This window comes from Rhinopithecus roxellana, chromosome 14 (genome assembly GCF_007565055.1).
Source record: "Rhinopithecus roxellana isolate Shanxi Qingling chromosome 14, ASM756505v1, whole genome shotgun sequence".
NCBI classification, from domain to species: domain Eukaryota; kingdom Metazoa; phylum Chordata; class Mammalia; order Primates; family Cercopithecidae; genus Rhinopithecus; species Rhinopithecus roxellana.
In genome coordinates this window covers 25,455,927-25,588,322 of record NC_044562.1, presented here as the reverse complement: position 1 = coordinate 25,588,322, position 132,396 = coordinate 25,455,927, and the positions used below count along the sequence as shown (strand labels likewise).

Genomic DNA, 132,396 nt, shown 5'->3' with positions numbered 1-132,396 from the left:
CGAGCGCGCCTCTACCCCGACAGCCCGTAGCTAGGAGCAGGTGGGCAGGCTAGAGCTCGTGGCCCGCTAGGAACTCCCTGCGCGGAGAACTCTGGGGACCTTTCCCGATTCTGCCGCACGATTGTGTCCCGTATTCCTTCCACAAACGTTTATCAGACCTGACAAAGATACTTCCGATACACTCGCAGAAAAGTGTGGAAGGCTGTCGTATCCTGAGCCTCCTAGGGAGGGAGCAGTTGGCAGAGAAGGAACTAGAAGCGATTTCTTATCCCCTTCTGCCCCCATTTCACTTTTTAAAAAGTAAGCTCTGCAGTCTAAGGGCAAAGATCATTTTAAGCAGGACTTTGTTTATTTATTTGTTTATTTAGAGACGGAGTCTCGCTCTGTCGCCCACTCTAGAGTGCAGTGGGGCGATCTCGGCTCCCTGCAACCTCCGCCTCCTGCATTCAGGGTGATCCACCCGCCTCGGCCTCCCAAACTGCTGGGATGACAGGCGTGAGCCACTGCTCCCGGCAGCACGCCCTCCTTTTAAGAAGTCGCTCCTGGCTGGGCGCGGTGGCTCACGCCTGTCATCCCAGCACTTTGGGAGGCCGAGGCGGGCGGATCACAACGTCAGGAGATCGAGACCATCCTGGCTAACACGGTGAAACCCTGTCTCCACTAAAAATACAAAAAAAAAAAAAATTAGCCGGGCGAGGTGGCGGGTGCCTGTAGTCCCAGCTACTCGGGAGGCTGAGGCAGGAGAATGGCGGGAACCCGGGAAGCGGAGCTTGCAGTGAGCCGAGATCACCTCACTGCACTCCAGCCTGGGCGACAGAGCGAGACTCCGTCTCTAAAAAAAAAAAAGAAGAAGTCGCTCCTAAGAAGTTGTGGTGTAGAGAGTAGGTTCTCCAATTTCTCTCCTCCCCTTGACTTTTCTTAAGTCTAGAGATTTTACCTGGGGCATTGGGAGTCTCTAAACCCCCAACCTGTAAGCAGAGTTTTTTCTTTTTTCTTTTAATTATATTTACCAGATAGACTAGATGTAAACAAAGTTTTGAATGCGTATTTCTGTTTTTTTGAGAAAGGGGGTCCACTGGTTTTATCAAATAGCTAAAGAGATCCTACACCCTACAAAAGTTAAGAATCATTTCCTGGGCCAGGCCTGGTGGCTCACGCCTGTAATCCCAACACTTTGGGAGGCTGAGGTGGGCGGATCGCTTGAGACCAGAAGTTCGAGACAAGCCTAGCCAACATGGTGAAATCGCATCACTACTAAAAATACAAAAATTAGCTAGGCATGGTGGCACACGTCTGTAGTCCCAGCTACTAGGGAGGCTGAGGCAGGAGAGAATCGCTTGAACAGGGAGGCAGAGGTTGCAGTGAACTGAGGTCATCCAACCTAGGTAACAAAGTGAGACTCAGTCTGGGGGAAAAAAAAAAATCATTTCCAGGGTGATCCCTGGAACCCCAAAAGTGAAAGTCCTTCCCAGGATCTGTTGTGTACTTTCCTATGGATGTAGGCCCACCCAGGTGACTGAAAGTAAGGGAAACTCCATCCACCCCTGCATTCACACTGCAAATATTCATCACTCTAGGCCAGGCCCTGCAACAGGAGCCTGGGGGACCCAGCTGGGAACAAACAGGTGGTCTGTCTCCTGGAGCTTACAGTCTCTTGTGGGACAACACATAATAAACAAGTAAATAAAATATAAGAAATTAAAATGAGTGCTAAGAAGGAGATATTTGAGTTCCTGGGATGGGCACAGGGAAGCTACACTGATTTAGCTGAGTGGTCAGGTAAGTGCCCTCTGGGGAGGTGACAGGAGACGTGGATGTGAGAAGCCAGTGCTCTGAAGAAGAAGAAGAAAAAAAAGTCCTTCTGGAAGGACTTCAAAAAAAGGCCTCTATGTGAGTTAAGTGCCAGGAGGCCCAGAGGTGGGCAGGGGCCAGAGGCAATGAGTGTTCTCCACATTAGGGCATCACTGCAAGCCCCCAGGAGAGCCAGAGCCTCCAGCCTCAAAGCTCTGAAACCTGGACTTGTGACATTCTGCCAGGGGCATTGGAAGAGGACTGTTTCACAACAGTTAAACCCCAGGCAGTGGGGTGATTTCACCTCCTGAAAGAAAAGTGAATCTAGGAGAGCTACTTTTTAACTCCTGTGTTCTCCCTGCAGGGTCTGTTCCTTCCCTATCTCAGGACATCATGCTTTATCTAACTAGATAGAATCTAATGTTTGTGCTTCTCCTCCTTTCTAGGTAACTTCAGGGCAGGGCCCAGCTCTGTGCCACCATCCAGAGCCTTCTGTTGTAAGGGTTTCTTTGCTAATGGGAAAGAAATGGAATTACTAAAGGTGAATTTCAAAGCTAAAGAAATCTCAGGCCGGGCGCCATGGCTCACGCCTGTAATCTCAGAACTTAGGGAGACAAGAGGTGGGTGAATCACCTGACATCAGGAGTTCAAGACCAGCCTGGCCAACATGATGAAACCCCTAATACAGAAATTAGCCGAGTGTGGTGGCGGGTGCCTGTAATCCCAGCCACTCAGGAGACTGAGGCAGGAGAATCGCTTGAACCCTGAAGGCGGAGTTTGCAGTGAGCCGAGATCCCCACTGCACTCAAGCCTGGGCAACACTATGAGATTATCTCAAAAAAAAAAGAAAAAAAAAAAGCTGAAGAAATCATCTCAGTGCTCTTGCCATGACAGTTAAGTCAAATATTAAAACAGGAGAGGCCAGGAGTGATGGCTCATGCCTGTAATCTCAGCACTTTGGGAGGCCGAGGTGGGTGGATCGCCTGAGGTCAGGAGTTTGAGACCAGCCTGACTACCATGGTGAAACCCTGTCCCTACTAAATACAAAAAATTAGCCAGGCGTGGTGGCACGTGCCTGTAGTCCCAGCTACTTGGGAGGCTGAGACAAGAGAATGGCTTGAACCTGGGAGATGGAGGTTGCAGGGAGCCTAGATTGTGCCACTGCATTCCAGCCTGGGCAACAAGAGCTAAACTCCATCTCAAAAACTAAAAATTAAAAAAATAAAGCAGGAGAAGTTTCCCTTCCCGTGTGGCTCATGGTTGGAGAGGGTGTAATTAAAAATGTGGAGGTGAAGGGGGGCAGGTAACTGAAAAACTATTAGTGTCCTTTGCCTTTCCTCCTGGCCTGTCTGAGATGGGCAGTGGATGCTCTCTGGGGCCACTGCCACCCAGTGCGTTTCCCTCCAGATTCTCACACCATACTCCAAATCACCAAAGAGGGAGGCCCGCAGTGAGCTGGGTTATCTTAGCTGCCCCTAAAATAATGCGTAAGAAAGGGAGCACTGTGGACATGGTACAGGTGAGAGCCTGAGGCTCAGAGGCTCAACAGGAATAATAAGAGGCATGCTGGGCACAGTGGCTCAGGCTTGTAATCCCAGCGCTTTAGGAGGCCGAGGCAGGAGAATTGCTTAAGGTCAGGAGTTTGAGATCAGTCTGGGCAACATGGGAAGACCCCATCTCTGTTTTAAAGATAATAATAATAATAAGTATAAAAAGAAGCTAATAAGAGGCAGGGATAAGCCTAGAATCAAGGCGCTAAGATTCAAGTTGGTTCCCCCTAAAGCCCTACCCCTGACAGACAGACCTACTCAGAACACAAGAGTGAGAGTTAAGCAGTGTTTATTTCATCACTCATTTGTCTCAGAAGAATAACATGCATTTTCAAGCTTTGACTTCTCCTTTAAAAAAAAAAAAAAAGTCTGTAGAGATAGGATCTTACTATGTTGCCCAGGTTGATCTCTAGAATCCCTGGCCTCACGGATCCTCCTGTCTTGGCCTCCCAAAGTGCTGGGATTACAAGCATGGGCCACCACACCCAGCCTTAGTCTCGACTTCTGTATCCATCTTTGCTCCTGTTCAAACTCCTGACTCCACATCAGGCCCACCAATAGCAAAACCCCAGGGAGGACCAGAGGCCCTATCACTCAAGATGTACCACTCTAAAGAGGAGTTCCCTGGTCAGATCCTAAAGAGGCTTTTAGATTCACAATCTAATGTCATAGAAGACCAGTACAGTGTATTACGTGGTTCTGGTTAGGTTGTTTATGAGCTGGTGCATGTGACTCTGTGTGTACATTTATTCATAAAACAATGCCCTGGCATTTGGTCAACTTGATTTAGGAGTTTCACTTCTCAGATCATTCTGTATTTAAATATTAGCAGAAGATGCAGAGAGAATGCAGTAAAAGCCACCATCAAGTCCACAGCAAGGGAGAAGAGCAAGTTAGGGACATGATAATAAAGTAAAATAATGGTAATCTATAAACCAAAATACTAACTTCAGAGAAATTGAGAAACATCAAGCTGTGAGTTTAAGAAACTGAAAGAAGCAAAAGAGAGGCCAACTTCAAAGTCAGCTTATGCAGTGCCTTCACAGGCATTAATTGAAGCCTGGTCCTGCTGTTCTTTACTGCCCTCTTATTAATGTCTTAAGTAATCAACATCCCCAGTAATCCCTTCTGCAGCATTCAGGAATTCATCTTGTCAGGGTGAAACTTTTAGTATGAGGCCTTATGCTCTTTAGAAACACCCTTTACTTTTCAAAAGAGGGCCTATTATTCCAAATGGAAAAACTCTACTTAATATATTTCTAAAGAATATTTTCAGAAACTTTTTAATTATAAAATAATATACGTTCATTGCAGATTTGGAAAACATCGGAAAGTGTTATTTCAAAACCTCACTCTAGGCTGGGTGCAATGGCTCACCTCTCTAATCCCAGCACTTTGGGAGGCTGAGGCTGGTGGATCACCTGAGGTTAGGAGTTTGAGATTAGCCTGGCCAACATAGTGAAACTCCGTCTCTACTAAAAATACAAAAATTAGCTGGGCATGATGGCAGATGCCTGTAATCACAGATACTTGGGAGGCTGAGGCAAGAGAATCTCTTGAACCCAGGAAGCGGGGGTTGCAGTGAGCCGAGACCACACCATTGCACTCCAGCCTGGGCAACAAGAACGAAGCTCCATCTCAAAAAATAAAAAATAAAAATAAAATAAAAACCTCCCTCTAATTCTACCAACAAGAGGCCAGGTGAGGTGGCTCCCACCTGTAATCCCAGTACTTTGGGAGGCTGAGGCGGGTGGATTGCCTGAGGTCGGGAGTTCGAGACCAGCCTGGTCAATATGGTGAAACCCTGTCTCTACTAAAAATACAAAAATTAGCTGGGCATGGTGGCACATGCACGTAATCCTAGCTACTCAGGAGGCTGAAGCAAGAGAATTGCTTGAACCCAGGAAGTGGAGGTTGCAGTGAGCCGAGACTGCACCACTGCACTCCAGCCTGGGTGACACAGCAAGACTCTGTCTCAAAAATAATAATAATAATTCTACCAACAAGAAATAACTATTGTTATATTTGGTGTATTTCCTTGCATATTTGTATTCTACAGAGATAGAAAAGGATAGAAAGTTTTTTTATTTTATTTTATTTTTTGGACAGGGTCTCACTTTGTTGCCCAGGCTGGCGTGCAATAGCATGATCTCACCTCACTGCAGCCTCGACTTCCCTGGTTCAAGTGATCCTCCTGCCTCAGCTCCCCATGTAGCTGGGACTACAGGCATGCACCACCACACCCGGCTAATTTTTGTATTTTTCTTAGAGACAGGGTTTTGCCATGTTGCCCAGGTTGGTGCCGAACTCCTAAGCTCAAGTAATCCACCTGCCTCGGCCTCCCAAAGTGCTGGGATTATAGGCGTGAGCCACTGTGCCCAGCTGAAATGTTTTTAAAACCAAAATTGAAATTCTACTGCTGTGGTTTGAATGAGAGCCCCCTCTGAACTTCATGTTGAAACTTAATCCCCACTGTGGTAGTTTTAAGAGGTGGGGCCTTTGGAGAAGTAATGATTAGTGAATTAATGGATTAGTACCTTACCAAAGGGCTGGAGGAAACTAGCTTTGTCCCTTTTTAGCCTTCCATCCCTTCCACCACATGAAGACTCAACTTTCGCCCCCCTGGAGGATGCAGCAACAAGGCACCATCTTAGAATAGAGACTGAGCCCTCACCAGACGCTGAACCTGCTGCCTTGATCTTGGCCTTCCAGCCTCCTCCACTGTGAGAAATCAATTTTTTTTTGAGCAAGAGTCTCACTGTGTCACCAGGCTGGTGAGCAGTGGTGCAATCTTGGCTCACTGCAACCTCTACCTCCCGGGTTCAAGCAATTCCCCTGCCTCAGCCTCCCAAGTAGCTGGGATTACAAATGAGTGCCACCATGGCCAGCTAATTTTTGTGTTTTTTTTAGTATAGACAGGGTTTCACCACGTTGGCCAGGATGGTCTCGATCTCCTGACCTCGTGATCTGCCAGCCTCAGCCTCCCAAAGTGCTAAGATTACAGGCATGAGCCACCATGCCCGGCGATAAATCAATTTCTATTCCTTATAAATTATCCAGCCTTGGGCATTTTGTTATAGCAACACGAACGAACTGAGACACCTACTGTATGTACTCTTTTGCATCCTACTGGGTTTCTTGTAGTAGCACAGTTATGGTACAAATATTGTTTGAACATCTACTCTTGTGATAAGAACTGTGCTTGGCACTGGGCATAGAACAGTGAAGAGAGGAGTCGTGGTCCCTCTCAGGGTGAATGTACAGTGTTATGGGGGAAGACAAATATGAAATAAATAATAGCATACATAAATGTTTAATTATCATGAATGCTCTGAAAGGAAAGGATAAGATGCTAGCAAACATGCAACAAAGAAATTGCTGGTGGACATTTCCTGTTTGCCTCCCCAGCATCCATTCCCCTGCTTCCTGTAATTTTCAGTTTGGGCTTGGGGACCCAATCCACACATAAACTCTTAACTTTAGGGGTTGCACATGATGCTCTCCTGGCCAATCAGAAGATAGCAATCTTCCCACAGCAATAATGATTGGTTCTAAAATAAGCATATTCCCAGAGTCAAGTAATTCAAGCCAATAAGACTAAATTCTGGGCTGGGCGCGGTGGCTCATGTCTATCATCCCAGCACTTTGGGAGGCCGAGGTGGATGGATTACCTGAGGTCAGGAGTTTGAGACCAGCTTGACCAACATGGCAAAACCCCATCTCTACTAAAAATACAAAAATTAGCCGGGCATGGTGGCGTGCACCTGTAATCCCAACTACTCACGAGGCTGAGGCAGGAGAATCACTTGAACCTTGGAAGCAGAGGTTGCAGTGAGCCGAGATTGCGCCATTGCACTTCAACCTAAGTGACAGAGTGAGACTCTGTCTCAGAAAAAAAAAAAAAAAAACAGAGTACATTCTGGGACATTTTGTGGAACCCTCTTGGAGTGCATCCACTCTTCCTGTTAGGCTTGAATGCAAAGGAGGAAGCTGGAGCTGCTGCAGCCAGTTTAGCACCATGAAGGCTGAGCTTCTCTATGGAGCCAACATCAAGGATTGGACTAAGAGGAGGAGAGATACACAGATCCTAGTGACACTTTTTGAGGCCTGCATCAAACCTGATGCTAACCCTGGACTTTGCAGTTACCTGAACCAATTTGGGTTGTCACTTGTGGCCAAGTTGATTCAGGACATAAAAGAGTCAGGGAACAAAAGTATAAACTTAGGCCTGAAGAATGAGCGAGAGTTAAGCTGGTCTGGAGCAGAAATGAAACACAAAGAGCAATTGAAGCAGAGGAGACAGCCTGGTCATGAGCAAGAGACCTGGAGCGGGAGTGGCCACAGAATATTGCAAGAAAGCAAGAGTTGAGGAAGGGGTTGGATCATGCAGGTCCTTGGAGGTCTCATTAATGATTCAGAATGGGAGACTAAGAAATGGAGACCATTTAAGGATTACACAAGCAGTGAAGTGGCAAGATCACGCTTTAGAGATGTTTATTAATAATTCCATAATCTGGCCGGATGCAGTGGCTCACGCCTGTAATCCCAGCATTTTGGGAGGCCAAGGCAGGTGGATCACTTGAGGTCAGGAGTTCAAGACCAGCCTGGCCAACATGGTGAAACCCCATCTCTACTAAAAATACAAAAATTAGCCAGGCATGGTGGTGCATGCCTGTAATCCCAGCTACTCAGGAGGCTGAGGCAGGATAATCGCTTGAACCCGGGAGGCAGAGGTTGCAGTGAGCCAAGATCATGCCATTGCACTCCAGCCTGAGCAACAGAGTGAGATTTTGTCTAAATAATAATAATAATAATAAATAATTCCATAATCCTATTTGCTACAGTGTCAAGAATAGAACCACGGCAGAAGAGAGAGGATGCAAGACTTGTAGGCATAACATTTCAAGAGATGATATGGTGGCTTCAACCAGGATAGTCATAGTGGACTTTTCACTTATTATACATGAGAATCTCCCAATATCAATTTCTAGCTTTTTTTTTTTTTTTTTTCCAGACAGAGTTGCACTCTATCACCCAGGCTGGAGTGCAGTGGCATGATCTTGGCTCTCTGAACCTCCATCTCCCCGGGTTCAAGCGATTCTCCTGCCTCAGCCTCTCGAGTCGCTGGGATTACAGGCACGTGCCACCACACCCAGCTAATTTTTTGTATTTTTAGTAGAGATGGGGGGTTTTGCTATGTTGGCCAAGCTGGTCTCGAACTCCTGACCTGAAGTGATCCGCCCACCTCAGTTTCCTAAAGTGCTGGGATTACGGGTGTGAGCCACCGCAACAGCCAATTTCTAACTTAAAAAAGAAAAAAAAAAAATCCATGATACTTAAAGGACATTTAATAGGCCATTTTGGGTTGTTCATTTTCTATTTCCTTATAATTGTATAAGTAATATAATTCCTGGAGTCTATGTTCTTAAAATGAAATACAGAGATTGTTTCCAGTTGTTATTTTACAAATACTACAACAGAAGTCCTGTGCATAAAATTTATGTCTAAGCTTCCGGTTATATCAGGATAAATTCATAAAGGGTTTTGTGTGTGTGTTTGTTGTTGTTGTTTAGGGTTTTTGTTTTGTTTTGTTTTAACAGGGTCTTGCTTTGTTGCCCAGGATGAAGTGCAGTCACACAATCAGGGCTTATTGCATCAGTATCTATCTATTCATCAAGAAAGATTGTACTGGGTTTCCACTGGTATATGAGAGTCTCCGTTTCACCAATCCCTATCAGTAATGACAACTCATGTGATTCTTGAGTTAGGAATAAATTCCTGCTGGGTGTGGTATGATCTCATCCCACATTCTTTCAATCCACTCTCATAAGGCTTCTGCCCTCATACTCCACCAAGATACTTTTATAAGATTACCGATGAGATCACCATGAGCTTGCACTGTCTGATCCGATGAGCAACACTCAGACTTCATCTCATTTCACACATCAGCAGCCTTTGACCACACTGCTCCTGACCCTCTCCAGGAAGAAACACTGCTCTCTTGGCCTCTACAGTACCCCTCTCTGGGCTCTCCTTCTACTTCATTGGCCATGTCCCTTTGTTATTGAATCTCTCTTATCTTCCAAACTTCTACATGTTGTCATACCCAAGTTCAGTCTTTAGACAGCTCTCATCTTCACACTCACCCCCTAGTTTAGCTGGAACATGGAGGAAGTTAGGAAAGTAGGTGTTTTCAACCTGCTAGTATAGGTTGATACCCATACTTTGAAGACAACTTATGCCAGTCAAATAATTTAGGCAAGGAAGATTTATCACAGGGTTTTGAGTCATGTCGATGAAAAGAGTCAAACTCTGTAAAATATTTTAAAAGATTTATTCTGAGCCAAATATGAGTGACCATGGCCCGTGGACCCAGTCCTCAGGAGGTCCTGGGAACATGTGCCCAAGGTGGTTCGGGTGGGTTGCTTTATACATTTAGAGAGGCATGAGACATCAATCAAATACATTTAAGAAACACATTGGTTTGGTCCCAAAAGGCAGGATAACTCAAAGGCGGGCGGGGTAGGAGGGAACGTCCAACATTTTCTGGTTGACAATTGGTTGAGTTTGTCTAAAGACCTGGGATTGATAGAAAGGAAATGTTCAGGTTAAGATAAAAGATTGTGGAGGACAAGGTTCTTTTTGCAGTGGCTGCCTTTAGAGACAACCGATGACAAATGTTTCCTATTCAGATCTTTAAAAGGTGCTAGACTTTTAGTTAATATCTTTACTATTGTGGGGCAGGGGGGCAGGGGGCACCTGGAAGAAAAAGATCTAGCTATGTTAATGGAAATTCTTTGCAGATGCAAATCTTCTCCCACAAAGGACAACTTTGCAGGGCCTTTCAAGATATGGCAAAGAAATATGTTTTGGGGTAAAATATTTTTATTTTCTTCCTTGTCTTGTAATGTTATGCCACAGTCAGGTTGGAAAGTAACTCATGATATATAGGGCTAAATAAAACCCATCTGATGAGAATTTATGGTTGTAGGGCATGACTCTCCAGACCCCTTAGATAGGAATTTGGGCAAGATAAAAAAAATCAGAGCTTAGTTCTCAGTCAGGATGAGGATGATGGGGGCAGAGTACAGGACAAGGGTTTACTGTGTGGCTGGAACAAGGCTGTGCCTGGGGGGAGATGAACTTAAGAAGGTATTAGGCTGCAGGGCATAGGGATATAATGCTGGAAGAAACTGTTCAAACAGCTGCGAGCCCAATTGGGTGAGACTTTAAATGCATTTTTTTTTTTCAGATTTGAGAAGAAGCTGGTCATCTGGCCATGAAATTCAAAGTCTGTGTATAACTTAATTCATAGACATGTGCACATGTACACACACACATGCCCCCATAGAAGCGACTCTTTGAATTCCTCAGACATTCAATTCCTTTAGGTTGTGGCTCGTATTGCCAACTGAAATTAATCACCAGGGAAGGCCCATATACAAATTCTCCAGTTGTTTCCATTTCTACATGAGCATGTTTACAACATGCTTTCCATGCAGTCAGGATTTATGAAAAGAGGGGTTTGAATCCAGAGCCAGAGCCATGGTGGGTGCCAGACAGATCCCTAAGGAAAGTGCAAAAGCCAGCAAGCCAGATGCCACAGGTTTACAGTCACCAGGGATGTGCTCTGCAGTGGATGCCTTGAGTAGGTCCCTCCCTCTTCAGGAAAAGGCTTGGACTGCCAGGCTCCAGGTCCATCCACAAATTACTTTTGCCCATTATCTCTAAAGACCACAACTTCATTAAAATTAAAAAACACACATAGCTACACACATATCACCAAGGGTTGGTCTGCCTTATTGTTTGTTCGTGACATCCTTAGGGTTTGTGTAGACGTAGCACAATGTGAGACTGTGAGAATGTAAAATTATTAAAGAATGAGACAAATGTACCTAGAGTCACTTTCATGTTCTGCACTAGGGGTTTGATGGCATCTTAATCCAGATGACCTATCATATTAGTCCATTTTCACATTGCCGATAAAGACATACCCAAGACTGGGCAATTTACAAAAGAAAGAGGTTTAATGGACTTACAGTTCCATGTAGCTGGGAAGGCCTCACAATCATGGTGGAAGGTGGAAGCCATGTTTCACATGGTGGCAGACAAGAGAAGAGAGCTTATCCAGGGAAACGCCCCTTTTAAAGCCATCAGATCTTGTGAGACTCATTCACTATCACGAGAATACCGCAGGAAAGACCAGCCCCCATAATTCAGTCACCTCCATTGGGTTCCTCCCACAACATGTGGGAATTGTGGGAATTACAATTCAAGATGAGATTTGGGTGGGGACACAGCCAAACCATATCACCTATATCTACTAATTAATACTATTCAAATGTTATCACACTATAAATATCATATGGTTTGCCTGTGTCCTCACCCAAATCTCATCCTGAATTGTAACTCCCATAATTCCCATGTGTCATAGAAAGGAGGACCCAGTGGGAGATAATTCAATCGTGGGGGTGGTTTCCCCATACTGTTCTCCTTGTAGTGAGTAAGTCCATGAGATCTGATGTTTTCATAAGGGGTTTCCTCTTTCACTTGGCTCTCATTCTCCCTTGCCTGCTGCCATGCAAAACTTGACTTTGCTCCTCCTTTGCCTTCCACCATGATTGTGAGGCCTCACCAGCCACGTGGAATTGTGAGTCAATTAAACCTCTTTCCTTATAAATTATGCAGTCTCAGATATGTGTTTATTAGCAATGTGAGAACAGACTAATACAATAAATTGGTACTGATAGAATGGGGCGCTGCTATAAAGATACCCAAAAATGTGGAAGCGACTTTGGAACTGGGTAACAGGCAGAGGTTGGAAGAGTTTGGAGGGCTCAGAAGAAGACAGGAAAATGTGGGAAAGTTTAGAACTCTCCAGAAAACTGTTGAATGGCTTTGACAAAAATGCTGAGAGTGATATGGACAATGAAGTCCAGGCTGAGGTGGTCTCAAATGGAAATGAGGAACTTGTTGGAAACTTGAGTAAAGGTGACTCTTGCTATGTTTTAGCAAAGAGACTGGTGGCATTTTGCCCCTGCCCTAGAGGTCTGTGGAACTTTGAACTTAAGGAAGATGATTTAGGGTACTGGTGGAAAAAAATTTCTAAGCAGCAAAGCATTCAACAGGTGACTTAGGTGCTATTAACAGCATTCAGTTTTAAAAGGGAAACAGCATAAAATTTTGGAAAAATTGTAGCCTGATGATGCCATGTGATAGAAAAGAAAATCCAATTTTCCAAGGAGAAATTCAAGCCAGCTGCAGAAATTTGCATAAGTAATGAGGAGCTTAATGTTAATTGTTAAGATAATAGGGAAAATACCTCCAGGGCATGTCATAGACTTTTGAGACAGCCCCTCCCATCATAGGCCCTCAGGCCTAGAAGGAAAAAATGGTTTCCTGGCCATGCCCAGGGCCCCCATGCTAAGTGCAGCCTAGGGTCTTGGTGCCCTGTGTCCCAGCCACTTCAGCCATGGCTAAAAGGGGCCAAGATACAGCTCAGGCCATGGCTTCAGAGGGTGCAAGCGCCAAGCCTTGGCAGCTTCCACGTGGTGTTGAGCCTGTGGGTGCACAGAAATCAAAACCTGAGGTTTGGGAACCTCCACCTAGATTTCAGAGGATGTATGGAAATGTCTGGATGTCCAGGCAAAAGTTTGCTGCAGGGGTGGGGCCCTCATGGAGAACCTCTGATAGGGCAGTGAAGAAGGAAAATGTGGGGTAGAAGCCCTGACAAAAAGTCCCCACTGGGGCACTGCCTAGTGGAGCTGTGAAAAGAGGGCCACCAGCCTCCAGACCCCAGAATGAAAGATCCACTGACAACTTTCACCATGTGCCTGGAAAAGCCACAGACACTCAATGCCAGCCCATGAAAGCAGCTGTAAGGGAGGATGTACCCTGCAAAGCCACAGGAGTGGAGCTGCCCAAGACCATGGGAACCCACCTCTTGCATCATTGTGACCTGGATATGAGACATGGAGTCAAAGGAGATCATTTTGGAACTTTAAGATTTGCTGCCCTGCTGCATTTTGGATTTGCATGGGACCTTTAGCCTCTTCATTTTGGCCAATTTCTCCCATTTGGAATGGGTGTATTTACCCAATACCTGTACACCCATTATATCTAGGAAGTAACTAACTTGCTTTTGATTTTACAGGCTCATAGGTGGAAGGAACTTCCCTTATCTCAGATGAGACTTTGGACTGTGGACTTTTGAGTTAATGCTGAAATGAGTTAAGACTTTGGGGGACTATTGGGAAGGCATGACTGGTTTTAAAATGTAAAGACAAGAGATTTGGCAGGGGCTGGGGTGGAATGATATGGTTTGGCTATGTCCCCACCCAAATCTCATTTGAATTGTGGCTCGCATAATTCCCATGTGTTGTGGGAGGGACCCAGTGGGAGATAATTGAATCATGGGGGAGGTTCCCCCATACTGTTCACGTAGTAGTGAATAAATCTCTCAAGATCTGTTGTTTTTATAAGGGGTTCCCCCTTTCACTTGGCTCTCATTCTCTCTTGCTTGCTGCCATGCAAGATGTGACTTTGCTCCTCCTTTGCCTTCTGCTATGAATGTGAGGCCTCCCCAGCCATGTGGAGCTCTGAGTCAATTAAACCTCTTTCCTTTATAAAATACCCAGTCTTGGGTATGTGTTTATTAGCAGCATGAGAACAGACTAATATAAAATGGTAGATTGTCTTTACAAAAAGAAAGAGTATATATTCAAAGGAAAAGAGGACTTTTTTGGGGGGTAGGGGGGTGGAATGGAGTCTGGCTCCGTTGCCCAGGCTGGAGTACAATGGTGCAGTCTCAGCTGACTGCAGCCTCTGCCTCTCAGGTTCAAGTGATTCTCATGCCTCAGCCTCCTAAGTAGCAGGGAACACACCACATGATTCACCACATCCTGCTAGTTTGTTTTGTATTTTTAGTAGAGATGGCGTTTTACCACGTTGCTCAGGCTGGTCTCAAACTCCTGACATCAGGTGATTCACCCACCTCGGCCTCCCAAAGTATTGAGATTACAGGTGTGAGTCCCCATGCCCAGCAAAAGAGGACATTTTTGTCTATGTGATTATGCAAAGCCTGCCCTAATGGCTATTGAATTATTTTCTTTTCTTTTTTGAGACAGTGTCTTACTCTGTCATCCGGGCTTGGGTGCAGTGATGCAATTTTGGTTCACTGCAGCCTTGACCTCCTGGGCTCAGGTAATCCTCTGACCTCAGCCTCCTGAGTAGCTGGTACTGCAGGCACCCACCACCACGCCTGTCATTTTTTTTTTTTTTTTTTTTTGTAGAGATGGTGTTTTACCATGTTGCTCAGGCACCTGTAGTTCCAGCTATTCAGGAGGCTGGGGCATGAGAATTGCTTGAACTCAGGAGATGGAAGTTGCAGTGAGCCGAGATCGTGCCACTGCACTCTAGCCTTGGCGACAGAGTGAGACTCCATCTCAGAAAAAAAAAAAAAAAAAAAAGAAAAAAAGAAAAGAAAGAAAAGAAAAAGAAAAAAGGTGTTTATGGCTATTTGACATATCCACTGGCCTAGAACTCCAGGAGAAGGTGGAGGTAATTGCTCAGTACAACAAAGTGGTGTTTGGGGCCATGTTTAGAGCTGTGTAGGACAGAGCTTCATACATGAAAGGTCTTTGGTTTGGTCTGAAGCTTGATAGTATCACACATTGCCAACCCCCTATCCAACACACTGAACTCCATAGCTGGTGTTAAATTTCTTTTTTTTTTTTTTTTTTTTTTTTTTTTTTGAGACGGAGTCTCACTCTGTCGCCCAGGCTGGAGTGCAGTGGCCGGATCTCAGCTCACTGCAAGCTCCGCCTCCCGGGTTTACGCCATTCTCTCGCCTCAGCCTCCTGAGTAGCTGGGACTACAGGCGCCCGCCATCTCGCCCGGCTAATTTTTTGTATTCTTTTTTTTAGTAGAGACGGGGTTTCACCGTGTTAGCCAGGATGGTCTCGATCTCCTGACCTTGTGATCCGCCCGTCTCGGCCTCCCAAAGTGCTGGGATTACAGGCTTGAGCCACCGTGCCCGGCCGGTGTTAAATTTCAACATCAGCCAGAGAATCGTTAGCCCTGGTGCTCCTGATGAGTAATCTTTGGTTTTGTAGCTTTTAGGTGAACTCCCTGTGTAATCCTATGACCATGTGTAGGTTCATCATGAGCGCAGTCACTAGATAAATGTCTATATTGGGCAAGGGACCAAACAAACCTCAAGGATGGTGATTCAAAATCCGTAGCATGGTTGGGGGCTTGGAGGGTTGGGGAGGATGGAGAACAATCAGTCACCTAGCCCTCAAGTGAATTGGAAAGAGAAATGTTTGAGAGCTAAGCCTTACCCAGGGTATTGTGGATTTATAGTCCTGTGCTGAGCCCTGGATTGTCTTACAGCAGAAGAGAAGCATCTGCAGCTAGAAACCTTGAGCACTGGTCCAGCTTCTTCTCCTACCAGCCAAATGACTTTGGGCAAGATACTTCACTTCATTGTGCCTCAGTTTCCTAATCTGTAAAATGAAGATAATAATTCCTATGCCTCCTAAAGATGCTGGTAGGATTAGTCAGTAGTCAATAAGTATAGCTATTATTACTACTAGTATCAGAGGTGTTTTTTGTTGTTGTCTGTTTTTTAAGACAGAGTCTCACTCTGTTGCCCAGGCTGGAGTGCAGTGGCACAATCTCAGCTCACTGCAACTTCCACCTCCTGAGTTCAAGTGTTTCTCCTGCCTCAGCATCCTGAGTAGCTGGGATTACAGGCACGTGCCACCATGCTCTGCTAATTTTTGTACTTTTAGTAGAGACGGGATTTTGCCATGTTGGCCAGTCTGGTCTTGAACTCCTGACCTCAGGTGATCCACCCCCCTCAGCCTCCCAAAATACTGGGATTACAGGTGTGAGCCACCATACCCATCCATCAGAGGTGTTTGAACCCAAGTGACTCCATCTTGAATAGGGGCTTGGAAAATAAGGATGAGACCTCCTGGGCCACATTCCCAGAAGGTTAGTCTCAGGATAAGATAGGAGGTCAGCATGCAACACAGGTCACAAAGACCCTGCCGATTAAACAGGATGCGGTAAGGAAGCTGGTCAAAACCAGCCCAAACCAAGATGGTGATGAAAGTGACTTCTTGTCGTCCTTACTGATCATTATATCACAATTACACTAACGTGGTAAAAGACACTCCCACCAGTGCCATGACAGTTTACAAGTGCCATGGCATTTGTAAAGTTACCCTATATAGAAGTTATCCTAGATAGTCTAAAAGACTATAGTCTATATACTCTAAAAGACCCTATATAGAAGTTACCCCATATAGTCTGTTCCCTCAGTTCTGGGAAATCTCTGTCCTTTTCCCAGAAAACTCATGAATAAGCTACCCCTTGTTCAGCACATAACCAAGAAATAACTATAAGTACACTAACTTGAGCAGCCCATACTGCTGCTCTACGAAGTAGCCATTCTTTTGTTTCTCTACTTCTCTAATTAACTTGCTTTCACTTTTACTCTACGGACTTGCCCTGAATTCTTTCCTACATAAGGTTCAAGAATCCTCCCTTGGGGTCTGGATAGGGACCCCTTTCTGGTAACACTAGTGGAAAATGTTAACTATTGTTAATTAAAATTATAAAATTCAGCATGGAAAACCTGCCTTGCACACTCACTGCTCAAAATACCTTTTTCTAAAGCATGTGAGGATGGTGAAGTCTTACAAGCATGTTTAAAAGCCATGGTGGGCTGAGGACGGTGGCTCATGCCTGTAATCCCAACACTTTGGGAGGCCGAGGTGGGCAGATCAGCTGAGGCCAGGAGTTTGACACCAGCCTAGCCAACATGGTGAAACCTTGTCTCTACTAAAAATACAAAAAAAATTAGCTGGGTGTGGTGGTGGGCACCTGTAATCCCAGTACTCAGGAGGCTGAGGCTTGAGTATCATTTGAATCCAGGAGGTAGAGGTTGCAATGAGCCAAGACTGCACCATTGCAGTCCAGCCTGAGTGAGAGAACAAGACTCTGTCTCAAAAAAAAAAAAAAAAAAAAAAAAAAAAAAAAAAAAAAAAATTAAATAAATAAAAGCAATGATGAGAGCTGAATGAGATGCCTTGGGATATCACCAGCAGTGTGAGCCCCACTCGAATTTCACATGAAACTGAACAAACAAGCAGAACAATCATCACACACAGAAGCAGGGTTTGCTTGGTCACATGCATAGGATTCTGCAGGGTAAGGAATATAAAAGCATACTGGTATTTGGTGGATCTGTAAAGTGGAGATTTTACATAAAAAAATGTCAGTAGGATGCCTCCCACATTCAGAAATTTTTGTGAGAAAATACTTTACCTTCTTCTATTTAAAACAATCAGGGCTACTGCAGTGGCTCATGCCTGTAATTCCAACACTTTGGGAAGCCAAGTCGGGAGGGTTGCTTGAGGCCAGGAGTTCAAGACCAGCCTGGTCCGATATAGCAAGACCTCATCTGTTTAAAAAATAATAGTAAAAAAATAAGGCAATCAAGTACTTTACTTTCTAATTTCTGTCCTTATGATATTATGCCACCTCACGAATGTAGTTTCGTGTTGGCTTTTTCTGATGTGGGTCTAAAAACAATGTTAAATTGGTAATAGGTCCTGGCTGTTCATCTTATCTTTAAGTCAAACATTCTGCCCCTTTGACCTAGAGATGTTAGGCATGGGTGAAGCAATCAATTTCCAGGAATTCATTCAGCATGGAGGTTTTCTCTGCAAACTCATCCTCCTTTTATCTATTGTCTTAAACCACATTCTTTTCCTTGACACTTGTTTCCTCTTTCCTAACATATTTTAGAAAGCACTGAGATAATTCCAGGTCTTCTGTGTAGGTTATTATCTCTCTTTTATCAGCAAGAAAACAGACTCAGAATGATTAAGTAACTTGTTAAGATCATCTCACTAGCAAAGCACTGGCATTCTAATTTGGGTTATCTTGGCTCTCAAGCCCGTGGTCTTTCCATCTGCCCTTATCCTTGCAGCCTCCAGTTTGTATCTGGACTTAGAGCTTTCCTTTATGCCTGTCTTTCATTCTCCACCCATTTAGCTGTACTTATTCTACCCAAACCGTGGATGTTTGTGGGCAAAATTCTGAAGAGGGCCCCTGTCCTGCACACCACATTCACATCTGTTCGTCCAGCCTGAGGTGTGGAGTTGCCACCCCGGATGTGGGCCAAGGTTCCAAGGATTCAAAGAGAGAACTCACACACCGGGGGGCCAAGTCCTGCTGAGGCCTCAGGGAAGCCATGGAAACCCTTCCTCCAGAGAAGTGGCCCCAGGCTTGGTGTGCAGTCACTGAGGCAACACACTAAAACCACAGCAAGCTTGGACTAATTACAGCACCTCTCCGTGCTTCAGTTTCCTCATCGGTAAATGGAAATAATATTAGTCCCAACTCACAGTTTTCTTGTGAGAATTAACCACAATAATTACCTGAAAAGTGTTTAGCGTGATGCCTGGTACCTAGGAAGTGCTTGATAAAAGTTAACTGTTCTAGCCAGGCGCGGTGGCTCATGCCTGTAATCCTAGCCCTTTGGACAGCTGAGGTGGGTGGATAGCTTGAGCTCAAGAGTTCAAGATCAGCCTGCGCAACCTGGCGAAATCCCAACTCTACTAAAAATAAAAATTAAAAAAAAAATTAGCACGGCACGGTGGCACATGCCTGCAGTCCCAGCTACTCAGGAGGCTGAGGTGAGAGGATCACTTGAGCCCGGGAGGTTGAGGCTGCAGTGAGCCAAGATAAGGCCAGTGTGTTCCAGCCTGGGCAACAGAGTGAGTGAGACCCTGTCTCTCTCTCTCTTTTTTTTTTTTTTTTTTTGAGATGGAGTCTCACTCTGTCACCAGGCTGGAGTGCAGTGGCGTGGTCTCGGCTCACTGCAATCTCTACCTCCTGGGTTCAAGCAATTCCCCTGCCTCAGCCTCCTGAGTAGCTGGGAGTACCGGTGCCTGCCACAACACCTGGCTAATTTTTTGTATTTTAGTAGAGATGGGATTTCACCATGTTAGCCAGGATGGTCTCAATCTCCTGATCTTGTGATCCACCTGCATCGGCCTCCCAAAGTGCTGGGATTACAGGTGTGAGCCACCACACCCAGCTGTGAGACCCTGTCTCAAAACAAAAATGTTGTTTTCATCTTGTTGTGTTCCTGAACTTTCAATCTCCTCTTTCCTCCTTCAGGGTGCATAGCCCATCTATTATAAATAAATAAATAGAAGTTAACTGTTCTCGTTGATACCAAAATTTGTGAACCACTGTCCTAGGCAAATGCAAAGAACTTACTTGGACCGCATCTACCCCATGACCAGTAGAGGCTTTAGAGTTCCGACTCTCTCTCTCTGCCTATGACAAACACATTCCACAGGCTTCAGAGTAAATTCTTTTTCTGTTCGCTTCAGCCCACTTGCTTCATACCCAGTTCTCTCATCACAAGTGAAGCCTTGAAGGCTGATCTAGGTAAAGAATACCAGATTTAAGGCAGATAATATACCTCACTTTTGGACATAAATGACTGGGGAACTTGCATTAATTTTCTATTAATGTATTAATAATCGTTAAATGATTAGAAGCTCCTAGTGCCACTTTCCTTATTCACAAGCACCCCATTCACCCACCATTAGTTATTTCCTTATTAAGCTCGATTCAGCCATTCTGCATTAAGTACCTACTATGTGCTAGGTACACATTGTTAAAGCAAACTAAATATGGCCTGAGAAGGACTCCATACTTCTATATTTGAATCCTTGTAGATAAACTGCAACCTGGCTTAATAGGCGGGCAAGATTGAAAACCTCACTTGGGAGCATGCACCTGTAACAACACCTGAGTCAATCCCAGTGGCCATACTTCAACCCACTCACAGACTGCTGAGTATTCAAACTGTGTTCAAATAAGGCAAATGTCAACCTGTAACCAATCCAGCTGTTTCTGCACCTCACTGCCGATTTCTGCTCATCGCTTCCTTTTTTTGTCAATAAATTCGTTCTGACCGTAAGGCAACTCTGGAGTCTCCGTGAATCGGCTGTGATTCTGGGGGTCTGCCCGATTCACGAATCATTCCTTGCTCAATTAAACTCCTTTAAATTTAATTCAGCTGAAGTTTTCCTTTCAACAGTATGCACCAGTGAATGAAATAGATGGTACTCCTGCCCTAGGTGAGTTTATACAAAACTTAACCAGGCGTGGTGGCATGCACCTGTAATCCCAACTATTCAGGAGGCTGAGGCAGGAGAATTGCTTGAACCCAGGAGGCAGAGGTTGCAGTGAGCCAAGATTGCACCATTACATTCCAGGCTGGGCGACAACAGCAAGACTCTGTCTCAAAAAATAAAATAAAATAAAAATAATGAAAGTTCTTTGATGGATAAAACCAGGGGCCAGTGATAGAGAATAATGGGGAGATCTACTGAGATAGGGGAATTCTGGGAGAGACTCTTTGAGGAAGAAACATTTACCCTGAAGCCTGAAAGGAGACCAACCAGGTGAAGGGCATGGGAGAGACAGAGAGTGCCTGAGACTGAATCGAGGCAGCAGCAGGTGAGAGGAGATCCAGGTGAGGCAGGCCTGCTGGGCTCTGATACAAAGATGGAATTTTATTAGAAAACATCCTGTTTCTTTTAGCTTATTGAGCAGAATGGCACCCAAACCTCATCAGTCCTCATCGGTAAAGAACTCGTGAACACAGCCCTGTTCCTCCCTCTCCCTCTCTCTCTCTCTGTCTCTCTCTCTCTTTTGAGACAGGTTCTCTGTCAACCAGGCTGGAGTGAATGGTGCAATTATATATCTCACCGCAGCCTCAACTTCCTGCACTGAAAGGGTCCTCCCAACTCAGCCCCCCCAAGTAGTTCTGAAACCACAGGCGTTCACCACAACGCCAAGCTAAGTTTTCTATTTATTGTGAAGACAGAGCCTCACCATGTTGCCCAGGCTGGTCTCAAATTCCTGGGCTCAAGTGATCTTCCTGCCTCGGCCTCTCTAAGTGCCGGGATTACAGGCATGAGCCACCACACCCAGTCTCATTTTTTTCTCTTTGAATCCTTTCTCAAATGGTGCCCCCCTCCCAGGCCATAGCAGTGGGGTGCTTGCTTACCCGATCCTCCATGTGCAACACAGGAAATCGTTTTCCTTGGGAGGTGACTGGGAATGTCTTACATTTTCCATCTCTGCCATTTAGTCATCACTGAACATTTGCCTAGATGGTTCTCTGGCATAAAACTTAACACTTTCAGGCAAAATCAGAGCCTGAATGCTCAGAGTTGGATATCTGGTCAAAATGAATCTCCCAGAGCAGCACATAAATGTTTTCTTTTTCCACCCCCCTGCACCCCCGAGACGGAGTTTCACTCTTGTTGCCCAGGCTGGAGTGCAATGGCGCGATCTTGGCTCACTGCAGCCTCTGCCTCCCGGGTTCAAGCAATTCTCCTGCCTCAGCCTCCCGAGTAGCTGGGATTACAGGCAAGCACCACTACGCCCAGCTGATTTTGTATTTTTAGTAGAGACAGGATTTTACCATGTTGGTCAGGCTGGTCTCAAACTCCTGACCTCATGTGATTTGCCCGCCTCAGCCTCCCAAAGTGCTGGGATTATAAGTGTGAGCCACTGCGCCCGGCCCACATAAACATTTTCTATTTTTGTTCTGAACCTTAAGGACTAAGTTAACAGTCTTATGAGAGGCAGATGCAGATGACTTCCAAGGAAAATGAAGATCCTTTTAGGCCAAGGCATGGCAGTGGAGACCCCCTGTGTTCTTTTTGAGTAATAGCTACCAGTAAGAGCTTTTCCCCACCTTCTGACCTAGAGAAAATTGAAAGCATTATGTGGGAAAATGTTCTTTATGCACCAGGGTTATGAATGTTCTTCATTCATTAATTCTGTAAGTATATTTTGTTGATGCCTTTCCAAACATTTCTTTTTTTTTTTTTTTTTTTTTTTTGAGACAGAGTCTCACTCTGCCCCGCCTCTACTGAAAATACAAAATACCTGTAGTCCCAGCTACTCGGGAGGCTGAGGCAGGAAAATCGCTCAAACCTGGGAGGCGGAGGGTGAAGCGAGCCAAGATCACACCACTGCATTCCAGCCTGGGCGACAGAGTGAGACTCCATCTCAAAAAAAGAAAAAAAAAAAAGATCCCCCTGAGGAATGTTTCTGGGTTCCAGATACTCTTCCTTTCTGGACCTTGATTCTCAGCCCCGCAGCTCCAATGGAGGGTGTCTCCCATGCTGAGGCATCCTGGCCACCCCAGAGAGTGGGGCCTCACCCACACCTCCCACCCTGCTCATTCAGTCTTTATAGTTCCCTCTTCCAGGAAACTAGGGGGTAACAAGTATTCTAAGGGCTGGGTCAGAGAACTGACTGGCACTGCCCAGTACTAGCCTTTTGGAAAAACACCTTACAGTCTTTTTTTCTTTTCTTTTTTGGGACAGGGTCTCACTTCATCACCCAGGCTGGAGTGCAGTGGCGTGATCTTGCTCACTGTAGCCTTAGTCTCCCAGGCTCAAGTGATCCTCCAGCCTCAGCTTCATGAGAAGGTGGAGCTATAGGCATGCACCATCACACCAGGCTAATTTTTGTATTTTTTGTAGAGATGACATCTCGTTATGTTGCTCATGCTGGTCTCAAACTCCTGTACTCAAGCAATCCTCCCACCTCAGCCTCCCAAAGTTTGGGAGTACTGGTGTGAGCCACTGTGCCCAGCCTCACCCTACATTCTTTTTAGGCCGTGAACCAGGAACTCAGGATGCAACAACCAGTCTACACATGGCAACTCGCCACTGCAGGGTGAGCTTTGCCTTCCCAGTCACTTCCCACAAAGCCTCCTTCTCCTCCATCTCCTTCCACAAGGCAGCTTCAAGCTCCAGTTCATCTCCATCATCTCCAATTGAAAGAAGGAAGCAGAAAGAAACCAATATTTATTATCTACCGAGGATACCGGGCGAGCTACTTTACATGTCTTAATCTTTACAAACATTATATCATTGCACACTGGTTTTGATTTTACAGAAAATAAAACCTGTGAATGTCCACAATGTTTGCATAACTTGCAAGAGTTAACATAGCCAGTGAGTAGCAGCACTGGAATTCAAACCAAGATAAGTCTGAGGCCAAAGTCCAAGCTCTTTCTACCCTAGGCTGTCATGAACGTGTTCCTTAGCCCCTCCTTTTGGCCACCTCTGGGAGCCCAGAATCCCTGGGCAGGCAATAAAAGGATGTGTTTGGGAAAGAGAAAAAGCAGAATTTGAGGACCATTTTTTCACCTATAAAATGGGAATAAAAATAAATTCCTACCTCAAGGAGTTATTTAAAGGATTAAATAAAATAATCCAGGTAAAGAATTTAGTACTTTGATTGGAAAAGAATAACAATGCATATTGGGAATTCTTCTCCCCCTCCTTCACCTTTACCTTCTCTGCCCTCTCTGGACTCAGGTGCTCACACAATAAAAGCAGTAACGCCAGGCCATTTGGAAAAGGAGAGAGCAGCCTACTTGTAAAGAAAGGTGACCAACTTTGCATCCAGACAGGCTTGGCCTCAAAGGAACACAACCTAAAATCATAGGCTGACAGCAAATATATACATACACACACACTCACTATATATATACACACACACATATGTATATATAGAATATATATGTATATAGTATATGTATATGTATACATATATATACATATATACATATATATACGGAGTTTCACTCTTGTTGCCCAGGCTGGAGTGCAATGGTGCAATCTTGGCTCACTGCAACCTCTGCCTCCCAGGTTCAAGAGATTCTCCTGCCTCAGTCTCCTGAGTAGCTGGGATTACAGGCACACGTCACCATGCCTGGCTAATATAATATTTTTAGTAGAGACAGGGTTTCTCCATGTTGGCCAGGCTGGTCTCGAACTCCTGACCTCAGGTGATCCGCCCTCCTTGGCCTACCAAAGTGCTGGAATTACAGGCGTGAGCCACGGTGCCCGGCCACTATTAGTCCATTTTCATACTGTTATAAAGAACTGCCTGTAGCTGGTTCTCTCCACAAGGTGGCAGGAAGGAGAAATGTCAAGCAAAGGAGAAAGGGCCCCTTATAAAGCCATCAGATCTCCTGAGAACTCACTCACTATCAGAAAAACAGCATGGGGGATACCACCTTCATGATCCAATTACCTCCCTCCACTTGGTCTCTTCCTCGATATGTGGGAATTACGGGGATTATAATTCAAGATGAGATTTGGGTGAGGACAAAATGCTTAACCATATCACAGACTAAAAACATAATCATCTCCCAGGCATTCTTCCTTAAGAAGTTTATGGAGGCCGGGCGCTGTGGTTCACGCCTGTAATCCCAGCACTTTGGGAGGCCGAGGCAGGCAGATCGCGAGGTTAAGAGATCAAGACCATTCTGGGCAACATGGTGAAACCCCATCTCTACTAAAAATACAAAAATAGCCGGGCGTGGTGGCGGGCGCCTGTAGTCCCAGCTACTCGGGAGACTGAAGCAGGAGAATCTCTTGAACCCGGGAGGCAGAGGTTGCAGTGAGCAGAGATCACGCCATTGCACTCCAGCCTGGCAACAGAGCGAGACTCCATCTCAAAAAAAGAAGAAGTTTATCGGAGGTGTTCTACCAAAATGAGGACGTGAACAGAAAGGAAAGGAAAGGGGAGGGGAGGGGAGGAGGAGAAGAAGGGAAGAAAAGAAGAGGGAAGGAAAGGGAAGGGAGAGAGAAAAGGAAAGAAAGAGAAAGGAAAGAGAAAAGTAAGGAGAAAGAAAAGGAAAGAGAAAAGGAAAGGACCCAGGACACAAACAATGCAACCCACGTGAGACCACAGCCAGCTGCTCTCACTGTCCTCTCCACCTAGGGCATCAGCCACTTCCTTTTCAATCACGTCTCTTTAGCCAAAAGGTCAATAGGATGAAGCAGGGAAAGGCTTCTCTTTTTCCCTCCAAACGTTTTATCCTCCTGTACTAACCATGTGGACCCAACCTCAGCAGTTGACTTGTTCCACCATTTTGCTTGGTTCCTGTTGAATACATCTTGGAATGACTGACACAACCCCCAGAGCCTCTTCACCCATCGATCTAACTGGTCTTTAACTAACTGGCAATCCCCACTCAACCTCAGCAAGGAGTCATCTCTAATTAACTGAAGTTTCCCAGGAAGATGGACTTTTCCTTCTTATGAAATCTTGTATATTCCTCAAAGACTTTGGAATTTTTATTAAGATTTAAATAGATGATCGGCGGGCGGGCGGGCGGGCAGCGCTGCGTGCCAGGTTCTTTTGTTCGGCCGAGGGGAGGGCCGTTGCCCGGGCCTGCGGTGCGCCGCTTCAGTGAGGGGTTGCACTGCGGCCGCCCGGCTTGCTGCCTTCCTGGGCGCCACTCCCCCAGCCGACCCGACGCGACGCGCCAGTAGGGCAGCACCGATTCTTCTTGGGCTCCTGGGCGCTGCTCTGAGCAGCGTCACCCTTTACACCAGAAAGCTGGCGGGCACTATGGGGAAAAAACAAAGCAAGAAGAAAGTGGAGGGGGTGCTAGAAGAGGAGGAAGAGGAATATGTGGTGGAAGAAATTCTCGACCGTCGAGTGGTAGAGGGCAAAGTGGAATACCTCCTAAAGTGGTAGGGCTTCTCAGATGAGGACAACACATGGGAGCCAGAAGAGAACCTGGATTGCCCCGACCTCCTTGCTGAGTTTCTGCAGTCACAGGAAACAGCACGAGACAGAGAAATCAGAGGGAGGCAAGCGCAAAGCTGATTCTGATTCTGAAGATAAGGGAGAGGAGAGCAAACCAAAGAAGAAGAAAGACGAGTCAGAAAAGCCACCAGGCTTTGCTTGAGGAGCCGAGGGGATTATTGGAGCTACAGACTCCAGTGGAGAGCTCATGTTCCGGACGAAATGGAAAAACTCTGATGAGGCTTCCTGGTCCCTGCCAAGGCAGCCAATGTCAAGTGCCCACAGGTTGTCATATCCTTCTATGAGGAAAGGCTGACGTGGCATTCTTACCCCTCGGAGGATGATGACAAAAAAGATGACAAGAATTAACGCTCCTGAGTACCACCCCTGTCACATCTGACTGTGGGTTTCAAGTGGGAAGGGAAGGGTGTTCTACTTGTCTTGACACCATAGAGGTGGCTTGAGAAGATGTCCTTTGAAGAGCCAGTATAGTTTCTGTGCCCTGCAGCAGCCCAAGTGCTTTAAAGCCGTTTCAAGCTGTATAGTTGACACACCCATCCCAGTGGAGGGGAAAGGGGATAAGTGCTTCAAGGCAACCTTTTCTGCACTTTGCTGAGAAAAGCAAAGGGCCTCCTATGAAGGACAAAACTTGCAGAATTGGGGGTATGGGAGAGCAAAAAAACACTGTAGATCTTCAAAGAGCATCTCCACAACCCACAGCCTTCTTCCCAATAGTGGTAACTCTGCATTTTTAGAGCATAGCATGTGTGCAGTCTTTGGCTATTACTGGTGTATTATTTGGGGGAGGGAGGGATGGAGAGCGGGGAGAGGGGATGGGTAGCATCATTTTGATTAACATTTGGGGCCTGATAGGGAAATGGTGAAGCAATGGAAAAGAACAGACAACTAATGATTTGCTTCTATGTCCAGAATATTTTACCTTAAAAAAAAATGTCACTGGCACCATAAATAAGGACTGTGAGAGACTGTTTAAAAGCTGTGAATGTCTGAAACCTGTAAGTCAAGGTGTTCCCTGCCTAAACTTATTGCTGTTCCTGCAAAGGACTAAGTCAGTTCATAAGTTACCAAAGTTGCCATTTTGGAGATGGAAATCGATGAGGAGGGAAGGTCTTTTATTGGAGAGTATACAAGCAGAATTATTCTGTCTCAGAGGTGCTAATTCCTGAAATTAGAAGACCCTTTCTTTTCCAGTAATGAAGTTATAAATATCAGCTTGTTCATCCAAGCCACTGGTTGAGGTGTTAGGGAAGAGGAAGAGGGTGGTAGAGGAGATAAGACAGTAGGGAAAGACAAGGGCCCATGTTCTTAGTGGGGAGAACTCTTGGAGCCATTTTTAGTGGGGAGAACTCTTGGAGCTGTTCTCTTTTTTGAGCGTTGAACTCTGAAACCATTGTTGGCAGAGTTCAGTCACTGACAGCACAAGTTTCACTGAATTGATCGAAGAGTTTAGTGATTTCAAAAGCCTTGGTCTCAGGAGAAGATTAAACTTTCATATTGGGCAGTGGTTCACTTTAAAACACACACACACACACGCACACACACACACACAAAATTTTTTTAAGAAATCCTAAGAAGTAACTGATACCCAAAATGCTCTGTCTTGAGTCATGAGATCCGTCAGTTCCTGATATTGTCTAGACTTGCATCTAGAGCTACATTGTAAAATCCTTTTAGGCGTGTGTTAGATTTCTGTATAAACTTTGTTTAAATGTAAACTTCATACTACACTGTCAGTTTTTGTCTTAATAAAACTATAGATTTATATAAAAAATATTTAAATAGATTATTAATTGTCACTTGACACCAGATTTCAGCTACATTTCCCTGTTTCATTTCTTTAGATTTCAATGTAATGTCCAGGAGGCAGGGATCCATCTGTATCTTCAATGCCCTGTCTTTTAACTTGACTCTGTTAAAATCACCAGTTGGCTTTGGGTAATAACCAATTTCCTTCACTTCATCAGAGATGCCTTGAAGAATATATTGAATCATGTTTTTTTGTTGTTTTGTTTTGTTTGAGACAGAGTCTCGCTCTGTCACCCAGCCTGGAGTGCAGTGGCGCGATCTTGGCTCACTGCAACCTCCACCTCCTGGGTTTAAGTGATTCTCCTGCTTCAGCCTCCCGAGTAACTGGGACTACAGGTGCATGCCACCACGCCTAATTTTTTAATTTTTTGTAGAGATGGGGTTTCATCATATTAGCCAGGATGGTCTTGATCTCCTGACCTCATGATCCGCCCACCTCAGCCTCCCAAAGTGCTGGGATTACAGGTGTGAGCCACCACGCCCAGCGGAATCATTTTTTGTTGTTGTTGTTCATTAAATTAACTCTAATAAGGCCCTTGATGGGGGGGGGGGGGGGAAGTTAAGTACGCTTCAGGACTTACTCAAAGCACACCCACTTCCTTTTACGTTCTTTTCAGTATTTCACTTCTAGTGTAAACACTGGAATAAATTCTGTAACTGTGTTTTATTCTCTGAGATGTAACTGCTTTCCTGGATCCTGCTGTGACTTGGTTTTGAGACTTAGGCAATTGGTGTAAATAAATCCAGCACTATGCACTTAATTAGAAGCTTCCACTGGATTCATTAAGATGTAGACACATAGTTTAAATAGAGAGATTAAAGAGCAATTGAAATGATTATAAGAGCACAGAAACAACTTCATTAACTAGGGAGAATTTTTCTAAATGTGCAATTGCATTTTCAACACAATTAGGTGCTTAATTGTATGCTATCCTTAGTTAATACATTTTAACATATAAAACGCTAGATTAAAAAAATTTTAGTTTTTTTTAAAAAAGATAGATTTTTTTAAAAAACTACCTTTGAAGATTTGAAATCTAAAAAAAATATAAAAGTTCCTTCTTACTCTTTATTCATTACGTCACCAAAGTTTTAAATGGTTCAAATTCACACAAGTATAATCTCAGTCTTTGTAAAACAATGTTTAAATTTTTTCTAAAAAATTTGTAAGGAGTCATGTGAATGATATTTACCTTACAGGCACACATTTTACATCATTGCATAATTAGGACTTAGGTTTTTTTTTTTTTTTTGTCATAATTAAATAAGAAGGACCAAGCACAGTGGCACACTTTGGGAGGCCGAAACAGGTGGATTGCTTGAGCTCAGAAGTTCAAGACTAGCCTGGGCAACATGGCAAAACCCTGTCTCTACAAAAAATACAAAGAATTAGTTGGGTGTGGTGGCACATGCCTATAATCCTAGCTACTCGGGAGGCTGAGGCGGGAGGATCACTTGAGCCTGGGAGGTGGAGGTTGCAGTGAGCCAAGATCATGCCACTGCACTCCAGCTTGGGCTACAGAGCAAGACCCTGCCTCAAAAAAAAAAAAAAAAAAAAGATTTGAAATAACCCTGTTAAAATGCACATTTCTTTTTTTTTCTTTTTTCTTTTTTTGAGACAGAGTCTTACTCTGTCTCCCAGGCTGGAGTGCAGTGGCATGATCTCTGCTCACTGGAACCTCCACCTTTTTTTTCACCATGTTGGCCAGGCTGGTCTCAAACTCCTGACCTCAGGTGATCCACCTGCCTCAGCCTCCCAAAGTGCTGGGATTAGAGGTGTGAGCCAATGCACCTGGCCAAGATGAATAACTCTTAAATATTGAACTTGAATTAGGAAACAACTTCTTGTCTTTACCCCTCCTCCTCTTCCACCTCTTCCTTCTTCTTCCTCCTCCTCTTCTTCTTGGAGGTATGCATTAGGAGATCTGAAACTATTTTCTGTATGTTCTAGGATTCAACAAACAGATTTATTATGAATAATGGGAGATAGGTTTCTCACAGTCGTGGAAGGGAGTTATAAATCTAGAAAGGGAGGATGATGTATGAGCCCTGTAGTGTTGGATTAGAATTGAAGCTATCATGAAGACTGCAGAATAGAGGTACAGAAATATACATCTGTGTGTGCAGGTATGTAGGTACACGTGTGTATAAGTCTATCTGTGTGTGTAGATATATACACCTATTAATATTTCCTAAGCTCTCTCCATTGAGAAGGCCTAGAAGTAGGCACACCACAGAAGCAGTGAACACACCCAGCACCTGGATCTGGTTTCTAACTACCATGAAAGGAACCACAGCTTTTTGAAGAAATGGCACATACCACAGCTGACACGAGGAGAGTACCAAAAAAATCTGAAATGTCTCCTTGTGCTAGAAAGCAAGGAAGTACACAAAGAATGAAAGTGACAGGTCAAGAGGACAAGGGAACCAGCCTGAAAGGGCTCCCACTGGCAAATTTTAGAACAAAATTTAGAACAATTTGAGCAACAAAATAAATGGTAATAATTAAGCATCATAATCTTTTGAGCAAAATAAAAACTCATAGGTCAGTATGGATTTATTTATTTATAAATAAACAAGCAAACAGATGAGGTAAAGAAAAAGCTCTTCTTACAGCAGAAAGTAGCTAATGTATGTAGAAGGATGCCAGAATTAGAAAAATCACCAAGCATGGTGGCACATGCCTATAGTCCCAGCTCCTTGGGAGGCTGAGGTCAGGAGATGTCTTGAGCCCTGGAGGTCGAGGCTACGGTAAGCCATGATTGTGCAATGCACTGTAGCCTGGGTGACAGAGCAAGACTCTATCCCAAAATGAAATAAAATAAAAGACTATGGGCTGATGATGGTGGCTCACATCTGTTATCTCAGCACTTTGGGAGACCAAGGCGGGAGGATCCCTTGAGGCCAGGAGTTGGAGACCAGCGTAGGCAACATAGGGAGACTCCATCTCAAATAATTTACTGATATTAGTAAATAAATGAACAGGGTAGTTTCAGACTGTGATAAATACTAAGCAAATCAGGGTAATGTGACTCAGGGTTGGGATTAAGGTGAGGAAAGCCTGGCCATTAGGGTGGAGAATTTAAGGAGTCAAGACTGAGGGGTATCAATCCTGCTCTTGCAAGATTCTAAGAGGCAGAACCTCCTTAAATTTTGCACCAATTGATGACACCAGAGAGTGATTGAAGGTGAATAGGATTCCACTGAATTTAAGTTGTAATTAAAACTAAAAAGTCAAGGTTGAAAAGCCTTGAGGTGTTCTGAAGCCGTTGTAATTTGCACATAGCCTACATGCCAAAGGAAGTACTATAGTTACCAGGTGTCTTCATCACAGAGCTCTCAGTGGACAATGTCACTCTTCTATTTATTTTTTCCTTCTTTCTTTCTTTCTTTTCCTTCTTTCTTTCTTTCTTTTCTCTCTCGCTCTCGCTCGCTCTCGCTCGCTCTCGCTCTCTCTCTCTCTCTCTCTCTCTCTCTCTCTCTCTGAGGCAGGGTCTCTGTCATCCATGCTGGACTGCAGTGGTGTGATCTAGGCTCAACGCAGCCTCAACCTCCAGGAGTCATGCCATCCTCCCTCCCCAGCCTCTTATAAGCACAAGCCACGTCACTCAGCCCACATTCATCCTTCTAAAATGAAATATTTGGTATGGCTTTCTGCAATGGGATAATGAAATGTCTGTAGCCTCCTCTTCTCAATAGACAATAAAGGCATCTAACCAAGTATTTCAGACTAGTTCCCCCACCCCACACCCCACATGCTAAAGGCTGAAGATGTTAGCAGGCAAAGGCATTTATTCATGTGGCCTAAGCTGCTTGCATTTCTACATTTCATTAATATCTTTGTTCTATTAAATATGTCCATGTAATATTAACAGAAGTCTAGCAAGATGTAAAAACGTATTTTATCTGGCATTCCTGATTAACAGAACATCTGGTGCTATTAGTGTAAATATAAATGTAAAAATGTAAACAATATAAAAACTAAATATAATGGTTCAGAAGTCGACACAGCAAAAATACAATAAACTACAGGTTGGTCATTTACATACCAATACTTGGAAACCATAGATACTTAAATACTTACAGTTAGAAATTATTTATCTACAATTTAAAAATTATTGTTAGCACAAAAAGCAACCTGGCTTTAACAGTTTTAAGTAGCAATGTGTTCAAGCTATACCACACAGTAAACAACAAGAACAGAGACCATTCAAATTGAATAAATGGGTAAATGAATTAAGTAGACTGTAGATATAAATATATTGAAGTATCTATTGATATGGGAGAGGGGAAATTCAGAAAGCAGTGACATCCATTAAGCAACAATTAATTCTGACTTATATAGAGACAGCAGTAAATGTGAGAAAGAAGCAGGCTGGGCACCATGCCTCACACCTGTAATCCCAGCACTTTGGGAGGCCAGGTGTGAAAATTACTTGAAGTTAGAAGCTCAAGACCAGCCTGGGCAACATAGGGAGGCCACGTCTCTACAAAAAATACAAAAATTAGCTGGGCATGTGGTGCACGCCTGACCAGCTACTTGGGAGGCTGAGGCAGGAGGATCACTTGAGACCAGGAGTTGGAGGCTGCAGTGAACCATTATTGCACCATTGCACTCCAGCCTGGGTGACAGAGTGGAAGCACCAACTCAAAAAACAAACAAACAAACACAAAAACAGCAAATACTAAGAATGCCAGCATATAAGCTTCCAGTTGAGAAAGAATGTTTCTAGAGTGCTCTAGCAGAAAGAATAAGCACACATTGGAGCCAACAAGGGCTGGAATTGAATCCTGGCTCTACACTGACTAGGTTGGGCAGGTTCCTTAACCACATCACTTTTTCTGCTTGGAAAACTGCTCTGCCTTCTGCCCCCGAGATGAGGAATTAAGAGACCAGGGGCCTATTGTTCAGGTTAGTATCGCTGTGTAACAAATCACTCCAAAACTTAGTGATTTAAAACAGCCATTTTATTTTGATCACTATTTTGTGGGTCAGGAATTCAAGAGCTCAGCTGGACTATCCTCACCTGGGGCCTTTCATGCTGTTGTATGAAATCTGCAACCATTGCCGGCTGGATCTGCAACCACACTGCAAGCTCAGTGGGGCTGGATGTCCAGATGGCACACTCACGTGGCTGGTGGTGGTCGGCTGGGAACTCAGCTCAGTTGTCAACCAGAACACCTGGCGGTCTCAGGAGCTGGCTTCCCATAGAGAGCCAAATATAAACTGCATGACATACTCTAATCTAGCCTCAGACATTGCACAGTGTCAGTTTTGTCATATTCTGTTAGTGATTCTATTAGTGATTAGCCCCAATTCAAGGGGAGGGACACACAGACCCCACCACTCAATAGGTGGAAGGAAGGTCTGAAAATGTGCAGAGCTAGGCCAGGCACAGTGGCTCACGCCTATAATCCCAGCACCTTGGGAGGCTGAGGCGGGCAGATCACAAGGTCAGGAGATCGAGACCATCCTAGCTAACACGGTGAAACCCCATCTCTACCAAAAATACAAAAAATAAAAATTAGCCAGGCGTGGTGGCAGGCGCCTGGAATCCCAGCTACCTGGGAGGCTGAGGCAGGAGAATGGCGTGAACCCAGAGGCGGAGCTTGCAGTGAGCCAAGATCATGCCACTGCACTCCAGCCCGGGCGACAGAGCAAGACTCCGTCTCAAAATAAATGAATAAATAAGAAAATGTGCAGAGCTGGGTGTGGTGGCTCATGCCTGTAATCCCAACACTTTCAGAGGCTGAGGCAGTAGAATAACTGAGGCCAGGCATTTGACACCAGCCTGATCAACACAGTGAGACCCTGTCTCCACAATTTTTTTTTTTTTAAAGCTGAATGTGGTGGTGCATTCTTCTAGCCCCAACTATACAGGAGGCTGATGCAGGAGGATCACTTGAGTCCAGGAATTTGAGGCTGCAGTGAGCTATAATCATGCCACTGCATTCCAGCCTGTGTGACAGAGCAAAACCCGTCTTAAAAAATAAAAAATAGACATTTGCAGAAATATTTTAAAACCAGCACACCACACACACAAACATAAGCTGCAAAGTGAAGTTGTCTTAAAGAAGGCGTAATGATGATCAGACCCTGCAGAACTGGAGTTTGATATTTTAGAAAGACAAGAAAAATCTCATCACATCCCTCAGGTATTTATCCTTTATAATCTCTCCTAAACCTTCCTTTAAATGCTCCTTTCAGCCTTTGGAGATTGTGACGATAGCTTGGCAGGTGTAACGGGATGGGTAGGAATGATCATGGTAGGGGAACAGCCATTCAAAACTTTCACTACAGGCTCACTCCCTAAGCAAATCCACATGATTTCCTTTTCATTTATGCATAGAGCACCTAAATTATACATATACAAGCATCATCATGTATTAAGTGCCTACTACGTACCTGACACTGTGCTCATGTTGTTGTATGCACAAATTCCCTGTTCTTATAGAAGTTAGAGGGAGGATAACACAGAGAACTGTGTGGCTTGATAGGAGTCAGCAGGGAGACTAGTGGGAGATGCCAGGGAGAGAATGATGGACATTTTAGAACTGGAACTTCTACTATGAATGGGAGGGGAGCTGTGAAGTTGTTTTTTTGGTACAGGAATGGCATGATTTGAATCATGTTTTGATAGCGGCATTGAGAACAAGCCGGCAGTGGCAGGGGCAGGAACAATGAGAGTGGTTGGGGGTGTGATGGTTAATTTTTTTTTTTTTTTTGAGACAGAGTCTTGCTCTGTCGCTCAGGCTGGAGTGCAATGGCACGGTCTCAGCTCACTGCAACCTCCACCTCCCAGGTTCAAGCGATTCTCCTGCCTCAGCCTCCCAAGTAGGTGGGATTACAGGTGTGTACCACCACACCCAGCTAATTTTTGTATTTTTAGTAGAGACGAGGTTTCACCATGTTGGCCTGGCCGATCTCAAACTCCTGACCTCGTGATCCACCCACCTCAGCCTCCCAAAGTGCTGGGATTACAGGCATAAGCCACCGCGCCCGGCTGATGGTTAATACTGAGTGTCAACTTGATTGAGAGATGCAAAGTACTGTTCCTGGGTGTGTCTATGAGGGTGCTACCAAAGGAGAGTACCTTTGAGTTGGTGGACTGGGAGAGGCAGACCCACCCTCAGTCTGGGTGGGCACCATCTAATCAGCTGCCAGCATGGCTAGAATAAAAGCAAGCAGAGGAACACGAAAGGCCTAGACTGCCTGAATCATCTGGCCTCTTTCTCGAACATCAGACTCCAAATTCTTCAGCTTTTGAACTCTTGGACTTACACCAGTGATTTGCCAGGGGCTCTCGGGCCTACAGCAACAGACTGAAGGCTACTCTGTAGGCTTCCCTACTTTTGAGGTTTTGGGACTTGGACTGGCTTCCTGGCTCCTCAGCTTGCAGACCTATTATGGCCCATGATGGGACTTCACCTTGTGATCATGTGAATCAACTCTCCTTCATAGATTTATCGATCCAATTAGTCCTGTCCCTCTAGAGAACCCTAACTAATCCAGTGGGCTACTGGAATAGATGAGTGTGGGCTGCCCCATGAGTAGCAGCAGAATGGTGAGAAGTGGCTGTTGCAGGGGTCTATTGGAAGGTAGTGCCATTAGGCCTGTGCCAAGGTTTATGTCTGCAAGCTCACCTATGTTGTCGGCACACAGTTCAACTTGAGATTTGTTTGACAGATAACAGCTGATACGACTCCCTCAGATAATAGATAATATATGCCTGACAATACAAGAAATATGAAAGTACATGAATAGGCCAGGCGTGGTGGCTCGTGCCTGTAATCCTAGCACTTTGGGAGGCTGAGGCGGGTGGATCACTTGAGGTCAGGATTTCAAGACCAGCTTGGTCTGTATGGTGAAACCCCATCTCTACTAAAAATATAAAAACTAGCCAGGCATGGTGGCACATGCCTGTAATCCCAGCTACTTGGGAGGCCGAGGCTGGAGAATCGTTTGACCCCAGGAGGCGGAGTTGGCCGTGAGCGGAGATTGCGCCACCGCATTCCAGCCTGAGCAAAAGAGTGAGACTCTGTCTCGAGAAAAAAAAAAAGTACATGAATAACTTAGAAATAAGTCCTCAAATCACCTGAGCAAAGAATTGTTTTTATATAGGTAAGTCCAGAAATGAACAAATTTCTGCCTGACTATATGTTTTCCTTTTTCTCTCCCTTTCTTCCTAACACCAGTGTATTCATTCAACCAGATGTTCCTAATTATAAAAGTTGCTATTTAATGAGTTCCTCTAACCCCAACAGCTTGAGGAAAATTGCACAATAGAACTTTCCACACATTCAGCCTAATGTGGCATTTTCAAAGCATGGGAAGAAACATACCCAGTTTTGCTCTCCAAACTGTGGAATAAATGAAAACAAGATCTAAATCAAAGGTCTAAAGATCGGGGACTGAGCAGGTCTTCTGTGATGGACACTGAGGATAAAAAGACCAGCCCCTGTCTTCCAGAGGCTTCCAAGCTAGAGTAGAAAGGCAGGTTATAGGCCATTATCATGCATGGGTCGAGTCTCACAACAAGAGTTTAAGCATGTGGTGGATCTAGAAGAATCATTTAAATAAATGTGAAATTGTTCAAAAACAATTTTCCTTTCTCTGAATTAAGGTTTTTTTGTTGTTTTGAGACAAAGTCTCGCACTGTTGCCCGGGCTGGAGTGCAGTGGCACAATCTCAGCTCACTGCAACCTCCACCTCCTGGGTTCAAGTGATTCTCCCGCCTCAGCATTCTGAGTAGCTGGGATTACAGGCACCCGTCATCATGCCCAGCTAATTTTTGTATTTTTGTAGAGACGAGGTTTCAACATGTTGGCCAGGCTGGGCTTGAACTCCTGACCTCAGGTAATCTGCCCGCCTCGGCCTGAAAACGTGCTGGGATTACTGGCGTGAAGCACTACGCCCGGTCGAGTTAAGGTATTTTGAATTCAACAAATTATGCAAGCCTACAATCTTGATATCACAGAATTAACCAAAGAAATCTACATGTATTAAAAAATCTGGTTGTTTACTATTATCTTGCCAAAACTCAATATCATATTTATTTAATAAAGGAATACTTGGAAATTTGAAATACTAAAATCATGCGATTGTTTTCTAACTTTTATTAGTTGTGTTTGATTTTCACGGTAGAGTCTGCAAAGCTATTGGCTATTCTCAAGATTATAGGAAGAGACAGTAATCCCTGTTACAAAGGAGGATTTAAGTAAAAGTCCTTTAAGAGCATCATAGGTTTAACAGCTGTACTCTAGAAGACTGAGTCCCAGGTTCTTTCAAATTTATTAGCTCGATTTTGGGGCACCCCTCCATTCTTTGCTGTGCATTAATGTTAATCCATTTTGGATAAAAATTAGGCCAGGGTGGTGGCTCATGCCTGTAATCCCAGCACTTTGGGGGGCCAAGACGGGCAGATCACTTGAGGTTAGGAGTTCAAGACCAGCCTGGCCAATATGGTGAAACTTTGTCTCTACTAAAAATATAAAAATTAGCCAGGCATGGTGGCATGTGCCTGTAGTCCCAGCTACTCAGGAGGCTGAGGCAAGAGAATCACTTAAATCCAGGAGGGGGAAGTTGAAGTGAGCCGAGATCATGCCACTGCTCTCTAGCCTGGGTGACAGAGCCAGACTTCATCTCAAAAATTAAAAAATAAAATGTACTTTCTAGAAAGAATTAAGCCACATGCACACATATGTTTATCGCAGCACTGTGCACAATAGCAAAGACTTGGAACCAATCCAAATGCTCATCAATGGTAGACTGAATAAAGAAAATGTGGGACATATACACAATGGAATACTATGCAACCATAAAAAAGGATGAGTTCATATCCTTTACAGGGACATGGATGAAGCCGGAAACCATCATTCTCAGCAGACTAACACAGGAACAGAAAACTAAACACCGCATGTTCTTACTCATAAGTGGGAGTTGAACAATGAGAACGCATGGACACAGGGAGGGGAACATCAGACACTGGGGCCTGTCAGGGAGTGGGGGGCTAGGGGAGGGATAGCATTAGGAGAAATACCTCATGTAGATGATGGGTTGATGGGTGCAGCAAACCACCATGGCACATGTATACCTATGTAACAGGCCTGCATGTTCTGCATGTGCATCCCAGAACTTAAAGTATAATTTTTTAAAAAAATTTCAAAATAAAGAAAATATGGTATTATAAACCACCAATTAAGAATCACTGCTCTTTAGAGAATATAAGAAGTAAATAATTGCTTTGCAATACAGGGTTACTAGAAAAGGAGGCTGGACTTTGGCCTCAGAATTTCCAGTTTTCCACTTGGGAAAGTGATATTATTTTCACTGTAAACTAACTGCCATTCCATAAATTAAGACACTAAGAGATATCTTTTTATTGCCTATCCAAAAACACAAATTCAAATCTTGGCAACAGTGTGAGGATAATATCAACAACAATAAAAAACTTAATAACATGCATATTCTGACCTAGCAATTCCCACTTTTTAAGACTTTATCCTCAGAAAATAATTGGAAAAGTGGGCAAAATAAACATATAAGCATGCTGAGCTTGTATATTTTTAAATTAAAAATTTTTTTAAATATTTAGTGTTTTAATTAAAATGATAATCTAAACATATATAATCTAATTTTATGAGATTAGTAAAATACATGACAGTTTAGCCACATAGTAGGACAATGGAATACTGCTATACATGCTAATATTATGCTGTAGTTGACACACACAAATCCCTAGCCACTCTCCCATCCCTGACACACACACCACACACCCCTGCCTCAGTGGGCTAAAAGAATGACTTATTTCTCCATCATGCAAAGTCCACTGCAGTCCTAGAGCAGTTGTGATCTGTAGAATGGCTTAGCGTCACACTTCACCAACACATGCTTCATGAGGGACATAGAATAAAGTGTCATGGTACCACAGCCTCTCACCTGTAGTAAGGAGCTTCTGCCCATGTTTCATTTACCAAAGCAAGTTACAAGGGCCTTTCTTGACCTCAGCTGGAGACGTGGGATCCCAACATGTGTCCAGATGATGGCAAGAGCGAATGTCTACCGCAACGGTGCAGTCATAAAAAATACTAACATGGAGCTCTACTTTTTGACATGGGCAAACTATCCATAATGTATCAAGTGGAAAAACAAGTATGGTCCCATTAAAACAATGTATCTCTAAGTATGTGTTACATATCTATGGAGACATTTAAAAAACATTGGAAAGATATACAGGATAAGCTTAATGGTGTATTCTCCAGGTGGTAGGATGAGATGATTTTAAAAACAACTTGTTTTATACTTTTTGGTTCTTTTCCTTTTCTTCTTCTTTCTTTCTTCCTTCTTCCTTCTTCCTTCTTCCTTCCTCCTTCTTCCTTCTTCTTCTTCTTCTTCTTCTTCTTCTTCTCTTTTCCTTGCGTCTTCTTCTTTCTTCTTCTTCTTCTTCTCTTCTTCTCCTTCTTCTTTTCTTATTCTTTCTTCTTTTCTTCTTCTTCTTCTTTCTTTTCTTCTTATTCTTTTCTTCTTCTTCTTATTCTTCTTCTTATTTTCTTTCTCTTCTCTTTCTTCTTCTTCTTCTTCTTTCTTCTTCCTCTTCTCTCCTGCTCTCTCCTCCTTCTTCTTCTTCTTCTTCTTCTTCTTATTATTCTTTTATTGAGATGGAGTCTCCCTCTTATTGCCCAGGCTAGAGTGCAGTGGCACGACCTCAGTTCACTGCAACCGCTGCCTCCCGGGTTCAAGTGATTCTCCTGCCTTAGCCTCCTGAGTAGCTGGGATTACAGGTGCCTGCTACCACGCCTGGCTAATTTTTTGTATTTTTAGTAGAGATGGGGTTTCACCGTCTTGGCCAGGCTGGTCTTGCACTCCTGACCTCGTGATCCACCCGCCTTGGCCTCCCAAACTGCTGGGATTACAAGCATGAGTCACTGTGCCCAGCCTCCTTTTCTTATTATAGTAAGATAATATTTCGGTGATGAGAGAAAAGAAAGCCATATCTATTTTGAAAAACATACTATTCACTGCCTTTCTGGTTTCTAAATCAATCTCTTATTGGTTTAGTTGAGGTATCAGTTCTTCTGGGTCTGAACCACACGTGTTCACTCACAAAACTGAGCTGCTGAGGAGAAGTAGAGCTTGATGTTGGTATCAGCAGATGGCTCTGTGTAGTCAGACAGCCTAAATATCCTGCACTATGCTGACTGCTACCTCAGGCAGCAGAGACAGTAATACCCACCTCCCTTACAGAAAACACAAATGATGCTAGCACATTCAGGCCAGAGGCAGGAAGAAGGCATGTGCTTTCAAGTCAGACAGACAGACTTAACAACACAAATTCTCTTGGTTTTCTCATCTGCAAAATGGGAGGAATAATGCCTTACCCAAGTGTTGCCAGGATTGAGTAAGATAATGGAGTGAAAGCACCCAGCACAGAGGGTGCTGAATAAATGGTTGCTACTGTCATTGCCCTACGTCCAGGCCGACTACAACAAAAGTGGTATTAGGCAAACATAGGAACAAGCAAGGAATGTTTTATTGTGTGCATTTTCTGAAAAAAAACAAAAAAACAAAAACAAAAACAAAAAAAGAACCCACAAATAGGAGCAAAGAACAAAGTTTTCTAGCATCTCTGGGATACACAGGGCACCATATTTTATACAAACATAGCTAGTACAAGAACAAAGTGTACTAATTAACATTACCCTTTGCTTCCCCTGTCAAAAAAGGCTATAGAGAAAAACACTTTAAATTGTACTCTAATACAAATGTGTTACACAATTAAACTTCAGCTTACTCCAAGAGTTATTGTATTGTAAACTGCAGAAAATAGAATAGGCATTCAATAAATCTGCTCACAATTAACAATTAAGCAATAGACACTTGAATAAATATAGCATGTATTACTTATTTGTTAAGCCTCACACTTATGATGAGCAGATGGTTTATCATTAGAGTAACAGTTTTTTTTGGTTTGTTTGTTTGTTTGTTTGTTTACAGTTTAGGAGATACCATATCCAGTAACGGAAGTAGAAAGTACTTTAATGAAAACTGATTTTAGAAAAATATCTCCTCGGGTCTGAGCTACTATGGTATTTATTACATATTTGGGTCAGTTTCACCAGTTTAAAAATATAGGTACTAACAAACTGAATTCTTTCATGGGAGAACAAAGTGATACATTCTAGAGCAATATTATTTCTTTATATCGTTTAGATAGCAGGACAGAGCTAGGACATGGTAAAGAGATTTACAATGTAATGAATAATTTGTTTCTACCTAATGCTATAGGGGTATTGCTATCATTTGGACTAAGAAAGAGTAGTTTTAAACCTTGTTTATAATGAAGAATCGGCATTTCCTTATCACATATGTACTAGATCTAAATAAAAGGATCTTCTCTAATAGTCTGTATTCCTTAATCCCTATCTGTACAAATTAGCCTGCATATTCAGGAATGGAACCAGTAAACTGTTACTTGAAGAACTAATTTAAATGACCCATTTAAGAGAAATGCTGTCAAAATAAGGCAATAACGATCAGACTATTTTCTTCTGTGCCTACTCAGTAAAATTGAGAAAATAATTTTTGCCCACTTCTATAAAAATATCACCCCATTTGCTACCTAGCATGTGAGAGAGACAAGACAAGCCTGTCATGTTTGTCTCTAAAAAGAAAAATGATGATAGGCCTGGTGGAGGACAAGCTGTACAGAAACATCTGCCTTTCCTTTTCTAAGATACGTCATTCCAATTCTTCCTTAAATATAAATTTCCTCCTTGATTTATATTAACCCCTTCGGAGGCACTATAATAACTTTATGTTCCCATGGAACATAGGGTTTTTCAAGAATTTCTTAAAATAAAAAAGGTTTGAAAGCTATGGAGTAAACTCAGCAGCTGTGAGATATTCTGTTCAAACTACCACAGATGTCAACCGGTCACATTTTACAGAAGTCAAAGAAAAACAAAACCACAGTTCTGCACTCTTCCACAGGGCAAGGAATTGATCATATTCTATTTTCCTTTCAGGACTTCATAAAATCCCTAGGATAGCACCTTTGTATGGGCTGAACCATTAACTGAACTAAAATTAATACAGGAAGCTTAACATTCAACATTGTGTTTGAACAAAACTTACCACTACTCAATTTTTCTTCCAAACTATGTTAGTAATACACATTTTGCAAAGAGTCTAGAAAGTTTTTAAAAGAAATCTCTTTAGGTGATGTAACACGTAAACTCTAAGGAACAACAAAACTCTTCAGTCTTATTTCTGAAGATAAGTCAACGTTGAATGCAGGTCATTCCAGTACATGATGTGCCTGAGCCCCTTTCCTTTCCTTACCAGTGTCACACAGCCATTAAGACATCTTAGTTTAATTGCCTCCTTAAACTTTTCAGTCCCTCTAAGACGTCATTATAAAACAGATTTAGTCCTTTAGTTTTATCATATGGAATGACCCTATTGTCTTGGTATGATCCCAACACAGTGATGCAGTACTGAGGTTTTTTTTCTTTTTTAAATCAATATCCATTAGTAAGATTAGCAAAGATGCTGTCGCTATCTATTTTTATATTTGTCCTTTAAAAAGGTAGGCACTTCTCCACTTACTTCCATATACCTAGAGAAATAGATATACGATGTACTGTTGTCAAAAAAAATCACACACACAAATACTGGAATATTAAAAGACAGGCTCCTCATTTCTTCTCTTCCTCATCCTGGTACACAGCACCCAAAAGCTTTAGAAATGCCTTTATGAACACCTTTTGCTAGTTGTTAGGAAAGCAATTTGCGAGGTGGGAATTGTTGTGACAGCTCTGGGTCACTAACTTCTTTTTATGAAAACATGAATAATACTAGTTATAACTCAAAGTCAAAATAGTGTAAAAGCTGTAGAGTGCTTTTGTGGGGGTATATTAAATTGCCAGAATATTGCAGAGGCTCATCTTGGAACAACAAGTAGAATGCTGTTTCAGTTAAGAGGACTGGGCTGTTGTTCCAGGCAACAGACAGATCATTTCGCATCACAATGGTGGCTGGGTTTTCCATCACTTATTACTAATGAAAATGAGAAAAAATCAGGCGGCTGTGTGACTCCCGTGTTAACAGCACCATAAAAAAAGTTTTGTCCTCAGAATTTGGGGGAAAGGGAAGAATGTGGACTGCCTTGGTTATTAGAGAAATTTCACAACGTACTTAATGACAACCTCAAAAGTTCACCTGTGGCATACTGGCTGGAAAGAGAAACTATTGAAGAAAGCCAATGCTAAGCGCAGATTATGGCACTACCTGAAAATAACAGATCTCTTTAAGAAGTTTATCAATAACTAAGTGTAGAGGATATTCACATACTGCCAGCTCATAGGGAAAGGTCTCTGGTTTCGTAAGTTCCTAATGCCACCCCTCAAGAAAGAGAGAACAAGTCTTCCTTCCCCCAGCTCCTGCTTTGACAACAGTCACAAGAACCCTAGAAGGCCCCCTAGGCTAAGTGAAGTGTCTGTACTTGTGACTGCTTTGAGAAAGTTCTAAGTGTTCACTTTTTTCACTTTTTGTCCCTGCTAAAACTCATTTGCTAGCTCATTTTTTCACCACACATTAGCTCACTGTTCATGGGGAAGTTTCACTGAAGTAATTCCAGTCTTCAGGGAACCACAACAGATAGACCTTTCACATATTAGTCCCCACAGGTAAGTTCCGCAAATGCCCCAAAACACACCTTTACATTTCCTTTCTAAAAATGCTGATTTGTTTGTAAGTGGCTACTGTCCATTCACGAGACAGCACTGTGGAGCTGCGCGGGAAGGACTTCATTTGGTGGAGCTGCTGTTCTTAGCTGTGGATGTCGCCCAGCTCTCAGATCAGTGTGGAGAAAACCCAGTTGCCAGACTGCAGCCCACTACAGGCGTCATGTCCCAGATCTACAAGGAAGGAACATGGAAAAGGCAGCAGTGATAACCAGGTCTAATGGCAAGAGTCAACATAGAGAAACAAACGACTGTTAAACCCGAAAAGGTGTCAAAATAACGAATTTTCTCATTCTCTTCTTTCATAATACCTCCTTAAGATTTATAGAAAGAGGATGTGGAGAAATAGGAACACTTTTACACTGTTGGTGGGACTGTAAACTAGTTCAACCATTGTGGAAAACAGTATGGCGATTCCTCAAGGATCTAGAACTAGAAATACCATATGACCCAGCCATCGCATTACTGGGTATATACCCATCGCATTACTGGGTATATACCCAAAGGATTATAAATCATGCTGCTATAAAGACACATGCACACGTATGTTTATTGCAGCACTATTCACAATAGCAAAGACTTGGAACCAACCCAAATGTCCATCAGTGACAGACTGGATTAAGAAAATGTGGCACATATACACCATGGAATACTATGCAGCCATAAATAAAGATGAGTTCGTGTCCTTTGTAGGGACATGGGTGCAGCTGGAAACCATCATTCTCAGCAAACTTTCGCAAGAACAGAAAACCAAACACCGCATGTTCTCACTCATAGGTGGGAATTGAACAATAAGATCACTTGGACATGGGAAGGGGAACATCACACACCACGGCCTATTATGGGGATGGGGGAGGGGGGAGGGATGGCACTGGGATTATAACTGATGTAAATGACGAGTTGATGGGTGCTGACGAGTTGATGGGTGCAGCACACCAACATGGCACATGTATACCTATGTAACAAACCTGCACGTTGTGCACATGTACCCTAGAATTTAAAGTATTAAAAAAAAAAGATTTACAGAAAGAGGCCAGGTGGCTGGGCACGGTGGCTCATGCCTGTAATCCTAGCATTTTGGGAGACCGAGGCGGGTGTAGCGCTTGAGCCCAGGAGTTCGAGACCAGCCTGGCCAACATGGCAAAACCCCTCTAGCAAAAAAAAAAAAAAAAATACAGAAATTAGCCTGGTGTGGTGGCACATGCCTGTGGTCCCAGCCACTCAGAAGGCTGAGGTGGGAGGATCACCTGAGCCTAGAAGGCAGAGGTTGCACTGAACTGAGATCACACCCCTACACTACAGCCTGGGTGACAGAGCGAGCCCGTGTCTCAAACAAAAAGATTTTTAGAAAGATAAAACAATGTAGTCCACTAAAATGTGAATAAAGCCTATAGGTAGTGTCTTTACACATAAAAATTACATCATAATAATGTTTTAGTATAAATTCAAATTTTTTTTTAGAAAAGCCCATCAGGAATATAAAATATCTCACAGTTTCACCACTGAAGAATGGTACTTAGGCCAGGCATGGTGGATCATGCCTGCAATCCCAGTACTTTGGGAGTCTGAGGTGGGAGGATCGCTCAAGCCTAGGAGTTTGAGACCAGCCTGGGCAACATGGTAGGACCCAATCTCCACAAAAAATCCCCCCAACATTAGCTAAGCCTGTGGCAGGCACCTGTAATTGTAGCTACTTTGGGAGGCTGAGGTGGGAAGACTGCGTGAGCCTGGAAGGTGAAGGCCGCAGTGAGTGGTGATTGTGCCACTGCACTCCAGCCTGGACAACAGAGCAAGACCCATCTCAAAAAAAAAGAGTGGTATTAAGTATAAAACACTTCATTTCAATTTATATGTTAGTGACCCAGGGATTTAATTTTTAAAATGTGTGGTTATTCCTTATAATGAGGACGCATTCTACCCAGGATGAAAAGGAACATTGGCAAGGGTAGGAATGTCTTGAGATGGGTCAGGGGTGAGGGCCCAGGCCAGCAAGGGAGAACCCTGAGGTGAGCTCCACCCATGGGGATATACAGGGTGCCAGACTCACTCTGCCAGACAGACACTGCAGAGGGAGGTGCCACTGGGATTGACCACCACTGAGTGCATGGAAACTCGCAGGCAAGCAATTTATTACTCAAGGGTTTAAACTGGCAATCAGTTGCCTTATAAAGCTTGCCAATCAGAAAGAGTGACTGTCTCCTGCACATTCACAGCATGATAACGGGCAATCTCAACTGAGATGTTGACAGACAATTAGCCAGCTTACCTTTACAATGCGGTCGGTCCCACAGGTCACCATCAGTCCCCTGGCAACGTCCATGGACATGTGGGAAATGTTATGTTTTCCTTCATGAAAGGTCGCTAGAGAAGTCCGACTAACAAGAGAAAAGAGATCACTGAAAATGTACTTGACTGTACCTAGAGCTAATGGGGTAAGCCTTTTTAGCAACATAAAATAAGCAAATATGGCCAGGTGCAGTGGCTCACGCCTGTACCCCCAGCGCTTTGGGAGGCCGAGGCGGGTGGATCACTTGAGGTCAGGGGTTCAAGACCAGCCTGGTCAACATGGTGAAACCCTTTCTCTACTAAAAATATAAAAATTAGCTCCGTGTGGTGGCACACACTTGTGATCCCAGCTATTCAGGAGGCTGAGGCAAGGAGAATCGCTTGAACCTGGAGGTGGAGGCTGCAGTGAGCCAAGATTATGGCACTGCACTCCAGCCCAGTTAAGCAAGACTCAGTCTCCAAAATAAAAAAGTAAATGCTTATTATAGTGTTAAAATTTGCTCCTAAAATTGTGGCTATGGTTTTGAAAACTAACCTTATAATTTAATGATGACAGAAAGCATGATAAATTACAAGACTGTTTTATAAAACTCCCAAAATAATGTTTTTTGGTTTTTTTTAAACTGGAAAGGCTGATACATTCCTAGATATAAAAACAAGAATCTTCATTATAAAAGAAGAACTGCATTGGATAAAATCATAGACCATGGGCAAAACATTCATCAGAGAGCTGCAGTTTTCCCTGAAACCTCTGCCATGCACAGAAGCAGTGCCTCTTACAGCACCGGCTTCAACTCTGCCCCAAAGCCCAGCTGCCCCAATCCCATCACTAGTTCATTTACCAACACCAGTCGCGATGCACTAGCTTTCCAATGTGGACTTCTGCCAACACTTGCCTCTGCTGCTTTAAAAGATGATTCAAAGGGAAGGAAAGAAAATGGTGGTTCTGTCCTAATAGATTTGCCTAAAAATCAGTGCAGAGTGGAGTAAACAAACAGATGTGTCTTACACACAAAGAGCAATTTAAAAATAGACTGCTAGGCCAGATTTTTGTGAAAGAAAGAACATTGGTCTCTAGAGTTTTCCCAGTAAATTTACATGCATGTGTGAACAAAGGTCTAGGGACTAGATACTTCTATAGAGAACCAGCTCAACCACTGCCATCCACAGGTGCATGGACTTATCCCTGCATGGCAGTCAGTGGGATATGGAGGCTCAGGGTGTGCACTCAGTTACTGGACCATGTAACTCAGCATTCCTCACCATGTTCAGGAGAAAGCCGCCCAGTCAGAGGGGCAGCTTCAGATACACAGTGGTGGTCTTAAGTCATAAAGCTAGGGCAGGTCCTTTCTTCAAAAATGGCTTACGGGCCAGGTGCAGTGGCTCATGCCTGTAATCCTAGCACTTTGGGAGGCCAAGGTGGGCAGATCACTTGAGGTCAGGAGTTCGAGACCAGCCTCACCAACATGGTGAAACCCCATCTCTACTAAAAATACAAAAATGAGCCAGGTGGTGGGGGGTGCCTGTAATCTCAGCTACTTGGGTGGCTGAGGCAGGAGATTCGATTGAACCTAGGAGGTGGAGGTTGCAGTGGGCCATGATCATGGCACTGCACGCCAGCATGGGTGATAGAGCAAGATTCTGTCTCAAAAAACAAACAAACAACAAATAAAATGGCTTAGGAAATTCAGGAGAAACAAACACATGGCTAAGCATATCCGTATCACTTCTGAAGCTCTTCACATTTCAGAGAACCATTAGACAGATGTAATAAGAGGCAATGAGACAAAAATATGCAAACACTCACTCTTCGTCTTTGATGGAGTCGTAACAAGAATCACAAACCCGGACTTGGAACTCGAAGCCCATGACTGGGTAAGTTGAGCGCTTGCTGCTGCACTTCCCACAGACAGCCTGCCCGCATTTCCTGCAGTGATGCTTCACGGGTGACCGGGAGGAGGAAAACAGGGTGTTAGCTTTTGCCTTTTTGTTTTTTGTTTTGTTTTGAGATGGAGTCTCACTCTGTTGCACTAGGAGTCTCACTAGGTTGGAGGGCAGTGGCATGATCTCGGCTCACTGCAACCTTTGGCGCCCGGGTTCAAGCGATTCTCCTGCCTCAGCCTCCCGGGCAGCTGGGATTACAGGTACCTGCCACCACGCCCGGCTCGTTTTTGTATTTTTAGTAGAGATGGGGTTTCACCATCTTGGTCAGGCTGGTCTCAAGCTCCTGACCTCATGATCCACCCACCTCAGCCTCCCAAAGTGCTGGGATTATAGGCGTGAGCCACAGCGCCCGGCCTAGCTTTTGCTTTAAAGCACATGGTTTCCCTCTAGAGTAAGCGAACAGGGGAGGATACGCCTTGAATTGTAATCACCCCAATTCAACGTATCAATTAACGCTCACAAAATAGACATTTTGACACTAGTCAAGGATTTCCAAAAAACCTTGCTGTACTGGTCAAATGTTGCTTTTCATTCATTCATATTATCTGTCTACATGTTAACAAACAATACTATTAACACCAAATTTAGTTCATTTAGGAGCCTAATCACTGTAGATTTGGGGAAAGAAAAATTTATTCCTCCATCATAAAAAAGGCATTATTATTTTAAATAAGTTTTATTTATTTATTTTTACAGAGACAGGGTCTCACCATGTTGCTCAGGCTGGTCTCAAACTCCTGGGCTTAAGCCACCCTTCCACTTTGGCCTCCCAAAGTGCTGGGATTACAGGCGTAAGCCTCACACCGGGCCTAAAATAAGTTTTAAATGCACTACACTCTCATTAAGAAACTAATGCCCACAATCATATGTTTTGCTATATTTTAAAATCTCTCAAACTGTGATTCTGGAAATAAGCCTCAAGAACATTACAAAATAGTCCAATTATTATTACTGATTTTGACATATTCTTTTACCACCAACAGTTTAGTGACCAGCACCTCTTCTCTCTTAACTGCTAATAAATGGGAGTAAAATCCATTTCTCTGTGCTTCCTTTATAAGTATGGAATACTTCTCCTATTAATTAGACTTCACTAATTACCATCAGCCTTGCACTGTGAGAACTCAGCTAACGACAGACAGAACTCAGGTGCTGTTTCAGAGCTTTATAATGGTCTGAGCACTAAAATAATCCCCTTCTTGCCCACCAGTCTCACATGAGACCTTATTGTGGAGTAGCTCTGTAAAACTTTTGAGAGTTTATTTATTAATTTATTTTTTTGAGATAGAGTCTCGCTCTGTCACTTAGGCTGGAGTACAGTGGCGCGATCTTGGCTCACCACAACCTCTGCCTCCCAGGTTCAAGTGATTCTCCTGCCTCAGCCCCCCGAGTAGCTGGGATTCCAGGCGTCCGCCACCACACCCAGCTAATTTTTGTATTTTTAGTACAGACAAGGTTTCGCCATGTTGGCCAGGCTGGTCTCAAACTCCTGACCTTTGGTGATCCACCCGCCTCGGCCTCCCAAAGTGCTGGGATTACAGGCATGAGCCACTAAGCAGGGCCAAAAAAGTTTATTAACACATACAAACTTTAGGCTAATCTCTCATAGAGGTGAAACCAATAATAAAAGGAATAAAATCAGCATCTTTTTTACTTACCTGCACAAATTCATATTTACCCTGAGTGGTTACCTTCAAGGCTGCTGTGGAAATGGGTTTGTTTTTTGTTTTGTTTGTTTGTTTGTTGTAGAACTTTAGTATTACAATAATCCCTGAAGTTAATAACACCTTTGAAATCTACAGGCTATTTGGAACATATTTCTTTAATTAAAAAAATTTAAAAACCAGTACTCAAAACATGCTTAATAAAAATGTTCCAGGTATGCTCATAAGGGAACAATTTAAAATAATCTAAAACTCATAGGGTCAGGCATTCAAGTGAGGACTAAATTATTACTTTTTATCTGTTTGTGACAACATAAGGTATATATAACTGTGTGACCTAATTTATTCCAACTTTGTTCTTGGCTAGCACAAAACACTGACTTTAATAGGTAATAGTATTAAACTGAAAGATCTTTTATCTATTTAAAAATAGGTTCTCAGGATTTTCTACGCACCCCTGCCTTTCCAATACAGGACGAGCAACAGAACAGTGAGGTAACGGTCTCACTGGCCCCGGGAAAGGTCTTCCTCATTATTAGTCACACAATGATGAAGACACAGAAAATGCAGGAAGTAATAGCATTTGCAAAAACAAAGTGTGATTCAAAAAAGCCCCCAATTAAGTATGCAAATAGTGAAATACACAATCAAGCCAGCGATGACTCAACAGTGGCTACTCACTTGTCTCAGCCCCAGCGTCTTCGTGTCCCACATCTGCTTTATGTTCCAGAAAAAGGGCTGCTCACATTTCTGACAAGAATCACTTTCCAACCACTGAGGAGCCTGGGGGAGCAGAAAGTCAAAGCCAACATCAGTGTGTCTATGTTTACTTCCGCGTTTCAAAATTAATACAACAGCTCTAGACCTTGCCGGGGTTAGTCTTTCTTTTCTTCTTTTTTTTTTTTTTTTTTTGTCGCCCAGGCTGGAGTGCAGTATGTGATCTCAGCTCACTGCAACCTCCGCCTCCTGGGTTCAAGTGACTCTACTGCCTCACCCTCCCAAGTGGCTGGGACTACAGGCATGCACTACCATGCCAGGCTAATTTCTGTATTTTTAGTAGACTTGGGGTTTTGCCATGTTGGCTAGGCTGGTCTCAAACTCCTGACCTCCCAAAGTGCTGGGATTATAACCATGAGCAGCCATGCCCAGCCAGTTAGTATTTCTTTTTAATTCCACAAAATATTCTAGCTAGTTGTCATATTCAATATTGTTTAATTATTCAATATTATGTTTAATTGTGTGTGTGCGGGAGGGTCTTTTTTGAGACAGGGTCTCACTCGGTCACCCAGGCTAGAGTGCAGTGTCGTGAACATGGCTCACTGCAACCTTGACCTCTCAGGCTCAAATGATCCTCCTGCCTCAGCCTCCCGAATAGCTAGGACCACAGGTGTGTGTCACCACGCCAGCTAATTTTTTATTTTTATTTTTTTGTAGAGACAGGGTCTCACTATGTTTCCCAGGCTCATTTTGAACTCCTGGCTTCAAGTAATCCTTCTGTCTCAGCCCCACAAAGCACTGGGATTACAGTCATGAGCCATTGCACCCAGCCTTAATTGTGTGTTAAGTAATCATGACAATTTTAGCCACGGTTACAGGGTTGTTCAATTTGTAATCTATAGATAGGAGGGAGTAAATCAGTTTTTATTGTGAGCCCTTAAGGGTTGTCTTTATGTATTTCTTTTTTATGCTGGAGATGTTTGAACTCTAAATCCAGTTGAGTAAAAACCCAATGCATGCAGCAGAATCTGGTGACCTACCACTTGGAAAGGCTTGCAGGGTCACAGGTGACTAATAGAAGAGATCTGACAAAATCCCATCACCTAGTTGCTCTGGGTAGAGACTATGCCGGCAGATTTGCCACCATTCCCTTCCCAGCCACAGCAGCAGGTCCCTCCCTCCTGGGGCCACACAGGAGTCCTGCAGCCTTCGCTGGGCAGCAAGCTCTGGTTTTGTAAATCTCGGTACATGTTTCTTCTCCCCTCTAACCAGTGAGTTATTTTTTTGTATTATTCATCTTGATCTATCCACAGCCTGTCACACAGTAGGTTCTTAATGCATTTTTGTTGAAACAGAGGAAGCAGTCTCAAAATTAATTTGCTAAAAAACCTAGAAAATAGGCTAAGTGTGGTGGCTCACGCCTGTAATCTCAGCACTTTGGGAGGCCGAGGCAGGCGGATCGCATGAGGTCGGGAGTTCAAGCCTGGCCAACATGGTGAAACCCCGTCTCTACTAAAAATACAAAAATTAGCCAGACGTGGTGGCGCACACCTGTAATCCCAGCTACTTGGGAGGCTGAGGCAGAAGAATCACTTGAACCCAGGAGGCGGAGGTTGTAGTGAGCCAAGATCGTACCATTGCACCCTAGTCTGGGCAACAAGAGCAAGACTCAGTCTCAAAAAACAAAACAAAACAAAAACTTAAAAATATTTCTCAAAATTTGTTTGAGTTCTTTGTAGGTTCTGGAAAAAAACAAACAACCCCATCAAAAAGTGGGCAAAGGATATGAACAGACATTTCTCAAAAGAAGACATTCATACAGCCAACAGACACATGAAAAAATGCTCATCATCACTGGCCATCAGAGAAATGCAAATCAAAACCATAATGAGATACCATCTCACACCAGTTAGAATGGCAATCATTCAAAAGTCAGGAAACAACAGGTGCTGGAGTGTGGGGAAAAGAAAGAGAGATCAGCCTGTTACTGTGTCTATATAGAAGGAAGTAGACATAAAAGACTCCATTTAGTTCTGTATTTGAGATGCTGTTAATCTGTGACCTTACCTCCAACCTTGTCCTTGCAAGAGACATGTGCTGTGGTGACTTAAGGTTAAAAGGATTTTGGGCGGTGCAGAATGTGCTTTGTTAAACAAGTGCCTAAAGGCTGCTTGTGGTTAAAAGTCATCACCATTCTCTTAAATCTCAAGAAAGAGAAAAACATTTGTCTCCTGCCCCTCCCTGGGCAATGGAACATCTCCGGGTAATACCCATTGTGTGCCTTGCTTACTGAGTGAGGAGAAACCACGTTTAGGAATAAGGTGGGGCTTGCTGGAGCAATACTGCTAAAAGGTTTATGGAGATGTCGCATATACATCTCAAGGCACAGCATTTTCCTTTAAACTTATTCATGTTACAAGGATTTTTTGTTCATATGTCTTACTGCTGATTTCCTCCCTACAATGATCCTATTGTCCAGCCACTCCCTTATCTTTTTGATGGTAAAGATAATTCTCAATAAATACTAAGGGAACTCAGAGGCCGGTGCCGGCGTGGGTCCTCTGTAAGCTGAGCGCCGGTCCCCTGGGCCCCGCTTTTCTTTCTCTACACTTTGTCTCTGTGTTTTATTCCTTTTCTCAAGTCTTTCGTTTCCACCTAACGAGAAACACCCACAAGTGTGGAGGGGCAGGCCACCCCTTCATCTGGTGCCCAACGTGGAAGCTTTTCTCTAAGGTGAAGGTACGCTGGAGCGTGGTCATTGAGGACACGAGAGACTCCCGAGTACGTCTACAGTCAGCCTTGCGGTAAGCTTGTGCGCTCGGAAGAACCTAGGGTAACAATGGGGCAAACTAAAAGTAAATATGCCTCTTATCGCAGCTTTATAAAAATTCTCTTAAAAAGAGGGGGAGTTAAAGTGTCTACCAAAAATCTAAACACGCTCTTTCAAACAATAGACAGTTTTATCCATGGTTTCCAGAACAGGGAACTTTAGATCTAAAAGACTGGGAAAAAATTGGCAAAGAATTAAAACAAGCAAGTAGGGAAGGTAAAATCATCCCACTTACAGTATGGAATGATTGGGTCATTATTAAAGTAGCTTTAGAACCGTTGCAAACAGAAGAAGATAGCGTTCCAGTTTCCGATGTCCCTAAAAGCTGTGCAGTAGATTGTGAAAAAGAGGCAGGGATAGAATCCCGGAAAAGAAAAGAAAGTTCACACTGTAAATGTGTAGCAGAGCCGGTAATGGCTCGGTCAACGCAAAATGTTGACAATAATCAATTACAGGAGGTAATATATCCTGAAACGTTAAAATTAGAGGAAAAAGATCTAGAATTAGCAGAGCCATCAGAGTCTAAACCACGAGGGCCAACTCCTCTTACAACAGCTCAGATGCCTGCAACCTTAGAACCTCAAATGCAGGTTAAACAAGTACAAACTCCAAAAGAAGATCAAATAGAAAAAGATAGAGTCTCTGTCACGGCAATGCCAATCCAAATACAGTGTCCACAATATCAGCAGGTAGAAAGTAAGATTCAGCCGCCAGTAGCCTATCAATACTGGCCGCCAGCCGAACTGCAGTATCGGCAGCCCCCAGAAAATCTGTATGGACAGCCAGGAACACTTCCAGTGCCACAGGGCAGGGCGCCATATCCTCAGCCGCCCACCATGAGACTTAATCCTACAGCAACGCCTAGTACACAGGGTACTGCAATACATAAAATTATTAATGAGGCAAGAAAACAGGGAGATATTGAGGCGTGGCAATTCCCAGTAATATTAGAAGCAAGACCACCTGGAGAAGGGGCCCAAGAGGGAGAGCCTCCCGTAGCTGAAGCCAGATATCAGTCCTTTTCTACAAAAATGCTAAAAGAGATGAAAGAAGGAGTAAAACAGTATGGACCCAACTCTCCTTACATGAGAACATTATTAGATTCCATTGCTCATGGACATAGACTCATTCCTTATGACTGGGAGATTCTGGCAAAGTCATCACTCTCACCCTCTCAATTTTTACAATTTAAGACTTGGCGGATTGATGGGGCACAAGTACAGGTCCGAAGAAATAGGACTGCCAATCCTCCAATTAACATAGATGCAGATCAACTATTAGGAATAGGTCAAAATTGGAGCACTGTTGACCAACAGGCAATAATGCCAAATGAGGCCATTGAGCAAATCAGGGCTATCTGCCTTAGGGACTGGGAGAAAATCCAAGACCCAGGAACCACCTGCCCCCCTTTAATACAATAAGACAAGGCTCTAAAGAGCCCTACCCTGATTTTGTAGCAAGACTTCACGATGCTGCTCAAAAGTCAATTACCGATGAGAATGCCCGCAAAGTCATAGTGGAGTTGATGGCATATGAAAATGCCAATCCGGATTGTCAATCAGCCATTAAGCCATTAAAAGGAAGGGTTCCCGCAGGATCAGATGTAATCTCAGAGTACGTTAAAGCCTGCGATGGAATTGGAGGAGCTATGCATAAAGCTATGCTTATGGCTCAAGCAATCACAGGGGTTGCTTTAGGAGGACAAGTGAAAACATTTGGGGGAAAATGTTATAATTGTGGTCAAATTGGTCATCTAAAAAAGAATTGCCTAGTCACAAATAAACAAAATGTAACTACTCAAGTTACTACAACAACAGATAAAGGGCCACCTGGCCTATGTCCAAGATGTAAAAAGGGAAAACATTGGAGTATTCAATGTCATTCTAAATTTGATAAAAATGGGCAACCACTGTCGGGAAACGAGAGGAGGGGCCAGCCTCAGGCCCCGCAACAAACTGGGGCATTCAAAATTCAACGCTTTGTTCCTCAAGGTTTTCAGGAACAACAACCCCCACTGTCGCAAGTGTCTCAGGGAATAAGCCAGTTATCACAATACAGCAATTATCCCCCGCCATAAGTGGCAGTGCAGCAGTAGCTCTATGTGCTTTACAAGCAGTCTCTCTGCTTCCAGGGGAGCCTCCACAAAGAATCCCCACAGGGGTATATGGCCCATTGCCTGAGGGGACTGTAGGACTAATCTTAGGAAGATCAAGTTTAAATCTAAAAGGAGTTCAAATTCATACTGATGTGGTTGATTCAGACTATAAAGGAGAAATTCAATTGGTTATTAGTTCCTCAGTTCCTTGGAGTGCCAGTCCAGGAGACAGAATTGCTCAATTATTACTCCTACCTTATATTAAAATTAGAAACAGTGAAATAAAAAGAACAGGAGGGTTCGGAAGCACTGCTCTGGCAGGAAAGGCTGCATATTGGGCAAGTCTGGTCTCTGAAAGAAGACCTGTGCGTAAGGCCATTATTCAAGGAAAACAGTTTGAAGGGCTGGTAGACACAGGAGCAGATATCTCTGTCATTGCTTTAAATCAGTGGCCAAAAAATTGGCCTAAACAAAAGGCTGTTACAAGACTTGTCGGCATAGGCACAGCCTCAGAAGTGTATGAAAGTATAATGATTTTACATTGTTTAGGGCCAGATAATCAAGAAAGTACTGTTCAGCCAATGATTACTTCAATTCCCGTTAATCTATGGGGTCGAGATTTGTTACAACAATGGGGTGCAGAGATCATTATGCCTGCTCCATTATACAGCCCCACAAGTCAAAAAATCATGACTAAGATGGGATATATACCAGGAAAGGGATTAGGAAAAAATGAAAATGGCATTAAAGTCCCAATTGAGACTGAGAAAAATCAAAAAGGAAAAGGAATAGGATATCCTTTTTAGGGGCGGCCACTGTAGAGCCTCCTAAACCCATTCCATTAACTTGGAAAACAGAAAAACCGGTATGGGTAAATCAGTGGCCGCTACCAAAGCAAAAACTGGAGGCTTTACACTTATTAGCAAAGGAACAATTAGAAAAGGGACATACTGAGCCTTCATTCTCACCCTGGAATTCTCCTGTATTTGTAATTCAGAAAAAATCAGGCAAATGGTATATGTTAATGGACTTAAGAGCCGTAAATGCTGTAATTCAACCCATGGGGCCTCTCCAACCTGGATTGCCCGCTCCGGCCATGATCCCGAAAGACTGGCCTTTAATTATAATTGATCTTAAGGATTGCTTTTTTACCATTCCTCTGGCAGAGCAAGATTGTGAAAAATTTGCCTTTACTATACCAGCCATAAATAATAAAGAACCAGCCACCAGGTTTCAGTGGAAAGTATTACCTCAGGGAATGCTTAATAGTCCAACTATTTGTCAAACTTTCGTAGGTCAAGTCCTTTAACCAGTTAGAGACAAATTTTCAGATTGTTATATCATTCACTATATTGATGATATTTTATGTGCTGCAGAAACAAGAGACAAATTAATTGACTGTTACACATTTCTGCAAGCAGAGGTTGCCAACGCAGGACTAACAATAGCATTTGATAAGATCCAAACCTCTGATCCTTTTCGTTATTTAGGGATGCAGATAGAAAATAGAAAAATTAAGCCACAAAAAATAGAAATAAGAAAAGATACATTAAAAACATTAAATGATTTTCAAAAATTGTTAGGTGATATTAATTGGATTCAGCCAACTCTAGGCATTCCTACTTATGCCATGTCAAATTTGTTCTCTATCCTAAGAGGAGATCCAGACTTAAACAGTAGAAGAATATTAACCCCAGAGGCAACAAAAGAAATTAAATTAGTGGAAGAAAAAATTCAGTCAGCGCAAATAAGTAGAATAGATTCTTTAGCCCCACTCCAACTTTTGACTTTTGCCACTACACATTCTCCAACAGGCATCATTGTTCAAAATACTGATCTTATGGAGTGGTCATTCCTTCCTCACAGTACAATTAAGACTTTTACATTGTACTTGGACCAAATAGCTACATTAATTGGTCAGACAAGATTACGAATAATAAAATTGTGTGGTAATGACCCAGACAAAATAGTTGTTCCTTTAACCAAGGAACAAGTTAAAAAGCCTTTATCAATTCTGGTGCATGGCAAATTGGCCTTGCTGATTTTGTGGGAATTATTGATAATCATTACCCAAAAACAAAAATCTTCCAGTTTTTAAAATTGACTACTTGGATCTTACCTAAAATTACCAGACATGAACCTTTCGAAAATGCTCTAACAGTATTTACTGATGGTTCCAGCAATGGAAAAGCAGCTTACACAGGGCCAAAGGAGCGAGTAATCAAAACTCAATATCAATCAGCTCAAAGGGCAGAGTTGGTTGCAGTCATTACAGTGTTAGAAGATTTTAATCAATCTGTTAATATTATATCAGATTCTGCATATGTAGTACAGGCTACAAGGGATGTTGAGACAGCTCTAATTAAATATAGCATGGATGATCAGTTAAACCAGCTGTTCAATTTGTTACAACAAACTGTAAGAAAAAGGAATTTCCCATTTTATATTACTCATATTCGAGCACATACTAATTTACCAGGACCTTTAACTAAAGCAAATGAAAAAGCTGACTTACTGGTATCCTCTGCATTCATAAAAGCACAAGAACTTCATGCTTTGACTCATGTAAATGCGGCAGGGTTAAAAAACAAATTTGATGTCACGTGGAAACAGGCAAAAAATATTGTACAACACTGTAACCAGTGTCAAGTACTACACCTGCCCACCCAAGAGGCAGGAGTTAATCCCAGAGGTCTGTGTCCTACTGCATTATGGCAAATGGATGTTACCCATGTACCTTCATTTGGAAAATTATCATATGTTCATGTAACAGTTGATACTTATTCACATTTCATATGGGCAACATGCCAGACAGGAGAAAGTACTTCCCATGTTAAAAAACATTTATTATCTTGTTTTGCTGTGATGGGAGTTCCAGAAAAAATTAAAACTGACAATGGACCAGGTTATTGTAGTAAAGCTTTCCAAAAATTCTTAAATCAGTGGAATATTACACATACAACAGGAATTCCTTATAATTCCCAAGGACAGGCCATAGTTGAAAGAACTAATAGAACACTCAAAACTCAGTTAGTTAAACAAAAAAAAGGGGGGAGACAGTAAGGAGTGTACCTCTCCTCAGATGCAGCTTAATCTAGCACTCTATACTTTAAATTTTTTAAACATTTATAGAAATCAGACTACTACTTCTGCAGAACAACATCTTACTGGTAAAAAGAACAGTCCACAGGAAGGAAAACTGATTTGGTGGAAAGACAACAAAAATAGGACATGGGAAATAGGGAAGGTGATAACCTGGGGAAGAGGTTTTGCTTGTGTTTCACCAGGAGAAAATCAGCTTCCTGTTTGGATACCCACTAGACATTTGAAGTTCTACAATGAACCCATCAGAGATGCAAAGAAAAGCGCCTCCACGGAGACGGAAACACTGCAATCGAGCACCATTGACTCGCATGATGAGTCAAGTGGTGATATCAGAAAAACAGATAAAGTCACCACGCACCAAGAAGGCGGAGCTGCTGACCTGGGCACAGTTAAAGAAGCTGACACTGTTAGCTAGAAAAAGCCTAGCTAGCACAAAGGTGACACAAACCTCAGAAAAAATGCTGTTTGCAGCTTTAATGGTTGTATCAATAGTGGTAAGTCTCCCCATGCCTGCAGGAGCAGCTGCAGCTAATTATACCTACTGGGCCTATGTGCCTTTCCCACCTTTAATTCGGGCAGTCACATGGATGGATAATCCTATTGAAGTATATATTAATAATAGTGTGTGGGTACCTGGTCCCACAGATGATCGTTGCCCTGCCAAACCGGAGGAAGAAGGAATGATGATAAATATTTCCATTGGGTATCGTTATCCTCCTATTTGCCTAGGGAGAGCACCAGGATGTTTAATGCCTGCTATCCAAAATTGGTTGGTAGAAGTACCTACTCTCAATCCCACCTGTAAATTTACTTATCACATGGTAAGCGGAATGTCACTCAAACCACAGATAAACTATTTACAAGACTTCTCTTATCAAAGATCATTAAAATTTAGGCCAAAAGGGAAACCTTGCCCCAAGGAGATTTCCATAGGAAACAGAGATTTAGTTTGGGAAGAATGTGTGGCCGATAGTGCGGTGATTTTACAAAACAATACATTTGGAACTGTTATAGATTGGGCACCTCGAGGTCAATTCTACCACGATTGCACAGGACAAACTCAATTCTGTCCCAGTGCACTAGTGAGTCCAACTGTTGATAGTGACTTAACAGAAAATGTAGACAAACATAGACACAAAAAAATTACAGTCTTTCTACCCTTGGATATGGGGAGAAAAGGGAATCTCTACTCCATGACCAAAAATAATAAGTCCGGTTTTTGGTCCTGAACATCCAGAATTATGGAGGCTTACTGTAGCTTCATACCACCTTAGAATTTGGTCTGGGAACCAAACTATAGGAACAAGAGATTATAGGCCATTTTACTCTATCAACCTAAATTCCAGTCTAACAGTTCCTTTACAAAGTTGTGTAAAACCCCCTTATATGTTAGTCATAGGAAATATAGTTATTAAACCAGACTCCTAAACTATAACTTGTGAAAATTGCAGATTGTTTACTTGCATTGATTCGACTTTTGATTGGCAGCACCGTATTCTGCTAGTGAGAGCAAGAGAAGGCATGTGGATCCCTGTGTCCATGGATCGACCATGGGAGGCCTCGCCATCCATTCATATTTTGACTGAAGTATTAAAAGGCATTTTAAATAGATCCAAAAGATTCATTTTTACTTTAATTGCAGTGATTATGGGATTAACTGCAGTCACATCTACAGCCACTGTGGCAGGAGTCGCATTGCACTCTTCTGTTCAGACAGTAAGCTTTGTTGACAATTGGCAAAAGAATTCCACAAGGCTGTGGAATTCACAATCTGGTATCGATCAAAAATTGGCAAATCAAATTAATGACCTTAGACAAACTGTCATTTAGATGGGAAATAGGCTCATGAGCTTGGAACATCATTTCCAGTTACAGTGTGACTGGAATACGTCAGATTTTTGTATTACACCCCAAGTTTATAATGAGTCTAAACATCACTGGGACATGGTAAGACGCCATCTACAGGGAAGAGAAGATAGTCTCACTTTAGACATTTCTAAATTAAAAGAACAAATTTTTGAAGCCTCTCAGAGTCACTTAAATATTGTGCCTGGAGCTGAGGCGTTGTTATGCCCAGACCGTTTGTTCCCCAAAGAAGACCACCAGAGTCCAGAGTCAAAGCCAAGCGGCAAGGATCTTTAATGCAAGTTCGAACTTGGTTCCCCCGTTCTACAACATACAAGAGGGCCTCGAACAATGCGTGCACTTGCTTTTTATAGCCTAATGTAAACAGGACTTGTAAAGTTGCAGAGGAACGAGGGAATTCTCTAGGTTACAGCATTACAATTGGTTAACATTTTAAGTTTATACATTTAGCAGTTTTCTATTGGTTCCCGTGCTTTCACAAACGGCTGTGTCCTTATCGGGGACTTTCCAGGTGGTGTCTTTCTGAAGTTGAGATATATGGTAGTCTTTGAGTTGAAAGATATATGGTGGGGAGACGTATGGTGGGATGTGCTCAGGTATTTGAGAGACATATGGAGGGGAGACATATGGTGGGATATGTTTATACGGGGCTCAGGAAGTTGAGAGATATATGGCAAGCACTGATAATTAGAACAGAAAAAGAACAAGACAGGGACTTTCACAATGCTTGTCTATACAACGTCTGGAATCTATAGATAACATAATCGGTTAGGTCCGGGGTCAACTTTTAACTAGGCTCAAGGCGCCGCCCGGGCTGTCTGCCTGTGGATTTCATTTGATCTCTTTGAGCGTTAGCTCAAGTGGTAAAAAATCTTTATGGATTAAACCCCACGACTTGGATTAAGTCTACTGGAAACTCTACTGCAATAAATTTTGGAATTATGTGTCTCTGTTTAATCGGTTTGTTTTTAGTGTGCCGGACCAGTCGAAGGATCCTGCGCCAAAATCGAGAGAACGAACAAGACTTCATTGCCATGGCACATTTATATAGAGGGAAAGGGAGGGAGAATGTTGGGAAGTCAGGGACCTTGAACGGAGGGACTGGCTGAAGCCACAGCAGAAAAACATAAATATGAAGATTTCATGGACATTTTATTAGTTCTCCAAAATTTATACTTTTGTAATTTCCCGTATCTTTACTTTCATCTCTTAATCCCATCATCTTCTTTGTAAGCTGAGGAGGATATATGTCATCTCAGGACACTGTGATGATTGCCTTAACTGCACAGATTGTTTGTAGAGCACGTCTGTTTGAACAATACGAAAACTGGGCATCTTGTAAAAAGAACAGGATAACAGCAGTGTTCAGGAAACAAGGGAGGTAACCTTGAACTGGCCGCCGGTGAGCCGGATGGAACAGAGCCATATCTTTTCTCCTTTTGCACACAAATAGGAGAGATATCGCTGAATTCTTTTTCTCAGCAAGGAATATCCCTGAGAAAGAGAATGCGCTCTGAGGGTAGGCCTATAAACGACCCCCTTGGAGGCGTGCCGCCTTTTACGGTTGAAGCCGAAGGGATGAAATAAGCCCCGGCCTCCTGTAGTGCTCCCAGGCTTATTAGGATGAAGAAATTCCCACCTAATAAATTTTGGTCAGTCAGGTTGTCTGCTCTCAAACCCTATTTCCTGATAAAATGTTATCAATGACAATGCGTGCCCAAAATTTCGTTAGCAATTTTAACCTTAATTTTAACACCATCCTGTGATCTCGTCCAGTCTCCATTTGCTTTGTGATATTCTATTACCTTGTGAAGTATGTAATCTTGGTGTCGTGATGACAATGGTGGTTTTGTTGAAAAGAAAAGGGGGAAATGTGGGGAAAAGAGAGATCAGCCTGTTACTGTGTCTATATAGAAGGAAGTAGACATAAAAGACTCCATTTAGTTCTGTATTTGAGATGCTGTTAATCTGTGACCTTACCTCCAACCTTGTCCTTGCAAGAGACATGTGCTGTGGTGACTTAAGGTTAAAAGGATTTTGGGCGGTGCAGAGTGTGCTTTGTTAAACAAGTGCCTAAAGGCTGCTTATGGTTAAAAGTCATCACCATTCTCTTAAATCTCAAGAAAGAGAAAAACATTTGTCTCCTGCCCCTCCCTGGGCAATGGAACATCTCCGGGTAATACCCATTGTGTGCCTTGTTTACTGAGTGAGGAGAAACCACCTTTAGGAATAAGGTGGGACTTGCTGGAGCAATACTGCTAAAAGGTTTATGGAGATGTCGCATATACATCTCAAGGCACAGCATTTTCCTTTAAACTTATTCATATTACAAGGATTTTTTCATATGTCTTACTGCCGATTTCCTCCCTACAATAATCCTATTGTCCAGCCACTCCCTTATCCTTTTAATGACTAAGATAATTCTCAATAAATACTAAGGGAACTCAGAGGCCAGTGCTGGCGTGGGTCCTCTGTAAGCTGAGCGCCGGTCCCCTGGGCCCTGCTTTTCTTTCTCTACACTTTGTCTCTGTGTTTTATTCCTTTTCTCAAGTCTTTCGTTTCCACCTAACGAGAAACACCCACAAGTGTGGAGGGGCAGGCCACCCCTTCAGTAACCAGCCTGGTCAACATGGTGAAACTCCCTCTCTACTAAAAATACAAAATATTAGCCAGGTACCAGTATGGTGGCATGAGCCTGTTGTCCCAGATACCTGGGAGGCTGAGGTGGGAGAATCACTTGAAACTAGGATGCAAAGGTTGCAGTGAACTGAGGTCTTGCCACGGCACTCCAGCCTGGGTGACAGAGTTAGACCCTGCCTCAAAAAGAAAAAGCCCTAAAAACCCTAAGGCCGGGTCAGAACCTTATAGATTACAGCCTGTTTATCCTTGCAATACATTTTCTCAGTTATTAAAAAACAAAAAATCTACTAAAAATAATGCATCTTTTTGACACAACTTGCCTTCCTGTCTCTTCTACAGATGCAGTGAATTGTGCACACAGGAAACACCTTGATTGATGGGACTTTTTTCTTTCCCTAGATATAGAAATACAGTCCACAATGATGCACTTTGAAGGCAGGAATCCCACTTCTACTTTCTAAATACTTTTTCTAAAAGAATTTACCAATGATAAAAACAGCAGGTTAAAAATCTAAGTTGTGAAACCCTCGGGAAAGCCACCAGCAGTGCTGGGCACCAACGGTCTCCTCCCCTCATCATCCAGGGAATACAGCCTCTCTCTCTCCGAGTTTTCTGCTCTCTCAGAATAAGACTGAAAAACAATAGGCCAAGAGCCAGGAAACAGAACAGTATACTAGCTGTTCTTGGTGCATATAACTAGCAGCTGATAAAACATAAAACACAGTCCAAATAAATCTTTGAAAATACAGTATTATACATCCTGTTTTATACACACACACACACACACACACACACATTTTTTAGATAGAGTTTTGCTCATCACCCAGGCTGGAGTGCAGTGGTATGATCTCGGCTCACTGCAACCTCCGCCTCCTGGGTTCAAGTGTTTCTCCTGCCTCAGCCTCCCAAGTAGCTGGGATTATAGGCACCCACCACCATGCCTGGCTAATTTTTATATTTTTTAGTAGAGACTGGGTTTCACCATGTTGGCCACGCTTGTCTTGAACTCCTGACCCTCAGGTGATCCACCCGCCTCAGCCTCCCAAAGCACTGGGATTACAGGCATGAGCCACTGTGCCAGCCACATCCTATACTATTGAGCCAGTGTATCTGCATTTCATAATAAAATATTCTAAGCCTTACCAAATATTTTTTAGAAAATTCAAAAAGAGATATAAACCAGAAATTTGTAATCCAAATTTCCTCTATTTGACTTGTTTTACAAAGTTACAAAAAAAGTCTCACAATCAGTACGTCTCTGGATTACAGATTGTATTTTATTATTTATAGGGTAGTCTATTTCTTCCACTAGATTACAAATTTCTTATGGCAAGTATCTTTGTGTATGGTAGCCATAAAGTCTGTAAATGAGTAATGTCACCATTTAAAAAAAATAGACGAAAGCCCCTTGATTACTTCTACTGGAATATGCTAAAAATGAAGGTTTAATCAGTGAGAATCAGACTCACAAAGAATCAGAGACAACACAAAGCAGACACATGTGCAGGGATTGGTGGGAATTCTGCATCAACGCAAAATGTCTGTTACAATGGTGCACAGCACACTGAACAACACGTTGCCATAAAGGACAGGATCCTGAGCAGATCATGTAATGTCGTGCAACACAGTAGGTATGGCAATGCAATATCAATGAGCCATTTATTATATACATTCACTTACATTTCCCGACTGTAAGGACACCCTGTAGGTGCCCAACAAATATTTTCAAAGTTAAACTGCAAGTCATTAACGTCCCTTATGGTCTAAAATCTTCTCTGGAATCAACTTTTTCTGCTAACAACATCATAAGTTATAGACGTCACTTAGAAAAGAAAGATAATGCCAGTGCAGGCAGAGATGAGAATGGAAACCTTGATTGGAAATCATTTGACAACATCTATAAAAAGCCTTAAGAATGTATATATGCTTGGACCCAGGAAGTCTATTTCCAGAAATTTGTCTGAAATAAATAATTGATCAATCACACAATGACAAGGTCAAGAATATTCACTGCAGCATTCTTCAAAATATTTAAAAAAGAGGATGTACACAGTGGCTCATGCCTATAATCCCAGCAATTTGGGAGACTGAGGCAGGAAGGTCACTTGAGCCCAGGAGTTTGAGACCAGCCTAGATGACACAGCAAGACCCTGTCTCTACCAAAAAAAAAAAAAAAAAAATTGAAAAACAAGTTATGCATGGTAGCATATGCCTGTAGCCCCAGCTACTCAGGAAGCTGAAGTGGGAGGACCGCTTAAGCCTGGGAGGTTGAGGCTGCAGAGAGCCAAGATCATGCCACTGCACTTCAGCCTGGGTGACAAAGCAAGACCCTGTCTCAAAAAAAAAAAAAAAAAAAAAAAAGAGAGAGAGAGTGTTTAGACAATTAGACTGTCTGTCTAAAGAACTGGAAGACAACTGAGAAGTCATTTCATTCCACAATTCCACTTTATGTAGGAGGGAACAGATACTTAAGAGAAATTAAGGCACTTAACCAAGTAAGGTCTCACAACTAGTTAGTGGCCCAACCAAGTTAGAAATTAGGTCACCTGAAAAGATTACTATGTCGACATGGCCTCAGTGAACTAGAACTCAATGTGGGAAGTAAGAGCAGAGCAATGGAAATATATTTTCCTAGAAACATGTCAAGTGTTTAGCTATGTCCCTGACAGCAGTCACTGATGCATACTGCAGGGTTTCCCACAGGAATGCTACAGGACCACAATGGTGCTTCAGAGGACCTCTGTGCAGTCCAGATCCCTGGACATGCCAGAAATCTGTCTCAAAGTGTTCTCTCAGTGTATTGCTCAAGGCTGAGAACCAGCCTAAATGCTGATTGTATATACTGCATGTCACTGGTAGAAACTCTCAAATGAGTAGAGGAAGGAAGCAGTGCACAATGACACAAAGGACCTTGTCAGAAATAACCCATTAGCAGAAGGGGAAGTTGGGACTGTCTGCACCTGGACCGGCATTTACAGCTCGCTGGGTGAAAAGCCAAGAAGCCAGGCTCTTGGGAGGTCTCTCCCCTTCGTCCTGGACTTGCCCTTGTCTCTTACCTCTTCTCTGCTAACATCCATGTTCCACACTGCAATTCCGCCATCCGAGGAACAGGAGACGAGCTGCCTGGTGAGCTGAAGGTAGCACAGCGACTGTACCTTGTCACTGCAAACAGCACACACAATAGTCACTTGTCTCCATGTGGAAAAACACGGGAACTATCTCATTTAGGCTCAAATAGTTCTCATTAAAACCATCAAGTGGTATTTTACCATTGACTATCCAGCATGGTAAAATGAATTCTAATATAAACTTCACTTGGCATTTTATAATTCATAATACAGAATGATACTTTCTATAAAATATACAACTACTTTCAAATCAGTCATTAAGAATTGTAGGCCAGAGATTTGATGAAGGCTATGGTTTTCAGGACCAACCACCATGATTTCCCTTTCAGATGCGTAAGATTTATCTATTTGTTCAGAAACAAAAAAGAACAAAGGAGGTATAACTCCCTTACTGAACACAATTCATATGAACAAGGAGTCCAACACCACAAAGATCGCTAGTATGCACAGACACACACACAGATGGGGTGAAGACCTCTGTCCCCCTGCATGCCTGTCATACTACCCTTTAGGATGCCCAAGGAAACAAGCTCTTGGCCTGTTATAGTGTACAATATGTTTCCTCAGCTAATTTTCAGCTTGACTGTGATTACAGTAACAGCTGCAGCCTAGCCAAAAAGGAAAGAAAGGAAAGCGGGGTGAAGAGGTATTTCTTTTTCTTTCAGGGATAGAGGGCAAGATCCTAAATATACAATGGTATCACTCAGGTGAATTCCACTGTCAAACTAGACATTATTTCTCAATTCAGTATCTCTTAGAATAAAAAAACCAAAACCAAAAAACGAGTTAGGCTCCCAGCTGAAGAACAGCTTAGTATTATGTTACATGCAACCTTCCATGGTCAAAGTCCTCACCTGCATCTCTGTTCTATGCCTGCCTTAATCAGATATTTCAACGAGGTGACTCCTTAAGAGAGAAAGTGGCAAGTGCTCTTTGGACTAAGAAGGAAGAAAGCCCTGTACTCGTTTTTTGTTATTGTTGTTTTGCTACTAAACATCAGACACTTAGGGCTGACAGAAAGCAGTTAAAAGTGAACTGAGCGCTATCAATAATAATTGCCATCTTAGAAGGCGGGGTTTGCAGAAAGTGTTATCAGACTACTAATGCCTTTCATTAGCTCCCCACTAACTCGGATTCTTTCCCCACCCCCACAAGTGGTCACGCACTGATGGCCCTGAAGTAAGAGCGTCCGGCCTTTTCTTCCTCCGATGTCCCACATGATGATGCTGTTGTCAGATGCTCCTGAGAAGAGTAACCGCTGAATAGGGTCCCACCAGAGGCAGGCGATACTACCTAGGGATTTGTGAGAGAGAGAGAGAGGGAGGCAGGGGAGAGGGGAGGGAGGAGAGGTAAAATATAACTCTACATCAGGAGGCATACATTTGACAGCTGAAGACCAAACTAAGACCAGCTGAGTCTTTAAGCAAAAAGGTTCCTTCATGGTGTACAACGGGTCATTCAACCATGCCATCATGAGTCATACAGGAGACACAGCATCATTATCCACAGTTGAAAGATTAGAATTTTCAATTGTGCATCAAACTACTTGGGGCTGGGCATGGTGACTCACACCTGTAATCCCAGCACTTTGGGAGGCCGAAGAGGGCGAATCACTTGAGGCCAGGAGTTCGAGACTAGGCCTGGCCAACATGGTGAAACCCTGTTTCTACAAAAACAAAAACAAAAAAATAAAAATTAGCTGGGCATGGTGGCAGGTTCCTGTAAACCCCGCTACTCAGGAGGCTATGGAGGGAGAATTGCTTGAACCCAGGAGGTGGAAGTTGCAGTGAGCCAAGATAGTGCCACTGCACTCCAGCTTGGGCAGACTTTGTCTCAAAAAAAAAAAAAAAAAAAAAAAAAAAAAAAAACTGCTTGGAATACAAAGATTTTTAAAGAAGTTTTTCCTTGTTCTGTGCCAAAAATTACAAAGTAGCTTACATATGAAATGTTCAGAAAAAGTTACTGGAAAAAAAAATGCTAGTAATATTTAGTGAGAAAAACCAGTAAAGTTTACTGTGTCCAACCTACACAAGATAAAAAATATAGATTATTCTGGGTCTCTGGAATCTTTCAGGTGTTTTACTCCAAGATGTCTATGTTTAAGAAAATTAAGTACTACAGAAAAAAGTCTGTTGTATACTACACAATTATGCCAAGTAATTTAAGTGAAAAATCTGAACTTCCCATCTCATACTTTATATTGGCTAACGTATCAAATTTGAAACCCTTGAGGAAATCTTTCTTTCTACATACAGGTGGATCTTTCAGTAGATCCTTTCCCTGTTCATCAACTGCTGTTTATCTAGAAAAAACATTATTAATCAACTGAGTAAAACTGAACCAGCCATACAAGCTAATAATAATTTTGGTAGGTATACAGAAAATTAATGATGCCATATTCAAAAACAAACAGAAACTACTTCTCACACACACTTTCCAAAAACAGAACAAAAGCAGAAACAAAGAAATATTCTGCAAAGGCTTCAGGAGTTAGTTTCACATGACTTTTGACCCTGTGTAATCTATGTGCCATCCATTTCAGTTAGAGGCCTAAAAGCAGATAAATACAGTCTTTCAACATGAAAACTACTAAGTAGTTACCAGACCCATTCTGCCTTTAGCAACCCTGAAAAAAACTGACGAGCCTGGGGGTCATGAGAGAATTAGTCATAAACGGAAAGTGGTTTCTTCACGGGCCTCTGCTTTCCTGCTCAAATCCATTTTAACTTACTGTTCTCTTTTCTTCTTTTCCCCTACAGGGTCCTTGATTTGATATACTCTATTTCACCTAAATAGATTACATAGAAAGCATAGTGTACATTTATTATAACTTGTTACAACTAAAACGCTAACTATGGTCATAAATAAGTTCATCATTAATTCTTTCAGCAACTCCCCCGTTCTCCATAAACCAGAGGGCCTCAAAGTTTGTATTTTGTGACACATATCAGAATTTGATCTTGTGATCGGTATGAAAACTTCAATCCATTACAGCTTAGCGTCTGACACAGTTTAGACATGTGTCCCCTCTAAATTTTGTTGATATATATATTTTTTTTTTTTTATTTTTATCTTTTTTTTTGAGACAGAGTCTCCCTCTGTCACCCAGGTTGGAGTGCAGTGGCATGATCTTGGTTCACTGCAACTTCCACCTCCCGGGTTCAAGAGATTCTCCTGCCTCAGCCTCCCTGAGTACCTGGGACTACAGGTGCCCGCCAACACGCTCAGCTAATGTTTTTTGTATTTTTAGTAGAGATGGGGTTTCACCATGTTGCCAGGCTGGTCTCGAACTCCTGACCTCAAGTGATCTGCCTACCTCAGCCTCCCAAAGTGCTGGGATTACAGGTGTGAGCCACCGGGCCCGGCCTCTAAATTTCATGTTAAACTAATCCCCAGTGTTGCAGGTGGGGCGTGGTAGTTGGCTCACGGGGGTGGATTTCTCACGAATGGTTTAGTGCCATCCCCTTGGTGCTCTCCTTGAGATAGTAAATGAGCTCCCTTGAGATATGGTTGTTTAAAAGTGTGTGGCACTCCACACCCCCACTCCTGCTTTGGTCATGTGATGTGCCTGTTCACACCTCACCTTGTGCTATGACTATAAGCTTCCTGAGGCCCTCACCAGAAGCATGCCAGTGCCATGCTTCCTGTACAGCCTGCAGATCCACGAACCAATTAAACCTCTTCTCTTTATAAATTACCCATTCTTAGATATTTCTTTATTGCAATGCAAGAATGGCCCAATACAGCATCTAATGAAACCTCTTTATTACATGTGTGTATGTGGCGAGTCACATACAATCAACAGACTTTAAAAACCCCTCCACAGAGCTTCACTAACCCACTGCACTACAGAAATGAAATTCCACCCAATAATTCTTTCCCCTCAGTCCCTATGCAGGGTATGTTTCCCAAGCAGAGGCTGAACCAGCCCACACATTTCTTATAATTGTATTTATCAGGTCTTGCTCAGGGGCTTAGAAACTGATAAATTTTTTTAAAGTAATAATAACAACTCTTCCAAAGGTTTTACCAGTTAGAAGTAATTTTAAAGGTCTTGTCAACACGATAACTTATTTTATTTTTATTTCTATTTTTTTGAGACAGAGTCTCACTCTGTTACCCAGGCAGGAGTGTAGTGCTGTAATCTCGGCTCACTGCAACCTCCGCCCCCTGGGTTCCAGTGATTCTCCTGCCTTAGCATTCCAAGTAGCTAGGGGTGGGATTACAGGTATGTGCCACGATGCCTGGTTAATTTTTGTATTCTTAGAGAGGGAGATTTGCTGTGTTGGCCAGGCTGGTCTTGAACTCCTGGCCTCAAGTGGTCCACCTAATTCGGCCCCCAAAAGTGCTGGGATTACAGGTGTGAACCAGTGTGCCAGCCATAACTTAATTTAAAAAGGTAAGCAACATAGAAAGTATTATCCACACAAGCAATTTAGAAGGGATTTCGACAATATGAAATGAACCCATCACCCCACCTTCACTTAGTTTTCACTCTGAATCCCATATCTGGCCCAATCAAAATGAAATCTGACAGATCATGAGGAACAGAGCATTCATGAATCCACATAGAAGAGAACTGAATTTGGGCCGGGCGCGGTGGCTCAAGCCTGTAATCCCAGCACTTTGGGAGGCCGAGACAGGCGGATCACGAGGTCAGGAGATCGAGACCATCCTGGCTAACACGGTGAAACCCCGTCTCTACTAAAAAATACAAAAAACGGCCGGGCGCGGTGGCTCAAGCCTGTAATCCCAGCACTTTGGGAGGCCGAGACGGGCGGATCACGAGGTCAGGAGATCGAGACCATCCTGGCTAACACGGTGAAACCCCGTCTCTACTAAAAATACAAAAACTAGCCGGGCGAGGTGGCGGGCGCCTGTAGTCCCAGCTACTCGGGAGGCTGAGGCAGGAGAATGGCGTAAACCCGGGAGGCGGAGTTTGCAGTGAGCTGAGATCTGGCCACTGCACTCCAGTCCGGGCGACAGAGCGAGACTCCACCTCAAAAAAAAAAAAAAAAAAAAAAATACAAAAAACTAGCCGGGCAAGGTGGCGGGCGCCTGTAGTCCCAGCTACTCGGGAGGCTGAGGCAGGAGAATGGCGTGAACCCGGGAGGCGGAGCTTGCAGTGAGCTGAGATCCGGCCACTGCACTCCAGCCCCGGCGACACAGTGAGACTCCGTCTCAAAAAAAAAAAAAAAAAAAAAAAAAAAGAAGAGAACTGAATTTGAATGCCCAAGTTAGGCAAAAGACACTCTTGGGTGATATTATAGCTTACCTTCATGTCCTTTGAGGGTTGTGATGACTGAACACGTGTTCTGTTCAAGCTTCAGCAGGGTGATCTGCCCAGAACAATCACCAACGAAAGCATACTGAGTGTCAAAGTCATATCTGAGGAGAAGCAGTCAAGGATGTAGAACAGAAATCACCTGAAAATCCTCTCATAAGAGAGACACCAGAATTGGTCAAAGTTAGTTTCCAAAGTCAGAAAACATGCATTTTAAAGAGAATAAGCATATACCTAAAACTATAACAAAAAAGGAAATACCCAACTGAAAATCATGCAATATGTAAATATTGAAGGTAAACATTAAAACAGCTGTTATTACTGAGAAAGTTTATATTCATTCATTCGACAAGAACTCATTGAGTGCCTGTTACTATATCAAGCAAGATCCCAGGAACTGGCAATAAAAAAAGAGCTGGTAGTGCAGACACACACAAAAACAAGTAGACATAATCAAGTACAATAAAGTGTCAAAGGGTAAAACTGATAACTACTGGGCTGGGTGCAATGGCTCATGCCTGTAATCCCAGCACTTTGGGAGGCTGAGGTGGGCAGATCACTTGAGGTCAGGAGTTCAAGACCAGCCTGGCCAACATGGTGAAACCCCGTCTCTACTAAAAATACAAAAAATTAGTTGGGTGCGGTGGCACACGTTTGTAATCCCAGTTACTTGGGAGGCTGGGGCAAGAGAACAGCTTGAACCCAGGAGGCAGAGGTTGCAGTGAGCTGAGATGATACCACTGCACCACTCCAGCCTGGGTGATAGAGCCAAAAAAAAAAAGAAAGAAAAGAAAATAATGCTAACTATTGAAAACAGCAAGAAAGCTCTGAAATGTAATGGTTATTTATGAAATATCTCTGAAAATAATGCAAATCTGACAGTAAATACAAGACATGAATCCATGTTTCTTTTGGCCTAGAGAATTTAGCTATAAATGAAGAGGATGATTCACTTTAAATTACTGTGGATAGTTCAATAATCCAAAACGCAGTTGTTTGTGGCAGTAGTACATTTAAATTTAGAAAATATATCAACTATTGGTCACAACTCATTACTTTCTCAATTTGTGGCCATAGATATTTCTGGAAAACCAGAAATTTATATACAACATGTTAACTAGTATTTATAATACGAAAGCTATTTACAACAGGGTAACTATCACTCTTCCAAAACACAAGTCAAAAAGAGCACTGTAAACTAGGGCATGACTGTGATTCTGTGTCACTTTCCACAAATCCATTATCAGAGGCCTAGCACATAACACAAATGCTTATGTAGCACACACTGTATCTGAGTATTTTTTGCTTGTTTGATCCTAAAGTATATGGTACTATTTTAAATATTTCACGCTGTGCATTCATTTGTAGCAAACATTGTAAAGAAAGGCTTTCGATGGATGGAATTGTACTATGCCAGACATTCAACTCTGAGAGAGAAACTACCACGCGGTGTCTGTCTGTTGTTGATAACCTTGATCTTGCCATCACTAAGATACACAGCAGGCAGGGAGATCCTTAGGTAAGGGCGAGCTCTACAGGAAGCAAATTCCATGTAGTAGCAGGAATTTTTTAGGCAGTGATTTTCAGCACTTTGGGGGATCCTGAGCCATCTTTGAGAGTTTTATAAGGATTATGGGTCCTCTCCACACACAAAAAAGCATTAAGCAAAAATTGTGTGTAAAACTCCTTATAGCCCATTTAGGAACAAACCCCAAGGCTATAAACCCTTAATATTCAGTATATACACTTACAGAGTCTGCAAATAACCAATTACTAGGAGACAAGTTCCTGTTTTCCTTTCTTCACACAATAAAAAGTCTTTCCATTAGAAACGCAAAGATGTGAGAGGAAGGGTTTGCATTAATGGGCCTGGGTTTTCCATAGTTTTGTATTAAAAACCTATAGCACCTCCCAGCAGAGAACAATTCATTTCATTATTATTTTTAATAAACCCAATTTACAGCAAGAACAGCAAATATGGAAGTTCTTGGATTTTCGGTGAAATATGTATTAGGTTGGTGCAAAAGTAATTGCAATTTTTGCAATTACTTTCAATGGCAAAAAAAAAGAAACACAATTACTTTTGCCCAAACTTAAATAGGTTTCATTCAGTCTTTAGATTTCAATTAGCAGTTTGGGATGAGATTCAGAACCAAACACCGAGAAGCAGAGGCCAGGGGAAGGAGAGGTCCGTGGCTCTGAAGGATACTGCAGACACGAAGCCCAGGACGTGAAGAAGTGCCTCCCGAGCATGTTCCCGCTTCGCGTGCACATCCAGCTCACACACTTGTCGTAGCCAGTACTGATGACCCACTCTGTGGCCAAGCTGAAGATGATCGCAGACACCCGGTTCTGATGAGCTGCAGGAACAGAAAGGTGAAGAGATGTCATCTCCAGAAACAGCACTCTATGGGGAAGAACTGAGGCTCAATCTCTCAATCTGCTCAGCCAGGACACAGTTGTGTACAAGAGTGTACTGGAAATGCCTATCCTCTGTGAATATATTTCAGACAACCTTCTCCAGCTCAACAACTCACTAGCACAGGCTCTCTCCAAGGCCCTGCCCTCTGCTCCCCCTAGTCGGAGCCACCAGAAGCTAGGCATCATTAAAGAGTAATGCCCAAAGAGAAATCAAATAATAGCTTAGTGTGTGTGTGTGTGTGTGTGTGTGTACATATATATATATATATATATATAAATTTTTTTTTTTTGCTATGCTCAAGAGAACATTTTTACTTTGCTCTAAAAAACTTTACGAACGAGGACTATGTGGAAAGCAGCAGTTGTAACAGGGCAATGTTTTTTTAATCATCTGTAACTTCAGTGTTTTGAACCTTCCGAAAACACTGGCATTCTAAATAAGAGCAATGGCAGTTTTCTAAAATTAAAAAGTGGTGTTATGTGTTTTGTTTCTGGAATACTTTTTATCAGTGTGTAACATTTTATTATTCATAAAGACAAAGCTTTTGTGAAGTTCTCTGTTCCAAAATAACAGCTGAGAATGAGGAAGGTTTTCTGTCTGTTACCTAACTCTGGAAATATTTCCAGGTCAATTATAAGCCACACTGGGGCAGTGTAACCCGCCTTCTACTTCATCTGGTACAGAACTTTGCATGCAGTAGATGTTTAATAAGCGTCCAATCTGATGAATGAAGTCAAAGGCCAGACAGAGAGACTGCTGACCTCGCTCTCAGCTGTACAGACTGCTTAGGAAGAACTGAGGGACTCTCCCCAAAAGTCTACGTGAAAGTCAGATTCATCCACTGCTAAAAGGTTACATTGAACAATGACGTACTCATGAAGGATTCTGAAACGTAAAGGATGCTATGATAGCTATTAATCTTAAATTCAGCTGGGCACAGTGGCTCAACACCTATAATCCCAGTGCTTTGGGAGGCCGAGGCAGGAGGACTGTTTGAGGCCAGGAGTTGGAGACCAGCCTGGGCAACAAAGCAAGACCCCATCTCTACAAAAAAATTTTTTAAAACCAGCTGGGCATGGTGGCACTTGCCTGTAGTCATAGCTACTCAGCAGGCTGAGGTGGGAGATCTCTGGAGCCCAGGAGTTGGAGGTTACATCGAGCTATGTTTGCACCATTGCACTCCAGTCTGGGTAAGACAGTGAGACTCTGTCTCTAATTAAGAAATAAAAAATTTAAAACTGAAAAAAATATTAAATTTGAGTAGGCCATGTCTCGGAAGATCTGTCTCAGCGTCTGATGTGGAGCCTAATGCTTTTTCTGCTTTAATATTTAATTTGCACAAATACTTACAGGGTATGTATTATTATACTGATTTTCAGATAAGAAAACTGAGAAGCAAATATTAAGTATTTATTAAATATTTATAAATATAAATTAAATATCAATATCAATATATGCCCAAAGTCTAATAAGTGATAGATTAATTTGGTCTGTCTGACTCAAAACACTTTTTCCACTAAACCTGTAGTTGTTAAACTCGGGCCAAATAGTCATAGGGTTTAAACTAGTTTGTGGTAAAGATGCTGTAGTGAATAGTCAACTATTTTTTCCTGGGAAGAACTATCCTATTTCTAAGATTACATCCTTTCTGTTGTTTTGTGTTTTTTAGACGTCCTTTCTTTTGTGAAAGTATGGTGAGATATAGTCATGCTTATTTTGCTTCATTTTTAGTTTTTAAACTCTCACTTGGCAAAATAAAAAGTACAGCAATCCCTATATTAGTCCTCCAAAAGTTTTCTAAAATGTTATTAGTCAATGAAATATAAAGGTCCAAGAACCACTGCAAAAGAAACCTATGCCGCCTTATAGCCCATAAAGAACTATGACAACTGGCGGGGCATGGTGGCTCCTGCCTATAATTCCAGCATTCTGGGAGGCCGAGGCGAGTGGATCACTTGAGGCCAGGAGTTCAAGGCCAGCCTGGCCAACATGGTGAAACCCCGTCTCTACTAAAAATACAAACCATTAGCTGGCCATGGTGGCTCGCACCTACAATCCCAGCTACTAGGGAGGTTGAGGCAGGAGAATCGGCTGAACCCTGGAGGCGGAGGTTGCAGTGAGCTGAGATCGCACCACTGCACTCCAGTGTGGGCAACAGAGTGAGGCTCTTTCAAAAAAAAAAAAAAAAAAAAAAAAAAAAGAACTTTGACAACCAAAATATAGATAAAAATAACATGAGATGTGAATACGAAATAATTTCATCCTTAATGACAGATGAAAAATACACACACACACACATTCTTTTTTTTTTTTTTTTTTTTTTTTAAAAAAAAGAGGGGCAGGGTCTCATTCTGTTGCCCAGGCTAGAGTGCAGTGGTCTGATGATGGCTCACTGTAATCTCTAACTCCTGGGCTCAAATGATCCTCCCACCTCAGCCTCCCAAGTAGCTGGGACTACAGTGTGCGCCACCATGGCTGGCTAATTTTTTACAGAGGTACAGTCTATGTTGCCCAGGCTGGTCTCAAACTCCTTGGCTTCTCAAAGTGCTAAGATTACAGGTGGGAGCTACCACAACTGGCCAGGTGAAATAATTTATTAAGGAATTTGCCTTTTGACAAAAACACTGACCAGACATTTAAGGGTCTCCAAATCAGGCATTTAAAGGTCTCCAAACTCGTAGGTATATACCTCGTAAAGGAACTTACAGATTCTTGATTATTTTAAAGATAAACCCGTGCATGATAGCTGAGAATTCAAAGTTATTTCTGGTGTTACAATAACACCATGATGCCAGTAGTACATTACTCAATGCAAGATTAGAAAGTGTTATCATTCGTTGTCACAAAACAGTTTCCCTGACCAACATACTCCAAGGGCACATATATGGGCATTGCTGCATCACTGTTCTCCTATTTTATTTATTTATTTTTGAGACAGTCTCGCTCTGTTGCCCGGGCTGGAGTGCAGTGGTGCTATCTCGGTTCCCTGCAACCTCCACTTCCCAGGTTCAAGCAGTTCTCCTGCCTCAGTCTCCTGAGTGGCTGGGACTACAGGCATGTGCTATCACGCCCGGCTAATTTTTGTTATTTTTAGTAGGGACAGGGTTTCACCTCGTTAGCCAGGCTGGCCTCAAACTCCTGACCTCAAGTGATGCACCTGCCTCGGCCTCCCAAAGCGCTGGGATTACAGGGGTGAGCTGCTGTACTTGGACGCTTTTCTCCTATTTTAAATTTGGAACAGGTGAAACAATACATAGGCAAAAGCAATTTGGCCTTCTTAATCAAGTGTCCTATCATTAGACCACATTTCACCAAGATGAACACGCATGTAAAACGCCTACACTCCAATTCTTACCTTTATCCACAAGGATTAAATATAAAATTTCAGAAGTATACAGTGAATAAAATGAGGCTACATGTTATGTCTTCTGGTGAAGTTTCTGGAAATCAGCTAATTGGTCTGATGGGAATCCACAACTTCATCAAAATGCTTTAGTTTTACAACTTCAATCTGAAGTTGTCATTGGGATCTTGCTTTTGTTAAGTTTTAAAATACTGAAATTTACTAAATAAAGTAAAAACTGAAAAAAAGGTATATGTCACAGATGCCACAAAGTATTGATAGCTTTGTAGTGAAAAGTGCTTACAAATCAGTTAGAAAACACCACACCTCCCTGGGAATACGCACAAAATCATAAACAGACATTCAGAAAATATGACAAGTGGTCAACATTAAATAAAGCTTAAATCATTTTCAAATTGAGAACTTTCTTGACTATTAAACAGGAAAAAGAAATTATAAGGCAGCAGTATTGTGAAGACGTCATGAACACGTATTCTCAGTCGCCATTCGCAGGACTGTAAAAACTTGCACTATTGCTGTGAAGCAGTTTGCAAAGTAAATCTAGGGCATTTAAAAAACTTTTTAATGTCTGACCTGGTTATTCCACTTTGTAGGAATTTGTCTTAAAAAAAAAAAATTCCTCACTGAGCACTTAGGGATTTGTCTTAAATAATCAGAATTACAGATTTGGCCAGGTGTGGTGGCTCACACCTGAATTCTAGCACTTTGGGAGACTGAGGTGGGAGGGTCACTTCAACTCAGGAGTTTGAGACCATCCTGGGCAACATACTGAGACCTCGTCTCTATTTAAGGATTATAGGATTAGAGTCAGAGTAACAGTCAAGAATACACCCCCACATATGTGTATACACTTATTCAAGAATACACATGCACACACACACACACGTGTATATACATATCAAAAATTGTACACACACAGTTATATGCACACACATACATGTATGAAGAGTAGTGTGTGTTATCAAAAAAATGGAAGCAGTACACATATCCAATAATAAAAGAATGGTTAATTAAATCTGATAATGTGCCTGATATACAAAATTTTAAATGCTAATGAGCAAGAAAAAGCTGAAATATCACTAAAAGACAACAGTCTCTCGCATTGTGGGGGTAACAAAACTAACAAGTTAATGTGAAAATGTAATTTTCACCATAAGAAATGATGTTCTAGTTTTGTGTATGTCTACATGTATGTGTACGCAAGATAATATGTATTATAATTACCTGGGTAGGTCTTGATAAAGTTCATTTTATTAAAATCTTCAGACACGTGAAATTCCTAAAAGCAAATGCACAAAATAAAAATTTTTAAAGGAGTTGTGGTTTTATAAAACAACAGAAAATTAACTTTCAAAACTGAAGTAAAATCCAAAAATGATTCTCACAAGACCTGGGACTTACGATGAGTTATTTAGGAATGATATGAATTGCTTCTTTCATCAGACCTGTCCTCAGGCCAACATTGCTTTGGGAGAACAGACCTAATTGAATAAAAGTAAGTGCTGCTGACCAGCATGGGATTTGTGTCCACTTCTTCCTGCCCAAATCAGCACTCCGTATTCCTTCTCCCTCCTACTACAAAACTGTATTCTCTTAGGAACACAAAAATCCCCTCAAGACACTGCATATTAAAGCAAAACTGCAAAGACCCCTCACTAACAGAGCTCTCAGCAAAGTAAAAACAGGGCGCTGGGTAGCTCAGCAATTTAGTGGGGGAAAGGACACCTATTTAATATACAAACACACACAACAACAACAACAAAGAAGTGTTGAGATTGTGGGTGGTTTTTGGTTTCTTTTTATACTCCCGTGTTTCCCAAATTTTATTTATTTATTTATTTACAGACAGAGTTTCGTTCTTGTTGCTTCCTCGGCTCGCTGCAACGTCTGCTTCCCAGGTTCAAGCGATTCTCCTGCCTCAGGCTCCCGAGTAGCTGGGATTACAGGAGTGCACAACCACGCCCAGCTAATTTTTATATTTTTAGTAGAGATGGGGTTTCACCATGTTGGCCAGGATGGTCTCGAACTCCTGACCTCAGGTGATCCACTCACCTCGGGCTCCCAAAGTGCTGGGATTACAGGCGTGAGCCACTGCACCTGGCCCCAAATTTTCTATAGATGTAATCCTTTATAACTTGGAAAAGAAATTTAAAGTACATATGTTTGAAAAAAAAATCAACCTCAACATAAAACTATAAAAATAAAACTCTAAAGAAAAATCACTAATTACTAGTACTACCATTATTATTATTATATTATTATTATTTTGAGTCAGTCTCGCTCTGTCACCCAGGCTGGAGTACAGTGATGCAATCTCAGCTCACTGTAACCTCCACCTCCTGGGTTCAAGCGATTCTTGTGCCTCAGAGTCCTGAGTAACTGGGACTAAAGGTGCGTGCCACCACACCTGGCTAATTTTTTTTTGTATTTTTAGTACAGACAGGGTTTCACCATGCTGGCCAGCCTGGTCTTGAACTCGTGGTCTCAAGTGATCCACCCACCTTGGCCTTCCAAAGTGCTGGGATTATAGACATGAGCCACTGCGCCCAGCCAAGAATACTATTATTGATCAATGCTAAATTGACATAGATATTATGAATTGTTGACAGACCAGAGTGAGGGGGAAAAAAAGCATACAAAAGAATACAGATTTCTTGTTCTCCATCTTGTTTTCGCAAAGTAGAAAAAAATGTATCAGCACAGTATATTCATCTGTATTCAGTGGAAGAGCAATTGATCAACTGCTGACTAATGTTAAATTAGATTTGCCTTGCCCCTTTCCATTGAACAACTGTAACAGTTCTTATGTGCCATCCTAATGACAGTCTCCCCTTGAACTGAAGGCCACAAAAAGGGTCCCTAGGGAGATAAATGCACCAACACTGCACTACTGCACTATGTGAAGCTTGTACTTAGTGGCTTCTCGTTATATATGTGCATGCACATCATCATGATATTCCCATAGAATTTACTGAAGGCTAAAATGGAGAGCTTTGGCATTCACTAGTGTGTCATGCATTTCCAGCACCCTCGCCTGCCGCCTGCTGCTGTGTGAACTGCATGGGCAGGGAGCCTGTCCCTTCTACTAGATCTTTCTTCTTGACCCTTACCTCAAGGCTGCTGCTGCTTTTTCCTTTTTTTTTTTTTTTTCCTTCTTTTGAGACAGGGTCTTGTTCTGCCATTCAGGCTGGAGTGCAGTGGTGCAATCTCTGCTCACTGCAACCTCCACTTCCCAGGCTCAAGTGATCCTCCCACCTCAGCCTCCTGAGTAGTGGAGCTACATGGGCATGCCACCACAATAAGCTAATTTTTTTAATTTTTGTAGAAATGAGGTCTCACTATATTGCCCAGGCTGGTCTCCAACTCCTGGGCTCAATCCTCCTGCCTCAGCCTCCCAAAGTGCTGAGATTATCGGCATGAGCCACCACACCTGGTCCAAGGCTGCTTCTTTCAGTGAAAAAAAAAGAAACTCTCATAACTATACTTCTACTTTCGTTGTCCCCTTCTCAGCCAAAAGCTTCTCTAATGACCGGCCCACCCTGGTTACCCTCAGGCTCTCTGGCTCCTTCATCTTCGAGTCACACTTCAGTCCATGGCTCACCAGGGCTACCCCGCTGCATGGAAAGGCTCTTCTTGTTATCAGCAGCTGCCTTCTAAGTGCCATCCCAAGGGCACTGCCCAGGCCTAATTTCATCCTCTCCCTCCTGCCCTTGATACCTTTACTCACCTCCTCCCTGAAACTCACTGCCCTCCGGCTTCCGTGGCTGCACTGTCCTGGCTGGCTCTCCTCCCTCCTTGCCTATTCTTCCTGTCTCTCCTTTAGGCTCCCAGCCCTCTGGCTTTTCTTTAAATACTGACATTTCCCTAGGAATGTGACCTTGGCCCTCTGCTTTTCTCAATCTACCAGCTCTTTCTAGTTCACGGCAGTTGTAGTTTCCACTGACATCAACATTCAGGGAACTCCCAACCCCTGCCCAGACCAAACCCTGAGGTTCAGGCACACACACCCAAGTTCAGTTCTCAAAACTTAACTCAACATCTTTCCCCAAAAAGATCAGCATCTTTTCTGTCTCTGAAGCAGCTAACTCCTGGCTAGAAACCTGAAAGTCATCTTAAAGAGGCTCTATTTCAACACGCACCTTTAATCAAACACCCAGCCCTGCTTCCCAGACAGTTCTTGAGGTCACCGCTTCTTCTCCCTCCCTACCCCGGTGTTTCATGATCTCACACTGGGATCCGGAGGCAGCCTCCTAACTGGCACCTGTACTTTCAGCCTTGTCCCTTCAAAGCCTGCTACACATTTCTGAGCTGACAAAAACCAGAAACCTGCTCCTGCTCCTCAATGGTTTTAGCGAAACCATGTAGTTTCCCTAAAGCACTTGATCCTTGGGTTCACCTAGAGGACTTGCTACTTATTATACAGATCCCCAGGTCCCTCTCTAGTGATTTCGAAGCTCTGGGTCTGGTAAAGAGCTGGGGAATCTGTATTTTCATAAGTCCCCTCAATGACTGGCATGACTATGCAAGGTCAGGAAATTCAGCTTACATAAGGTGGTCTGGGCCCCTTAAAGTCACACTGAAGGATCATCACTTCCCCTCCTCCCTGGCTGGCCTCCCCTTCAACTCCACTCCAAAACACTGTCATTATTTAGGCCTCAGGTCTGGGCCCCGACTTCTTTCATTCCCTCCCCAGCTACTCAGTCGTTCTTGTGGCTTGAAAAATGACCTGATGATGATGTCCTCTGCCCAGACCTCTCCGGAGCTCGTTTTGTTTATCCTGTGTCAACTTCACATGGCCAGTCAGAAGCTCACTGGTATCTCAAACAAGGCTGGCTCTCACTGTCCCCCTCCCTCCAACTGCCTCCCCAGCCCAGCCTTACCTTTCTCAGCAAACAATACTACTTCTTACCCAACTGATCAAGCCAAATACCTGGCTGCCACCCGACTTCTCTTCCTCTCCTCTACACAGTCAACTTATCTCAGATGTCTCCAAGACTTATCTCAAGTCCATCCACTTGTCCTTCTTCATGGCCACTGTCCTTTCACCCAGACCGCTAAAACAGCCCGATTATCCCATTGCCACTCTGGCCGCCCCTCAATCCGTTTTCCACCCAGCAGCTAGAGGGATCTTTGGAAATGTAAATTATATCATGCTATTCATCTGCTGAAAACACTTTAACAGCTTCTCACTGCAATTACATTAAAATTTAAAAGCTTTACCCAGACCTACAACACCCTGCATGACCTGGTGGCCTCTGCCCACTTCTCCAATCTTCCTAGGGTGCCTCTCTATCACCCCACACCAGCAAGCCACTATAACCTCCTCTGAGTCCTCTGATGCACAGAGATCCTTCCCACTTGGGTCTTCTGGACACTGACTTCTGGAAACTTCCCTGGCTCTCTGCCGGCTGGCTCTGTGACAAAGATGCCAAGAAAATTAAATGGGAAAAAAATAGTCTTTTCAACAATTGGTGCTGGGATGACTGGATGTCCACATACAAAAGAATAAATGTGGAACCCCTCTATGATACCACATATAAGAATTAACTTACAGTAAATCAAAGATCTAAATGTAAAGCTAAACTATAAAACTCTCAGAAGAAAATACAGGTGTAAATCTTGATTTATACTTATCTTTATAGGTATAAATGACCTTGGATTAGGCAATGGCTTCTGAGATATGGTATCTAAAGCTTAAGTAGCCAAAAAAAATAAATACATAAATTGGACTTCACTAAACTTTAAAAATAAAAAAGTAAAAAGGCAGCTCTTAGGAGAAGATATTTGCAGAACATATATCTGATAAGGGTCTAGTATCTAACATACAGAAAAAACTCTTACAACTCAACAATTAAAAAATACTCTATTAAAAATGGGCAAAGGACTTAAATAGATATTTCTCCAAAGAAGATATAAATGACCACAAGTACCTAAGAAGATCCTCACCATTACTAGTGATTAGGAAAAGGTGAATCAAAACCACAATCTAGTACCATTTCACATCCACCAGGATGACCACAACAAAAACAAAACAAAACAAGCAGAAAATGACAAGTGTTAGCAAGGATTTGGAGAGCCGGAATATGTACAAAAAATATGTACCTGAATTTTCATAGTAACATTATTGATAATAGCCAAAAAGTGAAAACAACCAAATGTCTATCAACTAATAAAGGGATAAACCAAGTGCAGTATGGAATACTATTCCACAGCCAAAAGAATGAATTAATTCAAACAGGTGTGAACCTTGAAAACATCATGCTAAGTGAAAGACAAACATAAAAGGCCACACATGTTGTATGAGTCTATTTATCTAAAGTGTCTAAAATAGGCAAATCCTCGGATTCAGTAAATTAGTGATTTCCAGGAGCTGGGGGAAGGGGCAATGGAGAGTGACTGCTAATGGATATGGGATTTTTTTGCAGGGAGGGGTGATGAAAATATTTTGGAATTAGAGAATGGTAATGATTGCACAATCTTATGAATATATTATAAGACCACAGAATTATATACTTTAAAATGGTAAATATAATTATGTTATATAAGTTATGTTTCAATTAAGAAAAAATAAATATATGCATACAATTCGACCCACAAAAATGCCAATCTATAATAGACTAGAAACTTAAATATCAGGTCCTTTGCCAAAGACAGTTTGAGTAGTATTGCCTTAAAGAGTTCTGTGAGTTGCTGGCTGAATGGCCACACACACACACACACACACACACACACACACAGAGGCTCTCCACCATCACGGCTGAGGGATAGGGATTACTGTAGGTGACATATTCACTCTATGAAGGCTATGATCTGTGGGTCAGTCTGAGCACCCAGCTATCAATTACGACAGCATTCTGAGTTCCAAGGAACTAGTTTAAAATTAAGTAACAACTTAATCCATTTTGACCTAATATCTATACTGAATTAAACTTTTTTTTTTTTTGAGACATGGTTTCCCTCTGTTGCCCAGCCGAAAGTGCAGTGGTGCAATCTCAGCTAGCTGCAGCCTTGACCTCCTGGGTTCAAGGCATTCTCCCACCTCAGTCTCCCAAGTAGCTGGGACCACAGGCATGCACCACTACCAACTAATTTTTTTGATTTTTCGTAGAGATGAGGTCTCACTATGCTACCCAGGCTGGTCTCAAACTTCTGGGCTCAAGTGATCTGTCCGCCTCAGCCTCCTAAAGTGTTGGGATTACAGATGTGAACCACCATGCCTGGCCTAAATTAAACATTCTTCATGCCAAACAATCAAGCATTCATTGTTAATCCAAAGTTAACTGGCCAATAAGGGACATGGGAGGTCAATATAAAGAATATAATATAAAGAATATAGTAAATACATTCTAAAAGCTACCTACCATTACGGCTCCATTATCCTGGCCCACAAATATCCGTCTGCTGTCATGATGGTAAGCCATAGCAGAGCAAGGAGCTGCCAGAAAGACAAAGAGCACATTACCAGCAAAGCTAAGCACTTTAAGTCATTCCTCAAAGTGACTGATTAAGAACTATGTAATTTAGGTTCACAGAGAGAGAGCAAAAATGTTTTCTAAAAATTACGTAAATTGGAAATGTTATTAAAGTTCTCTCTGTTGCCTTAGTTTAAAACCTTATTTTCACAAATCTTCTGTTATTTCTATAATGCTGGGTGAAGCGAGCCAGCATGAAGTTTCATCTGACTGAAAGTCCTACCTGTAGTCTGGCAAGCCTTGGGGACCAGGGCTTGCAGTGTGTGATCTGCTGCCCAAACACTCAGGAGGTCATCCTGCCCCTGCCACCCTTCCCATCAAATGTCAAAGAGTAGCTAGAATCTGTGCAAAGATGTGTTCCCAGCACCAGAATTCCTATTCTATGGCATATGTGAGCATATGTGAGGTGCAGATATATGGCATATGTGAGTTGTGAGGTGCAGACAGGTTTCCTTGTCCATAGCAGTCTTATGTGACTGGGAGAACAGCTGCCTCTCCTCATGTAAACACTCTTTCCATGTTACCTACCCGCTTCCAGAAATCACAGGCTAGAGAACGAGTTTCAGAAAGGAGAAATTCTAAATTGTCTCCTTTTACCAAAAATTAGAATTAAAGTGATTTATAAATTGGAACATTTGAAAAAATATATATTTGGGTTTGTTTCAGCCTAAGGAATTTTAGTTAGCAATGGAAGAACCAAAACAAGGAAATGCATGCTAGGGAAAAACAAAACAAAACAAATTTGAATTTACTTTGGAATAGAACTTCTTGTAAAAGATGAGTAGGTATGGTGGCTCATGCCTATAATCTCAGCACTTTGGGAGGCCAAGGAAGGAGGATTGCTTGAAGCCAGGAGTTGAGACCAGTCTGGGCAACATAGTGAGACTCCATCTCAAAAAAAAAAAAAAAAAAAGATAAAAGAAAAACCGTCTTTTAAATGAAGTCATCATTTGAATATAGTTTAAAGTTCTCTCTCTCTCGTAGGCCGATATCCTCACCAAAGGAAGTAAACTACAATACTGGATTGTACCCCAAAGCGAAAACATAGCTAACTGCATGATCAGACCATAGAGACTGTTTCAGTTGCATCCAAGAACCGTGTAGTTGACTCTGAAAGGTACATACTGAAATTGTGCACAAAACAATTAGAATTGACTATGAGCCTGTATACTCCTTATCCACCATACTGATGTTTGAGATGAAAAGAACAATCAAATTTAAGAATTATGACCACAAAGATAAATATACATATCTTTATACTATCAAAATGCTCTTTAACAACCATGCATACACTTATCTTTGACAAATCAAATCATGCTTTGATGCGTTCAGAGATTCACTGTCATCATTTTTGCTTGCTTTCTAGATGGCACTAAATGCATTAGTTTTAAGCTTCTTTTCAATTTTTTTAATGCCCAACCCTATAACAAACAACATAAATATGTAAAATCCCTCTTTTGTGTAAAAATTACAAAGTGCTGGGTAATTTTATGAAGCTAGACAATTACAACATTTGAAAAAGAAAAAAAGGGTTTCCTTAGTTTGTTTTGTATTATATAGTGATATCCTGGCTCTCTCCCTGGAAAGGAGGTTTCTAATGGAGATAAGCAATATAAATGTAATATAGAAGGGGAGGGGTTGGATATAAAGCAAAACAGGAATCATCTTTCAAATCAGTTAGCTTTTTTTTTTTTTTTTTTTGAGATGGTGTCTCGCTCTGTCACCAAGGCTGTAGTGCAGTGGTGCAAGCTCAGCTCACTGCAACCTCCGCCTCCTGGGTTCAAGCGATTCTCGTGTCTCCGCCTCCCGAGTAGCTGGGATTATAGGCACCCACCACCACACCAGGCTAATTCTTGTATTTTTAGTAGAGACGGGGTTTCACCATGTTGGCCAGGCCAGTCTCAAACTCCCGATCTCAAATGATCAGCCTGCCTCGGCTTCCCAAAGTGCTGGGATTACAGGCCTGAGACACCGTGCCCAGCCAAGTCAATGAACTTTTAAAAAGCCATCACTGCAGTCCAAAATCAAATGTTTAAAACTTTGGATCACACCACAGGGCCAAATTCAGCTGATTGCATATTTTGTTAGTAGTTTTTTTTTTTCCTTTGGAACACAGTCAGACCCTTTCATTTATGATTGCTTGCATGCTACATTTATGTATAACTTATGATTGCTCACATGCCATATTTATGTCTTATTTATGACTGCTTGCATGCTAAGAAGGCAGACTTGAGTAAGTGCCACAGTGATTGGCCCACGTAGTCCAAATGTTTACTGTCTGGCCCTTTGCCTAAAAAGTTTGTGGACCTACCCATCACTGTGGTGGGAAGCATAGGTTTGGAGTCATAGATGAACATGGATTGGAATTCCAATGACAAGAAATCAACTTAACCCTTCTAACCTCAGCTTGCTTGTTCACAAAATGGTAAAAATATTATCTGCCTTGCATAGCTGTTGTGATGGTTTCATAAAACTATATTACCAAAAAAAAGGCACGAAATACACAGTAAAGATAGAAGCCAAGAGTTACCATTTTTCTTCAGCTAAAGCAGAGTCTGAACGTTATTTTTTTATGTGAGGTAATGTTATAGAAAGAACATAATTGGACTGCATATAGCAGTATAATAAGGCTTGGCTTATTGATCACTCTGTCAAGTCACAGGAAAAAGTTTAAATTAGTGGATATAACCACTAAGACATCCTAAGTTGGATAATCTGCAGATAGCTTTTAGAACTAACATGGCATTCTGCTTTTCATATTCTAAATTTAATTTTGAAATAAAAAGTCATTCTAAAACAGACAAGCAGTTATTTTTCACAATTCGTTCACTCTGTTTTCTTCTTGTGGTGTACCTGCAGTTTTATCAGCAGATACAGGTCCAAATAGAAGCAATAAAGAAGCATCTAGAAGTAACACAGTGAACATGTGCAGATACAGACATACAGGTGTCGACTACCCACTGCGAAGCTGTGTCTGTTCTCTCAAGTTCCTCCTTCCTGAGCTAGAAGCTCCTTCAGGAGGGGACAGTTAAGCCAAGTTAGAAAGGGATGAAGACAGAGAGATCCACCGCCACTTGCTTAAGATCTAACAGCCAAGAGAGAACACACATTTCTACTGCTAAGGTTTTGGTGCCCTGGGAGAGAAATTCATCAGAAAGTTGTACTAAATATTTGGGGGAAATGCAAGTCAAGGAGTAACTGAACTAAATATGGGACAAAATCCATCTCAGTCTCTGTCTCTATTCTAATGAGAATGAACTTCAAGATTAAGGACTCAGGGAGATTAAGCTATGACCAAAAAGCTAATTATGAAGGAAGGGAAGAGTGGGAAGCATAAGAGCCATAGTATTAACAACATTTTCCACAATGATAACAAAACATTTCCCTGCACTGATATGCGTTCCTCGGGCTGTTGCTACTTCCAGCTCTCAGATCTATCTCTGGGTCACTGGAAAGTAAGGAATTAGCCTAACAAGTCTTTTTGGGAGACTGGGGCGGGTTGGGTCACAGGTGGGCTCAGAGGCCCAGGATGTCCCACCTACCTCTACCCTGCTGCCAAAATTTCCAAAGTAAATTTATCAGACAGGCTCCATAAACACCTTCACTAAGACATCGGTTACTTAATATCTCAAGGTGAGAATTTAATGTGAGAACCAAAGTTATGCATCCACAGTACATGTAGACATGGGTAACAGAAGAGATGCCACTCCTTGGCACAATAAATTATGACCAGGTTTTCAAGAAGTCTTCAAATGTCCTATGTATTATAAAGCTTTACTGTTCCTTTCATGATAGTTATCTTTATGCCAGGGTTCCAAAAGGTCTCTCTAAATTTCACTGAATGACTACCAAGAGAGAGAAGCTGGCTAGCCTGCCCAGGCTGTTGGTAGAAGGCAGAAAAATAAAAAACCCTAATAAACTACTAACTTTTTGTGAAAATTATTACAGGATCTAAATGCTGCATGCACAATGAAATATATGTGTAAAGGAGAAAGTGCTACCAGAGGAGAGAGTGCCTGAAAGGCACTCAAGCTGATGAGATGTAGTTTGCTGAACAACTGGCTGTTCTGTCTTTATAACAAACTCCACAGCCCTGGAATACCTCTTAAGAAAGCAGTGGGCCGGGCGCGGTGGCTCAAGCCTGTAATCCCCAGCACTTTGGGAGGCCGAGACGGGCGGATCACGAGGTCAGGAGATCGAGACCATCCTGGCTAACACGGTGAAACCCCGTCTCTACTAAAAATACAAAAAACTAGCCGGGCGAGGTGGCGGCGCCTGTAGTCCCAACTACTCGGGAGGCTGAGGCAGGAGAATGGCGTGAACCCGGGAGGCGGAGCTTGCAGTGAGCTGAGATCTGGCCACTGCACTCCAGCCTGGGTGACAGAGCGAGACTCCGTCTCAAAAAAAAAAAAAAAAAAAAAAAAAAAAAAGAAAGCAGTGGACAGCATCAGCAGCATCTGCAACCACTGTCAAGAGCTCTTCTTTGGAAAACTTGATAATGGTCTTCAGTAACAAACCATCAAGCATGCACTGAAGCCTTTTTTCTTTTCTTAGTGGGGGTCCTCTGTGTATTAAAATTCTTAACTGAGGAAAATCACTCATTAAGGACCAAGCCTCAAGGAAATTAGCAGCTACGGAGGCCTTCTGTCTGGCTACTTGGCATAACAGAGTTGACTCCCCGTTTGAACTTTGGTGACATCCAGGCATTGTCTACAGGGCTTTCTTTTCAAGAACGCTTGAAGAAAACAAGTGGGAGACAAGGATGGTGATGCTGCTAAGAATCACATCAAGGGTTAAAGTTTATGTGTCACTTTATGTCAGTATATCCCAGGGCTGCTTTTTTTTTTTTTTTTGAGATGGAGTTTGCTCTTGTTGCCCAGGCTGGAGTGCAGTGGTGTGATCTTGGCTCACTACAACCTCTGCTTCCCGGGTTGAAGCGACTCTCCTGCCTCAGCCTCCTGAGTAGCTGGCTAATTTTGTATTTTTAGTAGAGATGGGGTTTCATCATGTTGGCCAGGCTGGTCTCGAACTCCCGACCTCAGGTGATCCGCCTGCCTTGGCCTCCCAAAGTGCTGGGATTACAGGCATGAGCCACCGTGCCTGGCCTCCAGGGCTGCTTTAAAGGCTCCAAGCAGAAGCTTCGTCATCCAGATTTATTTATAGAACATACCTGACTGCTGAGAAAATTCTCTATTTAGAATGTGTTGTACCTTGGACCATGTCTCTCAATAGGTCCAGAGGTTGGTGAAAAGGTTGGGCAAAGGTAGTCATGACGCTATGGAGGGCACAGTCCTTTTTTTGTGTCAATATTGGCTACTACAAAGGACAAAGTTACTACTAATATAAGTTGGCCAAATTAAGACAAAGAAAAACTGAGGAGAACATGTTCATTTTCCTATTTTTTTTTTTCAGTTTTGCTCAAGTCTAATTCAGTTAAGCCATAGACTCAACTTCCTTTGCAAAAGAAAAGGATTTTCCTGCAGTTTATTACAGCCTGTCAGAGGTATTAGGCAACTAAGAAACTCATTTTGAAATCTAGCAGCAATATTTAATCAGACATTTTGAAACTTATTTATTTTTATTTTTTTGAGACAGAGTCTCACTCTGTCGCCCTCGCTGGAGTGCAGTGGAGCAAACTCGACTCACTGCAACCTCCAACTCCGGATTTAAGTGATTCTCCTGCTTCAGCCTCCTGAGTAGCTGGGATTACAGGCACACACCACCACGCCCAGCTAATTTTGTATTTTAATAGAGATGGGCTTTCGCCATGTTGGTCAGACTGGTCTCGAACTCCTGGCCTCAGGTGATCTACCCACCTTGGCCTCTCAAAGTGCTGGGATTACAGGTGTGAGCCACCGTGTCCAGCCGACATTTTGAAATTTAAATCATCAATAACATTAGAGACATTTCTCTCAAATGGAACAGTTCAGCTACTTACAGGCCATTGTGTGGTAAATGCTGGGCCAGTACTGACCACTGTCTCTCTTCAGCCATACCCGGATGGTTCTGTGGAGAAAAGAAAAGAAAAAATGGAGTAGTTTTTAGTAATTTTATCTTTTGTGTTCCATGAGAATTTAATTTTTAAAATTTGTTTAATACTATTTCCTAACTGACCTCATAAAATTAACTGGACAAACTGGACAAATATATACATATATGTACCCATACATATATAGTATATAACATATATATTATATACAGATACATATATAGTATATCATATACACACATCATATACACATACATACTATATATAGTCACATAAAGTATGATGATATAAGTTATGCAGTACCTAGGAGTAAGGATTTCAATTCATTTTAATAATATGAAAATGTTCGGCCGGGTGCGGTGGCTCACGCCTGTAATCCCAGCACATTGGGAGGCCCAGGCGGGTAGATCACAAGGTCAGGAGATCGAGACCAGCCCGGCTAACACGGTGAAATCCCATCTCTACCAAAAATACAAAAAACATTTAGCCAGGCATGGTGGCGGGCGCCTGTAGTCCCAGCTACTTGGGAGGCTGAGGCAGAAGAATGGCGTGAACCCGGCAGGCAGAGTTTACAGTGAGCCGAGATCACGCCACTGCATTCCAGCCTGGGCGACAGAGTGACACTCTGTCTCAAAAAAAAAAAAAAAAAAAAATGTTCATTACATAATGACATTGAAAGAAAACAAAACTGTTAACTGCTTTTCTTGGTAAAAACAAATTGTGTACACTTGGTGGTTGACCATCTGGGCCGAGAGGAAGGCAGTGGCTGTGAGTGGGAAGAGGCTCATGGAGGAGTGGCATGGAGAGGGGCGCCACACACACCGGGAGTACACAGCAGGCTCAGGCTTGGGCATGGCATTCTGCCTTCCGCCCCCCGGAGGAAATCATTCCACACAACATCTCTGGGGATCTTTTTCATCAGAACATGCACAGGGCGATGAGGAAATACTGTGCACATGCAGGAAAATGACAAACAACCAAAACAGCCACAGTTTCATATTCAGGTTTATGACCTCAGAGAAACAATGGGAGCCCTTCGGTTCCTGCTCCTGCACTCTGAAGGCCTCTGGGTGCCAGGCCTCTCCGTCTCCTGCATCCCTAGGACATCGGGGACTCCGCGGGTGATCGCCCCGCTCTGCCTCTGTACTCATAACCAGCTTATTGTCCCCATTGCCAACTCTGTGACAATCACTTTTATATTTCTCATTCATTTATTTACTGATGAGACAGAGTCTCGCTCTGTCACCCACGTTAGAGTGCAGTGGCACGATCTTGGCTCACTCCACCTCCTGGGTTCAAGGGATTCCCCTGCCTCAGCCTCTCAAGTAGCTGGGATTACAGGCGCATGCCAACAAGCCCAGCTAATTTTTGTATTTTTTTGTAGAGATAGGGTTTCATCATGTTGGCCAGGTTGGTCACGAACTCCTGACCTCAAGTGATCCACCTGCCTTGGCCTACCAAAGTGCTGGGATTACAGGCATAAGTCATCCACCCGGCTCTTATGTATTATTTTTTAAGATGCAGTCTCGCTCTGTGACCCAGGCTGGAGTGCAGTGGTACAATCACGGCTCACAGCAGCCTCGACTTCCCAGGCTCAAGCAATCCTCCCACCTCAGGACCCCAAGGTGCTGGTATTAGAGGCATGAGTTACTACACCTGACCCATTTTTATATTTCTAACAGCAATGTAGATTCTGGCATACAGTAGGAGCTGAATAAATGTTTACACCCTTAACCTAAAATACATGAAGCCTAAATATTGATACCATATGTTTCCAGTTTTGAGGCCAAGTAAAACTGGATGGTGGGATGCATAAGTAGCATGTCCTGGAGGCAGTGTCCTCCCTGACCCTTGAGACCAGGGAGACCCTCACATCCCCTGACCATAGCACTTCCCAGGAGGTTTATCCACTCCGTCCTCGACGCAGAGCCAATTACCACAAGGCCTGCAAGCCAGACCTACGCGAGCACAAGGCGGAGACCATTTGTTTGTGGCAATGAAGGGCATGATAAGACCTTCTCAGGGACTACCACCTGAGTCCCCATGTCCTCATTCACACGAGAGGAAAGCTGTGCAGCTGGTGGCTGTAAGCAAAAATTCAACACAAAATCAAACTTGAAGAAATATTTTCAATGCAAACATGAAAATGCGCAAAGACAACAGGTATGCGATTTGAAGGCTTTCAGAAGATCTTTAAGAAGCATTGGCAGCTGGACATCCAACAGGGCCAGCACACCAGTGACCTGCTGCTCAAGGGTGCCCGGGGGGATCAGGAAGCACCCACCGCACCCAGCAGGCTGGGCCCACGCGGCCACAGACCCATGAGGCTGCACAGTATATGGCAAAGGGATGTTCCTTGGTGGCCAAAACATAGACAGAACTTCTAAAATGTGAGAGAAACTCCTAAGGAGGAAGTATTAATAACACGTGCAGTATGCCAGAAAACATTTACATGGAAAGATGATTTTCAGCAGCACATGAAAACACATCCCAGAAAGGGACGTGGGTCGCTGCCCAAGAGAAGAACAGGGTGGAACCTGCACAGCTGCATGTAAACTCCAGAGCCACCTCTCCTTTCAGGAGGAAGAGTGCCCCGTTGTGTATGAACACGCTGGCAGTGGGAAACCTTGCAATAAAACAAAGTCTCACTAGGCATGGCTGGTGCAGGATCCTGACAAGAAAATGGAGCTCAAAGTAAAACCATCTGGTGAAAAATGGAGTTTTTCACTTTTCACTTGCCTCAGTGGATGCATCCCTCCTCAAGGGAAAAAGATGGGCAAGGCTTATCTTTGCTTAAAACAGAGCGGCTGAACCGTACGGAACACAAGGTACTCTCGACACTGGCTATCCTCGCCTTCAGCTAAGCATCACATCACTTTGTTTACAGGACTGCAGACCAGTGGGCCTGGTTATCTTTCCTTGGAAGCCTGTTTTTCTTTATTAAAATCACTGATGCAGAACACAACAAAAAATACAAGTAAAACTGGTCAGAGACCAGAGGGACAATCAGAATAGTGGTTGCTTCTGGGGTAAGAGGAAGACTGAATGCAACCAGAAGAAAGAAAACTTCCTAGGGGAACGGCAAGGCTCTGGGTGTTGGTGACCACGGGTGTATGTATTTGTTAGAACCTGTCCAACTCTACCCAAGATCTGTACACACTATTATATATGATAAAGTAAAACTAGTAGTTGGTCTTTATTTATCCAAACAAATAAGATGACTTAGCACCACAGTGAGATTAACGCTATTCTGTATGTGAACTGGATAGAAACAAGGCTTAGGGCTAACACAACTGGATCAATCCTCTAGATCCACCAACCAATTGATAGGAAATACACAGGACATGGGAACATATTGAGTACCATTCAGCAAAGTCAAGACTGCAGGAAACTCCATAGAGAAATGACTCACTTTCTTCTACAAATAATTTGCAAGGGGAAAAAAAATAGAGAGGAAGGACAAACCTATGATTAAAGAGATTTTAGAGGTCTATCAAGTAATTAAAATATGTAGACTTAGTTAAATCCTAATTCAAACTAAAAGGTATGTATAGATATTTGAGAATATTTTAAAGATTTTTTTTTTTTTTTTGACAGGGTTTCACTCCGTCACCCAAGGTCTCCCGGAGTGCAGTGGTGTGATCATAGCTCACTGAAGCCTCGAACTCCTGGACTCAGGTGATCCTCCCACCTCAACCTCCTGAGCAGCTGGGACAACAGGTGTGTAACACCACACCTGGCTGTTGCTCATTCCTTTGGGTGTGTTAATGGTGTCACTGTTTGTTTTTTAAGAAGTAAACAATAATTCCTATATATCACGTTTGCCATTCTCATTTGTCATCCTCAGCATGACTACCACAGTCTAGGTCCCATCTTTCACACAGCAGTCAGCCTGCTCTCACAGGAGTAGTGGACTCTTGCCTCCCTCTGCTCCATCTCCAGTGTGCTGACCCCCAGCTACCTCTCCCAGGGAGCCACCTGGATCACAGTGCTCCTATGCTCAGAACCCACCAGTGGTTGTCTCGAATCCAGATTCAACTGACAACCTTAGTGCCTATGACTCCCCATCCCACAGCCTGCATCCCAGAGAGCTGTCATCCTCACGTTCCCCGAATATGTCCAGCTCAGGTTGTGCCCTAAATCTGCCTTCCTCCCCACCCTACCAAGAACTCTTCTCTCTAGACAGTGTTTTCTGGGCAGATCACAGGATGGATGCCATCTCGGCATAACTTCTTCATCTAAACGAATCAGTGGATGCTTCCATCCAATGATGATCCTTAGACATGAATGACCAATTTATTACTGCAATATTTGACTCTATTCCACATTACTTAAATCAGAATGTTTATGGATATATTCCGACATAGGGGATGAAGCCAAAACCATTGCAATAAACAAGAGGCCAACTTCCTGCTAAGCATTAACTCTGTTCAACGATTCTCCTCCACCTCCAAACACACGGTGACGAAGGCCAAGGCACCTGGAGATCAAGGATTCATGTAGCACCACTTCACACTCACAGGCTTCATTTGTACAGTCACAAAGTAAATCTGCCAGCTGCCTGCGTGTTCGACTTTTTTAGGTCAAAGGAAGAATGGAATGCTGACACGTCCTAAACCTCTTCGAATCAATCCCAGCATCTTAGGTCATGAATGTGTAGGTGGCCCAAAGCTTCCAGTGGCATGTGCTCTTCCTTGGTGCTCGTGGAAAGGGGGCAGGCACAATTCAGACATCAGAGAACTCTGCTGGGAGAAGACAATCTTAAAGGTTGTCTCTTCCAACCAAGTATTTAACCTGGAAAAGTCTAATGTTAATTTCATACAGTTTTAGAATACTTAAACTAGCCCAAAGTCAAAATCGAATCTACTTAGACTCCAGCATTTTGAACACAATATTACTTCCTTTGGAAGACAAACATCAGCATACAGTTTGGTTGGCACAAATTGGACCCATGCTAGGACCCAACTAATAAACTAGGAAACTGTCAAGACTTCCACGATCTCTTAGGGTTTTTTGTTTGAAAGCTGTCGGTCACATCCCAGCTGAGAGAAGGCCCTCCTTGTCTGGGAATCAGGTTCTAAATGAGGCAACTAGCCTGGATGGTTGGCGCTACCTTTGTCTTCACACCCTTACCTGGCATTCCCTTCCATCTCTTTTCAAACCAGACCCTTCTTCTTCCAAGGTTAAATCAGACCAATGTTAAGTTTAACCCTTAACACTATTGTACCCCAAGAACCTATCTATTAAACAGAGATGCTTATTTCTATGAGTAATATATGAATGCATTTTGTATTATGTTCAGAGTATTTACCAAATGGTTGTAAAAATAGTTTTAAGTTGGGCCACTTATTTAAAATACAACAAATTCCAGACTAAAAAAATTACTATCCAGTAAATTGGAAGTAAAATCTACTATTCAGTAAGTTGAAAGCAACATAATAATACAGTTTAGTAATATTTACAGGAGCAAACTATTTAAAAGTCTAGGATGATATTAATAAACTGTAATCCCAGCACTTTGGGAGGCCGAGGCGGGTGGATCACGAGGTCAGGAGATCGAGACCATCCTGGCTAACATGGTGAAACCCGGTCTCTACTAAAAATACAAAAAATTAGCCGGGCGTGGTGGCAGGCACCTGCAGTCCCAGCTACTCGGGAGGCTGAGGCAGGAGAATGGCGTGAAGCCAGGAGGCGGAGCTTGCAGTGAGCCGAGATCACGTCACTGTACTCCAGCCTGAATGACACAGCAAGACTCCATCTCAAAAAGTAAACAAATAAATAAACTAATCACGAAAGTGTCAAGATCAGATGGTATTATTTTTGTAGAAATCACAATATGTTCTGTCTAGATTGAATGTCTAAACCACTCTCTCCACTAAGATAAAACGGCTTATGTTTTCCTTCAATATTTTGACAATTTTACACCCACATAAACTCACCTAAGGTTTTTCCTGCTGCTTATTCTGCCCATTTTTTCTAATGGCTAGATTGTCTTTTATATTCCAGGACCACAGCAATCTGGGAAAAAGAAATCTTTCCTTAAAACCACAACCTTAGAAATGTGTTCATTCTTTTCCAAGCTCTATTTTTAAGTTGTTTTAAAACAATAGTCTGGTATTTTTCCAAAAGGTCCTTAAAAAGGAACTGTGTGATTGCTTTCAGAGCCTAATAAATGTTTTCCAAACTTCACCATGCTACCATTCCTATGGAGGGCTTCTACCGCCTATCTCCTCTGCATTTTTAATTAGAGAAACAAGGACTTACAGCTGCAATATATTCCAGGAACAAATGAGAAAAGCTATCTCCACATATGACTATGTTATACATATATAACTTACAGGGTATGCATGCCACTACCATCACTTACTTACTTACTTACTTACTTTATTTATTTAACAGAGTCTCACTCCATCTCACTCCAGGCTGGACTGGTATGGCACAAGCTCAGCTCACTGCAACCTCTGCCTCCCAGGTTCAAGTGATTCTTGTGCCTCAGCCTCCCCAGCAGCTGAGATTACAGGCATGTGTCACCATGCCTGGCTAATTTTTGTATTTTTAGTAGAGACAGGGTTTCGCCATGTAGGCCAGGCTGGTCTTGGACTCCTGGCCTCAAGCGATCCGCCCACCTCGGCCTCCCAAAGTGCTGGGATTACAGGTGTGAGCCACCACACCTGGCCCCATCACTTTATCATTGTTCAGCACTATAGATGATTCATTTATTTTCCAAGTAAATAAAATTCCCAAATTGATTCTTTCTTATGTTAAATATTTCAGATTTGAATGTTTTTAAAATGTACTACTGTGCAGGGAAAGCAAATGAATAACTCAAAACAATAACAAAATGCCACTTCGAGGGCTCTCATACTTCTTTGTCAGAACTGTAAATTAGAACTAACTCTTGGGCAAGAATTTTGCTCCAATAGAGAGAGAAACAAATACAACTGCCCAATAATAATAATGACAACACCACTAATGATAAACTTTGATTAAGGAATTCCAGGCTTGGAAATTGGTTCTATAAAAATTATTTAATAGAATAAAAAAAGACCTACAAATTTAAAAAACTTCATATAAGCCTTATCCAAGGAGTAAAAATGGGGAAAATATGTTAAAAAATGAAATCGGTTAATGCTAGAGTAATTCAATAGCTTGTATAATCATTACAAATAGTTATGAAGACCTGGTGTCCCAAGAAAATGTTTATGAAATGGTCAGCTTTTTTGTTCCAAAAAAAAAAGCGTATCACAGGGATTATTATAACCCTCAGAGATACTGCAGGTTTATCACAATAAAGCAAATATCGCAACAAAGTGAGTCACACAAATTTTTGGTTTCCCATACGCAAGTTGTGGTTACACTATAGCTTGTTAAGTGTGAAGTAGCATTACACCTAAAAATCAACGTACATACCTTAGTTTTAAAATACTTTATTGCTAAAAAAAAGTTAACAACCATCTGAACCTTCAGCAAGGGATAATAGTTAATGATCATCTGAACCTTCAGCGAGGGGTAATAATTAACAATCATCTGAACCTTTGGCAAAGGATAATAGTTAACGACCATCTGAACCTTCGGCGAGGGATAATAGTTAACGACCATCTGAACCTTCGGCGAGGGATAATAGTTAACGACCATCTGAACCTTCAGCGAGGGATAATAGTTAACGACCATCTGAACCTTCGGCGAGGGATAATAGTTAACGACCATCTGAACCTTCATCAAGGGATAATAGTTAATGACCATCTGAACCTTCAGCCAGGGGTAATCAGTTTGCTGGTGGAGGGTCCTGCCTCAGTGTTGATGCTGCTGATCCGTCAGGATGGTCGGTGATGAAGGTTGGCATGGCTGTGGCAACTTCTTAAAATAAGACAACCATGAAGTTTGTTGCATCGATTGACTCTTCCTTTCCCAAAAGACTTCTCTGTAGCATGCAATGCAACTTAATACCATTTTACCCATAATGTGCCAATTCTGCTAGCTTCAAACTTTACTTCTGTAGCTTCCTCACCTCTCTCAGGGTTCATAAAATCGAAGAGGATTAAGGCCTTCTTTGAAAATTGGAGTCGATCTTCTCAATGCCTGCTGCTCCCCCATCAACTAAGTTAATGGAATATTCTAAATCTTTTGCTGCCATTTCAACAATGTTCACGGCATCTTCATTGATGTCGATTCCATCTCAAGAACCCACTTTCTGTGCCCATCCATATGAAGCTCTTTATACATTCAGCTTTTATCATGAAATTACAACAATTCAGTCACATCTACATACTCCACTTCTAATTCTAATTCTCTTGCTATTTCCACATCGGCAGTTACTGAAGGCTTGAACCCCTCAAAGTTATCCATGAGGGTTGGAATCAACTTCTTCCAAATTCCTGTTAATATTGACAGTTTAACCTTCTTTCAAGAATCATGAGTGTTCTTAATGACATCTAGAATGGTGAATCCTTTCCAGAAGGTTTTCAACTTACTTTGCCCAGATCTATCAGAGGCACTATCTATGGCAGTTGTAGCCTTATAAAAAAAATTTTTTTTGAGACAGGGTCTCCCTTGGTTACTCAGGCTGGAGTGCAGTAGCACAATCATGGCTCACTGCAACCTATGCCTCCCAGGCTCCAGGGATCCTCCCACCTCAGGTTCCCCAGTAACTGGGACTACAGGCACATACCACTACACCTGGCTAACTTTAAGGTTTTTGTAGAGATAAGGTCTCATTATATTGCCCAGGCTGGTCATAAACTCCTGGGCTCCAGTGATCCTGCCACCTCAGCCTCCCAAAGTGCTGAGACTACAAGCATGAGCCACTGTGCCCAGCAAAAGCGTTATTTTTTAAATCATAAAACTTGAAAGTTGAAATTACTCCTTATGAGTGTTGTATTAGCAGGCATGAAAACAACATTAATCTCCTGGTATGTCTCCATCCTCAGAGTTCTTGGGTGACTAGGTGCATTTTCAATAAGTAAATATATATATGTGTGTGTGGGTATATATTTTTATATATATACAAATGTGTGTATGTGTAGATATATATCTGTATATATATATATGTATATATTTGAGACAGAGTCTCACTCCATCACCCAGGCTGGAGTGGAGTGGCACGATTTCAGCTCCCTGAAACCTCTGACTCCTAGGCTCAAGAGATTCTCATGCCTCAGTCTCCCAAGTAACTGGACTTACAGACGTGCAACACCATGCCTGGCTAATTTTTGTATTTTTAGTAGAGTCGGGGTTTTGCCATGTTGTCCAGACTGGTCACAAACTCGTGACCTCAAGTGATTTGCCTGCTTTGGCCTCCCAAAGTGCTGGTATTACAGGCGTGAGCCACCGTTCCTGGCCAATAAGCAATAATATTTTGAAAGGAATCTTTTTTTCTGAGCAGTAGGTCTCAACAATGGGCTTAAAATATTCAGCAAACCATGCTGTCAACAGAAATGCTGTCATCCAGGCTTTGTTGTTCCATTTATAGAGCACGTGGCAAAGTAGCTTTAACAATTCTTAATGGTCCTAGGATTTTTGGAATGGTTAATGAGCATTGGCTTCAACTTAAAAGTTATCAGCTGCATTAGCCCCAAGAAGAAAGTCAACCTATCTTTCGGAGCTTTGAAGCCAGGCACTGACTTCTCTTCTCTAGCTATGTAAGTCCTAGACGGCATCTTCTTCCAAAAGGATTGTTCGGTCTACACTGAAAATCTATTGTTTAATGTAGTTGTTTTCACCAATTCTCTTAGCTAGATCTTCTAGATAACTTGCTGCAGCTTCTACATTAGCACTTGATGCTTCACTTTGTACTTTTACGTTATGTAGACTGCTTCTTTCCTTAAACCTAATGTGCCAATTCTGCTAGCTTCAAACTTTACTTCTGTAGCTTCCTCACCTCTCTCAGGCTTCATAAAATTGAAGAGGATTAAGGCCTTGCTCTGGATGAGGCTTTGGCTTAAGAGGATGTTGTGGCTGGTTTGATCTTCTATTCAGATCACTAAACCTTTCTCCACATCATCAATAAGGCTGTTTTGCTTTCTTATTCGTGTTTTCACTAGATTAGCACTTTTAATTTCCTTCAATAACTTTTCATTTGCATTCATAACTTGGCTGTTTGGTGCAAGAGGCCTAGCTTTCGGCCTGTCTCAGCTTTTGATGTGCCTTCCTCACTAAGCTTAATCATTTCCAACATTTGATTTAAAGTTAGAGACAAGTGACTTTTCCTTTCACTCGAACACTCAGAGGCTACTGTAGGGTTATTCACTGGCCTAATTTCAATATTGTGTCTCAGGGAATAAGGAGGCCTGAGGGGAGAGGGGGAAAGGGAGGGAGGGAGGGAGGGAAAGAGACAGACAGACAGACAGACAGACACAGGGTAACAGCCAGTTGATGGAGTATTCAGATCACACACACTATCATTTAAGTTTGCCATCTTATATGGGCACAGTTTGTGGCTCCCCAAAACAATTACAATAGTAGTATCAAAAATCACTGAACACAGACCACCACAACAGATATAATAATAAAGTTTGGAAAACTGCAAGAATTACCAAAATGTGACACAGTGACACAAAGTGAGCACAACATATCGGAAAAATGGCACAGACAGACTTGCCTGATGCATGGTTGCCATGAACCTTCAATTTGTACGAAATGGAGTATCTGAGAAGCACAATAAAACAAGGTATGCTTGTATCAAATCATATAACTAAATTAGGCATCCATACTACATCAGGCTGGGCAGGGCAGGTAGGGAGGCTGATAAGGGACAGGAGAAGGGGAGGAGAAGAGAACCCCCCTCCAAGGCAGACAATGTCTTGGGCTTCTTGTGAGAACCCCAGAGAAAAGACGCAGAGGCTGAGTTCTGACAGAACAGCAGGGTACCTGCTGACTTCCCCAGTGAGCCACAATTAAACACTTTGCGCAATGAGCCTTGAGGCACTTAGGGACTTATTTTGTCTGATTTTCAAGAGTGGCTACCTAAAATTCTACATGTAAAAATGTTCCACTCCCTAAGAGTGTATCCTTTAAATTGCTGTCCCCACCAAAAGCAAAAACAGAAGTCAATGGAATCAGAAGCAATTTCAAATACAGTGGCACGACTTTCCTTTTTTCAATAAGACAGACACCAGAGGCTTCAGTTGTCCATTACTGAGGATGCTCACCCCGGCCTATGCTGGCCTTCGACATGAACTTGTGCCTTGGGTCAGGCTTGGGATTCTGGAGCACCATCTGCCCCCAATGAGTCAAGGGATTTGACATGTCTGCAGATGTTATTGCAGAGGTGAGAGAGCCTCAGCATCAGAAAGGAGACATGGACCTGGACACCAGACTAGAGGTGCCTGGGTAGCCAGGGGGCCTTGACAGCATCATTCCCAAAGGAGCAGTGAGCAGAAGGCAGGGCCAGCAGAGCTGGCAAAGACATCAGATGCAGAAGGACAGTGAAGGAGAAGATGCTCTCAAAAGGCACCTGCCTCTTGGGCCTGAAAGTTACAAGGCAATAAACTGTGCCTCCAGCAACATGTGTCCCTGCCTAACTTCTAACTTCTTTTTTTTGAGACAGAGTTTTGCTCTTTAGGCCCAGGCTAGAGTGCAATGGTGTGATCTCGATCTCTTCTCACTGCAACCTCCGCCTCCCGGGTTCAAGCGATTCTCCTGCCTCAGCCCCCCTAGTAGCTGGGATTACAGGCGCCCACCGCCATGCCCAGCTAATTTTTGTATTTTTAGTAGAGATGGGGTTTTACCATGTTGGTCAGGCTGGTCTTGAACTCCTGACCTCAGGGGATCCGCCCAACTCGACCTCCCGAAGTGCTGGGATTACAGGTGTGAGCCACCACGCCCAACCTCCTGCTTAACTTCTTGCAAGCTCACAACACTGAACTATTGTGGCACACACAAGGCCACTTCCTGCATTCTAGACACACATCAAGATTCATGAAAAGCAACTCTGTGATTTCCCACCTCCCTGCACCTCCCTGAACTTCCCTCTACTCTACCACCTTCTCTGAAAAAAAAAAAAAAGATTTATGAAAAGCTTGTGGTCTGTTGAGAACGAGGTGCCACATCCTGAGAAGCAGGAATGACAGGCGCTTCTGCCTTCATTCTACACTTAAGGAAGCAGAAGCAAGGAGAGATAGTCTGAAAATCATAGAAACCAACAGCAGCACTGCATCAGACTGACTTCAGTTAATTGCTTGACCAACTTTCTCTCTTATCAGAAGATGGTAGAAGTTCATCTTTCAAAACATTACCAAAGTAAACAACTCAAAGCAAAGCAGCCTTATATGGTAAATCAGTAAAACTTTTTAAAAGGCTTTTTAGAAATCCACACTTTATCCACCAAAGCAGTAACTCCTAAACAATAAGGAAATAAGAAGCATTAAATTACTTTTCCCCCCCAAATAAATCAGAGTATGGAACAGTTCAGGTCTAACTTCAAAGCTCACTTGGTTCAAAGAAATACTGACCTCTGTGCTAAATAGGAGTAGTGATTCCAACAAAGTCTCTCACTACCTCCAGGTCTAGATTTAGCCCAGTCTAGCTACAGTGTGCAATATAGTTTGTAAGTGCCTGTGGTGAAACAATTTAAAACACAATGTGCTCAATTCTTTACTCCTCTCTGTATCCATGCTCCTTACGATCAGCCATTTTGCAGCTCTCTCCATCAAGAGATGGAATACATTTCTCTGAGTCTTGTTTTTGTTTTGAGATGGAGTCTGGTTCTGTCACCCAGGCTGGAGTGCAGTGGCTTGATCTCGGCTCACTGCAACCTCCGCCTCCAGGGTTCAGGCGACTCTCTTGCCTCAGCCTCCTGAGTAGCTGGGATTACAGGCATGCACCACCACGCCAGGCTAATTTTGTGTATTTTTAGCAGAGACGGGGTTTCACCATGTTGACCAGCCTAGTCTCGAATTCCTGACCTCATGTGATCTGCCCTCCTTGGCCTCCCAAGCTTACAGGTATGAATCACTGCACCTGGCCTATTTCTCTGAGCCTTGAATATGGGTTGGCTAGTGATGCTATGTTCAAAATAATGTGGCTGAATGGGTTGCTAGCACTGAATCCAGAGGCTTGGTTTGCTCTCACTCCCTGTCTTGGAAGACTGCCACGTCACATAAACCACAGGGGCCAGTCTACCAGAGGACAAATGACGACATGGGAGAGAGCTCAACTGTCCCAGCTGAAGCCATCCTCAGCCTGCCTGTAGTGAGCTCACTCCCAGGCATGAGAAAGAGTCCAGCTAAGCTCAGCAGAGCTGGCCCATGGCTGGCCACAAGCATGAGTGAGCCTGGCTGAGGCTAGCAGCACTGCCTAGGTGACCCGTGGGCTCATGACAATGACAAATCCCTGCTGTTTTAAGCCACTGAGTTTTGAGGTGGTTTGTTATGCTGCACGAGCTAACTGACACCATGCTTTCTGTTCCAAATAAATAATATACCTTTAAGAATACGTAGGAATCTGAGGTTAAAATTAAAAATAAAAAGCAATTGGCATTTATTGAATGCCAAGGATTTCAAAGTAGATAGTACAAATAACTCCATTTCAACTCTTAATTGAAATATAGGATTCCCATTTTGCACAAGTGCTAATTTGAATCCTTAAAAATGCAAGCAGTCACTGGAAGTACAAAATAAAGTTATTACTCTTAAATATCATACAATGTTTGTCATCCTGTCTACCAAGGATAAAACTTCTGCATGCTTTACCTTCCTATCGTAGATATATGAAAAGTGGAGTTATAACCACAGTTACGATTAAGAATAAAGTGTTTATTCCAGGGAGATTAATCTTTGATCTATTGAAAGATATGCCTGATGATCATAATAAGTTGAAGGATTCCTTCTTATTTCTTCTACTGTTAAACTCTATCAAAGAGCTAATTAAAACAAGGTTAAAATACATTTAAGGGAATCATTAAGCCTCGAAAGCCTCATCTATTTAAGCCACAATATAGTAGGAGCAAAGATACGATTCAAGGTACGATTTTTTCCTCTGAAAACCACTGGCTTACAAACCAGGAGGCATATTGCAGGAGTCATTAATATTTTTCTGAAGGCAGTGGCGTGATCTCAGCTCACTGCAGCCTCTGCCTCCCAGGTTCAATCTATTCTCTTGCCTCAGCTTCCCAGGTAGCTGGAACTACAGGCGTGCACTACCACACCCAGCTAATTTTTGTATTTTTAGTAGAGATAGGGTTTCACCATGTTGGCCAAGCTGGTCTTGAACTCCTAGCCTCAAGTGGTCCGCCCACCTCGGCCTCCCAAAGTGCTGGGATTACAGGTGTGAGCCACTGTACCTGGCCTAATATTTTTTTTTTTTCCCCCGTACCAAAAGGGCACTGGAAATATTTTTAAACCTGTAATTCCATAAGGGTATACATTTGGGTTCAATACATATTTTCTAGTACGTATTACCAGTATGAGTACCTATTTTTTTTTTTTTTTTTTTTTTGAGACAGAGTCTTGTTCTGTCACCCAGTCTGGAGTGCAGTGGCGCGATCTCGGCTTACTGCAAGCTCCGCCTCCCTGGTTTGCGCCATTCTCCTGCCTCAGCCTCCCGAGTAGCTGGGACTACAGGCGCCCACCACCATGCCCAGCTAATTTTTTGTATTTTTAGTAGAGAGAGGGTTTCACTGTGTTAGCCAGGATGGTCTCCATCTCCTGACCTCGGGATCCTCCCACCTCAGCCTCCCAAAGCACCGGGATTACAGGCGTGAGCCACTGCACCCAGTCGACTGCCTTGAAATTGATGTCAATGCTTTAATAAGCAGACTCAACTAGCACATGATTATTTCTATAAAATCACGCCAAGTTCTACCTGGCCTGAAACAGCAACATCTCTAAAACTGAATGTGTTCTTTAAACTTTCTTGAAAACACACCCTAATCACTCCAAAAACAGCTAAATTAAAGCAATTTAACCATCTTTAAATTCTAAACTGATAAAAAGAGATCGATTAATCATCTAAAAAGGGCAGACTATATGTTACAAATTAAGCCCTGATTTCTTTTAAACTCTGGGCAAACAGTAATTCTGAGAAAATCTGAATTTCTGGTCATTCTTAGGGATGTTGATACTAATTCAAATCTTGGTAAATCTGTGAACATTTCTGTCACCTATAGCAAAGGATATTTTTTCCTAGTCTGACAGTACCTTCCAGGGGATACAGGAAAAAAAAAAAAAGTGTACTTCTGGCATGCTAGATGGTTTCTATAACATTAAGACGTTTGCTTGAAAGGGAGAAGCAACAACATAGCCATCAGTGCCATCTGTTTTTATCGAATAAATAGCAATTTCCTTCCAAAGAGTCTCCGGAATTCTGCCCTGTTCATTCTCGCTGCAAAAAGAAGTCTTTCTCCTTTGGTAACGGAGAGAGAAAACGCTAGATTGTTATTGAATTTATTCTCTAAATTAAAAGGCAGAGAAACCAGCCTCATTGTGTAGAGGAGAATTAGATTGGCTGAGAAAAACAGAAATTTCCATCCCCTCCCACAATCTAGGGGAGGAATTACTGGACAGCTTCAAGGGTCTGTGACCAAGAATTAGACTGCTGATGTCACCACAGGCAGATTTTATCCAGGGAGGAAGCCACCGGGTGGCCCCAGCATTTGCACCCCCTTTAAACAAATACCACCCTTCCAGAAGCCAGATGGCTGAAAACCTGCAGATGTTTTTTGTTGTTGTTGTTGCTTGGTTTTTTCTCAAAACAATTCTTGCTGTCATCTCTTCACTGTTAGCATAAAAACAATTTTTTGTGATCCTTGTGCCATCAAGAAGTCTAGAAACTACTCTGATCACTGAAGAGCAGGAATAATCTAGCCAGGCTGGAGTACATGGAGGATCCAGGCAATACTTTCTTACATGACAAAAAGTCTGGCCAGGCACAGTGGCTGAGACCTGTAATCCCAGCACTTTGGGAGGCCAAGGTGGGTGGATCACTTGAGCCTAGGGGCTTGAGACCAGCCTGGCAACATAGCAAGACCCTGTCTCTACAAAAATAAAAATAAATTAGCCGGGCATGGTAGCACATGTCTGTTATCCCAGCTACTTGGCAGACTGAGGCTGGAGGATCACTTGAGCCCAGGAGTTCAAGACCAGCCTGGGCAACATAGTGAGACCCCCATCTCTACAAAAAAATCAAAAATTAGCCATGAATGGTGGCGCATGTCTGTGGTCTCAGAAACTCAAGAGGCTGAGGTGAGAGGATCGCTTGAGCCCAGGAGGTGGAGGCTGCAGTGAGCTCTGATTGTGCCACTGCACACCATCCTGGGAGACAGAGTGAGACCCTATTTCAAAAAAAAAGTCTCAAACTCTATCCATAGCCTAGAAGTCTTGAAACATAAAGGAACCACAAAGAAGCACAGTTTGTAATAAGGAACAGTAGCCTTTTTTTTTTTTTTTTTTTTTTTTTTTAAGAAAGAGAATCTTACTATCACCCAGGCTGGAGTGCAGTGGCACAATCTCAGCTCACTGCAACTTCTGCTTCCCAGGTTCAAGCCATTCTCCTGCCTCAGCCTCCCGAGTAGCTGGGACTGCAGGCGCACAACATCTCATCCAGCTAATTTTTGTATTTTTAGTAGAGACAAGGTGTCTCACCACATTGGCCAGCCTGGTCTCAAACTCCTGACCTTAAGTGATTCACCCACCTCGGCCCCCCAAAGTGCTGGGATTACAGGCATGAGTCATGACACCCAGACAGTGGCCTATTTTTAGATTATGTTCCATGCTTCTTTTTCCTAACAGATTTGTTGACTGATTCAATCAAACTAACACTTGAGACATTACTATAAGCTTTACACTGTTTTACATGTTAGAAAAATTTTATTATTTTTTTTTTATTTTTGAGACAGTCTCACTCTTGTCGCCCAGGCTGGAGTGCAATGACACGATCTCAGCCCACTACAACCTCCACCTCCCAGGTTCAAGCCATTCTCCTGCCTCAACCTCCCCAGTAGCTGGGATTACAGGCATCCACCACCATGCCTGGCTAATCTTTGTATTTTTAGTAGAGATGGGATTTCACCACATTGGCTAGGCTGGTCTCGAACTCCTGACCTCAGGTGATCCACCCATCTTGGCCTCCCAAAGTCCTGGGATTACAGGCATGAGCCATTGTGCCCAGCCAGAAAAAATTTAAAGGTCACCATTTAATTAGTAAAGGCAAATATGTAAATGAATAACAATAATAATACAATGTGGTAAGAGCTATGAGGACTACAAAAGGGTAGATTAATGTTAGGGAGTGGGAATGGTGGGATAGTGGGTTGGGGGATTTGGCAAACATTGCAGAAGAAGTTCGAATGGATGAGAGGGAGTTAAGCAAACGAAACTGAGAAGAGGATTTCAGCGAGGGAGAGCAGCGCAGCAGTAAGAAGCCTCTTTGGGATACTGCAGGTATCCCAGGAATTCCATACTAGGCTGTATTTTCTACAAACCATAACCTAGAAACCAAAAATGCCCCCCATCAATACTGGTTTCACTACAAGCACCCTCATCTCCCCATTAACCTTTGAAACTGGACTCTACTGATGGAAAGTATCTAAATCAAGTATAAAGAGGAGGAGAAAGAAAGAGAAAGTCAACTTTTTACTTAAAATTTCTTTGACGGTGGTCTGCTGTAGATTCATCTTGACCTTGAAGAGAAGTGTTCTCAGCTAAGTAGTATGTGGTTGACAAAGAAAAATGAATGGTTAAAGAGATTATTTCACCATGAAGTATGACAAAAATACATCATGAAATCAGTATATATGTGCTCATATCTTCATAACTCTCAGAAAGATTTACAGAGCACACTTTGTAGAGAGGGAAGATGAATACCTAAATTCTAGAAACAAATATTCATTACATTACAATCTGCTTCTTAGGAAAGAACTAGCAGATTATTAAAGGTAAACGCAGCGGAGGAAATGTCTACTGTGCAGAAATGGTTAAGTCTGTATCATTCAACCAGTGGCTAGTTATGCAGTACCTGGTAGAGTACAGACTATGTGGGAAGATAAGGTGAATAAACACAAAGCAACAGGAACTAATACCTGACTGTAATTAACTAGGCATCATCAGTAATATACTAGGCGTGTTGAAGGAAGCTCAGAAAGGACAGAGAATGACGGGCTGGGAAGAATTATTCAACGGAGGAGGTGGAACTTGAAGTGGATCTAGGAGACAAAGGAGGGTTTGAATACAGGAGAGAGGGCAAGGGAGGTTCCTGGTGAGGAAGGCCAAGGCACCCAGGTGGGAAATGTACCAGATGTGAGTGGGGCAGAACACACATTGACTTTACTGGACACAAAAGAATCGTAATAAGTGAGAGATAAAAGGTGGAAATAAAGCTTAGCAGGGACCAGTTATGGAGTTCCCAAAGTCTTTTTTTTTTTTTTTTTTTTTTTTTTGAGACAGATTCTTGTGGCTTTATTGCCCAGGCTGGAGGGCAGTAGCACGATCTCAGCTCACTGCAACCTCTGCCTCTTGGGTTCAAGCAATTATTGTGCCTCAGCCTCCCAAGAAGCTGGGATTACAGGCATGTGCCACCACACCTGGCTAATTTTTGTATTTTTAGTAGAGATAGAGTTTCACTATGTTAGCCAGGCTGGTCTCAAACTCCTGGCCTCAAGCAATCTGCCTGCCTCAGCCTCCCCAAGTTCTGTGATTACAGGCATGAGCCACCACATCCGGCCCCCAAAGTCCTTTTATAGACATGATTAATTAAGGAGCTAATGAAAGGTCATGAGCAGGAGAAAGACACAATAAAAGCCTGGTTAAAGATATGAGATTGCTGGGACAGCTCCAAGTACAGTATGCTGGAACTCAAGGAAGCCAGTTAACAGGCTTTGAAAGATGAGGTTTAAAAGATGATGAGGACAAACACTCGGGTAATTATGGGCAGGTGGGCAGAAAAGAGTTCCCACAGCAGGCCTGATGCTGCTGTCCTTAGAAAGGCTTGCTTGCAAGGTTGGCCCTTGGCAGGTGTCTGGGACCTCGTTTATTCGGAGGGGGCCTCACCATTCCCTAACTCCTAAGAATGGCTCACTGTGCTTCATGCCTGTATAAAATATGTGGTTTATGCTGACCACCTACCTTCCTTCTGGGAGTCTGCAATTTTGGTACATGTTAGGCCAAGGGTGCCTACATGACCAGCCTCTAACACTGAATAAAGTCTCTAATGAGCTTCCCTGATAAACAATATTTCACCCATGTTGTCTTAATTCAATCTGAATTAGCATGTCCTGTGACTCCACAGGAAGAGGACCCTTGGAAGCCTTGTGTCTGGTTTCCTCTGGATTTCATCCATGTGCTGATTTTGTTTTGCGTCTTTTGGCTATGATAAATCACAGCCATGTGTATGACTATAACGTGTCAGTCTTTCTAGTGAATCAATGAACCCGATCTTCAGGATCTCAAATACAGCAGGGGAAAGATGTCTCAGGGAAACTAATCACTGACATGACCTGCAAGCAACCAAATATGGAAATAAAGAAAAGCCATGACTCAAAGACAGTTCTAAGAATTTAGGATTGTAAACAACTCCTCCAATGGTATTGTCCTATTCAAACAGGGAAATTTTTTTTATTTGCACACATGCACGTGCACACACACACACACAGACATGCATACGGAGTAAGTAGAAACATTACTCTTTCATAAGATTAAAGTAATAAAATGCAAAATAAATGGGAATGAAAATAATAGCAGCTTAAAACACTTCTATAGCTGTGCCAGTTTAGTCTTTGATAAGATTAAAGCAATTAAATGGAAAATAAATGGAAATGAAAACATTAACAGCTAACACTGTATAATGTTTTCTCTGGGCCAGGCAGTGTTCCACATTATTTAATTCACCTAATCCTCACAAAACTCTGTAAAGCAGGTACAAAATGGACTCACGTCCATTTTGTACATGAGAAAACTGTGATACAGTGAGGTTAAATAACTTGTCTAAGCTCACAGGGCTGGGATTCAAACAGGCATTCTGGCTCCCAAGCCTCTGTTCTTAACTATGCTATAAAAAGAAAATGATTGTAACAATGAAGGCTCACTCTAACAATACAGGAGTAAATGTGTGGCCGCCCAGGCCTCCTGCCTTCTCAGGTCTTCAGTTTATTTTATAACACAAATTAAAGCCTACTTGTAGGCTCTGCATGACAACGAAAATACAGCAGTTAACATCCTGGTTTTCTGTATTAACTACTGAATTCCAGCTATGCCAGGCTTCCTCCCAGGCATAACACTTAAAAATCAAGTTGTTTATTTAAGATTATTTCTATGTGAACAATCAGTAAATACACAAATTTTTCCCCAAACCGTCTTAATAAACTTAGATATATCTAAGTGGAAGCAAATATATTAAATATTTGGTATAATTTTTAAAAAAGGAAAATGCTAAAAAACATCTAAAAGTTGGTTTTCTGTAATCTTTACTCTTTCCCAGCCTAAGTGCAATATCTTAAAACAGTTTAAATCACATGAGATTTATCTTTAACTTGGGACAAACAAAACTGAGTTGCCTGCAGAAACCAATCTTGGCCTACAAGCCCCTAATGCAACAGTATAAGCACGTCCATCCACAAACTCTGTTTCTCAAAAGTGAAGACGGTAGGCCTATAGCCTTAACTGATTTATAAGGCTTTATAAAGCTTTTACCTTTTAAAAATTGTATCAATCAACTGACTGTCTACAGTTTTGGTGCAGTCCACAGCAAAAAAGTCCAAAAAGCAAACATATTGGTTCCTACTGTCTCACCATTTTAGTTCTGTTCTGAAAGCAGAGTCTTATTTTCTGTTTCCCCTACCAGGAAAGTCATCACTGTAGTTCAAATTCTTAAACCTACCACTGAAGTTATCTTGTTTTTGTTTCTTTTTTTTTTTTTAATACAATTTCTAGATAGAAAGACGGTCCTACTTTTTAGCTGGTGCCAGGCATAGTGACTCACGCCTGTAATCCCAACACTTTGGGAGGCTGAGGAGGGCACATTGCTTGAGCCCAGGAGTTTGAGACAAGCCTGGATGACATGAAAAAACTGTCTCTACTAAAAATACAAAAATTAGCTGGGCGTGGTGGCATGTGCCTATAGTCCCAGCTACTTGGGAGGCTGAGGTGGGAGGATCAGCTGTGCCTGGAAGGTAGAGGCTACTGTGAGTGGAGATCATGCCATTTCACTCCAGCCTTGGCAACAGAGTGAGATCCTGCCTCAAAATAAACCAAAGACAACAGCAACAAAAAGAATTTTAGCCAGGTATGGCGGCACAAGCAATGTAGTTCCTGCTACTCAGGAGGCTGAGGCAGGAGGATCACTTGAGCGCAGTTCAAATCTAGCCTGGGCAAAACAGTAAGACCTCATCTCCTAAAAAAAAAAAAAATTAATAATACTTTACAAAAATTCTTAGTTCCAAAGTTCAGGAAATTTAAACTAAAGTTAAAAATACTAATTTAGGTTTAGCAAGAGTGAAATTTAAAGAGCTTAAGGTAATTATTACTTTAGCAAAATACAAATGACTTCATACAAGAAGTACTATTTTCTATTAACCATCCATGACACCTTAATCCACAAAGGTTTCTAAGCAGAACCCTAAGCTAACCACCCGAACCACTAATGACCTGTGACTCCCAGGTATAATGGCATTAAGCTTTGATATTCCATATTTGCTTAATACTTTTTGGAGGGCTGATCGTATCTAGCTTTGTCATATGTAGTTTGATTACAGTGAACTAGGTGGCTATCTGTGAATGACCCCAGGTAAATATACCCCAGAAAGTGACCAAAAAAAAAAAGAGGGGGGGGATAAAATGTAAGCAGTATTCTTTTATTTTTATTTATTTATTTTTTTTTTGAGACAGGGTTTTGCTCTGTCACCCAGGCTGGAGTGCAGTGGCACAATCTCAGCTCACCTCAACCTCCGTCTACTAGGTTCAAGTGATCCTCTCGTCTCAGTCTCCCAAGTAGCTGGGATTACAGGTGCACACTACCATGCCTGGTTAACTTTTGTATTCAGTATTCTTTCTTGGTGATTGTACATAGGCAAGCACAGTGACAAATAACCCTCCTTTCTCGTAGAGACGTGGTTCTAAGTGTAGTCCCTGGACTAGCAGCATCAGCATCAACGTTACCTGGAAACTTGGCAGAAATACCAACTCTCAGGCCCCACCTGACTTTCCAAATTAGAAACTCTGGGGGTGGGGTCCAGCAACCTGAGGTTCAACAGGACCTCCAGGTGATTCTGATGCACACTCAAGTTAAAGAACCAGTGTTCTAGAGAGGCCAGATAAACAAGTACGTGAAGCCTGGACTGGGGTTTCTCAGTATCAGCACTATTGACATTTGGGGCTCAATAATCCTTTGGTGTGGGGTATAAAAGGATACTGAGAGGCATCCCTACCCTCTACCTAGATGCCAGTATTAGTCACATATGGTATTAGTCCATTTTCACACTGCTAATAAAGACATACCAGAAACTGGGTAATTATAAACAAAATGAGATTCAATGGACTCACAGTTCCCTGTGGCTAGGGAGGCCGCACAATCACAGTGGAAGGCAGAAGGCACGTCTTACACGGTAGCCAACAAGAGAAAAATGGGAACCAAGTGAAACGGGTTTTCCCTTGTAAAAACATCAGATCTCCTGAGACTGACTCATTGCCACGAGAACAGTATGGGGGAAACTGCCCTCATGATTCAATTATCTCCCACTGGGTCCCTCCCACAACACATGGGAATTATGGAAGCTACAATTCAAGATAAGATTTGGGTGGGGACACAGCCAAACCATATCACCTCCTTGACGTCATGACAACTAAAAATGTCTCCAGATATTTCCAAATGTCCCCTGAGGGTAAAAACCACCCCTGGCCCAGAACCACTGGCCTAGATTTTACGAAAGCAGACACTAACTTCAGGAAGACCTTCATACCTTTCACTTTTCCTCTCAAAATGCTCTCAGCTAGTTCTCACTGCTTTCAGCGTTTGTAAAATGAATTCACTTCAGCTGGACCCTACTTTAAATGTAAAAAGCTACTGGCTTGTGCCTGTAATCTCAGCACTTTGGGAGGCCGAGGTGGGTGGATCACGACGTTAGGAGTTCAAGACCAGCCTGACCAAGACAGTGAAACCCTGTATTTACTAAAAAGACAAAAGTTAGCCGGCTGTGGTGGCGAGTGCCTGTAATCCCAGTTACTCAGGAGGCTGAAGCAGGAGAATCGCTTGAACCTGGGAGGCGGAGGTTGCAGTGAGCCGAGATCACATCACTGTGATGCATGAAGTACATAAAGATTACAAATAGTCTCATTTGTTCAGGCCAAATTTTAGCACCAAATGAGTTTTCAGGTCCAATTTACACACACACACATACACACTTCTGACGTTTTGAATGCACTAAATTTTGGAACTGCTGGTAAGAGAAGGGGACTATATCTACCTTATAAGGAGGGAGTGTGAGGATTGAATCCAGTAACACATAAGGTCCAATTCTGTACTCATAAAGGGACTTTCAACAGGTTAGCTATTGTTATTTCTAAATTACAAATTCCAATCATGTCATTTGCTTGTTTTGAACTCTTTGATGGCTCTGCACTGCCTGAAAAATAAGGTCCAAATTCCTAAGAGTGTCACACAGGAAGACCTTTCCAAAACTGGATGCTTGCCAGGCATGGTGGCTGACACCTGTAATCTCAGCATTTTGAGGGGCTGAAGCAGCCTCCTCTTCCTATGTCTTCCCAGCACTGGATGCTGAGTCCAGGGGTTCGGGCTGCAGTGAGCTACGATCGCACCACTGCACTCAGCCTAGACAACAGAGCAATACCTGTCTCTAAAAAACAAAAACTTTTTCAGACAAAGTTTTGTTCTTGTTGCCCAGGCTGGCGTGCGGCGGCGTGATCTCAGCTCACTGCAACCTCCGCCTGCCGGGTTCAAGTGATTGTCACTGTACACCTTTTGCTCTGGTCACCTAGAAATAGCTATGGTTCTTTCTCTTACAATTCCCTCCCATCCTTTCCTCCTTCCTCTGCCTGGGATGGGGGTGCATCCCTCCTTTTTTTCTAGATGCCACTCCTCTATCCATGGAGACCAGCTCAAAGACCTTCTCTAGGAGGCTGTCCCCATAACCTGGCCCCAGCCCAAAGAGCCTCCCCTTCCTATGTCTTCCCAGCACCGGATGCTGACTACTTAGGTGCCATCTCTTACTAGACTGTTCAGCCCTTGGGAAAGAGCAACTTAGCTGTCAGCTGTCTCTCTCCCCGACAGGTCTAGCATGGGCCCCACACATGTGCTGGGATTACAGGTGTGAGCCGCCTTGCCTGGCCAAGGTACTGTGGCTTTTGACCCCTGTTGTAGCCTCAGGGCCTGACACTCAAAAAACTTTTTCTAAATGAATGAGTAAATGAGTGAAGAGCATGACACGTATTTATGACAATGTGAAAACAAACCACCATGGCCAACACCAAGAAAAAACCCACGCCCATGTGCTTTCCCTACATCTCATGAAGTGTAGCACCTACTAAAAAGGTTGTTCTCCCTTCAAGGAAGTTGCAAGAGCCTGAACACAACAGAAACCTCAAACGCCAACCCCCTCCTGGTCCAGTCATCTACCTGGGCTCTGCAATAACAGCGGTGCATGAGTGAAAAAGTGAGCAGATGCAAGCTCCCCTAGAACGTTTCAGTCCCAGAGCAGCTCAGTAATCACTTTCCAAAAACATTTATCAGCACTGCTCCTGACCAGCAATCTCAAATATTCAGCAACTTACCCAACACGCATGAGTCATGAATAAAATATTTGACTAAATAAAGGCTGCTAACTTTTAAAGACTGTCTTTTGCATCTACATTCACATCATGCAAGAGTCATTATTCTGGCCGGGCGCCAGTGGCTCATGCCTGTAATACCAGCACTTTGGGAGAGGGAGGCGTGTGGATCACCTGAGGTCAGGAGTTTGAGACCAGCCTGACCAACATGGAGAAACCCTGTTTCTACCAAAAATAGAAAAATTAACTGGGCGTGGTGGTGGGCGCCTGTAGTCCCAGCTACTAAGGAGGCTGAGGCAGGAGAATCGCTTGAACCTGGGAGGCGGAGGTTGCAGTGAGCCGAGATCACACCACTGCACTCTAGCCTTGGTGACAGAGCAAGCCAACATCTCAAAAAAAAAAAAAAAAAAAATCATTATTCTGCCCTTGCCTTTTTCAGGTCCCCATCTTCTCCCCATGTTTCATGCACTCGATCTCTCTCACTCATTTCTGCTTTACACACCCACACCCAGGTCCTACCAATCACTCCCCTCCATGTTTGAAGTCAGCTACAAGTGAACCAGCAAGGAGAGGCCACTGCCTGCTCATAACCAGCTTGTTATCTAATTGAGGAAAAAGGCACAAGCTCCCTCAAAAGCAAAATCCAAAGCACCAACAGGAGTTGGGGGCTTCATGCTTTCTCTTCCCATTCAGGACAGGGTCCAAGTTACTTCAAAAGGTATAATTACACAAGACTAGAGACTATGCCTTCAGCTTTAAGAGAACAGCAGTACCTTCCATCCTCCAGAAAGCCTTTGGACTTGTGGACTATCCCTATTTAAGACGGCTCATTGCATCAAGGAAACACAGTTTCATTCAATAAACATCAGTCATTTCCTTCAAATTCCCACCGGAAAGCTACTGACATTGTAAACCTTTAGGATTTGAAAGACGCTAAAGTTTAAAGTCGAATCATAAATATTGCTCCAATCCAATCACTCAGGCCCAGAGCTGGTGGGAGTCCTGGACTGCATTTCTGGCTTCATCAGTATCTCTGTGACTTAGCGACAAGCTACACCTCCACCAGCCTCGGTGTCCTCTTAGGAGAAATGAGAAAACTGGACCCAATCAGTGTTTCCCAAAGCGCGGTGGGCATCCAATGCCCAATGTCACAGTACAAGAGAGGACTCTGTGTGCACGCCAATTAACACGTTTCAGTTATTAGTTTACTCTGGTGAGTAATGTTAGTTTTCCTAATGATATAAATAAAATTTCCTTTTAAAATAAATGCATCTAAATCTTTTTAAAAATGAATCACTTTCACAAAAACCTATTTAGTAAATAAGAATTCAGGTATTCTAGCAGCCATGGCAAAAATAACTGATCTAGAGGCCTGGCGTGGCGTGAAATCCCTGAGTACAGGAGAAGGAAGAGAGCGAAGGCGGTTGGAGGTTCCTCGCAAAGAAGCAAACCCGGGCACCAGTGCCCGCGGCGACCAGCTGCCGGTCCTCCAGGCTTCCAGAGGAGACGATTTGGAACTGACCCGGGAGGGCCAAGAAACACCTTCCGAGTACCAGGCTAAACCCCGCAAGGGAGAGAGACCGGGACGAAGGTCCCAGGCTACTGCGACACCGCGGGTCGGGGTTCCCTGGTTGGAGGAGCACGGTGGGACAGGGGTCCCGGGCTGTAGGGGCGCGGTGGGCTGGGAGGGGCGCGTTGGTGCGCACTAGAACAGGGGTCCCGGGCTTGAGCAGCGCGGTGAGACAGAGTTCTCGGGCTGGAGGGGCGCGGTGAGACAGGGGGACGGGCTGGATGGGTGCGTTGAGGCGTACTGGGACAGGGGTCCCGGGCTTGAGCGGCGCAGTGGGACAGAGTTCCCGGGCTGGAGGGGTGCGTTGGGGCGCACTGGAACAGGGGTCCCGGGCTTGAGCGGCGCGGTGGGACAGAGTTCCTGGGCTGGAGGGGTGCAGTGGGACAGGGGATCCAGGCTACAGGGGCGCGGTGGGACAGAGATCCCGGGCTGGAGGGGAGCAGTGGGACAAGGGTACCGGACTGGAGGGGCGCGTTGGGGCGCACTGGAACAGGGGTCCTGGGCTGGAGGTGCGAGGCGGGCTGGGAGGGGCGCGGTAGCGCGCACAGGAACAGGGGTGCTGGGCTGGAAAGACGCATTGGAACGGGGTCCCGGGCTTGGGTGGCGCGGTGAGACAGAGTTCCCGGCCTGGAGGAGCGCAGTTCCCGGGCTGGAGGGGCGCGGCGGGACTGGGGTCCCAGGCTGGAAAGGTGCAAGTCGAGACTGGAGGACCGGCGGGAGGGAACTAGGAACCCGGCGGAGCTAAGAGGCACAGAGTGGGTGTGGGGCCGCGCTGCCGGGGGGAACACCCTCACGCAGGAAGGACCCGGGCCATGGACCCCACCGCCCCCACACCCCGCCGCCGCCGAGTTCGGGCCGCCCCGGCTGCTCCCGGGGCCTACCTGTCCTCGCTGGCCGTGATCACGCCGTCCTCCTTGGGGATGAGCAGCGCGGCCGTGACGGCGTCCTGGTGCCCCTCGATCTTGCTCAGCAGCACCGGGCGGCTGCTCTGCGGCCTGGAGTGGATCTCGGCCGCCATGTTCGCGCGGCGACTGCGGCTGCCTACTCGGCAGGCCGCCCATCAGCTGACGACTGGGCGGGAGCGGACGCTCCGGTTTCCCTTCTGCTGCTGGGGCCTCGTGGGCGCCGCGCCGCCGTAAGCCCCCGAGTGCTGCCGCCGCACCGCCCGTATTGCCTGGGGATGCCGCGCAAACCAAAAGTCTGTGGCTGGGAGAGGACCCCAGAGGGCGCCTGCGGAGAAACGGGGAAAGTAAGGAAGGTTTAAAAGTAAAGCCATTTACCCAGGAATAAATTGAGCACCTGGAGGGGACAAGGAATTGTCCGCCAAACCAGAGATTTCAGAAATAACAATACTACATTTCATCCATTCGAAGAAGCCATTGTTTGAAAGACACACACTTTCAGAAATGTTAAAATGTGAAAAAATGTAGTGCATCTTAGAATCTTTGAACTACAATAGATGGCATTCATTGAGTGGTAACCATATACCAGGCATTAACTCAGTGTCTTTGGATCTCATTTAATACTGATAATCTTAAGAGAGGAAGAAATAGATGCTCTTGTATTCCCATTTTAGAGATGAGAAAACAACCAGGTAAGTTGATCACTACCTTAAGATTGCATAGCTATGAGAGGAAGAAAAGCAACCCTTGATCTCCAGGAGCTGCCTGGTACTATCAGCCGAGCTTTGGTGTTGCTAGCAGGTGTTTACTTCCTGTGGAACATAAACATCAGACGAAGCCACTCCATAATCACATCTAAACACGGCCAAAATATGAGCAATGTACAAGCCACAAAAATTACCAAACATCCCCCTACCCTGGCCCATATGAGTGACTCGTATTTCTTTATTAATTATAATGTTAACCGCTATCTAGTCTTCCTCCATTTAGATAAGATTTATTAAGATATGCAACCTTAGAATTATACCCATTTCCTGACAACATCCAGTCCAGAGGAGAACCTCTCTTCCTTAAGCCCTCCCAGGTCACCTAACACCAACACAAATCCTTTAATAAAACTGTACTTTACCCAGACACCTCACCATTCCCAATGGTGTGTCTTCTCCCTCCAACCAGCAATCAACCCCATTTGTTCCTGGTGGTTTTTGGCTAGAGGTCATTGACAACTAGTAAGTTCAAGAGCCAAGATTTGGACTCAGGAAGTCAATGACTCCAAACCTCTGACCCCACTATATTATTCTGACACCTGAATTGCAGAATTGCATTAGAACTGTACTATCCACATGACTATAGAGCACCTGAAATGTGGCTTGTCCAAATTGAGATGTAGTACAAGTGCAAAATACTACTGGATTTTAGAGACTTAGCACAAAGCAAAAAAGATGTAATATAGTTCATCAATAATTGTTACAATGATTACATGTTGAGATGATACTATTTTGGATATATTGAGTTAGATACTATTAAAATTAATATGATCTGCTTCTTATTTTTTTAAGGTAGCTAATAAAAACTTTAAATTACAGATGTGAATCACATGGTACTTCTATGTACAGTGATGTACTAGAACTTTTGTTTTTGTTTTGTTTTGTTTTGGTTTTGGTTTTTTGAGACAGACTCGCTCTGTCACCCAGGCTGGAGTGCAGTGGTGCGATCTCAGCTGACTGCAACCTCTGCCTCCCAGGTTAAAGGGATTCTCCTGTCTCTGCCTCCCGAGTAGCTGGGATTACAAGCACCTACCACCATGCCTGGCTAATTTTGTATTTTTACTAGAGACAGGGTTTCACCATGTTGGCCGGGCTGGTCTCAAACTTCTGACCTCAAATAATCTGCCCACCTCAGCCTCCCAAAGTGCTGGGATTACAGGCATGAGCCACCATTGTACTAATACTTTCTCATGATGAAGTTATTAACAAACATTCACGAATTTATTTATTCATATACTCAATAGACATATATTGCACATTTACTATATGCTGTATGCTGATGAGATTAATAAGGCATGGTTCTTGTGAGGCTGTACAGTATAGTGACTAGACAGGCTACTGAACAACTTTGTTTAATCAACCAACATTTCCCAAGTGCCTGATGTGAGCCAGGTGCCATTCTAAATGCAGCAGTGCTCAAGAGAGACAAAAATACCTCTGCTGTTAGAACTTACATCCCTGTGAAGGAAACAGATAGTAGACAAAATAAATTATATAATATATTAGAAGATGTTAAATGCCATTAAATGCAATGGAGAAAATAAAGCAGGGAAGAGTGATAGGGACTCTAGGTGATGTTGTGATTTTAAATAGGATGGTGTGATAGATTCAGGAATACACTGCACAGATCTGCTTTCAGGGAAGAAGAGTGGTCAGCAGAGAGCCTCTAGCCTTCAACTCCTTCAGGGACTGCCCCAGATGCTGAGAACCATTGGGTCTCAGTTGCTTCCTTCACAGGGAAGCCCACATTCAGTAACTGAACAAGATAGGAAGATAAAAGCCTGACCATCAAGACAGACCGATGGGCAACACTTGATCTAGAACTCCCTCCTAGATGGGACAAGGCTTTGTAAGGCGTGTACTGCAGCTGACTTCTCCTGCCTAATCCTGTTACCTCCCCTCCCTTCACAGGCATTGATTCCTAATAAATACGCTCTGAGCCAACCTCTATTATATCTGCTGCTGGAGAATGCAACCTGAGACAGGTGGCCAGTAAAAGCCTCACTGTAAAGTTACATTTTGAGCCAAGAAGGAGAGGAGGGAGTAAGCCATGTGGAAATGCGGGCCAAGTACTGTTCTGGAAAAGAAAAGAGCATGTGTTAAGGCCTTGAGGTGAGCACATGCCAGGGGTTTTGTAGAGACAGCCAGGCACCCCATGAGGCTGGAGCAGAGTGAGGGAGTGCTCAGAGAAAGGCAGTACAGACGGGTCACCAGACAGACCATGTTGAGCCCAGAGAGCATTGATAAGGGCTTTGGTTTTTACTTTAAATTAGATGGGAAGCCGTTGGAGAGTTTTGAACAGAAGACTGGTTTAATCTGCCTTCAATTTTTTAAAATTTTTATTCATTTATTTTTCGAGACCAAGCCTCACTCTGTCACCCAGGCTGGAGTGGAGTGGTGCGATCTTGGCTCACTACAACCTCCACCTCCTGGATTCAAGTGATTCTCGTGCCTCAGCCTCTCAAGTAGCTGGGATTACAGGCACCCGCCACCACACCCAGCTAATTTTTGTACTTTTAGTAGAGACAGAGTTTCACCATGTTGGCCAAGCTGGTTTCGAACTCCCAACCCCAGGTGATCTGCCCACTTTGGCCTCCCAAAGTGCTGGGATTACAGGCATGAGCCACTGCGCCTGGGCTAATCTGCCTTCAATTTTAAAAGGCAAGAGTAGAAACAAGGTGTCAGTCAAGAAGTTAATTGAGAAATTAACAGGGTAATTGAGAAATGATGTGGCTTTCTAAGGGTGCTGCTGGTGAGAGGACATCAGACTCTAGACTTATCTAGAAGGTGGTGCCAGTGAGATTTGTTGAATATGGAATATGAAGAAGTTAAGAATGACACCAAGATTTGTGGGTTCAGCAACTGGAAAAGTGGAGCTGCCATTTACTGATCTGTGGAAGATGTAGGAGGAGCAGGTTTGGAAGGGAAGAAGGGGAATTCACTTTTGGACATAGGAAGCTTGAGATGAGTATTACGTCTCCAAGTGAAGGGCCTGAGTAGGCAGCTGGATACAGGAGGTGTTTGTTTCTTTGTTTGTTTGTTTGTTTTGAGATGGAGTCTTGCCCTGTTGCCCAGGCTGGAGTGTGTTGGTGCGATCTTGGCTCACTGCACTTCCACCTCCTTGGTTCAAGCAATTCTCCTGTCTCAGCCTCCCCAGCAGCCAGGATTACAGGCGCGTGCCACCATGCCCAAATAATTTTTGTATTTTTAGTAGAGACGGGATTTTGCCATGTTGGCCAGGCTGGTTTCGAACTCCTGACCTCAGGTGATCCACCTGCCTCAGCCTCCCAAGGTGCTGGGATTAGAGATGTGAGCCACCATGCCCAGCCTGAATATAGGAGTTTTGTATATGCTACTGAATAGTAGAGAGGTCTAGACTGCAGCCATTATTTTGGGAGTTAAATGCACAGGGATGGAATATGCTGGGCCACCCTCTGCAGGATTAGCAGATGCTCACGGGGTGGTAGCAGAGTACAGGAGGCAAGTTCATGCTTGCTCTTAAGGCAGCAGGATGGTCAAAATTAAGTGAGAGAAAGGCTCTCTACAAATAATTGTTCAAACATTTTAATGAGGGCTTTGCCTGTTAAACTAAATTAAAATGGAAACCAGGGCTGAAGAATTCCTGAAGAGACAAAGTCAGTCTTCCTAAGTGATCTTAACCTTGCTTGATTTGCAAACGTAAGTGAAACTTCACTTAAGCTCTTGCTTTTAAATGCCTGTATTAAAGAAAAACAAAACTTCAGCTCAACCATTCAGATGCAGTCAACAGACTTATAATTAAATGACTCGGGATTTTCCCACAGGATAGACCAAATAAAGCCACTTTATAACTGCAATCAATTATTTTCTTTGCATTATTTCTGTATTCACTCTTCCAAGCTTCTCCAACAGAGCCCTGGAAACACTTCCGGTTTAGAGCAGCCCAATTCATGAATTGCTGTTTGCACAAATAAGCCCTTTAAAATATTATTGTGCCTTGGTTTACTTTTTTTTTTTTTTTTTTTTTTTTTTTGAGACAGAGTATTACTCTGTCACCCAGGCTTCAGTGCACTGCTGGGATCTAAGCTCACTGCAACCTCTGCCTCCCGGGTTCAAACGATTCTTGTGCCTCAGCCTTCTGAGTAGCTGGAACTACAGGCATGTGCCCATCATGCCCTGGTAATTGTTGTATTTTTAGTAGAGATGGGGTTTTACCATGTTGGCCAGGCTGGTCTCGAACTCCTGGCCTTAAGTGATCCATCAGCTTCAGCATCCTGAACTGTGAGAATTACAGGCGTGAGCCACTGTGCCCAGCCCTCTTTTTATTTTTTATTTTTTTTTGAGGCAGGATCTCACTCTGTCGCTCAGGCTGGCGGGCAGTGGCACAATCTCAGCTCACTGCGGCCTCTCTGCCTCCTGGGTTCAAGCAATTCTCCTGCCTCAGCCACTGGAGTAGCTGGGAGGAGGCGTGCACCACCATGCCTGGCTAATTTTTGTATTTTTAGTGGAGACATGGTTCATCATATTGCCCAGGCTGGTATTGAACTCCTGAGTTCAAGTGATCCAAGTGTCTCAGCCTCCCAAAGTGCTGGTACAGGTGAGAGCCACTGCACCTGGCCTAATTTACCTTTATAATAGGCCTTATGTATTGAATTGTCTTACAAATAAGAAAAATCATCACCCAGAATGATTCAATGTGAACAATAAGGTAAGGCCCACATAACTCTCATCTTGCACAATGACAGTGAACTGACCCAAAGATGTAACACGGATCCAGTTTATTGAAAAAGCAGTTACTCTGTGTGATTTCTTACAAAACACACAGAAAACATCTCAGCTATAACATATTTTGAAGACAATTTACATAAACAAATTAAGCTCTAAATTTAATTCACCTTTATACATTTTGCAAAATCAATGCTTAAACACAAAATGATTTTATCAAGTATGCGTATAGCATTTACACTTGTAAGAGTACATGAAATCCAAGAAGGAGTATGTGTGTAAATAACAAAGAGGTACGAGGACAGAAGCCTTGGAAACATAAACAGGTCTGGAAGAGAAGGAGGAACCAGAAAAAAATACTGGAGAGGAGCCAGCCTCCTCTTGCTCCCCTTCCCCACGACTCCATGAGGTAGGAGGAAAATGGATATTGTGTGTGTTGTCCTGAAGACAAAGGAAGAAGGTGTTCTAAGGAGGAGGAAGTGATCGACTGTGTCAAATGCTGCAGATCAACCAAATGAAATGAAATGAAATGAATGGAAGTTTCCATGAATGGCAGGGGTAAAACCTGATTGGAGTGGGTTCAAGTGGTGATGGAAGAGCCTTAGCACAGCCTCTTGGAACTGAAAGACTCTAGGTACACAAAGAGAATTTTTTTTTATATCAATGGCTTTTGGGGAACAGGTGGTGTTTGGCTACATGGATAAGTTATTTAGTGGTGATTTCTGAGATTCTGGTGCACCCGTCACCTGAGCAGTGTATACTGTACACAGTGTGTAGTCTTTTTTTTTTTTTTGAGACAGAGTCTCGCTCTGTTGCCCAGGCTGGAGTGTAGTCACGTGATACATTGCAACCTCCACCTCCCAAGTTCAAGTGATTCTCTTGCCCCAGCCTCCCGAGTAGCTGGGACTACAGGCACCCCCCACCACACCCAGCTAATTTCTGTATTTTTAGTAGAGACGGGGGTTTCACCATATTGGCCAGGCTGGTCTCCAACTCGTGACCTTGTGATCCGCCAGCCTCAGCCTCCCAAAGTGCTGGGATTACAAGCATGAGCCACCATACCCAGCCCAGTGTGTACTCTTTTATCCCTAACCCCCTAACCGCCCCCCACCTTCCCCCCAAGTCTATGGTATTATTCTTACGTCTTTGCGTCATCATAGCTTAGCTCCCAGACACAGAGATAATTGATTTCTGAGCTGCCCTGCTGAGTTAGAAGGCAAAATCTATGAATAAAGTTCCATCCAGTGACCATCCACTGACAGCTATGTGATCTTGGACAAGTCACTTTACCCTAACAATAGAAACAGCATGGTCTTTATAGTCAGAGAACTTTGCTGTTAACTAGCAGTGAAATCTTTGGCAAGCTAGTGTCTTTATCAATTGTGCCTTTCTAAAGTAAGAATAATAATGTTACCTTTTAGTGGTGTTGCAGAGATAACGTGTGGTATTTATTGTTAACTCGTGCTTCTTACCTTGGACTTTGTTTTTTGTTTTTTTTTTTTTTTTTTTTAAGACGGAGTCTCGCTCTGTGGCCCAGGCTGGAGTACAGTGGCACCTTCTCGGCTCACTGCAACCTCTGCCTCCCTGGTTCAAATGAGTCTCCTGCCTCAGCCTCCAGAATAGCTGGGATTACAGGTCCATGCCACCATGCCAGGCTAACTGTTGTATTTTTAGTAGAGACGGGGTTTCACCATGTTGGCCAGGCTGGTCTCAAACTCTTGACCTCAAGTGATCCACCCGCCTCGGCTTCCCAAAGTGCTAGGATTACAGGCTTGAGCCACCGTGTCTAGCCCTTACCTTGGACCTTGATCTCGAAATGTCTGTCCTGCCATCACCTCCTCTGACTCTAAATACCTGTATCATGCTCGACTTCCTTGAGGGAGTATTTTATAGTTGTACTGTAAGAATGATAATGATGATAATAATAAATGCCAATATTATTTCTTGTAATAAGAAGTTCCTATTTTCCTGAAGCCATACATTTCAAGTAAAATAAGTAATTCTAAATAGGATACTTTAAATTGGATAATTTTGAAGTATCTATAATTGCAGTGGTTTATTTGCAAAATTCCTCAAAGAAAAAATTTTATCACTGCCATCACAGCAGGTTTCCTCATCCAGATAAGGACAAATGCTAGTGTATTTTAACTAGCTAAACAAAACTAACTTAAATGAACATTTAAAACTTTCTCTAGTGGCCATTCCTTAACAAAATGTCGAAATCCCTGTTGCTACATTGACTAAAAGGTCGTGATGAATGGAATATGTAAGACTTGGCTCATATAAACCTAATCAGATAGTTAGAGATGTTGGCAGTCTAGGACCTGCTGCCACAAATCTGTGAACAACCTTTTGTAATCTATTGACCTGCATGATTTTTCTTTACCCCCAACTCGTTCCTTACATGTAGGCTCAATTTTCAGTTATTTGCTTTACTGGTTCAACAAAAGCCAGGAAGAACAATTTTGTAGTAATCAGAGTGTTATCCAACTGTATATTGTTTACTTTATTGTAGATACTGGTGAACAGTGGTTAATAGTTTTATATTCCTTTATGCAAAAAAAAAAAAAAAAAAAAAAAAAAAAAGTTCCTACCTTCAACATTTGGATGAACTAAGGTATGTTAACTTCATGGGTCAGCACTCTAATGTGGCCTTGACTTTCTACTCTTTACATTTCAGATACTTTGAGTGTAATCACAGGCTAGCCATTTGCCTGTTGCTATCAGATCCACTCTATGTGTACCTCGCTTGGTCTATATTGCAGGGGGTTGACTTCTGCAAACGACATATCCCAGACTTGCTTCTTGATACGTTTGTATGATGGAGGCAGTGGTGGAACATTGGAAGGTAGGAGGAAAGAAGAAACGAGGGTATTTCTCCTCCACTGTTCCTGCTTAGGGAGTGTGCCTTCTCTGTGGCTCCAGTCCCCACTGGCTATAGCTTCCCTCTTTTGTCCCAGCCCTCAACAGGCAGTCTCTGCTGGGGTTCTTGGTCCCATTGGGCTCACCTAACTCCTGTGCTCTGGTACCATCTGTTCCCTTTGTCTCTCCAGTCTTGCTGTCCCTAATCTCTTAAGCCTTTCAGTTCTTCTAACACCTTTGTAACTAGTTCCTTGTATTAAATTTCCTTCCTGGAACCATCTGGTGTGCCTTTGTTCTCTTGTTAAGACCCTGACTGATACAATTATGGTGATACTGTTACTTAACTTATAGTACTGTTAAATTAAGTTTGGACTAAAGCTTCCACTGTACATATTTTAATTTTGGCCTAAAGGTTTCTCAGTACACAGTGAACTGTAACCTAACTTGATGTGTAAAAGACTGTCACTTGCTCTTGTAAAAGTAGCTGAGTCTCACCCAACCACAGGCAGCCCTATTCAAATAAAGCAGACACCAGCTGTTTCCGTACCTCATTTGCATTTTCTGTACATACTTTTTCCTTTTACTGTCCATAAATGTTATCTGACCATGTGACAGTCCTGGAGTCTTTCTGAATGTGTTCTGGTTCTGGGGGCTACCTGATTCATCGTTCCTTGTTCAATTAAACTCTTAAATTTAATTGGTCTAAAGTTTTTCTTTTAACGCCATCATGAGGATTGTAGGACATAACTCACTGAGAATATGACATTACATATGTAAATTATAAGGCAATATTTCACTAATTGAGTATTTTCAAAAAAGATATAAACCATGTAATGATATAAATGATAGTCTCATAAATAATAACTTATTCGTATGCAGTATCCAGATTGTCCAGATTCTTTTTTTTTCCCAAGACAGCGTCTTGCTCTGTCACCCAGGCTGGAGTGCAGTGCTGCTATCTCCGCTCACTGCAACCTCCGCCTCCCAGATTCAAGCAGTTCTCCTGTCTCAGCCTCTTGAATAGCTGGGACTACAGGAACAAGACACCATGTCCAGATCATTTTTGTATTTTTAGTAGAGACAGAGTTTAACCATGTTGGCCAGGCTGGTCTTGAACTCCTGACCTCATGATCCACCTGTCTCGGCCTCCCAAAGTGCTAGGATTACAGGCATGAGCCACCGCGCCCGGCCCAGATTCTTAAATTTATAACTTGTAATGGCTATAATTTGGTTAACTCCAATCAGGAGGAAATTCTTCAAAAACTTATCAGTGTCTTTCAACAGTTGTTATAACGTATACTTAATCAATGTTTATCTATTCAATACATGTTAAATCTGTGGAATAGACTGAAAATGAAGTCTACAGTGATTTATTGCTTTTGGACATGCTTCGTCTCCTTGGGCCTTGACAAAAGATTTGGAGACACAATTTCACCCCAGAGAGGAAAAAAGACTTGATAATTCTGTTCAGTCGTTTTGCCAGGAGTTCTTTTAACCCATCCTCTGGATTTTACCCAAGGTTTACACTGCAGACCAGCATAATGATCACATTGCAAAAATCTCAAACCACTTTTACAATGTTTTATTTAAAAAGCGAAGCAAAAGTGTAAAGTTTCAATATTATAGTCATAGTGGTCTAATATCTCTACTTTCCCCCTCATTACCAGTTTTTACTTATTTTTATAACCCTTTAAAATATTCCTTTTTCCTGTAATAGGCATCCCTCTCTCAGATCCAAACATTGCTCAGTTTAGCAGAAACATTAAGGAACATGGGTAAAGTGGAAACACTGTGACATCTTCCCTGGTATTTCCTGAACTTGTTTCTCAAAAGTATCCCTAATGACAGGAAAGAGGATCTGTACCTACAGGGGTTAAAGGGTCAGGCAGCTTTCACTTTTTGGAGGGGAATTTACTAAGTCATCATCATTCCTGATGACTTTGTGCATGTTATGGAATGTCGTTCCTCCTTTCCATCTCTTCTGCATCCAGCAAAATCCACACTTCCATCTAGACCCAGCACTCTGAGGCCATCCCCTAAGTCTCATGAATATACAGTATTTTTTATTTTGCCATTTTCATCCAGTTGATTTGACCCTAAGTGTGTTAATTATCTGTTGCTATGTAACAAATTACTTCAGAACTTAGTGGCATAAAGCAACAAATGTTTATTTATTTCCTGAGGGCCAGGAGTTTGGGAGCAGCTTAACTGGGTGATTCTGGCAGAGGGTCTCTCATGAGGGTGCAGTCAAGACATTGGCCAGTAGGCAGTCATCTGAAAGTGTGACTGGGAGTGGAGGATCCATTTCTAAGACGGCTCATTCATTCACATGGCTGTTAGTGAGAGGCCTCAGCTACTCATCACATAAGCTTTTCCACATAGTTTCTTAGGCAACATCATAACATAGCAGCTGACTTCCCGATAGGAGACTAATCCAAGAAATACAAGGTATCTGACCAAAACGGAAGCCATGATGTATTTTATTACCTAACCGCAGAACTGATAAAAACATCCATGGTCTGTTGGTTACACAGACGAATCCCAGCACAGTGTGAGAGGGGAATATACAAGGGTGTAAGTACCAGGAGGTGGGGCTTGTTGAGAGCCATCTTGCTGGCTGCTAACACACCAAAAAAGTTTTTGCTTCCATAATTCTGAATTAACAGAGTTATATTAACATTGATGCATTTTTTTTGAGAAAATGTTTTCTGGAATAAGCTCCATGAAACCAATTAAATGTCTTGATCAATTTTCTATACAGCTCAAGTATCCTATTTCTAACTGTATTTTCATATTTATATTGCTTACTTAATGTATTTTCTTGAATTTTTTTCCACATTTGTTTCCTAAGATGTTATTCGTTGCTCAGGTTTACTAGGGCTTTTTTGCTAATCAGTTTTACTATCGTGAGTTTTCTGTTGTGGCTTTTAGATCTATCAAGTCAAAATTTCCATCAAGTCAAATTTTCCAAAGGTAGGTTGAACAGATGTAACTTTGGTGAAGACTGATTCTATATCGATATTTACCAGTAACTCCAATTTTGTATTTTGAACAGTTTTAACTATAGGAATTTTCATCCTATGGTAATTATTTCTGTCTGTAATTTTCCTTATGAGTTGGATTAAAGGCCACTATTTGGTAGTTATTCCTTAGCTAATCTATGAAGTAGTGGCAAGTAATCTCAGGGGTTCAGAATTGGTTCACCATCCAGGAAGGTCCTATAGCAGAATTCACTCACTTTGTTATCCATCTTTCTGTGCCCTGTATTCCAGCTGCCCTCACCATCGCTGAAGGAATAGATAAGCAATATCCCTGGCATCAAAACACAAAAGGTTGAAGTGTTCCCCAAGGGTCAAAGTGAACCCTCAATCACCTTACCTCCTCTTCCTAAGTGCGACTTTTCCCCACCCTTGCACCTGACCCTAACCCAGTGAAAACCTGAAAGTTGTTGACATCTGTGAGCTTTGATCAAATTAGGGCTACCAGCAGGTTAAAGGAAAAATCAGGTTTTTGAGGGCCAAAAAACACATTGGCCTTTTTCTTCCTTAAAGTTTTCTGAGCCTGGGTCCTGGAACCAAGTGCTCCTCCTATTATGTGTTTATTGAATAAATTAACAAATGTATGAGCAAATTTTTAAAAACTGGTTAATTCCTGAGCTCCATGAAGGGCATTGGTAGGAGAAACCTTTTGAGAACCTACATTTTTTTAATCTGCAAATGATGCTTTCATTGTTGTTTGACTGAGAAACTCTCAACACAGAGACACCTCATTTTAACTTAATATGATTGTGCTACAACTGGCTTTAGATTATTTTTCCTGATAAATGAAATTCTACAGAAATGACAGTTCCCTGCCTTTTCTCCTAATCCATTTATTGGATTGATGTTCCATGAATTTTCAATACTTTTCATACATTATAACAAGGTCAACTGTAACCTCCTTTCACCCCTTCTTGGAGAATTTCCTTCAACCGTGTGTGCTCAGTCCCTCTTTTGCTCTCTCTCTTCCCAAAGGGAACCCTTTTATAAGCTGAGATGAACCATTTAGATTCTCCCTTTGGAAATGGTCAAGCTGAGAAACCCAAACTGAGTTGTATGATCCTGGCACTGAAGATTCTCCAGCTAAGTCATAACATGCCTTGTGGTCTGTGTTTCAGAGAGATGAATGTAGGTGAGCTGTATCTGGGGAAGGGAGCTGGTACCAGGCCAATTACAGTAACCACGGAAAGAGGCGAGGAGAGCCACCAGGTACCTGCAGTGGAAATAAATTGAAAAACCACTTGGTGGTAACTGGACCGAAGAGGAGGTTTGTGGAAACAACAATCAAAGACACAGGAGTTCAATCTGGGTGACTGCTGGAGACACAGATGCCTTTAAAAAATAGATCTCAGAAAGCATTGCCCCTTTGAGAGTCTAGATGTTCAGCAGGCAACTCAAAACGGGGAATTCAAACAACCCTCCCTTTGTGACTTAATATGTTCTTTTAAAAATTGTACTGTATTAACAGTTTGATAGGAAAGCAATAGACTTACACTGTTACAGAGTGTTAAAGAAGGAAGAAACTAATTCCACTGTTACCGTTTTATGATTCTTTTTTCCAGTCATTTTCTGGATGTTTAAAAATATGTACTATTAGATTGCTTTTAAAGAAAAATTTTAATTTTGGATAAGCCAACATTTCTGAGTCTAGGGTTTCCAAAACTAAGGCTTTTGGAGACGTGCTGGGTCAAAAATAGAAGCTCGGTAAATACTTGCTCAATAGTGGCTGTACTGATGGCGTGGAACACTAAATATAAATTTAAAATGCTTTCTTTTTTGAAGATTTAAATGTTTCCTTAACTTGAAAGTGAAACAGATTTTTGTTTGTTTTGCTGTAATGAGAAAAGAAGGAACAAGAGAGTAACTGACTGACTGGGTGAAGCAACCTCTCCCAGAAGCTTTTGGACGCAAACGCCCTCAAGCCCGGATCATTGGAAAGTAACTCCAACGGAGGCGAGACAAGCGCACGCGCAGCACCAAGGCGGCTGCCGTCACCCCGCCCCGGGGCTGTATCCGTCCCCGCCCTCTCTCAGTCGCCCCGCCCCGGGGGCTGTCTCCGTCCGTGTCCTCTCTCCGCGTCCCGGGTTCCGGGGGAAGTGTGTTACCGGGACACTGGCCCGACTACTTTCGTTCCGTCCTCCATCGCTTTCTCCCGTGCAATGGCTACCGGGCTGGTAAGATTGCTGCAGCAGGGGCCTCGCTGCCTCCTTGCTCCAGTCGTCCCCAAGCTGGTCCCTCCGGTTCGGGGAGTGAAGAAGGGATTCCGCGCCGCCTTCCGCTTCCAGAAGGAGTTAGAGCGGCTGCGCCTTCTGCGGTGCCCGCCGCCGCCCGTGCGCCGGTAGGAGACACCTCGGGAAGGGGTGTCAGGGTGGCGGTCGCAGACACTGGGTCTTCCTCCCGCGGCGTTGTGCCTGCGGCTGATGCGCCCCTGGATTAAGCTTTAGGAAGTTTGCGATAGAGACACCCGTGAGCTGTGGGCGCGTGGCCTGAGGCAAAGAAAATGGATTTGTGCCGCGGGTAGTAGAGCTTCAGGCTGCTCCTGACGTTTTGAAACTACCATTTAGGATTTTGTCTCCTGGAAATTGGGAGAAATGGGGCTGGCCGGAGGGTCTTCCTTATGTGAACTTGGGTATTGTGGCCCCCATTTGTAATACCTGAGAATTCCAATAAGCGAGAAGAAAGCGGTCCACAGCATCGTAAATTAAGGAGAAAAAAAAATTAATCTACAACCTGAAGTCTGCTGTCTAGAGAAAAAGGAAAAAAAGTTAGCTTTAGATTTTTGCCCTAATTAATGTTGTTCTGGTAACAGGTTTGGCAGAGAGACAGGTTTTTATGGCTTCAAATAAGATCATACTTTACATAATTTAAATTCCTCCATCTTCCTTTTTCTCTTTAATAATGTGTCTTTGACATGTTGTCATGGCATTACAAAGAGATGTACCTCACTCTTTTTTATGGCTCTGTTTATGGACCTATGAGCTCCATATTATTGCCATTGAAACCTGTGTAACAGCGTGTATCTTTATTTCGCCTTTGGGGATGCATATGTAGTATGTAATTTTGAATGCTATTAGTACTTTTAACATTGCCCTCCAAAAATGTTGATCCACTTTGTACTCCTACCCGTAGGAACGGTCTTCTAACAGATAAGATTATGGCAAAAAATAAAATCTCTTCTTAATTCCCATTCCCTTGTTTATTATAAGGTTAAGTATTTTAGGCTCTCAAAGTTGGAAGAAACTTTATGGGTTGTATAGATTATATAGGTGTATACATTATATGTATATCTTATGACTTTCAACCCAGCTTTTTATACTTTGCTTCCCTTTGTTTCTTAAAGGGCTTTTATATTGTGTTATGTGTAAGTAATCCAGAGACGACTTAAAGTATACAGGAGGATGTGCATAGGTTATATGCAAATACAGGTATACCTCATACATATTGTAGGGTTGGTTCT

At 42.9% G+C, this 132,396-nt stretch overlaps 2 protein-coding genes and 1 pseudogene across 3 annotated transcripts in view; 2 read left to right on the top strand and 1 right to left on the bottom strand.

Moving 5' to 3' along the window:
* Positions 1 to 25,666: 25,666 nt before the first annotated feature.
* Positions 25,667 to 26,381, top strand: LOC104656436 (annotated as a pseudogene).
* Positions 26,382 to 40,351: 13,970 nt separating this feature from the next.
* On the bottom strand, positions 40,352 to 117,779 carry WDFY1 (WD repeat and FYVE domain containing 1). Its single transcript, XM_010356040.2, has 12 exons — positions 117,548 to 117,779; positions 90,339 to 90,406; positions 84,290 to 84,363; positions 78,153 to 78,207; positions 73,352 to 73,502; positions 71,134 to 71,246; positions 67,025 to 67,151; positions 65,787 to 65,892; positions 50,159 to 50,260; positions 47,677 to 47,807; positions 45,850 to 45,958; positions 40,352 to 43,757 (listed from the first exon to the last, which is right to left on the bottom strand). The coding sequence occupies exons 1-12, from the start codon at positions 117,682 to 117,684 to the stop codon at positions 43,698 to 43,700; spliced, it is 1,233 nt and encodes a 410-aa protein (XP_010354342.1). The 5' UTR covers positions 117,685 to 117,779; the 3' UTR covers positions 40,352 to 43,697.
* A 13,238-nt stretch (positions 117,780 to 131,017) lies between these two features.
* MRPL44 (mitochondrial ribosomal protein L44) overlaps positions 131,018 to 132,396 on the top strand; it is a 12,175-nt gene continuing 10,796 nt past the window's right edge. For both annotated transcript variants that reach the window (XM_010356039.2, XM_010356038.2), the window contains exon 1: positions 131,018 to 131,277. In XM_010356039.2, coding sequence (XP_010354341.1) covers positions 131,099 to 131,277 — 179 coding nt within the window. In that variant the 5' untranslated portion in view covers positions 131,018 to 131,098. The remainder of the gene's footprint in view (positions 131,278 to 132,396) is intronic.

What these genes read in the sequence shown, in the direction of transcription:
- WDFY1 (XM_010356040.2), bottom strand. Translation starts at nt 117,684, where the DNA reads ATGGCGGCCGAGATCCACTCCAGGCCGCAGAGCAGCCGCCCGGTGCTG. An exon ending in AGACGCTGGGGCTGAGACAA is followed by an intron (nt 47,808 to 50,158) that starts GTGAGTAGCCAC and finishes TCACCCGTGAAG; the next exon opens with CATCACTGCAGGAAATGCGG. An exon ending in GACTCCATCAAAGACGAAGA is followed by an intron (nt 45,959 to 47,676) that starts GTGAGTGTTTGC and finishes TTCTCTTGTTAG; the next exon opens with TCGGACTTCTCTAGCGACCT.